The sequence below is a fragment of the Notamacropus eugenii genome, chromosome 7 (genome assembly GCF_028372415.1).
Source record: "Notamacropus eugenii isolate mMacEug1 chromosome 7, mMacEug1.pri_v2, whole genome shotgun sequence".
Classification (NCBI taxonomy): domain Eukaryota; kingdom Metazoa; phylum Chordata; class Mammalia; order Diprotodontia; family Macropodidae; genus Notamacropus; species Notamacropus eugenii.
The window spans coordinates 10,347,525-10,491,703 of NC_092878.1; the positions used below are offsets into that span (position 1 = coordinate 10,347,525).

General features: G+C 41.2%; 4 protein-coding genes, 1 long non-coding RNA gene and 2 pseudogenes across 10 annotated transcripts; 4 read left to right on the forward strand and 3 right to left on the reverse strand.

The window, feature by feature from the left end:
- The first annotated feature begins 7,370 nt into the window (after positions 1-7,370).
- On the forward strand, positions 7,371-29,746 carry SLC7A7 (solute carrier family 7 member 7). 5 transcript variants are annotated; one of them, XM_072622945.1, is made up of 12 exons: positions 7,371-7,555; positions 10,982-11,072; positions 12,099-12,143; positions 13,077-13,620; positions 22,494-22,619; positions 23,589-23,733; positions 26,774-26,897; positions 27,110-27,213; positions 27,457-27,553; positions 27,667-27,816; positions 28,105-28,288; positions 28,502-29,746. In XM_072622945.1, exons 4-12 carry the CDS (start codon positions 13,122-13,124, stop codon positions 28,606-28,608), a joined length of 1,536 nt encoding a protein of 511 aa, XP_072479046.1. In that variant the 5' UTR covers positions 7,371-7,555; positions 10,982-11,072; positions 12,099-12,143; positions 13,077-13,121; the 3' UTR covers positions 28,609-29,746. The 5 variants fall into 5 exon arrangements, with proteins under 5 accessions (XP_072479046.1, XP_072479044.1, XP_072479045.1 ...); XM_072622946.1 differs by lacking the exon at positions 7,371-7,555 and adding an exon at positions 7,975-8,105; XM_072622943.1 differs by lacking the exon at positions 12,099-12,143.
- Positions 29,747-29,878: 132 nt separating this feature from the next.
- OXA1L (OXA1L mitochondrial inner membrane insertase) lies at positions 29,879-35,069 on the reverse strand. 2 transcript variants are annotated; one of them, XM_072622948.1, is made up of 10 exons: positions 34,953-35,069; positions 34,356-34,511; positions 33,004-33,220; positions 32,100-32,243; positions 31,754-31,839; positions 31,403-31,567; positions 30,836-30,940; positions 30,568-30,730; positions 30,392-30,472; positions 29,879-30,259 (listed from the first exon to the last, which is right to left on the reverse strand). In XM_072622948.1, exons 1-10 carry the CDS (start codon positions 35,013-35,015, stop codon positions 30,138-30,140), a joined length of 1,302 nt encoding a protein of 433 aa, XP_072479049.1. In that variant the 5' UTR covers positions 35,016-35,069; the 3' UTR covers positions 29,879-30,137. The 2 variants fall into 2 exon arrangements, with proteins under 2 accessions (XP_072479049.1, XP_072479050.1); XM_072622949.1 differs by having other exon boundaries at positions 33,004-33,217; positions 34,953-35,060.
- A 70-nt stretch (positions 35,070-35,139) lies between these two features.
- Positions 35,140-90,113, forward strand: LOC140513328 (uncharacterized). The gene is made up of 2 exons (XR_011970141.1): positions 35,140-35,840; positions 89,786-90,113. It is a non-coding gene; the product is annotated as an uncharacterized lncRNA (long non-coding RNA).
- Positions 52,480-52,580, reverse strand: LOC140515077 (U6 spliceosomal RNA; annotated as a pseudogene).
- On the forward strand, positions 83,584-86,842 carry LOC140514551 (RNA-binding protein Raly pseudogene; annotated as a pseudogene).
- Positions 90,114-108,373: 18,260 nt separating the features above from the next.
- On the reverse strand, positions 108,374-109,467 carry LOC140514019 (olfactory receptor 6J1-like). The gene has a single exon (XM_072623962.1). It carries the CDS (start codon positions 109,447-109,449, stop codon positions 108,475-108,477), a length of 975 nt encoding a protein of 324 aa, XP_072480063.1. The 5' UTR covers positions 109,450-109,467; the 3' UTR covers positions 108,374-108,474.
- A 24,236-nt stretch (positions 109,468-133,703) lies between these two features.
- Positions 133,704-134,653, forward strand: LOC140515038 (olfactory receptor 6E1-like). Its single transcript, XM_072625645.1, has one exon. The coding sequence runs from the start codon at positions 133,704-133,706 to the stop codon at positions 134,637-134,639; it is 936 nt and encodes a 311-aa protein (XP_072481746.1). The 3' UTR covers positions 134,640-134,653.
- Positions 134,654-144,179: the final 9,526 nt, after the last annotated feature.

Genomic DNA, 144,179 nt, shown 5'->3' on the forward strand with positions numbered 1-144,179 from the left:
CACCAGTGCAGGAGTCAGGAGGACCTGAGTTCAAATCTCACCTCAGACACTTGACACTCACTAGCTGTGTGACCTTGGGCAAGTCACTTAAACCCAATTGCCTCATCCTGGGTCATCTCCAGTCATCCTGATGAATATCTGGGCACTGGATTCAGATGGCTCTGGAGGAGAAGTGAGGCTGGTGACCTGCACAGCCTTCCCTCACTCAAAACAAGGTCAAGTGCAAATCATGTCATCGTTTCTCTGATGGCATGGTCTTCTTTGGCAATGAAGGATGAACACACACACACAGTTAAGTCAGCATAACTGCCACATCAATAACAAGTCTTTTATTGTCTGTTAAAATCAATTTCATTTTTTGTCTTGTTATATGGGGATGAGATAGTAGAGGGTATGGATCTGTGCTTTGTGATTTCATCTGTGTGTAGGAATTCCTAGTGTGGAATATTTTTCCACTGATATAGATCTGTAATTTCTCAGTTATTGGGCAAACTGATGGATAACTGATAGTCTTAGAGCAGTAATTCTTAAAGGGTGTGTCTCTTCACTAGGTATGCTGTGAGATTCCTTCCCATATCCTGAGGGTTCCAAATTTTCCAGCCCCAGTTGCAGCTTGCTGCCTGACAGCTCTCCCAGGACGGTTATAATAGCAGCTCTGTCTCCTGAATGGCAAAGTTGACTCCTCCTGGAGAGGTCACTTAGGGGGTAGCAGAGGGGAAGAAGAAGGCATGGGAATCCCAGGGCTAAGGTAAGGCATCTGGAGGCCCAACGACTAGGGAACCCTTTTTTTGCCAGTTTAAAATATTCAGTGTGCCTCAGTTCCTCATGGCTGGAATACATACACTGCATTTGCTGAGCAAAAGGGAAAAACAAGTTTGAGAATCTCTATCTTTAATTACTTGCCTATGACACTGAGTGATTAGGTGACTTGCCCATCCATGCTCGTATAACTTACTATAATCAGAGGCAGGACTTGAACCCAGATCCTCCAGACTCCAAGGCCTTCTTTCTAGGAGGGCAGCCAGGTGTTGATGGGTCAGGAGTCAAGAAGACCTGAGTTTAAATGTGACCTCAGAGACTTAACAGCTGGGCAAGTCACATAATCTCTGTCTGCTTGAGTTTCCTCCACTGTAAAAAGGGCGTCATAATAGGTAGCACCTACCTCCCAGAGTTGTTGGGAGGACCAAATCCTTGTATACAACGCTTATATGAAGTGCTTAGTATAATACCTGGTGCATAGTAGGCATCTAATAAATACTTATTCCCTCTCCCCTCTATCCACAAAATACTTTTACTCACGTTCAATTAAAGCAATTCAGCCCATGTTTACTAACTGCCTACTACGTGCCCTGCAGTGTGCTGCTAGATACTAAGGATACAAAGACAAAACTGAACCAATCCATTCTTCTTGAGTTCACACTTTACTGGGTCAGGGGCTGGGGGTGGAACCTCATGAATAAAATAAATAAATTTACTTCATGTGGACAAAATAAAAAGAATAATTTATATATATGTGAATATGAGAACCTAAGAGCTAAAAAAGGAAAGGCTTCTTAGAAGATGGGCCACTTGAGCTCAGCCTTAAAATGAGCTGGGGATTCTTCACAGCAGAAGTGGGGGAGGGACAGCATTCCAGACCTGGAGGCCTGGAGAGTGGAATGTTGTGTGCAGCCAGCCCTCTGTGATGTATGTGTGTGTATTTGTGCACGCATGTATGAGTGTGTACATATGTGTATGTCTAGATATACACATGTATATTACTTATGTACACATACATAAATGTTTATGGATAATATAAATTTATAGTTACATTATATGTACATATAGACACAGTAGAGATAAGGTTGCTTCCTTCTAGCACAGGCTTTTAACCTTTTTTTTTGGTCTGGTGAAGCCTGTGGATTCCTTCTCACAATAATGTTTGTTGCCTACATTCATAATTGAAGCAAATACTAAATTTCAGTTAGACATTAGTGAAAACAAGCATGTAAAATTTTTTTTTCCATCCAAGTTCAAACCCTGAAATCTGTCCATGGACCAAAACAGTATAAGCAATCCAGGTACAACAATATCCCAGGTCTTAGAAAAGAAAGATGTGTATGTTTTTCAGAATTTTACTTGGGGGCCTTTATCATGAAGCCATCTTTGTAGCGTAAAAATGCATACACACACACATATATATATGTGTATGTATGTGTGTGTGTATGCATATATCTGTATATCTTTATTTTCCAAGACCCAAGTTATTTTTGTGCCTGCTTGAGTGGCAAACACAATCTATGCTTATGCTTCAGTAAGGATTCTTAACTTGAGCTCCATGGATAGATTTCAGAGTGTGAACTTGGATAGAAAAAAAATTTACATCCTTATTTTCACTAACTTTGAACTGAAATTTAGTATTTGCTTCAATTATGAATGTAGGCAACAAACATTATTGTGAGAAGGGATCTACAGGTTTCACCAGATCAAAAAAAGTGAAGAACCTTTGTGCTAGAGAGAGACCAAAGCAACCTTATCCTTAAAAAAACAAAACAAAGAAACAACAAAAAGCCCTATGCTTATGCCAGGTTTCAGCCCTGGACTAAAAGTCATGGTGAGAGAGCCTTTTGTGCTGCAGTGATGCTTAAGCATCACCCTGAGTTGGGCTCTATTCAGGATGGAACATCTGCAGTCTGGAACTCCATCTTGAGGAGATACAGTTTTTAAAACCAAGCTTCTCCCTCTTGATTTGGATGCCCTCTAATTTCCAATCTCTTTCTTTCTACTGGCAACTTCCCTGGAGTCTAAGTGCCCAAATGTCTCCTCTCTTTAAAAAACCCAAATTCTCCCTTAAGCTATCATCTTCTATCTGTCTTTGCTTTTTCAGTTGAACTGGTACAAAGATAAAGTTGCCTACACTCTACCCAGGGTCATTCCTTACCCAACCCCCTGTAGACCATGCTTGTTGTGGTGGACCACGTGGGTGCTTTGGGGCCTCTTTCTGGCTCCCTGGTGGTCCAACAGTGAAAGAACATTGTATTTTACTGTGACATGGTTAAAAATCCAGCAGTAACAACGACCTCCCTGAGAGGTCTCTTGGTCTTTTCCCTGTTTTCTCCCCTTAAAAGAATGGAAAACTTTGAGCTGGGCTCTTTAGCTGTGACTCTCCTACGTGGCAAGTGGTACACTGTCTGTTATTAGATTCCAGCGTAGGGAGTGGGGAATGAGCGAAAAGTGTTCACTCCCTATATGGGACTCCATTAGACATGCCCCAGGCTCTCTGTTCTGCTTTGTATTTTCTTCTCTTGAATAGGTGACTGAATGTACTTCTTAAGTTGGATGATGCATCCATGCTTGGAGTCCAGTTTTACTTGGGTGAGTTCAAAAGGTCTGAAGTTCAGGGGACTGATGCGAGGAATCTGAAGTCTTGGTAGATGCAAGAGTAGTAGCTGACTTTGGAAGTTCAGAGGAGATTGGGGTTTGGAGTGGAGTGATAGAGCAGAGCTGAGGTGAAATGTAAAATGCCTAATTATCGATGCCAGTCAGTGAATAAACATGTGCTAGGCATTGTGCTAAGCAGTGGGGTTACAAGGAAAGGCAGAAGACAGACAGTTCTCTCCCTTAAGGAGCTCACAATATGTCCCAGACTGCTTCACGTATTATTCTTCTAGCAGGTCATAACAGTAGTTATGTTACTGAATTCTGTTACTGTGCACTTATGAGGATACTGTGTTTACCATCACTTTATGTGTAGAACTAATTACCTGTCTCATACTTTTTTTTTTAACTGACCCTTTTTAAGGAAACTTTAGACTTGTAAGCTATAACTTAAGCCTTAAGCAATTTTTCTCCTGGGGGGGCCTCCATGCGGGGCTTAACAAGGCAGTGAATGTGAGAACCTGGAGCCTCACTCCGCTTTCAGAGGTCAGGCTTCTATTCCAAACTGCCTGGGTACATAAGGAGAGGTATGGTACCCCAGCCCCTAAGGGCCCTGCAGTAATTTCTCAAGGTTAGGATTCACTCCTTCCAATTCCTTTTCTCTCGCTCATTAACCCCTTGCAATCTGGCTTTCTAGCTTATCACTCAACTGAAATTGTTTTCTCTAGAGTCATCAATGATCTCTTGAACCCAACAACCTTTATAAAATTCTCACTCCTCCAGAACTGTCTGTGGTGGAGAAATTTTTGACACTCCTTGACCACCTCCTTCTCTTGGGTATTCTTTCTTCTCTGGGTTTTTGGGATGTTGATCTCTCCTTTATGTCTGGGTATTTCTTCTCTGTCTCCTTTACCAGATTATCACCCAAGTACCAGCTCCTATGTATAGGCATACAGCTTAGGGCTGTGTCCTGGGCTTAATTTTCTTCTCTCTACACTTTTTCTCATGGTGATCTCACAGCTCCCAATGACTATCTCTTTTCAAGATGACTCCCAGATCCATACTTTCAGCCTTAGTCTCTCTCCTAGCTCCAGCTGTCTATTGGACATTTCCAGCTGGACATCCTCGAAGGTATCTCAAATTTAGCATGTCCTATCTCTCTCCCAACCCCTGACTCCATCCTTCCTTCTTCCCAATTTTTATATTCCTGTGGATAGCATTGCTTTCTGCAGGAAGCTTTTCCATGATCCCTCTGTGGCTAGGGTCTTCCCTCAGAGATTATCTTGGATCTACTCTGTAAGTATATGCAGAGTTGTTGCCATGTTGTCTTCCCCATTAGAATATAAGCTCTTTGAGGGCAGGGAATGTATTCCCCAAGTGCTTAGCTACTCTGCCTCGTACTTTATAAGTACCTAATAAATGCTTATTGACTGACTGGCCAGCCATTCTTCACATGTATCCAAGTTGGGAATTATCCTGTTGGTTGCCAAATCTTTCAATTTCTACGTCCACCATGTCTCTTTGCCTTTACCCCTTTCTCTCCACTAATGGAGCTACCACCCTTGTTCAGGACCTCATCACCTTTTGCCTAGATTATTACAATAGTTTTCACATTAGGCTTTCTGCCTCCAGCCTTTCCTCTCTCCAGTACTTGGCCTCAATAGCTGTCAAATGAATATTTGAACCCAAATCATAGGTCTGACCATCACATACCACTCAACTGCATAAGAGGCCTTCAAATGCCTCCAAAATAAAATCGTACTTCCTTAATTTGGAATATAAAGCCCTTAATAATCTGACTTCTGCTTATTTTTCCAGGCTAATTTTTAAAAAATCACTTATTTCCTAACCTTCCCCAACTCTAGACCCAGGGAACCATTCCTTTTAACAAAGAATAAAGAAGAGAAAAAAACCAGTTCAACAAAACTCACCAATCCATCTACCAAATCTGATATTTGGCAGCTAGGTGGAGCAAGAGATAGGATATCCAAGAGATAGTTCAGCTGAGTCTGGAAGACCTGAGTTCAAATTTAGCCTCTCTTACTTGCTACCTGTGGACCTTGGGTAAGATACTTAAACTCTGACTGCCTCAGTTTCTTCAATTGTAAAACAGAAAATAATAGCACCTCCCTCCCAGGGTTGTTGTGAGGATCAAATGCCATTTGTAGAAGTGCTTTTCGCAGTGGTTTAATAAATGCTCATTCACTGTATGCATGCCCATAATACCCCAACTCTTTTTGGGTCCAGTCTTGGTCCTTCATAGCATTCAGTTTTGACTGTTTCACTGTTTTTCTTTCCATCTAAATTATTGTGATCATTTCATATGTTGTTTTCCTGGTTCTGCTTGCTTCTGTTTGTATAAGTTCCTATTAGTCTTTCCAGGCTACTGTTTACTTGTCATTTACATGGGCTCACTGCACGTTACTGTCTTTTACAGGCTCCACGTCCTAGCCTAGCTGGTCCGTTCATTGTTTATCTATCTCCTTTATGCCTTTGTCCAGGCTGACCTCCAAGACCTCAACAACTCCTTCCTTGCCTTGTAGAATCCCTAGATTCCTGCAAGGCTGAACTCAATTGCTCCTGTAAGAGACTTTTTTCCTGATTTTCCCATTTGCAAGTGCTCTTCCTTGAAATTACTTTAAAAAACAACAACCAAACATTTTATATTTATTTATATTCCTATTGTTTTTCTCCCAAGAAAGGGAGTTAGAGGCAACTAGGTGGACCAGTGGATCTAGCTCTGGGCTTAAGAGCCAGAATCCCTGAATTAAAACTTAACTTCAGACACTTTATTAAGTTATTACTGTGTGACCCTGGGCAAGTCACTTAATGTTATCTGCCTCAGTTTCCTCATGGGTAAAATGAAGATAATATTAGCACCTACCTTCCAGGGTTATTGTCAGGATCGAATGAGGTAATATTTATAAAGTACTTAGCACATAAAGCCTGGCACATATTAGGCACTTAATAAATGCCTCCTTATTGAGTGATTTGAACCTCACCTAGTGAAATTCATGAGGGCAGGAAGATCGTAGGTCTTGAGGGAACCATGAGATCAGTCTGGAGTTTTGTGTACTTGACAGGTATTCTTCCAAATGGGTTTCCTTATACTGGGGCAGAGGTGGGGAATCTGTGTCCTTGAGCCACATGTGGCCTTCTAGGTCCATGGTGTAACCTTTTGACTGAGTCCAGGTTTTACAGAACAAATCCTTTTATTAAGGGGATTTGTTCTGTGAAGTTTGGATTCAGTCAAAGGGCTGCACTTGAGGACCTAAAGGGCCACATGTGGCCTTGAGGCCACAGGTTCCCCACCTCTGACTGGGGTGTCCTATCCTGGGATACTCTTATCTAGCCCCAGGATGTTATACAACTTTCTAGGACAGGTGCTCTAGGTGTCCCATTGCTTCAAGTTTAGTGTTTTAGCCATTTAATTACACTCTGCTCTGAACGATGAAAATTTAAGGGAGAAAGGACTGTTTAATGAGTAGAAAATGGGTAAGAGGTGGAATTAAGGGTGAGCAAGATGGTAGAACGGCAGGCCAAACTCTGAAACACTAGATGCATAAGAGTGAAGAAACTGAATGAATCAGATACGAAGCGAGGAGGAGCCACAGCTTTGCTATTTCTGGTCTATTAGCGAGGAGAAAGAGACCTGTGATTTCTTCAGTGTAGGGAGATTCCAGAATGAAAGCTCCCTCTACCAAATCAGATTGGCGACTCACAACCTACCATCTTAGAGAGTCGTCTGGGGATATTGAGAAGTTAAGTTGCCCATGGTCACACACAACTGGGGTGTGTCAGATGACAGACTTGAACCCAAGGTTTCCGGACTGGGAAGCCAAGCCTTCCATCCAGCACATCAGACTTCCTTTCTTGAATAAATTCTGGGGGATAGATGGTGCCCCTCTTGACACCTTTTGAGATACCCTGAGTCTGCCTGGGCTGTGCCAGCTTCAGCCCATCCCCTGGCCACTCCTCCCTGCCGGTCAGAGTCACACATGTGTTTTCCTGTTTTTCATTTCGGTCCCCCACCACCCCCGGCTTCTCAGCTTCTTCTCCCAAGTTGGCGACTGCTGAAGCTTTAGCCTTTTCTCGAACCTCCCTTTGATAGCTAGCACCTGTAGCCTTCCCCAACCTGCTGCTCGAGGTTACTGGTGGCCCCTTCTTGCCCTGCACCTGCCCAAATATCACAGGACAGGTAAGAGGTGAAAGAGAAAGGGAAGTGGAAGAGAGGGAAAATTGAGTAGAAAGGAAGTGTAGAACTTAAAAATAAGGGAGGACAGCCCTGTTCTCAGCTCCCCTGCAGAGCCCCCCCTCAGGGACATGAACCCCATATTAATGGGAATTCTGGGCCGCAAGAGCAAAACATGTTTTGTATTTCATTTTAAAAATAGACTGTCTTTGCCAGCTACAGTAAGTCTAGAAAACAAAGTAACTGTGGTGGGGGTGGAGCAGGGCTGCATGCTTAGGGGTTATGGGGGCTTTAGCCTGATGAGAAAGTGTGTGTTTTCTATTTGCTTTCTGTTGTTATGGGAGGCAGTGCAAACCAGTTAGTGCCAGGAAGCAGGGAGGCAGGGCACCCGGGCTCTCTCAGGGAGGAAGTGTGTCCTAACACTTACGCTATGGGCTGGGGATCTAGGACTCAGGGGCTTTTGTCTGGCTTTCCAGAGGAAGTGTGCTGCAGGGGTTAACCCTTGAGAATTGGGCATTTGCTGCCAGCTCTGCCATTCATTGTATTTTGTGAGTCGGTAGGTTTTCATTGCCCAAACTTTATGGGGTCTCATTCCAAGCTGGAATTTCCCTTACTCCCTGTCCAAAAAAAGGAGTGTTTGTATACTGCCTTGCTCAGAGCCCCCAAAATGGCTGCATGTCAGAGGTAGTTGGGGAGGAGTGTATATGATCTCTCTGGGGCCCCATGGGGGAGAAAAGTTATTCTGGGAAACTTCAGGTAGGCTCGATCAAAACCATCCGGCGAGGCAGGATTTTGCTGCCTCCATCCAGGCTACTTCAGGTGTGGAAAGCTGAGGAGGCAGCTTGAGAGACAGCCCCAGCTGGTCATAGTAAGGAGGGATCTAGGGGAGAATGGGTGCTCTATGCTGAGTGTACACTGCATTGTTGTATGCCATGTGAATGGTGGCTGAAGATGGAGGGGGGGTATGTTTCTCTAGTTGACTGACAGCGCTCCCAGGCTGACTCGGTTTGTCCAATTTAGCACAAGAGGGAGTAGATTCAGTTTTTGTCACTTCCCCACGTGCCCGCTAGGGGATGTTGTGTGCTGTAATGCGGATACCAAGTATGGAATTATCCAGCCAAGAGGCCCTAGGAAGGAAGGGCTTTTGCTTTCCTTAGACGTCAAGCTATATACATTTGCCTTCCCCCAATTTTTTTTTAACATTTCTTTGACCTTTATATAATTCCAGTGCATTATTTGATTTAGGATGCGCCTTGGCATCCTAAGGATCAGAAAGGATAGGAAATGAACACATCTCCTTGAAGCCCGCTGTGCTCGATGGCAGGCTGAAGTACAGAAGTCTCTTGTTTAGTTGTGGAGTGCCAGGACCTGGTTTTGACTTCTGCTTCTGCCACTTACTCCCTGTATGACTTTGGACAAGTTATTACACTATTTAGGGCTTTGGTTCTATCAACAGTAAAATGAGGGGGTCGAGGAAAGATAATATCTAAGATCTCTTCCTTTTAGAACTGTTTTATGTTTCTGTGAACCCCCAGAAGGTCTGCCTGAGAACTTTGAAAAATTATGGGTCAGAAGGTATCTAATGAGGATTTTCATCACGCTGATTTCTGAGTCTGATGGCAACGAATGAGAATTAATTTGTGTGACAAGGAACATAGAATTGAGATTTAATATGGCACTTACTCTGTGCCAGGCACTTTACAATTTTTATTTCATCTGTCCCCTCACAACAACCTTGCAAGGTAGGTGCTAGTAGTATCCCTATTTTACAAACGAGGAAACTGAGGCAAATGGGGTGAATGACTTGTCCAGGGGTCACACAGTTAGTATAGGTCTGAGGCTGGATTTGAACTTAGTTCTTCTTGATTCCAGGCCCAGTAAGCTGTCACCTGAGCTACTTAGGGTGGGGTGAAATTCTGTACATTAAAAAGAGATGGGGCAGCTGGAGTGGATTTAGGGCTGGATGTGAATGTGGAATAAACTTCTGCTATTTTGGCTAAGTCCTTGTGCGACCTCTTATTTTTTAATCAAACGAGATGAAATTATTAATGGGCACTTAGTGCCTTAAGGCTTGCAAAACACTTTTCAAATGTCATTTCATTTGATCTTCATAATAATCCTGGGAGGTATTAATTATTATCTGCATGTTCCAGATGAAAAACTGAGACACACAGAAGTGAAATAATTTGCCCAGAGTTACACAAACTTGTGTCTGAGGCTGCGTTGAAATTCCAATACTCTTTACTCCCCATACCGAGCTCTATCCAACTAACAGCTGTGTGCTGACTGTAATTGATAACCATGTAAAGTGCTTTATGACCCTAGAGGTGCTATATAAATGTAAGTGTTTTATGTTTATGATTATTTTGTACAAGTTTCTAGGACTTTGGAGGGAAGCACCTAGAAGGGAAGAGGCATAGATTGTAGAATTGGAAATTATGTAGTCCAGCGCCCTCATTTGACAAAAGAGGAAACCAAGGCTCAGAGAGTTGAAATGACTTGCCCAAGGTTGTATAGGTAGGAAAGAGTATAAGTGGGGCTTGAACTCATGTTCTCTCAGTTCACACAGAGTACAAGTTCCAGCAAGTGTTTTCAGCAGTGTCCTTGTTTACCTCAAATGTCTTGGTATGCTTTTTTGAGATGGCGATTAAGGAATACTTCAGGTTGAAAGGGCATGTTGTTGGAGTGGGGTGGGGCAGGATGGGATCAGGGGGCCATTTCTTGAACTTGTTTGTAGTGAGATGGCTTGTGACTCAGCTTTGGGCTAATGGTCTAAACCAAAAGCAGCTTTAGTCAACTGAGGGGAAGTCCTCAGCGTTTTCCATCTTGGTCTGAAATATTGCAGGGGGAAGCAAGCCACTCCACTGATTTATCACAGGGATCCAGTGATATCTCTGACACTTCCTCTAATATTTCTGGGTTGAAAATCTCAAAAAGAACTGATGTCACCACATAGCTTTTTCTACTTTAATTTTGTTTTCCTTTTTTTTTGCTGGGCAAGAGAAGAGTCAGGGGTAGGAGAAGGTGTGCAGGGAGGACAGAGATAGACTGCAACTCATTCTTTATTTGCTGCCCTACTTTCTCCCACCCTAGCTAACTTTCTGCAACCAGGCTAGAGGACTGCATGTTTTTGGGGGCAAGAGGAAGTGGCACCCTATTGCCTGTCCCTCCCCTTCATTCTCCTGTCTCAGAACTGAGCTGACAAAGGAGATTCCTGAGAGGCCTCCTTATCTCAGAAATTGCTGATTGAAGAGCTCCTAGCCAGCCCCTTTTGCAGATGTGAAGGGCCTGTGAACCTTGGACCTAGACTCTTGCTTAATACCAACTTCCCGATTCCCCCCTCCTCCTTCCCTCTTTCTCCATCTCCCCCTCCTCCTCCCCCTTCTTGAGTTAAATCCATACGTGTTTGCCCAGTCTTCCTCTTTACCACAGGCTGAAAACTTCAAGAGAAGAGATCTACAACTCTAGTTGGATCTTCAGAACCACTGCTACTGCCAAGGGCTGCTATATCCAGGATAAAAGTGTAAGTCTGACTTCCTGGCCTCTTACCCTCCAGATCGCCTATTTTCCTATCCTATTTTCTGGTCTTCAGGTTTTAGCACCCTTTTCTCTTAATACTCCCTTGCCCCAGTGATCTCTCCACCTGTCTTCCCCTCAGCTGTCTCCTGCCTTGGGTGTTCCCAGCTATGTGTTCCTCCCTCCAGCTGTCTCTCTTGTCTTTATGTATGTGTCATTGCCTTCTTATTTCCGTCCTTCTCAACTTCCCATTAGATTCAAATGAGTCCCTTTCTGTGAACTGGTCCTGATAGCACTGCTTTGTAGTTTAATGGAAAGATCATTGGATTCGGATTCAGAGGACATCTCTCTGCTACTTCTTACCTGAGTTACCTTGGGGCAAGTCACTTAACCTCTTTTAGGCCTTTACTTTCTTAACATGATTCCTATTGGTTGAAAAGCTATGCCCCCTAGGCTTCTCTAGGTATCTATTCATTTTTAGGTTTATCTTTCCACTGGGATCTTTCTTCTTTTTTTCATGCCTACCCATTCATATATTTTAGGTGATGGACTCCCTGGCTAGTGACATCAGTCAATTATTAAACATTTATTGTTGATTATGTGCCAGCTAAATGCTTGATAAGTGCCACAGGGCAAGGAATGAAGCCATAAAGCTACCATTCTTGGACCTCTCTTAATGACTGTGGCCATTATCTCTCTCTTTCTCTCTCTGTCTCTCTGTCCCTCTCCCTCTCTCCCTTGGTAGGCAAGGTATTGATTTATTTTATTTTTTTTTCCAATTCCATGTAAAGAAAGTTTTTAATATTCATTTTTATAAGATTTTGAGTTCTACATTTTTTTCTCCTGCCTTCCCTCCCTTCTCCCTTCCCCAAGAGGGCAAGCGATCTGATATGAATTATACATGTACAATCATATTAAACATATTTCCACATTAGTCATGTTGTGAAAGAAGAATCAGAACAAGAGGGAAAAACCAAGAAAAATAAAAAACAACAAAAGAAGGTGAAAATAGTATGTTTTGCTCTGTTTTCAGACTCCATCGTTCTTTCTCTGGATGTGGATCCATTATCTCTTTCAGGTGATGACTTAGCTGGTTGGGGGAGATTCCAGTTTGATATGAATTCTACTTTGCAAGGGATGTTCCTTGATCCCAGAGTGGATTGCAGGTTTATGAGTGGAATTTCCATTTTATCAGGAGTGCTATGAAACCTTCTGTATCATCCCAGGTTGGATCTCCAAGACAAAGAGTCCTTCTTCCATATGGAGACAAAAGGGGCTGTGCTAGGTTGATGGTTAATGTTGTGTAACAGTCCTTTCAAATGCCTTGGCAGGACTATTAGCCTTGTATCCCAGCACTGGGTGAAGGGCTAGGCTATTAGGACTCCGGTTCTAACAGGTGTAAGGATTATTATCGGTGTCTTCCTGTTTACTCACTCCTCCCCACAAGAGAGTCAATGGTGATGGTGGTGGGGTGTCCAGCATTCTTTCTCTCTGTTAAGTAATTTCTATGGCTATTCTACAGGAAATTATGTGTCCTAGTGTAAATAACTGGGTTTGGATCCAGAGGACTGGGTCCTGTTATTACCTGTGAAACTTGGGCAAATAAACCCAAATTCCCTTGGGCTTTAACTTTCTCCATGTGTTAAATGAGATGACCTATGAGGTCCAGTCTAGCTTTAAAGCTAAGATCTTCTGATCTCAGTGGTGGAGGAAGTTGCTTCTTCCTAGGAGGTGGGATGTCATCTCTTCATAACCTGTCTCCCATTTGTATCTTCTGTACTTGGGCACACAGTAGGAGCTTGAGAAATGCTTGCTAATTGATTGATTGGTTCTGCTTTCAAAGATTCAGTCAAGTCAAGGTAGGGTCCATGTGGTGAACCTTAGTTGATATTGATAGGAGTATTGATAGGGTATTGATAGGAGGTGAGAGTGGAAACTCTGGGAATGGAGAAGAAGAGCCATGGTGACAATTCTGGCTTTTCTATAAGGGGTCATTTTCTTTCTTTCTCAGAGGGAGATGCCAGGGAGCTGCTGAAGACTTTCTTTTTTTCCTACAATGGTTGACAGCACCAAGTATGAAGTGGCAGCCCAGCGTGATGAAGATGTGCCCTCCTTGGATAAGGAGTCCAAATCAGAACCCGAACAGATAAAACTGAAGAAGGAGATCTCCCTGCTCAATGGGGTGAGCCTGATTGTGGGGAACATGATTGGCTCCGGTATCTTCGTTTCACCCAAAGGTGTGCTCATGTACAGCTCCTCCTTTGGTCTCTCTCTCGTGATCTGGGCTGTTGGTGGCCTCTTCTCCGTCTTTGGAGCCCTTTGTTATGCTGAACTGGGGACCACCATCAAGAAGTCTGGGGCTAGCTATGCCTATATCCTCGAGGCCTTTGGGAGCTTCTTGGCTTTTATCAGACTCTGGACTTCCCTCCTTATCATTGAGCCCACCAGCCAGGCCATCATCGCCATCACCTTTGCCAACTACATGGTACAACCAATTTTCCCCAGCTGTTTTGCTCCATATGCTGCTGGACGCCTGCTTGCAGCTGCCTGTATCTGTGAGTACTGCTGGGGAAGGGAAATTTGGTATGGAAAGAATGGGGCTGGAGCAGAGCTGAGACCTGGAACTGGAACAGGGAAATGGTGAGGGAGCAAAACGTAGGATAGGGACAGAGTTCTTCTCGCTGTTCTCCTTTGTTCTTCCCTTCCCATGGAGAAGCAGTACGGCAGAGGGGGTAGATTGCTGGATTTGCAGTCACAAATCCTGGCTTTGACACTTAATTAGCTATCACTAAACTGCTCTGAATACCAGGTAACTCTAACCCACATACTAACCTGGGATAGAGTTAAGGGGGTCCATGAACTTGGATGGACAAAAACCAAACCAAACCCTACATCTTCATTTCAATATAAACTGGTTTCCTTTGAAATCCTCGGTATGTTATTTTAATGAATTTAAAAATGCACTCCTGAGAAGGGTCCATACGTTCACTAGACTGTTCAAGGAGTCAGTGACATAGAAAACAAGATTAAGATCTCATATGATAGTTGTGATCTGCTGTAAATCCTAGATCCTTTTCAAGCTGTACTGCTAGTATACCATCAATACTACATTGAGTGGGGATAGGGAGGAAATTCCACTAATCTTTCTGTTCCCGATTCCCTGTACCTCTGAGAAATACCATCCCAGTCTGGGACATACAAAATGCCTGGATCTCTGGGGCATTTCTCCCTCCCTGGTACCCTGCTGCTAGGAAGTGAAGAAATGGTGCCTTGTTTGGGACAGCTGCCATGGTTGACCTCGGAGGCAGGCAGGAATGCAAGGTTCTGCAAGACCACTATTGTTTCTGTCTCTTTATCTGCTTCTGACTTTCCTATCCTATCCTCCCTATACTTCCAAGTTCTCTCTGCTTTTGCTTCTGCCCAAAGTTTAGAGCTTTTCTGTGTTTGGGTCTTACAATGCTTTGGGTGTTCCTGTCTCCATGTATCTTGTGTCTCTGACTGGTCATCTGTATGTGGGCACAACAGCCAGTGGGTTGTTGAAGAGCTGTCTCAGGTGGGGGATTTTCTAGTCTCAAGGCCTTAGATGGGATCTGTGACTTCTCTTGGTTTTTTGGTGGCAGGCTAGTTTACTGAAGGAAAGGCTGATTTGAGTATTTATTGGAGTCCAGCAGGGAAGGTCTCAGTTTTAAAGCTGGGAGAGAGCTTAAAGGTCATTGAATTCAATGCCTTCATTTGCAGATGTGGAGTCTAAAAGCCAGGGATGTAAAATGAGTTGTCTGTTGAAGGTCACATAGGTAGTAAGGGACAGAGCCAGGTTTCAAACCCAGGTCCTCTGACTTCATACTTTTCCATCTCACCTAAATTTATTTTCCACATGACAGAAACTTACCCTTTTAAGCTCCCAAACTTATTTTAATTTGGGTATTTCTCAAATGTGTTAGAGCCTTTTCTGAAACAGAAAATACTGATCATGACATCATTTTTTTCTTGATAATTCAGACTGGGATTGCACAAAATAGCTCCTGACTACTTGCTCCTTGAGTTCTTATGACCTGCCAGAGTTTTTTTCTGCCTGCTTCTTCCGCTTTCAGTCTATGATTTTTTTGTTGCAGTCAGCATGCCTGGTTCTTGTATCTACCAACTACTTAGTAGAAATGGCTGGCTCTTGTACCTACCAACTATTTAGTAGAAATAAAGCACAATGGACAGGAATAGGGGACTGAAGACATAAAGGACAGGACGGGGGGGACATAAAGAAAGGTGGGTTCTTGGGGGGCAATTCTCCTGATGGGAAAGGATGGAGTTTGAAGTTGAGAAGAATCTTTTCTCCTCCAAGCTACTGCTTTGCTTCTCTCGTCTTGAGAAGTACATGGACTGTCCCTTTTAAAGTGGTCTCTGCCAGCTTTTCAGAACTAGCCTTGAACAGAATATTGTAAAAACTGTCAGTTATAGGGCACTGTAAGATTTGCAAAGCACTTTTCTAGTCTGATATTTGATTCTCACAACAACCCTAAGAGGTAAGTGTTATAGATTTTATTATGTTCATTGTACAGATAGAGAAACTGAGGCTGGGACAGCTAGGTGGTACAGTAGATCGAACACTGATCCTGGAGTCAGGAGGACCTGAGTTCAAATTTGACCTCAGACACTTACTAGCTATGTGACCCTGGGCAAGTCACTTAACCTCAGTTGCTTCCGAAAAAGAAAAAAGAAGAAACTGTGGTTGAGAGAAACTGTAATGTGTCCATGGTCCTACATCTAGTAAGCTTGCAACTAAAGATGGATGGAAGCCCAGATCAACCTGACTCCAAGCCTAGCATCATAGCCTCTGTAGCACAAATGCCGAACTCAAACCCTGATGGTCAGCCTGATATTTACCTAGGAAACCATAAATTAATATTCTCAAACCACACATTAACATTATCTAGGCTTTATTGTATTTTTATGTATTTTGTTAAACATTTCCCAACTGCATCTTGTCCCTCTTCCTTGAGAGTGCCTTTTCAGCTACTTGTTGAAGGGGGGCCACATGTGGCCTCGAGGCCGCAGGTTCCCCTCCCCTATTAGTGCCTTGTTTCCCCACCTGTACCATCAACCAACTTTTGTTCAGTTCCCATTGTATACAGAGCACTTTACTATGGAGAACTACACTAGAATTTTTGTATCTTCTTGTGAAGTTGGAGTTCACGTGAAAGTGCTGTCTGTCCCTTCTGCTGGGGTAATTTCCTCATCACTTCACAGCACTTATCTGGGAGACTTTAAACCCTCTTGGTGCTCAGTTACTATTAGGATCATAGTTCTACAGTTAGTGGGGACCTTTAAGGTCATCTAGTCTTGTCTCCTTATTTTCCAGATGAGGAAACTGAGGCTCAGAGAGGTTGAGAGACTTGCCCAAGGTCACAACGGTAGTAATCATCAGAGCTGTACGATATGAATTTAGATCTTTTGATTCCAGACGCAGTCAATAGCCTTTCCATAGCATGACATCTGTCTTCTTAGGAGCCATGCAGCTGTATTCAGCTTAGAAAAGGTTATGCCCTGGCCCTTCTGATCTCTGTGCTCTAGGCAAACCTGGGCATGTGGTGTCTCAAAGTTTTACCTTGGACCAGAACCACTGACCTCATGGATACAAGACTAATGAGGCATAGCAGCTGCCTCGTGGGGCCCCCAGCTGGCCTCTGCCCTTTGAACTGGCCTCCACTGAGAAGCCAGTTCCCTTTTCCAGGAGTGTTCTCATAAGAATTTTCTCATGTGTTGGGAAACTGGGTAACCAGAGGTAAGCGAGGAAGGTTAAATTCAACAATATCCCATATTGTACCAGACCAATAACCTTGGTTAGAGATAAGCTGAACCAGGACCCCTGGGTTCTATTTAGTGGTCCATATGCTTAGGTAAGACTCTAAAGGAAACATCCTTTAGCCACAGATCTACTTTGAACCCAAAGGATCTTTTGGGGACCACCAGTGAGTGCTTGGAGATCAGTGCTTGAACATCAGCACTTGGACGTCACACACACACACACACACACACACACACACACACACACACACACACACACACACACACACACACAAATGGTTTCTAGCTTGCTCTAGAAAATTCCCAAATGTCAGGTAGTACTGATATTAGAATCAGAAATAGAGAACACCATCTCCTAGAGGGATTTTTGGATGAAGGCATCAAGGGGCAGTAAGTAGATTGAGAAGGTGAGTGAGGGAGTGGAATGGTATCAAGCTTTAGGCAGATCAGATCAAAGATTTAGAACTGGAAGATACTTAGAGGTCATCGCCGTTTTATAGAGGAGGAACCTGAGGTCCAGAAGGTCAGACAAGGTCATGCAAGTGACAGCTATGGGATCCGATCCCTGATCCTTGAGGAGGAACCTGAGGTCCAGAAGGTCAGACAAGGTCATGCAAGTGACAGCTATGGGATCTGATCCCTGATCCTTTAGATTCCAAACCCAGGGCTTTTCTCATTGTACCAGTTCTCCTTGACTCATCTTTGAGTTCTTTTTCCTTTTTCTTTTCTTTGCACTTAGAATAGTTGAAAGAAGGCCTCTAAAAGATATTGGTGGGGGGGATAGCTAGGTGGTGCAGTAGACAGAGCACTCCTAGAGTCAGGAGGACCTGATTTCAAATTTGGCTTCTAATACTTGACCCTTACGGGCTGTGTGACTCTGAGTAAGTTATTTAACCCCAATTGCCTGCAGAAAAAAATAAAGAGATTAGGGAAGAGTCTTGAGATAAGTGGACAGTGGGAGAAGATTGAACTGGAACACAGCAAATAAGGGAGAAGAAAATACAGTGCTGAGGTCAAAAGCACCCAGAGCTACAGGAAAGACTGATTGTAAAGATCCAGTCCACCTGATAGTTTTTCTGGACTGACATGTCAGGCATTGAAGTACCCAAGGAGGAAAGAAGCAAGAGGATGTATTTCTATTCATTTGGTCACTAAATGATTAGCAGGCAAACTATATTCTGACCAATAAATTAGGACTAGTTATTTCTGAGTCAATAGTTTGGGTGAAATGGTTGCATTTCTACAAAGGGAACACTGGATTTGAGGAATGGGGGAAAATAGGATCTTTCTATTGAGGTGATTGATGGGTGCTTTGGGGATCTGTGTCTCAGGATAAAGTACCCTTTGCCCCAGATAACATTTGTGAGTTTTCTGGAGTACTCTAAAAGCCATTACCCAGTTTTCCATGTCTCCCTATGTGTGAAATTCCTACATATTTATGTCCCAGTACAGGATGGAAGAGCTAGTTGCTAAAAGTCTCTTCTGTTTGGTTCAAAGTGTAACTGAGCCTAGGGAATGGTTTCTTTAGGTACATTTCTAATCCCATGATTCTATTAGCCCATCTAACTCCTCTGCATAGAAGCAGCCCAGGTTTTGTAGCAGATCTCGTTGAGTCAACAGCAGGTTAATGTCTTCTTTTAGGGACAGTTCACTTTTGGGCTCATGCTTGGGGTCACAGAATTGAACCACTAGAAATCTGGGAGTTCTGCTTGAGTGGTCCTTGAATTTGCAACTTGATTCTGGGATTACTCAATCCAGAACTTTCCAGGGTCAATTCTGGAGCTTGCTCCTACATCAAAGGTCTGCAGCAGTCAGAATCTGCTGATCCCTTCTGAGGTAGGGCTGACTATGTTGATGCTAGAAATGACTTGACCTCCTTGGGCCAAGAAAGGCCTGAGACAAGGTTGGACTTTTAGGAGATTCTCTGGACCAGAGCGGACTCCCCAGACAAACAGGAGTGGAAATGTCAAGTTTGCTCTGGGATTAGTACAGTATGTGTCTTCCTGTTCTCTTCTGGCTCTGCCTTCAAAGCATTAGTTCCACTTTAAGAGCAATGATCTTGGCCATAGCTCTGGGGCCACCTATCAGCTGTATCCACCCTGGGGAGGGGTAGGAAAAGAGTCCAGTCAGCACTATCCTACTGGCCATAATAATTTCCTGCTTCGAGGGCCCAGAGGAAGCTAAGCTTTGGAGAAGAGGAAGAAGAGGGATTAGGTGTACCACAGTATGTGGTACCTACACTATGTCCTCTCTCACACCTTATTTCACAGGACTCCTTTATCACCTAAAAAGAATCTTCTGTGTTGAACAAAGAGATCAAATTATTCACCTTATGTCAAAGTAACATGACTGAGATGCCACCAGAGGAGTTTGGGTCATAAAGCTGACATACCATCTCCCCTGAGTTCCCATTAAACTTATGAATTGTCTGAGGCAAAGTTAAGAATTCTGAGGCTGGAAGAATAGGGAATTGGAGTAATGCTGCAGAGAGGATCAGTTTACGGATGGAGTTAGACAATAGAGTGAAGAACAGGAGATTGTGGAGATTGAACTGTGCAAACATACCTTCATTTTTCATTATCATTTGCTGTAGTAAAATGAAGACAATTGTTTGTAGAGCTCTTAGTTTCAGGGATAGATCATAGATTTAGAGATGGAAGGGACCTTAGAAGTCACGAGTCCAACCCACTGTATTGTATAAATGAGGAAACTGAGACCAACAGAGGTGAAGCAATGTCACAGAAGTTAGTGTCTGAGGCAGGGTTCAAACCCAGTTCTTTCTGACTCCAAGTCCAGCTGTCTGTTTACTTGACCACATTTGAGCTAGTTCAACCTCCTTACTTTACAGATAAGAAAACAGATCCCAGGAGATTGTGACTTGCCTAAAGGCCCATATGCAGTGGTGGGATTGAACCCAAGCTTTTTTCTTCCAAAGTTAATGCTTCTTCATTTGTACTGTAGGTAGAATGGGCCAGTCCCTTGAATCCATCACAGTTAGAATCCATTCCCCAGGGCAGTCCAGAGTCTTTTGTATAGTTTGGGGTGAATATGATCTAATGCATTAGTTGACAAGGACAGAAAAGCAATGGAGGTTGGCACATTGCAGTATCTTCCGAAGGGTACCAGGGGAGAGAGGGAGTGGCAAAAGTAGGTAAAGGAGGCAAGAGCTGGTGGTGGTCAGGAGGATAGGGGAAGTGAAGAAGCTGGAAAGGTGCGGTTGAGGATCTTCTGGGAATCTGAAAGAGAGTGGCTGGGAGTGGTAAATTGGGTGTTTTGGGTGTTGGGAAGTCCAGGGAGCTGCAAAAAGCTGGAAGATCAGTGAACTAAATGGTAAGATAGAGGAACCCTGTCCATTTAGTGGGGAACTGGCTTGATGGTGCAGGCCTATGCGTGCCTTAATGATTAACTTGGCACTGGCGAGGCCTGGTGCCCTAACTGCATTTTGGCCTAGCCCTATGATAAGGTTTGACTGTTTATTGTAGTGTTTTTTCCTTCAACATGGAACAGAAATGGCCCTGGTCAGAGATTTAGAACAGTAAAAACCAGTGGAAGGATTTGGCAGGGAGGGAGAACACAGGACGCTTCCGTTGTGGAACTGAACTCCTCCTTTCAGATCTGGAGAAGAGGAGTCACTACTAGGTGTTGCAGTGGATACACCTCTGGGGTTTGAGTCAGAAAGACCTAAGTTCAAATCCTTCCTCTAACATTTGCTAGCTATGTGATCCTTTGGCCTCAGTTTCCACATCTGTAAAGTGGGCTGGAGAAGGAAATGGCAGACTGCTCCAGTATCTTGTCCAAGAAAACCCCAAATGGTGTCATGAAGAGTCATATACGACTGAACAATGGTTATTTTGGTGTTTTGGTCATAGTGTCATAGAGCTCTGAACTCCACAGAAAAAGGGAGATGGAAAGACTGGAGCATAGATAGGACAATTGGATAATAGATTTAGAATTGGAAGGGAGCTTAGAGGCCAGCTAATCCATACCTCATTTGATATACTGAAAAAATGGAAGCCTTGAACTGAGGAAGGGAGAGCTGTGGAATCTTCAGCTGAGCTGGTGGCGGGGAGCTGGCAAGTTTACCAGTGTGACTCAGTTTTATCACTTGTATGCCAGATGGACTTTGTCTTTTCCTTTGGAACCTGCAGGGGAAGGGAGCCCATGAGAGAATAAGGTGGCTCAAGTTTGTCCTCAGATGGGAATATGTGTTAGAGAGGAACCCTGTGTTAGAAAAGGAAAGGAGAAAGAGAACCCAAGGAAGGGGAGATTTGAGGCTGGAACAAATTCTAAGAAACATTTAGCTGGGCTTCAAATCTGCTTTTTCCACCTTTCTTTCCTCCCACATCCTGTATTACTGGAGCCAACTTGCCTGTTGACAATGTGTGGGCTTCTCCCCTTCCTTGATTCTCTTTCATCTGAGGGGTGACCTATGAGATTTAACAAAGTCACAGGAAATAGTGAGGAAGGCAGTGTGGTGCAGTGGAAAGCTCCTGGGCAGGGAGACTTGGGTCAGAGGGTGAACTTTGCCAGAGACTAAGTAAATCACTTCTTCTCTGAGCTTTCTCATCTGTAAAAATGAGGTATTAAACTTGAGAAGTTCTTACCAGATTCCCTCATGCTAAGATTCTAGAGTTACATCCAGGGAATTGCCTGAGGAATATTTGCAGTTGTTCCCACTGAGATGATTGTTGGACCAGAGATAAAGCCCCTACCTATTCTCAGCAGCCCCTCTCAGCTCCAAGTGTCTCTTTCAACAGAAAAATAAGCAACGGGGCTGGCAGGCACGGGAAGTCTGGCTTAGATTCTAATCCTTGGTCACACGTCCTGACCTGTTGGCTCAGACAGTGGATAAGTCACAACAAGACTATTCTCAGGGAACAGATCAAGGTTAAAATAACTCAGCAGCAACATAGAAGAGTCAGAACAGGGTCTTCAGAGAAGTAGCCGGGGAAGGGGAGAAGCAGCAGAACCTTTTTACTCTGGATTTATGGGCTGTGCATATCACCACCAATCTCTTTCCACCATCTTTTGCCCTCCCCTGTGAATGTGTTTAGGCATACTAATGATTACATATCCAGCATTTATATAGCACTTTGAGGTCTGCAAATAGCTTTAGAAATCTCTCATTTGATCTTTGTAACAACTCTAGGAGGTAGGCACTATTATTATTTCAGTTTTATAGATGAGGAAACTGAGGCAAGCTTAGGGTAAATGACTTGCCCAGGGTCACTCAGCTGATAAAAGTGTCTAAGGCTGGATTTGAAGTCAGGTCTGTCTGACTTGGGGTCTAACACTGTCCACTGCACTAGCTAGCTGCCTCTGCATTCTGTCATGTATCTGTATCTGACCCACTTTGTCCCATGTCCTCAATTTAGTTGGTAAGTTACGTGAGGACAAGGACATAGGTCCTTACTGTGTAACCCCATGGTTTCTAGATCAGGGTTGTGCATACAAGCTCAGCTAATTTTGGGGGTGATCAGACCTTCTGGCACCCAGGTCAGAGCTGAAGCCTGTAACTTCCCCTTGGTCCTATGGACATCTCCACCCAAAAGTAACTTCTTGGAAATTAGTGTCTCCACCCTTTTCCTCCCTTGATATGGTTATTAACCAGGATTTTTTTTTCTTCCAGGTCTCTTAACCTTTATTAACTGTGCTTATGTCAAGTGGGGAACCATGGTACAGGACGTTTTCACCTATGCGAAAGTACTGGCTCTGATTGCGGTCATCGTTGCTGGCATTGTCAAAATAGGCCAGGGTAAGAGGCAAGGCTGGTCTTAGCAAACGGGCAAGTGTGAAATGGCCTTGGGTCCATGCACTTTTCAGAGACCTGAAGTACCTTGCTACACACTAGGATTTTGCTACCCTTAGAAGTAAGCAAAGGTAGAGTTGTGCTTCACTGAATCTCTTCCCTGCCCATTTTCAGATGATGCAAGTGTGTGTAGGTGTACCCATTTAAATGTAAGATCATTCACATAGATATGGTGAACTCCTTCTCTTTCTTATTGTATCTGCCCCTTCTGGCTGGTCCTGAAAAAAGAGGGCAAATGAGTCAAATTAAGGCACAATTGTGAGACATTCCTGCCTTTATGTTCTGTCATGGCCTCCTACTCTAAACATCCCCACTGGTCCCTTCAACCAGACATGTTACATGTGAGGCCAAGGGCTGTATGAAGTCCACAACACTCCTGAGTGCCCTCTGAACCAGATTAAAATGAACTTGGGAGATAGCCTAGGTAACATAAACCTGTGGTTTTCTAAGTCAACATGGAGATCCTTATGTGCAGTTTAGAAGGCCCTGTTTCCATCTGAGTTTGACACCACTGCATTAGACTAATCCTCCCCAGATCCTCCCCTGTTTCTCCTTTCCTTCTGACCTAGTTGCATGTTGTAGTGAAAGAGCATTAGATTTGGAGTTAAGAGGACTTGGTTTTGAGTCTCAGCTCTGCTGCTAGTTAGATGCATAGTTTTGGATAAGTCATGTCACAGCTCTGGGTCTTTTGGTTCCTCATCTGAAAAACGAGGAGGCTGGTCTCTGTCCCTTTCTACTCTAAATCTGGGATCCTGGGAGATTGTCCATTGTCCCCTTCCTGACTTTTAGCCTGGTCAGTGTCTTTCATAAGTTTCTACCTGCATCATCTTGATTCTTTCATCTCCTGTCCTGAATCACCTTGAAGTTGTTGGGCTGTCTTAATAGTCATACCCTACAAAATTTTCTGGATTCTAGGACATGCGACTAACCTTGAGAATTCATTTGAGGGGTCTTCATTTTCGATGGGGAACATTGCTTTGGCACTGTATTCAGCTCTTTTCTCCTACTCGGGCTGGGATACTCTCAACTATGTCACTGAGGAGATCAAGAATCCTGAAAGGTGGGTACTCTACCACAGAATTCATATATACACTTTCCCATGCATTTGACTGTATAGGTCTTTGCATTTACTCCTTGCCCCACTACTTTTAAGAGATTTAGAGTGTACACAGAATCTTACAGATCTTACATGTGTATTTATCCTATATAGGCTCCAGTATCCTGTCCTTATTTTCCAAATTTATGCCCATATTGAATTAATCTATTTATTAGAAAACTTTGAATATTATAAATATGAAATTTTATTTTTAAAAATGAACAAACATTAATATTCTCTTCCCTTCTGCCTAAGTCCCACTGGGGAATACAAAATTACACAAAACCCTTGTAACAAATATAGTCAAACAAAAACAAATTCCCATATTGGTCATGTTAAAAAATGTATGTCTCATTCTGCATAGTTAGTCTATCAATTCTCTATCAGGAGGCGCATAACATTCTTTGTTACTCATCCTCTGGAAGCACAGCCAATCATCGTGTCGATCAGAATCCACAAGTCTTTCCAAATGGTTTGCAATGTTGTTCTTGCATAAATTCTGCTCCCTTCACTGCATCGGTTCTTACCAGGTTTCTCTGAAATTGCCCCTTTCATCACTTTTTAAAAAAATTGTACATATTTTAACATATAATTCTTCGTGTACGTTTGTCTTCCTTTCCTTCCTTTATAAGTTCCTAGAGGGCCTGTACTATTTCATTTATCTTTCCCTAGGTCCTAGCATAGACCTTGGCATATGGAAGGCATTTAATAAATGCTTGTTGATTGACATGTAACACTTTAAGGTTTAAAAAGTACATGTATTGTTTTGTTTGTCCCCCAGAACAACCCCATGAGGTAGGTTTTATTATCGATGTTATTGATATTATTATTAATATTACATATTGATTATGTGATGTCAGCATCATCCTAGGTTACAGTCTTCACTGTAGTGAACTGAGCATCCTTTCTTTGTTTCTTATAGCACAGGAGTATTCCATAACATTCATATACCATGATTTGTTCATCCACTCCCCAAACGATGGGCAGCCCCTCAGTTCTAGTTCTTTGCTACCACAAGAAAGGATACAGAGGAAGGCAAAAAAAAAAAATCCCCAACTCTTAAGCTCCCAGTCTAATGGAAGAGACAGTATGTAAACAGATACATACAAATAAAATATATACAGGATAAACTGGAGACAATCTCAGAGGAAGGCACTAAAATTAAGGAAGAATAGGAAAGGCTTCTTGCAGAATGGGGGACTTGAAGAAAGCCAGGGAAGCAAGAACATGGAGGTAAGGAGGGAGAGAATATCAGGTATCAGTATCAAGTCTGCTGGTGAAAATGCAGCTGTGAGATAAAATGCTGTGTGTATCACTGAGTATGCAGAGGGGAGTAAGATAAAAAAGACTGGGCAGGTAAGATGAGGCCAAGTTACAGAGGATTACAGAGCTGCCTACTGGCAGCTACCAGAGTTAACAGAATGAGGTGTGTGTGGGGGAAGGGGTGACATGAGCAGATCTCAGTTTCAGAAAATCATTTTGACAGCTGAGTGGAGGATAGACTGGATGGGGAAGAGACCTGCGGCAGGGAAACCAACTGCTATGGTGTTGGCATCAGGTGATGAGGGCCTTTGGGGTAGTGACAGTTTCAGAGAAGGAAGCATATGTGTGAGATGTTATGAAGGTAGAAATGATAGGACTCTGAAACATACTGGATATGTTGAGGGTGGGGAGAGGAGGAGAGTCAGGAGTTTAAGGTGACACCTGGGTTTCATGCCTGGGTAACTAGGATGGTGGTACTCTTGGCAGTAATAGGAAAATTAGGAGCTGCTTCATGTATTTTTGTACATATAAAACCCTTTCTTCTTTAATATCTGGGAAATATGCCTAGCAGCAGTGGTACTGAAAACCTCCTGATTTGCCCCAAGTCTGAACAGTAAACATTTCCATCAAAATGGCGTGAATTAGTGGCCAACCTGATGAAAAGACACTGGAGGTGCAGAGGATGGACACATTTTTGTACATTTTGGAGTGGTTCTCGTGCAAAATAATATGCAAATTAGACCATACTATTTTTGAGAAACCAACAAGGTGGCTTTTTAATGAAAGATTAAGAGCCTAATTAGGGAGCAGTCAGAAACAAGCCAGATTCAGGCTGGAATGATGTTTCCACCTGCTGGACAGAACTGGAACGACTAGGAATTGCTATCTGGCATTTTGGAGTGTCCTCTATATCCTTGTTGGTCTGGATGGGACCTTGGAAGACCATTTAGTCAATCCCCTAGATGCTAGTTAGAGTAGTATGTAAACTGGTCAGGATGGATGGCGCTCTCTCCTATTTTTAACAGCTCTCCTTGGACATTTTAGAGCCTTCCTATGTTATTTGTACAAAGGCTTCACATTGAGATTGTTAGGAAATGTCTTCTGTGTTGGGCCTTGGGGAGATTGGACACATTAGGCTTTGGGTAAACGGCCTCTACCTTCCTGCACTGTCGTCTTAGTCTGTCTGTTCTCCATTAGCCAGTTTTCTTTCCCCTCTCACTTGTGTACAGCGGAGGGGGCCTCTCTTTTAGTGGCAGCAATGCTTTTACCTTCAGTTCCAAATTCCCTCCTCTACCCATTGAGAAGGTAAGAAATACAATGCCCATATACAGATAAAGCCATTGTAAAAAAAAAAAAAAGATAGAAACTGTTTCAGTCTGTACACTAGAGTCTTGCAGTGGCAGTTTAATGGCACCTTTCCTAAATGGTCTTTAGTCATGGCCAGAACAGAATTAGGGCTTTATGGTTACAAAGCGCTATATACAGAATTTCTCTCTAGGAGAATGTAAACTCCTTGAAGGCAGGGACTGTGCTTGTATCCTTAGTGCCTAGCCCAATGACTGATATATATGTGCTTAATAAATGCTTGCTGAATGAATGCTCTCTTACTACCAGAGAATCTTAGGTATGATGGCAGATAGAGATATAGAGCAAGCCATCCTTCGGTTCTTGGTAGGATATTGCGAGATTAATTATCTACAGGGTGATGGGGCTAACTTCATCCTTTCTTCTCTGACTGTAGGAACTTGCCCCTCTCTATTGGCATTTCCATGCCCATTGTCACCATTATCTACATTTTGACCAATGTGGCCTATTACACTGTGCTGAACATGAAGGACATCATGGACAGTGATGCTGTTGCTGTGGTAAAGGGTTATGGCAATCAAGAGGGTGAGAAGGTTCACCTAGGGTAGACAGGTCCCTGTCCTTTTAAGCCTTGATGGATGCAGGACCTCAGAAGTAGTTGGGGAGTGGGTTACCTCAGATTTAGGGAGAAAGCATGATATTCCTGGGGTGGAGGGACAGTACCTTAATTTTCACATTAATAAACATTCTCTTTTCCTTTTTTCCTATCTAGACTTTTGCTGACAGAATTTTTGGAATGTTCAACTGGACAATTCCCTTGGCTGTTGCCTTATCCTGTTTTGGGGGTCTCAACGCTTCCATTGTGGCTGCTTCCAGGTCAGACTGGGTGTTGAGATACCATGGTTACCGAGGAAAACCGCAAGGGATGGACAGATGGGAGGACTTAGGGGAGGGGCCCAGCTTTCTACAGTATTCTTTTGGCCTCATGATAAAGTTAGCTTTTGCAACTTTGCCATCCTGATCCCACTATGTAGCTTCCAACTCTGCTTGCACACTGATGACAATCCATGGGTTTCAAGTTTTGCCTCACCTCAGCCTCCTCTCTCCTACCTGAAACAGGCTCTTTTTTGTGGGCTCACGAGAAGGCCACCTCCCCGATGCTATCTGCATGATTCACGTTGAAAGGTTTACTCCAGTGCCATCCCTGCTCTTCAATGTAAGTGTGTTCCCTTAAGTGATGGGCTGGTTGTTAGTGGAAGGAGGATTGACAGCACTGTCCTGGGAGAGGCTAGGTCCAGTCTTGGTAGCTCCAGTGTCTGTGTATTGTAGGGAGCCATGGCACTCATCTACTTGTGTGTGGAGGACATCTTCCAGCTCATCAACTACTACAGCTTCAGCTACTGGTTCTTCGTGGGTCTCTCCATCGTGGGGCAGCTCTACTTACGATGGAAGGAGCCCGACCGACCTCGGCCAGTCAAGGTGATTCATTAACCTTGTTTCTATGGAACATCTAGAATGCTAAGAAGAGAACTCTGAGTGAGAGGGACAGATTTTCCAGCATTGTTCAGGGGCAGGTGGGAATCAAGAAACAAGAAACCTCATGGGAGGTAAACTAGAGGGTTCCTACAAGGATAATAATTTTTTAAGAAAGGGAAATGTTGATGACTTCACTGGGTGACAGACAACATCATCTTCCTCTGGATGTTAGGTTGAGATAGGAACTTTAAGCTGTCTAATCTCAAGTTATGTTCTACTTTCCATTTGCAGCTGAGTTTGTTCTTCCCCATCATCTTCTGCCTTTGTACCATCTTCCTGGTGGCTGTCCCTCTTTATAGCGATACCATCAACTCCCTCATTGGCATTGGCATTGCACTCTCAGGCCTGCCCTTTTACTTCTTCTTTGTCAGAATGCCAGAACACAAACGACCATACTGCCTCCGAAGGACTGTGGGTGAGTCCCGGGGGAACACTGACCCTGATTTTGAAGTTTGTGTCTTCCTGTGTTTTAAGATGAAGATCTCACTTACTGTCAGTTCTCTGGCCTTCAGGGAAGTGACTGACTGCCCTTGACTTGACCCTCCTAGTCTTAAGCCTGATTAGTTCCTCCTCCCCTAATCCCCACATGATCCCTACTTTTATGACCTATTCTCTCTCTTCTTTGCAGCTTTGGCCACAAGGTATCTCCAGGTTCTGTGTATGTCGGTTGCTACAGAGATGGATTTGGAAGATGTGGGAGAGACGCCCAAGCAACAGGAACCAAAATCCAACTAATCAACAACCTGACTTCTCCCCTAATGAGACAGACACTGAGGACACTCTGGCCAGAGCCAGAGGGATAGGATCCTTCCTTGAAGACAACCTACCAAGTCTAGACCTGGCTTTGGGACAGGTTATAGGAACCTTTTGAACTTATTCTTTAAGAGAAGTGGAGAATAATTTATTGTTTTTGTTACTTCTTATTCCAGATTTTTAAATGGAAGGCTGGGGATGGGAAGAAGCATGCCGTGGGCTTGGTTTCTTTATTAGCAGGTCCTCAGGAGGAGGAGGAGCAGCAGGGACAGGTGCCCAGAATATTCACTGGCTGAATTCTGTACCACCTTTCCATCCCTCTTTCCCACTGGAAGGCCCACTAGGGTTAGCAATGCTCCTGGCCTCCTATCTGCATCAGGGAGGAACCTACCAAAGGGGCAGAGGGCACCTGCAGGATCATCTTGGATAACAATAAAAGGGATGACAGTGGCCTCTTTATTTGCAATGTCAGGTTTTCTCTTGGAACAGCCTTGGCTCTGATTTTCACAGATGAGATATAGATGGGAAAAAAAACCTTGATGCTCTAGTGTTTCTGAGGTACTCCTTTCCTTCCAGCCTTAAGCCCGTATGTTTTGTAAAGTCATTTGAAATTACTGTTTCAAATGAGAGTTAAATTATTGAAGGCTAAAATGCTGATTAAAAAACTGATTTCTACCTCCACTGAGGACAAATACGCAAAGGACATCAGGTAGTACGGCCTACAACCCAACTGGAAAAACAATTAGACCCATCATCTGAAAAATACTGCATGAGGTCTTCTTAGAGCCATGCCTAGTGTATGCTGTAGGTAGAGATAAAGGGAAGTGTGAGGTACTGGGAAGGTTGCTGGACCTAGAAACTGGTTCTAGTCCTAGTTCTAACGCTTATAAGCTGTATGATCACAAGTCCATTTCCTCATCTGTAACAGGCACAAAATTTGAGTGAATTACCTCAGAATTGGAGTGAAAACATAGCTAACACAGACATGAGCTACTGATGTAATTAGATACTGCCTTTCTCAACCAATTCAGGCATATACTTCTTCAAGTAAAGGTGACTTTTTGGCTAGAAAGACTTTTATATGAATGTAGATGAAATAAACAGAAATGTGGGCTGGGAAGTTTGTTTTTTTGTTTTTGTTTTAACCTATGTGATAACAACGGCTATGTTTGGCCCAGTTTTACCACCCTGATGTCCTAGGCTCTGTCAAATACACCTTCACCCTGTTTACTACTGAGGAGGAATCAGGAAATCATATATGAATACAGAAGTTTATTACCTTCCCAGAGAAGGGAACATGGCTCAGATGCATATACCACTGAAAGCCTTCCCATACCCACCTTGTGTGTTGGTCTATCAAGAGTCTGTGGCATTGCACACTTGTGAGAATGAATGTCAACACGTTCCCACTGCTCCTAAGATCAGAGTAGCACTGTCCAGATCTTGCTGTTAGGAACTCCGAGGCTCTTGGTAATCAAAGTTCTCTGGTATGTTGATGGCAAGTACATGGGTCATCCAAGAGTATCCCTCCAGGGCTTCTGTGACTTGGGTTTGCTGCTGGTAGTGGTGGTAGAAGGCTGTTTTCCTTCAGGCTGTAGCAGGGGATTGTGGGCAAAGGTCTGTCGTAAAGGGCCTAGGGAAGAAAGAGAAAAAACAGATTAAAGGGCCTAGGGAAAAAAGAGAAAAAACAGATAAGGAGAGAGAAAAGAAGAACAGAAGCCAAGACATGGTCTAGAATTGTTGCAAATCAAGAAAAATGACTGACCTCGAGCTGCCAGCTGCAGGTGATCCCGCATGCGACGCTCCCGCTCCTTTAGCTGGTGAGCTGTCTGGGCATTTTTCCAGCCTGTGGGGGAAGCAATAAGCTAAGAGTCAGCATTTAGTTGTCTCCTGTAATCACTTACCTCCTGCAATGCCCTTTCCCTAGAACACAAGCTGTACCTGTTTTCAGGCTCTTAATGAGGCCCTCCTGCGTAGGCAACTGGCTTGGCTCATGTAGGATTCGCTTTGGAATGCGCAGCCAAGTGCGTACAGCTGGGATCTGAAGGAAGCCCACTTGGGCCAGGGAGAAGAGGTTGGAAGAGAACCAGTATGTGAACACAGCCTGGAAAAAGAGCACAGGACTTTTAGGAACTCTATTGTCTGAGGCAACAGACCAGAGTTTAGGAAAGGAGATAGAGAAGGGTGTAGCTCCTTCAGTTGGACATACCGTGGGGAAGTGAATGGTGAAGGGCAAGACGACCAAGGGCAGCACCCGGAAGACGGTTTTCATCATACGCAGGTTGGCATTGTTGACACCAGTCTCAGCTCCAAGCTATCAATAAGGAAACAGCCAATGTAAGGAAGGGAGGCAAGGGAAGACAGAAAAAGCAGCGGAGACGTAAGAAAGGAAAGTAGGAAATCAACATGAAAAGAGATGCATCTCTTTTCATGCCCAACTCGACTTCTGGAGGAATAAACCAACAACATATCATAACTACACACCACTGTAACATTAGGGAGCTGCCCAGACCATTCCGATGAAATCAACTATATCCCGATGTCATCTTTTCACAGAACCCAATAAAGCTAGACCTGGGGGGAAGCCTGTATCGAAAGGTCCATAGCGGAATGGTCCATAGCGGAACTCATGAATGAATCAAATTCCCATTCCTCTTATACCCAACTCCTACTCTTAGCTTCCTAAGATAATTTTTTTAGCTTTAGAGTTTACTCTGATTTCTCAGAATTTAGTTTGTATTACTACCTGTATCTTCCCAGGAGAATTCAAGCTTACCTCCAGGATTGCCCACATCGACGCTGTGACTAACAAGGGAAGTGCATAGATAGGGTCAGCTGCTGTGAGATCCTGGAACCACCAGAGACCCCCACTCTGCATACTGGGCACAGGGAGATAGGCCATCTCTCTCAGTGCAATGAAGAAGGAGATGAAGACAGGAGCCTAGAGCATAGGGTAGACAGATGTCATTTGGAGGAATAACTCCTTGTTGCCTCTTGATGAGAGTCCTACAACGTACTAAGGAGAAGCCAGTACAGAACCTTAACAATTTCTTAGGAGGATGGAGAATGGGAAACAGATAGGAAAGGAGTCCCAGAAGCCTAGAAGGAGAACAGTAGACCTACTCACCTGGGCTAGGGGAATAATGAATCCTCTCATAGGGTTCACATCATGTTTCTTTTGGTAAAGCTGTAGTTCTGAAAAGACCCTGGAAACTGTGACCAGAAGAGATAAAGTAAGTTAACAATGGGCTGCCAGAGCAGGGAAATACTCCCCCTCACCACTTAACTCACACATTTTCCAGCCCTCATTTCAAATTCACTGGGAATGAATGAGCATCCAGGACTTGCCCCAACTCCAATAATGCTTCCTAAGACCTTCAGTGACTGCTGAGGCTGCTTATATTTCCAAGGCAAAATGCCAGATAAGAGTCCAAAGATGTTTTTTTCTCACCCTCACCCCTACATTTACTCACATTCAAATCTGTCCCCTGACAACTTGGCCTCATTCATCCGAGTAGTATATTTGTGGATCTCTGGCATGTGGTTATTGATCTTTACTGCCTCCCGTTGGCCTTTCACAATGAGGGGGAAGATGAGGCATCTTGCAACAACAGTGCCTTGGAAAAACAAACCAAAGGCAGATGTGAATTGGTATGCAGCTTTATAATGGGCTGTGATTAGGTGTATGACAGGAGAGAACAACCTCATCCTAACCTATTTCCACCATAACTTGTATGAAGGGCACAGGACAGAGAAAGTATCTGGACTCAGTTACTTCCAAAGCTCTGCTGTTCAATCAGGAAGCCTAACATTAATTTTTTCAGGGTGGGTAGGTATCTGGGAATCTGTCTGAGCTCAGTCACTGCTAGAGTGAGAGGGGAGCATTCACTGACAGTGTACTGTTTAATACCTTCTTATTTCTCTACCCACCCTGTATGACCAGTTTCCTAGTGATCTGGACCAGTGTTCTTCCCCTCTGGCCCACAGTGATATGACATTAATTGCAGGGCATTCTGTTTTAACCCTCTCCTACATTCAAATATTCAAAAGCTATTCTCTAAAAATGCTTTTTACACCTGATTTCTTTCCATCCTACCTACCGCTCGCAGCAATCCTTGGGCCTGAGGACCCTTTATGAACTAGATTACGCAATGATTTCAAAATGCCACTTTGAGAAAGAGTACATTCAAGTCTTTGGACTTCTTCTTACCTGTCTTCTTACCTAAGCCACTTCTCCTGAAACCCCACCATCCTGTTTCTCACTCGAGGCTGTGATCCCTAAGACCCTGCTCAATCAGGGCCTTCTAACCCTCTTTGCCTGTAAGCCCTGACCCCAAGCTCCTACTGCCCTGACTTCAAAGGTCTTGTTCCCCTTACATGTAACAATGGCTCCCCACCACGGCAGGCCCAGATCAGCGTGCACAAACTCCAGAAGGTTCTGCACCAGTCCCACTGGGGTGTAGCCTCCAAGCCCCAGGTCACTGAGGCTCTGCTCGGTGGCCAGCTGGACCACGTCAGCAGCTCCGCCTGGAACCACCTCTGTCACTGGTGTTGGGGAAGGGGGCGTAGGGAGAATGGGAGAGGTCTGCGCCTGCTGGAAGAAAAGAAACTTAGTTCGGTGAAGCGCCTGTGGGAAAGTAATTAGGCACCTCTCTAATAGAGAGTGGGGGGACAGGGGATCCGCAGCAATACGTTTTTGCTCCAGGCAGGATGTAGCCAATGTAGTGATTTGTTTTAGGGGCTTGGTTTGGGGGGGAATGACAAGGAATCATTATAGATGATATAAAAATAAAATGAGTGATGATAAAAGAAATGATGTAAAAAAAATCAAATATTTTAGAAGGAAAACCAAATGGCAAGAAGCCTCCAGGGCCTCTCCTTGTGCCTTCACGTCACTGACGCTCATGCGTTGGCTTCTGTCTCCCACTCTTCTCCACGCTGTCCGTAGCTGGCACAGAATCTCTGGATTAGAAGGTGATCTGATCTGCGCCAGGTCCTCCAGTACCTAAGGGTCTGTGGACGTTCTCCCACGTCCGTATAAAACCTCAACCTTGTTGTAACTTCAGTTAATCGTCTTCTATGGGAAACCAGGGTCACTCCTCCAAGCGGAACTCCTGCGAACACGATGCCACCCCGTGCCCTGGGCTTGGCTGGGCACCCACCTCACTTCTCCTCCGGAGCCAGCTGGGCGCAGTGACCAGATGCCCATCAGGATGGCCGGAGATGGCCCAGGATGCCCCGGGGGACTCCGGCCCTTTTGGGTAAAGTGAGGTGATGCCCGCCGGCCTCTTTAAGAAGCCAGTTAAGGGCTGGTCCCTTCAAGCAGGCCAGGGAGGGGAGACCCTCAGGGCTGAGAGAGGGTCACCACGGACGGACGGATGGTCACTCTGTCCCTGAAGCGGGGCCTGGCGAGGCTGGCACAGGAGCTTCAGAGTGGGCTGGGGGGAGGACCTGCCCTGGGCCAAGGTGGCACTGCCCTTCTCCCGCTGGGAGACCCAACCTCAGACACTCACAGGCTGCCATGGCAGGAGCCCGGCCTGAAGGTCCCGAGGTCTCCGGTGCCACGCTCTGCCAGCTTCCCTGCCCCCCTCGCCAAGGGAGGCTGGCACGCTTTCGCGTCTCCGCCGTTTCCCTTTGCGTGCCCACCTCCCGCATCTCCCGATGCTACTCAACGCCCCGCTCCGGTCACGGCCGTGGGAGCCCGCACTCCGGGCACGCGGGGGGCTCACCTGGCTTTCCGCTAGCAGCGCGGCGGCCGTGCTGAGGCAGCGCGGGGGGCAGACGCCGGCTGGCACCGTGCCCCCCGGTCGGCTGGGGCCCAGGCGGGTGCCAGGCTGCCAGTGAGGTCCATGAGGCCAGGCGGGGCGCAGGCAGACGCCGTGCAGCTGCGGGAGGAGACGAGCGTCACCCACCGGTCGGACGGACCCGCCAGACAGACAGACCCCCTCCCCCCGCTCCAGGCCGCGGCCGCGGGGGGCAGCTGCGCGGTTCTCCTCCGGCCCTCAGGGGGCGCTGCGGCGGGGCGGGCACGGCGCCAGGACTGCGGCCCCCCTTTACAAAGAGTAAGAAACCTGCTCAAGGTCACCCCGCGCTTCCACTGGGGTCTCCCGGATCTGACGGCTGGTTCTAGACCAGGAAGGTCGGAGGTCATGGCACTGACAAGGTCAAAGGTCAAGACCTCCTGACCCCTCCACGGAGAGACTAAGCAGCTAGAGAAGCCCCCCATGCAGGGGTCCGCAGTCCCCAGGGCTCTCCAAGCAGGTTGGGCGTGCCCACGCTTAGGCAGGGCAGCTGAGGCGGTGTGCCAGACCTAAAGGGGGTCGCACCTGGCGCCGAGGCGGTAACAAGCGAAGAAGCTCCAGGTTTCCACACAGCCGCCGCGCCGCCATGTTCCCGGGCAGAGGAAGCGAGGTTGCGCGTGCGCGATGACGTCATCTTCACGCGAGAAGCAGCCATTTTGGTTGTGGTCAGGAAGTCAGAGGAGTCTCCGGAGGCTGAGTCGTCATAGAGAACAGAGGGGGGCGGCCATCTTTGATACTGGCTGGAGTATGTCAGGTGGCGGTCGTCTTGGTTACGGACTGGAAGCGAGGTTCTCTTTTCTGCCCGGCGTCTTTGGCAGCGAGCCATGTCTGTGGCCATCTTTAGTAAGGGCAGGGGCCCGCTGTCCTCTGCGTGTTGAAGCCGCTGGCCGGACATATTGGCTTTTCTGGACGACGGTCCTGAGGGAGCGTCTTGATTTAATCCGGGGCGGAGCGGTGAGGTCATCCAAGGGTTCGCCTTTATATTTATAAGTATATTTATATATATTTTATAATATATTTCATTAAGATACTCACAAACTCCTAACGTGTTAACATAAGTAAATTTTTTTTTGAAAAAATAACTTTTCCAAAAACAAAAAAAAGGCATCTTTTTATATATTTTTGCAGATCTTTTACATGTCTGGCTTAGAGGACAAGCGGTTTGAGTCTGTCATGTGCTTCTGCCTTCCCTCTCTTCCTAATGTTCCAATAATTTGTCATGTTAATCTTCCAGTAGACTGTCCCAGCTTCCAGGAGCTTCCAGAATTCCTCATTTCCTGATGTCTTTTGGTTGAAGTACACAGAGAGAGTCTGGCCTCACACATGGAGCGACTTCAAGAGGCACATGGCGTCTGGGGTCCCAGCAGTGTCTACACTGAAAGCCTGGGGTCTAACCCAGTCTCCCAGGCTTGGGTAAATGGACTTACATGTTGGGATCCAGTGGGACCACACGCCTCAGACAGGATGATCCTGACATGGGTGATAAGTTTGCAAAGACCTTTAAAAGCAATCCATTCTCATCAACCTAGAAGGAAGGCGCTGCTTTTATCCCCATTTTATAGATGAGAAAACCAAGGTTGACTCAACTTGGTGACTTGCCCAAGGTCACACAGCTAACCAGTGGCTGAGGCAGAATTTGAACTTGGGGTTTTCTGACTCCAGGTTCCGTCCTCCATTCACCGCATTCCCTAGCTGTCTTGGATTTTCCAAGTCTTTAGGGAAAAGCTAGTGGTATAAACAAATTCTGGGCACTGTGTATCCTACATATTACTTTTATTTCTTAAAATTCATCTTTTGTTTTTATGTCACAGATTTCCACCCATGTCTCCTACCTTCTCCCAGAGAGTTATGTTATAATCCTTATAATAAAACTTAAAAAAAAAAGTATGAGGGAAAAAACCCGGTAAAATTGATCATCATATCCAAAAGGTCAAACATCATATCTACTGTTATCTCACCCATAGGCCCCCAACTTCTGCAAAAGGGGGAGGAGGCTTCACATACCTCTTCTTTAAGACCTAGGGCATTATAAGGAAGGGTCAGCTGAATGAACCTGAGAATCTCAGAGTTGGAAGTCTCTTTAATCCAATTTAATTTAATTTAATCCAATACAGAACCATTTACTCCAATCCAAACCTCAACAAGAATCCCTTCTTTTTAGTAATCTCTGACCAGTAGTCATCCATGCAGCTTTTGCTTGGAAGACTTTTCTCCTCATGTAGCCCATTACACTACTGGATAGGTCTAATTGCTAGGAAGTTTTTCTTTATTGTAAGCTTAAAATAATAGATCATGAATTCAGAGCTGGAAGAAGACATGTAGTCTTAACACTCCTCATTCTAGAAATGAGGTAACTGAGGTTAAGGGAAGTTAAATTACCTGCCCATGGTCACATAGGTAGTAAACATCAAAGGTGGAATTTGAGCCCCTAGCCCTCTGAATCTTAAACCAGTGATTTTCCTACTCTTTCAAAAGCACTTTCAAATTTGCTGTTCTTTTAAGAAAATAAACATTGCTGTAAAATTTAAAAGACTGCTTTCTCCACCCCCTTTCCCTTGTAACAAATAGATAGGTAAGCAAAATAAATCAGTACATTGGGTTGTTGACAGGGAGCGCCTCATTCCACACTGTTTCTTGATGACAAGTGAGATATGTGTTTTATCATCAAACCTCTGAAGTTATGATCAAAAGTTCATGATCAGATCTCTGAAGTCTTTCAGTTTCGTTTTCTAGAGGTTAATCTTCCAATAAATTGTCGTGGTTTCAAAGAACTTCCTGAATTTCTCAATTCCTAATCTCTTTTGCCCTCCTATACCAATGAATGGGGAGGGGAAATCTTCAGGAACACTAAGTACAGGGTTTTCTCTGTCTTCCCTCTGTCTAGCAACATTCCTAGCCTTTCATAACTATGTAAGGCCAGCAAACCTTTCTAGATTTTGAGCCTGACTGGTCAGTCCCAGAATATGTCCATCTGGGCTATTATCGAGTCCCTCTGTCCTGTCTGCAGTGATATTGTGAAAGTCTTTTAAAATGGTCTACTGAAATCCATATATACATGTATATATATGTATATGTGAGTATGTATATAAAGAGAGAAAGTCTTCCTTTTACCTATTAGTTTGTAATCTTTAATGTCCAGAAAGTGAGGTTAGTCTAATATATGACTTATTTTTTCAAAAAATCTTATTTTGATTGATATCTTTTGTTTTTCTATCACTTTCTTTTCTGAATGTTTCTTTCCTCTGCCCATGTCCAGTCTTTGTAACTAAGATTAAAAAGGAGAAAAAAAAATTAAATCAGCAAAACCAACTCATACATGAACTCTATCTGATGGGCAGTGTCCTGTGCACAGCATCACATGCCCGTAGCTTCCCACTTTTGTGAAGAGGGAAGTACGTTTTCTCAGCTCTTCCTTGGGGCCAAGCTTGCTTATTATATTTACGGTGGTCAGTTTCTTTCTTCCTTTTTTTTTTGTTCTTTCCATTTATGCTGTGGTCTTTATGTTGCTTGTTTTCCTGGTTCTGCTTACTTCATCAGTCTCTGTGTCTTTTGGAATTCTTCCTATGATTTGTTTCTTACTTGTGATGATGCACCATTGCCATCCTGATTTGTTCTGGATCTCACCAATTCATGGGTGTTGACTTTGTGTGAAGTTCTTTGCTCCACAGAAAGTGGTTCTATGAATCTTTGGTGATGACGGGAACTTTCATTCGGTTTTGGCCGCCTTGGGACAAATGTCTAGCAGTGTATTCTCTGGATCAAAGTCAAGGCAGCATAGTCACTTGTTAAGCGTAATTCCAAATTACTTTTCATAATGGTTGGACAATATTATAGCTCCACTGTATAATATTGTCTAGTGTGACGTTGATGAAACGATGTTTACCTTTATTGATCACTTCTTCTTTTTCTAAATAATTAGTAGAGAATTGCTCCTGGTCCCAGAGGGCTATGTGTGTGGGCACTTCCTCTACAGGGACCTTTAGCTCTGGATTCACACATGGACTGAATTTCATCCTCTGGGGACCTGACCATTAAAGAAAGGAGTCAAGCTTTCTTTAGTGAACCCTCTAGTTCTTCAAACTCTTACCCGGGGGAGAATTACTTAAAGTCAGGGGTGTGTTGGAGGTAGCTCAGCATATCAGGAGAAGAAATTGTGAAATGCTTTAAAGGCATGATTAATTGTCTAGACTTAAATAAAGTGTTAACAATGCAGATTAAACTTCAAAGTGTCTTGTATACATTTTTTTCCCCTAGAGTGCTGGTTGTTAAACATTTACCAGCACACCCCTGGGGTTTGATTCTTGTTTAAGGTTTCTCCACAAGGGAGAGTAGAAAGATTCTCAGTCTATAATTTAGAGCAAGTATAGGACAGCTACTTATTTTCTCTACACAAAAGAAATGCTTCATACTTAAAAGACTTGGAGGTGCCAACTGATTTCACAAAGCAATAACTCATAAGCACTATTATGCTCTCTCAGGAGACTGATACTTAAATAGATATGACATTGAATGGGACTATTGAGTGGACATTTCAGTTTCCCCTTAAACTCACTTCTGTGCTCTCCGGACAGCAAGCCAGGGCTCTGTCTTCTGGAGAGCCGTGTCAGATGTTGAGAATTCTGTCTTCTTCTTGGCGGTCATCTTCTCTTCTTGTAAGGGTTGTGGTAGCATCTGGGGGACTCTTTCTGAAGTCCAGCTAGCATGTTCTGGGTGTCCTGCTGTTTGGTTACCTATTCCCAAAACAGATGAGGCAGCCAAGGGCCAAAGGTCCAGCCTCAAGCTCACTCAGGCAATGCATGCTTTAGATACCATGTATGGACAGTCCTTCTCATGCTTTGTGTGGAAGGACACACCGCTTCCCCACCCCAACATCCTCTGAGGTCCCAGAGAAGACAGGAGTGCACAAGAGAGTTGAGTCCCTCCTTTTAAGGTCCACTCAGTGGATGCCTTTTCCTGTCTCAGCTAGCCAATAATAGGCTTGTTTTATCATCCCAAAGTGCCATATTCTTTAGTGCTGAATCAGAGCACATTGAATAAGGGGTGTATGGAAGCCAGCTGGCCAGCTCACCAGCTCAAACCAGTTGGAGAACCTATTGATAAATTTTCAGTGTATTTTACACTTTGGAAATTGGCAAATGCTACAAATTAGGGTTTAATTTTTTGTTTTGTTGATTGTTTAGACTTAGGAAGTGTTGCCGAAAATGTTAATAATGTGGACTAAACCTAAAAGTGTGTCATTTGTTTTATAGGAGAGCCAGTTGTAAAATATTTACCAGCATATCCCTAAATGTGGTCCACTAGAAGTGGCCCAATGTCATCAGATCAAAGGGGCTCATTTGTTTACTCCCACTATATTAAAAAAAAAAACACCACATTCCTTTAGATTTGCTTTAGAATTTTTCCTATAATCAAATTCAAGTGCATTGGTGAGTAGTTTGAGGACTCCATTTGTACAAAGTCAGTTACTGGGATAGTCAGACTGAGTGACCGCCATGTTTTAACCTTGTTCAACTTTTGGGTGAGGTGCTCAGCCAGCCTACTTTGTCCTCTTAAGGCTAATCCCATCTCCTGTGGGAGGGCTACTCTCCTCTTCTAAGAGAATTCCCCTCTGTTGTTCAGTCTTGTCCAACTTTTTCTGATCCCATTTGAGGTTCTCTTGGCAAAGATATTAGAATGGTTTGCCATTTCCTTTTCCAGATAATTTTACAGATAAGGAACTGAAGCAAATAGGATTAAATGACTTACTCAGGGTCTCACAACTAATCTGAGGCCAAATTTGAACTAAAGAAGATGAATCTTTCTGACTTCAGCCCTGTCACTCTATCCACTTTGCCACCTACCTGCCCTGTTCCACTCTCCTTAGCAATCCCATCTCCCAATGATGCTGTAAGAGGGAGGAGCTGAGGTGACACTAATCCCACCTCCTCACTGAGATTTCCCCATGAGGAGAGTCTTATTCTAATATGTAAATTTTTTACGTCTGTCCATAAATACAGCTTGCAGTTGGAATTTGGGAGGCTGGTTCCACTTCCAGTGCTGGATACCTTTTGTCTCATTTTCTGAGTTTGCCCTTAATTAAGGATTTTTTAAAGCAATTTTGGTGAACATGAAAGGATCCTTAGCTTGTGTGGTTATCACTGGATGAACCCACCTTCCAACACTGTTGCTGGCACTCAGACTTTTGTCTGATCACAGGGCAGGTCAGAATGGATTCTCTTAGTGGTTAGTCAGTTGTAAAGTGGTTGGAGAATTAAACTCCTCAAACTCAGGAAGATTAAGGAGATGTAAAATAAAAATTAAACATAATTTAAAAAAAATAAAAAAAAATAAAAATTTTGATTCTTTCTCATTTATGCATGAAAAAAGGAAGAGGCAGGGGTGAGTAATGGTCTTGCTTGGCATGAGAATGTTGCCAAAAGGCAAGTATTCATATGGGATTGAGAAGGAACAGGCTTCCTGCTGACTCCCATTTAGGCAAGCTATTAAAGTTTGGGGCAAGAAAAATCTGCCAGATTATGCCCACATCTGAAGCAGTAGTTTGGATAATTGTGGAAACAAATTTGGTTAGATAAATACAGGACCTTTGATTATTGGAAGCTATGTTAAAACTAGACTTGAAGAATTAGAGCTTTAGAGAGACAGACAGACAGACAGACATACTATGGCACTGTTAAGAAACCACTTTTATAGGGAATAATTAGAGAAGAAGGAAGTTAAGATTTAGTGGGCTCCAGGAAAGGTAAGATGACAATGAGGTGGGCTTGATAGAGCTTTAGTTCTCTGGTGTGCAAAAGGTCTTTTACCTTGGAGGATTTTGAAGGGGAACGCCTCATCACCCATAAAAAACTCCTGTGAGGAAGCACAGAAAAGGAACTTAGAAGGGTGGAGCCTAAAAACAGCTCTCAGAGTTGTTGGTAATATTAAGGAGTGACTCTCATTGACTTTTGCTTAGGCTTTCAGTTCTCTCTGCCTTCACCATCCTGGCCATGTTGGAGATTGCAGAGATAAAGACAGATAAGAAAAGGAAGGAAATCTTTTCCCTGGTTTGTAGAAATTTATGGCATTACAAACTAATTAGAGACTAAAATTATGATTGAAAAATGACATCTTACACTATAAATTTCCAAAATATGGTAACTGCTAAAACACCTTTAGTGGATTTTGGAGGTTTGCAGCTAGGATTAAGATTAATGGCAAACAGCACCTTACCCCTCTCTCCTTCCTGGAGGACGATAGACGCGTTCTAGAAGCTGATTTCCTCCACTTAGAGGATAAGTAGAACTGAAGCTAGTGTGAAATGATTCAACATAATTGAGTTGTAGGTAAATAGAATATGAAATAGGTGATGCAGTGAAAGACTAGACTAGACTAGAAAAAAATGTAGGTAAAGAGAAGTGGGGAATCAGAGTGTAAAATGAAAGGTTAGTTTTAAAATTGATAGGCTTTAATTAAAGTCCGCTGCTGGGATATAAAAGGAAAAGGAAGAGAGAATTTAAGAAGAGGTTTGAGAAGCGTTTGATTCCATTGAGATAAGAAAGATTGGAGAAACTTTTAGAGAAATTGCCTATTTGCATTTTCAGGTAGACGGTACTATGTTCTTGAAAGACCATTCCAAGGGTGTATCCTAATCCTTAGAACTGTGAGCTCCAAAGGTGGGGGATGGAAATGTGAGCCTGCCAGAGGAAACCTTTCCCTGTGCTTCACCTTGGGTTTCTTAGGGTTAAAACTGCAAAGAATAGTAGAGAAAGGGGAAGTGTTCATTTTATCCACTCTCATAAAGTATCTGGGTGGGGTTAGGTTAGGACACAAAGGAACTGATTTGGCTCATTGGGTAATTTTAAAGGAAACAGAAAAAGGTTATGAGAAAGTGCCACCAAAATTATTTTTGTCTTTGAATGTGAGCTAACTGAATACAGTGGACCCCAAAATTTAAGGTGTTGGCAGCTAATGGCCTTTGGGAAAATTGAGATTTTGAATGTTGCCATTCGTGGTTATAAATTGAGATTTTATTTGAAGTTTGTCCTAACACTAAATTATATGTGGTCTCTTTTAAACTGAGATCTGTTCTCCTATTAGGATAATTGTGGTAAAACAGAAAATGCAAAATACATTTGCTATCTGGCATTAAGACAGTATGCTGGGAGAATGCATGCATCTGGAAAACCTGAGTTCAAATATGGTCTCTGAAATTTATTAGCTGTGTGACCTTAAGCAAGTTACTTCACCTCTGTTTCACTGATTCCCTAAACTATAAAGAAAATAATAATAGTGCGCACCTCCCAGGGTTATTGTGAGGATCAAGCAACATAACTGTAAAGTGTTTTTAGTACAGTACCTGGAACATGGTAAGTAGTGTATACATGTTAATACAGTAAGTTCTAAGTATACAACAAGTACTCTCTGTTGGTCTTGAATGCAATTGGTATAGAATGCCAAAGGTGATTCGATGAATGATTTTTTATGTAAGAAAATTTGGAAATGCATTTGACTGAATCGATGTTATCTGGTAATAAGTTTTGTTTCAATTTTAAATACAGAATATTATGTATGTTATTAGTATTACATAGAAACATACGTAATTTCCTAAAAATTTCTTATATTGTGAAATTTGGGAAGTCAATGTATCAGAAATGCTGTTAGAAAAATGACTTCTCTTTTAATATGGGTGCTGTTAGATTATGAACTGAGCTGTTAAAAGAACATGGTCAAAATGTTTGAAAATTGTTAGATATTTAATGGGGTATATTTTGTTCTAAAATAGATAAGTAATTATTTGCATGTCACTTGTGAGAATTATGAAATTGTATCTGTTAGTAAACAGTATGTATTAAAGTTATATATTTGAGCCAATTTAGCACCAATAGACCTTAGATTCAAATATTTCATGTTTAGGAGGTTGTACTAAATTGTATTGTCTTGTTACTGGCAAATTTTAGCTGAATTACCTGGGAGTCCCTGAAAGTGATATAGATTTGACTTTGGGGCTTACTTTTTGGAAGAAGCTTTGTGTGCCAGATGAGACTCTGGGAATCTGTTAAGCAGTGCCACGTCCCACCCCAGCTTTGAAAATCCAGATGCTGGTGCTCCCCTCTCTGGTAGCTGTATGCATGGAACGGTGAGGCAGCTGAATCTGTCTGTTGATCTATGTGTTGCTTATGTCAGACAGTTGGAAGCATGTCTGTTGATTTAGATTTCTCTGTATTCTCTAAAGTTCAAGGTGCCGACTTCTTCCTCTGAACAAAGTGAATGATATGTGAGCTTGATTAAAGTGATTGTTGATCCCTCAAAAGTTGCTTTTCCTTTTAGAAAAGCAGATTTACGAACCTGTGATAGCAGCCCCCTGTGTATGTCGGGGTACTTGCTTTTACATGCACTTGAGGTTAGAGGAACCATATAGGTCTGATGGAACCAAAGAGAGGATTGTACAAAGGCTGCCTTTGGGACAGAGTCAGTTCCATGTTTTAACCTTTGGGTACAGTGTTTAGCTAGTCAGCAGGAGAGGATGTAGCCCCATAGGCCTAATCCCATCTGCTGAGGGCTAGTCCCCTCTCTTTAGCTCTAATTCCATTTTCCAGTGATATTGTAATGGAGAGTTGGTGAGGTGATGCTAATCCCACCTCCTCAGTGAGAGGTCTACTAGTCAGGATTGTTTTACCATAATATGTAAATTGTCTTAACCGTTGGAATCAGAGTGGGGGTAATGGGGTGTACCCTGGCCCCACTCCACCTGCTTGATGCCTTGCTGTGCCAATAAACTCCTTTTGCCTTATTTCCTGAGTTTGCCTTTAATTGACTGGGGTAAGGCCTGAACCAGGATTCTCTTTTAACACATTCTTTCCTTTATTGAAGTTCAGAATAAGTTTGCCTTTTCACGATCCTGTGGCCCTTCCATTTTCTATATTCCCCTCACCCCCACCCCCCATCACTTTCTTGTTCAGCAATGATATTGGCCAATTTTTTTAGTATCCTGGAATGTAGTTCATTCAGGACTAATTCTTAAACTCATTAAGGGCAGCTAAGACTTGACATCTCTTCCCTTTTTCCAGTTTTCTTACCATGTCTTTATTTGATTCAACGCAGGTTTCAATTCTCTGTTAACCACTTTCATTTTATAATTCCCGGTCCAAAGATTATTACCCCAGCAGAGAAAACAGAAGTAGAATAAGAGTTCCTAGTTTTGTATTCTCTCTGGCCTTGATTATAACTGGCCTATACATTCAGAGGTCATAGCTCTTCTTTGATTTTCTTTCCAGTACAGACATAGCCAAAAAGTCCTTTTTGTTGTCCTTAGAATTAGTTGCCAGCTTCAATAAGTAGGCTTTTTAAAAATTCCATTCAGGCTTTTTAACTGAGAATTTAGCTCAGAGCTAAGTGTTCATTTTGCCCCTGACAAAAAGAACGGTTCAACAAAAACCCCTAATGTTTCATAATATTTTGTACCATGTAGATTGAACGCATTGTTCTTTCCCAATAACAGTGACCAAAAAAAATCGCATTTATCTAGCATTTTAAAGTTCATGAAACTCTCATAACAACAACTCTGTGAAGCAGTGGGTTCAAATTTTATCTTCCTTTTACAGATGAAAAAGCAGGTTCTTCAAAGTAAAGCTGTCCAGGGTCGCACGTCCAACAAGTGTGAGAGCAGGTTCAAGTCTTGGTCTTCTGAATCTGTGTCTGGTGGTCTCCCCATGACAATACTGGTTCTCCTACAGTGGAGGGCAGGCTTGGAGGGATAACTCAAAATTCGTGCTCCCCTGCAACAGTCGTTATTATTCCTGCAGGTTTTTATCTGAATGGCATTTTTCCCTCTGGTACTAAATCTATTTTTAGCTGTCATACTGTTGGCATCTCAAACAAGTTGGTTTATTTGAAATAGTGGAATTCTGAGAAAAAATAGCTCATGGTTTCCTGGATATCTCTTCAAGGTGAAAATGAAAAGCATGTAACTTTGTTAAGCATGTCTCTATATTTTAATATTTCCAGAGGTTTGGGATTATTTTTCAGATGATTTAGTTTTTGAATACCTTAAAAGTTACTGGATTTTAAATTGTGACATTTAGTAAATTGTAGCAACTTCTATGAAGAGACTTTGTAGCCCTGTTAAATTCTGCAAATTATTGTCTTCCAAATACTCCATAGATGATAGATAGATCACAAATTTTTGTAACTGGAAGGGATCATTGAGGTTATCTATTCCAGCATTCCTAATTCCTGATCACGTGTAGCTTGAATTCACTAGATGAGCTCTGATGCCCTGCCTGCCTCAGGGATTTTATTATTCTGTGATAACAGTTTTCAGGGTCCTATGTCATGAAGTAATATGCCTTATTGTTTAAACCAGGGGTGGGGAACCAGTGGCCTGAGGCCACATGTGGCTCTCTAGGTCCTCAAGTGTGGCTCTTTGATTGAATGTAAACTTCACAGAACAAATCCTCTTAATAAAAGCATTTGTTCTATAAAACTTGAACTCAGTCAAAAGGCTGTACCCAAGGACCTAGAAGGCCACATGTGGCTTCCAGTTTGCTTGAAACTCTTCCTCCATCCTTCTCCTCCACTTAAGCTTCTCTCTTTTTTTTTTTCCTGTGGTAGAGACTGATCAGCCTGCTCTGTATCTTATAAATTATGGCAGCCATATTTTTTCTAAGCCAAAAATTGGGGCACAAAGAATTTTTTCACACTCTTTCTGCCTTCGTTACTGAAACCAGTCAACCTTGAAATGAGACTTGTGTAGAAAAATCCCAGGTCACCTTGCATATGGTGGCCCTTCAACCTCCATGAGGTTGAGCTAGCCTAGTTTGGAAAAACTCCGGGCTGAGGTTTTGATGGGTGAACTTATTCTTATTGGTGTAAAAAAAAAATGCTAAACCTGAAATCAGCAGAGACCTGGATTTGAATCCTGCTTCTAACACTTATTAGTTGTGTTATCATGAACTTAACCAATTTGTGCTCCAGTTCTCTCATCTGTAAAATCAGAAATTGTAAGATTATAGCTTTACATCTAGAAGATATCTTTTTTTTTTTGTTCAGTTGTCACATATCTTTCACCAGATGAGGCAACTGAGGCAAATAGGGTTAAGTGACTTGCCCAGGGTCACACAGCTAATAAGTATCTGAGGCTAGATTTGAAGTCTTTCTGACTCCAAACCTGCTACTTCATCCACTGTGTCACCTAGCTGCCCCAAAGAAGTTCTAGAAAGGCAAATAAAGATCCAATGCCCTAGGACTCAAGGCTATTACCAGGGTGAATTGGTGGGGTACAACCACAAGGTGGTAGCAGAGGTGATGGTCCAATTCTTTTGTGGGTATGTTTGGGGTCCCCATATATATGCATTTTAGAGATATCCTTTATAGTCTTTTGCTCCAGTCTCCTTATAGCCATGAACTTATTCATAATAACTTGTAATACATGGTTGGCTTTCTCACCTTTCTGGATCGAAATTTCCCATGATCTCTCCAAGTCCAGAGACCACTGAATGGGATTCCTCAACCTCACCTCTTGGGTACCTTTGTAGATCTGACTTTTTAAAAAAATTCTATTTGGGAAGTCTAAGACAAAGGGGAAGGATGTGTGCCTGTGATGATGAACGTTGCGCTTTCCATCAAGAACTGGGAACCCACAAACCAGTTATAGTTCCACAGTAGGGGTTTTTGTCCAGGGTTCAGATAGTGTAAAATATTATCATCTAATAAAGAATTCAATCACCAACTTCATTTTCCCTTGTGTGGGCAACCAAGTTCGGAGGATGGCAGAGAATTAATTACTCTCATGGGTTAGAACATTAGTGGCCTTATGGTCATAGATGAGAACACTGAGAAGGAGACCTTTGGGACAGGAGCAGGAATTGATAGACAAGAACTTCGAATGTAACTGCAGGAGTGTTGTGATGGTGGCTGCTTACTACAGGTTCCAAAGACTATAGTTGTCTCTAAGGTGCTGTCCTACATCAGGAAAGATCTCTGTATTCTTGACACAGGTGAAGGTAAACAAAGGGAGCCGGCAGGGGAGAAAGCTGTGAAGTCGAGGGTTTGTTGTAGTCTCTAGGCTCTCCTTTTTAGGGCCTTTTTTACTGCTTGATAGCAGCCCCTCCTCCTTCATCTGTTTAATTTGTACCCTTTTTTTTTTCCAATCTCATCTCTTCAGTCAGAACATTAAAGGGTTTGATGCCATTTACACTTTCATTGAAGTTCACATCAACCTTCATATTAACATGTAAATTCTCACAGGTATTTCCTTTTTAAAAAAGTCTTTTATTTCTAATTGTGGGATGAAAAGCTTTGGTTTTTGTTAAAGGAATTTCAAGCAAGCTGCGAGGAAGTTTGTTTTTTTTCCCATAGTGATAGAGGGGTATTGTCTTCCTTACCCTTGAAATAATTATGAACCTAAAAGTCAGCTTGATTTAGTGGATTTATGATGCCTGAAGTAGGGTGTCTAGAGTAGGTTCCTTGCCTTTTTTCTCCTTCTATTCTTTGAGACTAATTTCTTCACTCTTATTCCTCTGCTTCAAGACTTAGAGCCAAGTCAAAGCAGTGCTGCCTGGACTTACTTCAATAGTTTCATAATTTTATCTGTCCATTAGGTCCTCCTTCAATCAACACAAAGGATGAATCCTCCATGCTTTTGCATGTAGTCTTCAGGACTTGTTATGACTAAGTCCAAAAGTCATCACTTGGTAGCAAGTTATCTAGGAGTAAACTTCAAGGGTCTAATCAAGAGATGTGATCCATAACTATCCTGTGCTTAAAATCTTTCTTGCTTGGTTGTATCTACTAGACTATTGATTTCATTGGCATGGCCTTTGAGAACCTAGGGTCTCCTCTATATCTTGCTGAGGCATCAGAGTAGGAAGTTAAGGAAAGTTTCCCAAGGAAGATTTGAAAATTATGCTCTGTGTGTGTGACTGTCTACCAGACATCATAGGATTTAGGGTTGAAAGAGTCCTTAGAGATGATTGTGTTCAACTACATGACTTAAAGATTAAGTAGTTTGCTCAAAGTCACATGAATTTTGAGACTTTACTCTCTATATGACTTGACACTAATGACTTGACATCCCAAAATAAATACCAAGTGCCTTGGAGAATAGAATTTTTTGACTTTAATATTTTTGATGTCCCATTATTGTGTAGAAGTCTTTCTGAGTGAAGATTTCTCATGGTATGTTATATTTTTTTGGGCTAGGTACCATGGGTCAGCAGTCTTGTGGTCCTAAATGAGAAATGATGACTTCCTTTCAGAACACTGACCAACCTAAATATATTGGAGTCCAGGCTTTCTGGACTAAGGTCTTCCAATCCTAGCTTTACTCTCAGTCGGAAAATTTCCTTATAATGCTCTACCCCATATTGCTATGTAGTCACTTAAGGGTCTCCCCTTTACTCTACCTGAAGAAATAAAAAAAAAATATAGTGTTCTCATCACCAGAAAAAGATCAGATTTCAATTCTTAAACTATCTCCTCTAAAATTCACAAAATTAACTGATGAATAACTATGTATTTAGGAACCTACTTAATTCTTGGCATTGTGCTAGTTGTCAAGGATACAAATAGAAAAAGTTATGACCGTCCCTACTCTGAAAGAGCTTACAATCTACAAGGGGATTCAACATGTTCACAGAGAAGTTAATATTCACCTATTCCCTACCCCTACAAGGACCATGGGCTCATAAGACCAGGTTGAGCTTTCAGGTTTTGATTCCCAAGAGGATTAGCTTCTTTCTACAGCTCATTGCCTCCACATGGAATTAATTCAGATAAATCTCCAAAATAAAGTTTAAGCTTGGCTCAGGAGTAATAAGGTCCCCCAACCTTCATAAAACACTCAATGTTCAGTATGGATTGTGGGAATATGATGCTCAGAACTCATGGGAGCCCAGGAACAAATACAGAATGATCCATAAAACTTCCTTTGGAAGAGTACTTAATTTGGGATGCTCTTATGGTGACCCTCTGTCATTCTGGTGAGTCCCTCTTTCCCAGAGTTTTACACACTTTCTCATGACTTGAGGTAACAACTTCTGGTTTACGCTAGGGCAGTCAGACACACTCGGGGGACTGTTGTACAAGTATTCTTCCTTCCATGGAACCTGTACTGTCCATGTTACCCAACGATTTTGGTCTTCAAGTAGGAAGTGGCCCAGAAACTCTTTCTTAAAGGAGCCTACTTCATCAGGTTAAACAAATAAACCAAAAGGTGAACTAGAACCCTTTTCATTAATTACGGTTAGTTAGATTGTATGTGTTTTGTGAATTCTTTGTATTCTCTTGATAAGTATTTTTTTTTTAAACTTACTGACAGCAGGGACCATAACTTCTACTTTTTTTTTAAGTTCATCTCCATTCATCTATTTTCCCCCAACTAATGCACTACATGAGCCATGCCTGTTTGGTGGACAGGTTGACAATCAGTTGACAGACAGATTAAAGTGATTTTCATTGCACAGAGTGGGTACAAATTCTACTTATTGGGTCATTAATGAAATATGCCACTATTCTGATAGCTGCATCAATAGCAGCAGTGAATGAAAAACCATTTGGAGCAAGGCTTCTTTGCCCCAAAGGCCTGGAAGGGTTAAAGGAGGGGAACAACTAGGAACAGCAGATTTTAATACTGAGCTTGCTTTTTTCCTTTCTTTTCCAATGAATGCTACTAAAAAGAGGGCTTGGCAAGATAGTCAGTGTGAATCTTGGTGTCTGGCTCCAGCTCCTTATCTGTGACCTAGATTTGGTTGAATTGAAACTTCTTGAATGAAGCCTGTATAGATGACCTGGGTACAGAAGCACTGTTTAAAAAAAAAATCCACATAACATTTAGTTGACTAAACCTGAAGTGTTCAGGCTTGCCATGTGGTATAGGAAGATTTCTGCTTCTATCAGACTTTCTAGCTTTTCATGTGCCATAGTCATGACAGAGCCTATGGGGGAGCAAGGTATTGAGTATTTATATGACAGACCTTTTAGTCCTGTTTATATATTCATCACACAAATTGGAAATCATCAGGAATGATAGGCCTATATCATTTGATCTCTAAAACTAGTGACCAAATAGAAGAATTTCTTTAGGCTTTATATATCTATGCAAAAGAAAAAGTGATAAATATCCAGATAATTGGAACCCAGAAATTTCCTTTGCTTAAATATCAATGCATCAAAAATAAGCATTTATTAAGAACATACTTTATCCTAAATTCTGTGCTAAGCCCTGGGAATACAAAAATGAAAATGAAATAGTTCCTATCCTCAAGGGGGATACATTTATAAGGGGAGATAATATAGATACCAGTATGCTCTTACCTTCTCTCCTACAACCAGGCTGCTACATTTGCCTGTCAAGGTCCCAGGGTACCCCAAGTGAGCAATTTGTGGGATGTCTTTTCTCTATTTCCATTTGCTTGAGTCACTACTGGCTGTGTTCTTATTGTTAAGGGGCAATGGTCAGGTATAGTTCCATTTAACCACTTAACATTGATTAGATTTTACAAAGGTATATTTCAAAGATACAGTAAGAACAAATGTTCATAACTCTCCCCTATAGCACCTCAGTCTCTGAGGAGGGAGAAGGCTAAACCTAATTCAGTTCCTACAGAGCCTTGGTCCCACCAAGTTCATGTCCAGATATAACATGACTGCCAAATGAATGTGTCTCAGCTGCTGCTGGCCTGGGTTTTGATTTTCACTCCCAAAGGTCATTCTTTGCTCCCTGTTGGGGCACTGATATAGTGCTGGTTGCAAACTTGCAGATTCTAGCACATGGGTTTGCTGAGTTGCTTTCTAGACCCTTTGAACTCAAAAGGTTGGGGAAGCCTTATCCTTTCACTTAGAAGGGGAAAACAACAAATGCAGAGGCAAAGACCAAGGTCTTCTTTGAGATGAGATGCCCTCATAGGGAAGAAGGACCTTACAGAATTATCTCCCATTATATACCTGGAGAAAGTCACCAGATGGGACCGAGAGGAAGTAGCTGATGCTGATAGGTCTTTTTGAGTGGTTCCACACCTAAACAAAGAACTTCTTCAACTCATAGTTGGCCAGCCAGGGTCAGTTATAAAAAGTCTACATATGCTTCATCGTCTCTCCAAGGCATTTTCATTCCCCATCATCATGAGTCTTCCAAAATCAAACTCCCTAGCCTCCTCCAGATGGAGAAAGTGCATCAGCCAAGCAGGACTACTGATGGAGTCTGTGCCCATGTCAGATCCCAGTTATATTCCTATATAAGTAAAAGACAAAATAAATGCAGCATATACAAAAGACAGTATTTTGGGGGAGGCTAGCTAGGAGGCATCAGGAAAGACCTCATGTAGAAAGTGGTGCTGGAGCTGATCTTTGAAAGAAAGGAAGTATTCTGAAAGGTCAAATGAATTCTAGGCATGGGAAACAAGCAGCTTGTACAAAGCTTTGTAGATAAGAGGTGGCGACTCTTGTGTGATGAACAGTGAGACGGCCATATTCTAGGGTGAGTGAAGGGGAATGATATTCAGTAAAGTTGGAAAGGTAGGCTGTTGTTAAGTTGTGGAGGGCTTTAAATGCTAAATGAAGGAGTTTTTATTTGATCCTAGAGGTAACTGGGAGCCAGTAGAGTTTATTGAGCAGGAGAATGATGTGGTCAAAGCTGTGTTTTGTGAAAATCACTTTGGCAGTTTGACAGATGATAGATTGCGGAGGGGAGACACTTGAGACAAGGAGACCAATTGGGAGGTTAAGGAGACTATTATAATAGCCAGAACATTGCAACCATCTGAATATTATATTTGAAATCCAGATTTTTTTTTGAAGCCTTGAATTATCTGGAATTTTACTCCGTACTTTCCTTTTAATGGATAGATACAACTTCTGTGAGATTGGTTGAAACAATTGTTGGTGATATTAACCTGAATTTTATTTTCATCTTATCACATGTTGGAAAATATTTTATTTGACAGACCATTCTCTCTTCTTAGGTGAAAATGTCATTTAATCATAGTAGGACTGGTTCTTGAAAACCAGAATTCTTTACTTTGAGTTGAATTACATGGTTCTGATTCAAGACACAGAGGAGGAGGGGAAAAATGCCTTTAAAAATATGCAATGCTTCACTGGTTTGCATGTCATTCTTGTACAGGGACTGTGCTGATCTCTGTATCATTTCATTTCAGTATATGGGCTGGTGAAGCAAGCATCAGAAAGTGCATTGTGATAAAAGGCTGTTACTGAGAGAGAAGTTCAGACTTGGAAAAAAAAAATCCCCCAGCCTCCCCAGTAGTGGATTTCTGCTAGTATTGTGCAAAGTTGTAGTCGTCAGCTTGAAATTCCTATTCCTTTCATGGTCTCAATTTTTTTAGTCAGCAGAAGAGATAATTGAGTGGTGTGAATAGATAATATTCAGTTATTGGGATTATCCATTCACAGGGGGATCTAGCCAAGAAAGGGCTTTGTTCTGAACCCTCTAGGGAAAGAATCCTCAGCTAAAGGATTTGGGGGCTATTTTCCTGGAAATTGTAACAGCATTTTATACTGTCGTTTTGAACAGAATCTGAGCATTTCTTAGTGGGCCTTTGTGATAAATGGGGCATATCTGCAAACAGATAGGGCTTGTGATAACTTTGGCATCACCTGAGGACCGAAAGAAGGGAAAAGTTCTCCATAGTTAATAAGTTGCAGTTAGTCTACAAAACCTACGTTGTTTACCCTACAAGACAACACAAGTGAAAGTATTATGTAATCCTCAAAACCTTATATAAATTTCAGTTATTGTGATTATCTCTAGTCAATCCTATCTCCACATCTAAGTCCAGGTTATGTTCAGAGCACTTCGACAAGCGCTGAGTCCACAGATCTCTAGAAAAGTGTCAAACTATTTTCCTGGCTGGGCTTCCTGTCTACTTCCCTTCGGCTTTAGATTGGAGATTATTGTGGCAATTTTCTGCTTGAACTAGCTCAGCTGGAGTCCCTCTGGACTCTTTGGAAAAAATACTTCTGACTAGGCCTTCTCTTGTTTATGGTTATTTAGCCTTGCTCATTTTTTTCCCCATAGCTCATGAGTCTGTGCCCATTAGCACATTTTGGATCAGGGCGTAATGGAAATGGAAACTGACAACGAGTCAAGACACCTGGATTTTCGGCTTGGCTTTGATACTAACTGTGTGACCTTGGACGATTTACTTTGCTTTCTGGGCCAAGATCCTCTTTTTTCAAAAAATGAAGGGGTTGGACTAGGTGCTCTTTAAGGTAACTTTTATGACTCTTCCTCTCTTCTGGTTTTCTCTTTTTATTTCCTATTGGTCTTATTCTTAAGAAAAATTTTGGAAAGTTGTTCTTATAGTCTTTAAACCAAAAACCTGTATTCTTTCTAGCTCTTCTTTAACTCTATATTTTCATTAAAAATATTCCCTCATTGCTCCCATAACTCCAACATCCCTTCCTTCCCCCAAATATTAGTCTACAATCCAGATCAGAGGCTCCCTCCAGCATTTAATGAGCTAACATATCTCCCTTCCCAGATATTTACTTAGCTGAGTTACATATCAGTATGTGAAAATAATATCTTGTTCTGGGATATCTTGTTCCTCCTTATCTTTCCTTAAAAAATTTTAAATACTAAAAATCTCACATTTATCACATCTCCCACATTCTGCTACATGGGAGTTTCGCTCAATTTCATTATCTGTAGTGCTGATCTAGACTTACAGCTTTTACATTGGTGTTGTCACACAGATGTATACACACACACACACACACACACACACACACACACACACACAATTTTTTACTCCACATGGTTTAGATTTGAGGAGGAGAATCTACACAGGATTGGGGAGGTTCCCAGAGTGATTTTTGAGGAAACAGTGTTTTTCTTCCACAGTTCAGGGTGACCATAAGTAGTATGTTTCTCTCTGTCTCCAATCTCTGGGTCATAGAATCCTTGAATTTCAGAGCTGGAAAGGACATGAGAGGCCTAATCCAATCTGAAAACATGTTGGATTAAAGGTGCCCCTTTAGAATATCCCTGACAATTGGTCATCTCTTCTCTGCTTGAAGACCCCTCCAGTAATGAGATTAGGCAGCTCATCAACTTCAAATTCCACTCAGTGCTCCCAGTTCTGCGCATTGGGACCAAGTGAAACAAGCGTAATCCTAATCTTTCTTCCCATATAACAACACTCGTGATCAGGCTAAAGCAGCTCCATGCTGTACCAAAGCCCTCAGAGAAGAAAGTGGTCCTTAGAAATTGGAAGAGCCTTAAATGGCTGATTGTTTCCTTTGCATTTTACATTTTCAGTAGATGACCTTCCCTCTGCCTGGCATTTAAATCCTTTGACAATATGTTTTTCACCTCCCTTCCCAATTCTGTTTCTTTGTGTTTCCCAGGATGCATCACAGTCAAACTACCTATTAGCTATTTCCTGGATGTGATATACTATTGCCTGTTTTAGGGCTATTTGGGACTGGCTTTCCCTAATCTTTGGATGTGTGTGTCTTTTTCCAGCTTTCAAAGAGCAACTCAAAGAGCTATTCTCTACCTGAGAATTTTCCTGCTCTCCTTCTGGAAATTAACTTTGTATATGTCTTGTTGTCCCAGTAAGCTACCTGAAGGCACAGACCAAAAAAAAAGGGAAGGTAAGGTAAGGCAACAAGCATTTTTTAAGCACTTTCTGTGTGCCCAGGGTCACACAATCAATAGGTTCCAGAGGTGTGGGGTTGATTCTGAGGCCACTTTCTATCCCCATGTCACTGCTCTACCTTTCCCATTATAGAGAATTAAGATGCCTATCAGCATCTTGTGTTCATTTAGAATCCTACTCTCCCTGGTCGTCTCTGTCATAAAACCAGAAAGAATGATAACATAGATAGGTGAGCATGAAATTCCTAAGATGACCCTTTAAGTGTAAATAACAGACCCCCATCAGAGACACAGTCAAACTGAAGCCATCTAATGGAGCAGTTAGGGAGCTTAAGGGAGCTCTGTTTCAAGCTGTTAATCAGAAGGCTATGGGACTGAACACCTGAATTAGGGCTTAATTAAATAAGCTCTGCTTAATTAAAAAGCTCCCAAATGCACAGCAGGCTTACCTGTCCTCACAGACAATCTCTCACTCCCTACACAGGGCAGTTTGGGGAACGCAGCTTTAATCTATGGTAGAGAATACAAGGAGATTTGGGATTTAGCTGATGCTTCTGCAGGTCTCTCAGATTAGGTCTGTATTGTAGACATGATATCAGGGATGGAAGTAATGAAGAAAAACCTTTTAGGAGTTTAGCGTTAGTTATCCACTTGTGTTCAATCCTGCAGTTACAGTTTTAGTCTGCATAGAAAGGAGTGACAGAAGGAAACCAAAATGCTTGTGTTACGATGTTAACCATATCGCTATCCTCACAGATCACTGCTGTAGCCTTTATACCCAAAGTGTGTAAATTTATAGCATGTCTTGAAGCCAGATATAGCATGGTATAGTAGAAAGACACTTTTCTGTAATTAAGATTTGAGTTCCAGTCTCAGCTCCACTTGCTAGCTGGGTGACCTTGTAAGTCATTTGATTTCTCTAGCTGTCAGCTTCATCATCTCCAAGGCCCTTTCCAACTTGAAAATTCAATGATTCTTAAAATCCTTTTGTAGTTGTAAACCTTTACCTTAATTTGTGGATGTAGTAAGATCTTTAATCTTTCTGGTGGTAGACGGTATCTCTTTTGACAATGGATAAAGATGATTTTGGTTCTGCTAATCATAGGACACGGTTTATTTTCTCACTTTCATGAGTCCTAGGATTGTATACTGCAGTTGTTGTAATACTTAGATACTTTGATGGTATTCATTCTAAACTTTAAAAAATTTGCTTTTGTGTCCTTTTAAAATAGATAATCTCCAAGATATTTGAAACTGATATTGTTAAATTTCAAGGCAGCTAGGTGGTAGATAGAGTGCTGGGCTTGGAGTTAGGAAGACTTGAGTTCAGATCCAGTCTCAGACATTTAGCCGTTGTGTGACCCTGGGTAAGTCACTTAACCTCTGTTTGCTCTGTTTCTTCATCTGTAAAATGAGGATAATAGCACCTACCTTCCAGGGTAATTCTGAGGATTGCTTAGCACAGTGCCTGGCACATAGTAAGCACTGTATAAATGTTAACTATTATTACTTTTCATACTGTATATATGTTTATCAGACTTGTCCTCCTGCTCATAAACAAAGGTTGAAGATTAGCAAATTCACTAATTAAGGCCATTTTTTTTTTTGTCACCTCTGTGGTTCAAACTGAAGTTTCCTTAACTTGTTAACTTCATGTCATTAAGGAAGAATATATTTGAATTTCTACAACTCTGTGTCAATTGAATGGGTCTGATATTTCCTTTCCTTTGGGATCCTTAGTAAAGATTTTTCCAGATTGTTGGTTATCTGTAAGATTCAGTATGTTAGTTATGCTAACTGGATAAAACATAAATAGAATAAGATTCCAATTAATGAATTTGCTAATAGCTTTTCCATTATTTGGACATTAACCTGAGTGTCTGCTTTGGTCCTAACAGATTAGACTCATTAGTGTGTCATTTGCTTTGGTATTTAAGTGAAAATGTGCAGAAATCTTCCCTGCTCCAAATCTTTCTGCTTATTCTTCAGTCCTTAATGGGTCTGATTGGGTTGGCCCAGTCTGGAAAAATAATTGATTTCAGTTATTTTCATTTCTTTTATAACTGAAACCCCATTATCTTATCTGGGAAAACTAATGCTCCTTTCTTTGGCTTCAAGACTGTTCCTTCCCTTGATGCATTTCTTTGCTTATAACTTTTCTCTACTTTTGCTTGCCTCCCTGTTTCTTTTTATTCTAGGGACATTCTGCTACGAAGTAAAATCGAATGTGTAATCTCCAGCTCAATTTCTTTCTATTAAAAAAAATCCTAATGCAATGCATTCTTTTTCTATTTGTATTTATTTTTGTCTTGACCCCTGCCATAGAGTAAGGGAATGGGAAAAGTTCGTTAGATCTTAAGATTATCGATCTAAAGCCAGAAAAGATTTCAAAAGGCTTCTAGTTACATCCCCTCATTTTACTGATGAAGGACCTGAATTTCTTCTTAACTGATCTCTTGCATCTAGGTGGTGCAGTTGATAGAAGAGGAGCCAGAAGACCTCGTCAAATCTGGCCTCAGAGACTTCTTAGCTATGTGACCTTAGGTGAATCACTTTACCTCTGTCTACCTCAGTTTCCTCAACTGTAAAAAAAATAATAGCACTTACCTCCCAGGGTTGTTGTCAGAATCAAATAAGATAATATTTGTAAAGTGCTTACCTCAGTGCCCCACGTAGAGCAGGCACTTAATAAATGCCTTTCCCTTTTTCCCTTCTACCTTAAACTGATGTTTTCATCAGAGCAAAATTCCAGGCCTAGGGAAAGGTGAGAGGGAAGCAATAGGGGAAGGGAAAAGAAAATAGAAGAGTTGATTTATCATTATGGAAATCTGAAAAAGGGTCAAGGGAAGATCATAATACAGAATGTACAGTAAACATTGTTAAGTGCCTATTGTGTGCAGTGCACTGTGCTAGGTTCTGGGGTAAATACAAAGTTTATACCTTTAATGCACATACAGTCTCGTGGGATACAAGACACAGACATAGACCACTATGGCATACAATATCATATGATAAATATTGTAGTGTCACAAACTACAATACTATGTCAAATCTGGTACGACATGATCATTGCTGTGGGAGCTACATGGAAGAGCTCAGCATGGTAAAACAGTGAAAGGAGATGTGGATTTGAAACTAGAACACTGAATTCAAATTCTAGCCATGTTACCACTTATGTAGGCTTGGCCAAGTTGTTCAACATTCTCCTCTGTGAAATGGAGGGCTACCTTCTGTTCAATTCTACATCCCATCATCCTCTAAGTTTTAGATTTTAATTGTCCAGAATTCAGCAGGCAAAGAAAGGAAGGGAGGGTATTCTAGGCATAGAGCTATGAGAACGCCGTGGATGATTTTAGGGGCAGAAAATAGTCCAGAGAGGTTAGAAAGTAGAATGTCTAGGGGGCAGTAACATGAAATGATGCTGGAAAGGCCTGGAGTGAACAGGGAGAGGAGCTTGGAAAGCACTAAAAGTTTTAAGCAGAGTGATATGATTAGATCTTGGTAAGATGATGGATTAGAAGGGAAGGAGAGCAGAGATGGGAAGACTTGTAAGGACGCTAAATGAAGGAGTCCAGATAGGTGGAAGTGAAGGTCTATAATGAGAATGGTGGCAGCAGGAATGGAGAAGTTTGGTCAGGTGCCAGCAATGTTCCAACAGTAGAATTTATAGGACTTGGCAACTGAGTAAATAGGAGATGTGAGTCAAACATAATCTCATGGGAGACCGAGAGAGAGCTGGCTACTGATCAAGGGAAGTATATCATGAAATAGCATTGGGTCCCTGGTACTGACCTACATATAAAAAGTCAAATCTTATGGCTTGCCAAATTTTACCTGAGCATGGGCAAGAGGCTGAAAAGTACAATAGACAGATGGAGCAGCATGAGTTGGGAGAAGATGAGATCTAGTATCAGGCTGAGGAAGCTAGGTGGCACAGTGCTGGGCTTGGAGTCAAGGAGATTCCTCTTCCTGACTTCAAGTCTGGCCTCCACTCTGTCCTAGCTGTGTGACCCTGGGCAAGTCACTTGACTCTATTTGCTTCAGTTTCCTCATCTATAAAAATGATCTGGGAAAGGAAATGGCAAATCACTCCAGTTTCTTTGCCAAGAAAATCCCAAATGGGGTCACAGAGAGTCAGACACGACTGAAATGACTGATTAACATGACAAAAAACCATTCTAGACTGTAGTCAGGGATTCTGATATCTGGCTAGACCTTCAGTTAATTTGGGAATGCGGTAGTTACTTTTTGTCATCACTGCCATAGTATTGAGGTTTTTTTTCCTCCTCTTTTCTGGTCTGAGACAATCTGGTGGTAGCAGTGGTCCTTAAGTTAAAGCAATTTTCACTGTCATGATGGGCTAGCTGAGAATCAATTGCACTGTGTTTTTTCCAGTTTACCCAGTCTGACAGTGAATGAAGGAGCCAGAAGGAAGAGAGGTATACCAGCACATTATTGAAGCTGTAAATAAGTTTTTTTAAAAAATTAATTTGTTTTCAGTTTTCTACAATCACTTGTAGACAGCATGCAGTCTTATATGCGTTCTACACATACATTCTTATTAACCACATTTTCACATTAGTTGTGTTGCATAGAAGAATTAAAATGAACGGGAAAAACCATGAGAAAAACCAAAGCAAAGTAAAACATAACACAAGAGAAAATAGTCTGCTTCATTCTGCTTTCCAATTGCATCGTTCTTTCTCTGATTGTGGATGGCATTTTGCCTGAAGAGTCCTTTGGGAATGTGTTAGGTCCTTTCATTACTGAGAAGGACTAAGTCTACCAGAAAAATTCCTCTCACACTGGGGTTGTTACTGTGTACAATGATCTCCTGGTTCTGCTCCTTTCACTCAGCATCAATTCATATAAGTCTTTCCAGGCCTCTCTGAAGTCTTTCTGTTCATCATTTCTTATAGCACAACAGTATTCCCTTACCTTCATATACGACAACTTGTTCAGCCATTCCCCAATTGATGGGCACCCCCTCGATTTCCAGTTCTTGGCCACCACAAAGAGAGCTGCTATAAATATTTTTGTACATGTGGAACCTTTCCTCATTTTTATAATCTCTTTGGGATACAGTCCTAGAAGTGATATTGCTGAGTCAAAGGGAATGCACGTTTTTGTAGCCCTTTGGACATAGTTCCAAATTGTGCTCCAGAATGACTGGATAAACTCACAGCTTCACCAATAATGAATTAGTGTTCCAACTCTTCCACATCTTCTCTAACATTTATCATCTTCTTGTTTTGTCATGTTAGCCAATCTGATAGGTATGATGTGGTACCTCAGAGCTGTTTTGATTTGCAATTCTCTAATCAATAGTGATTTAGAGCATTTTTTTATATGACTATAATTAGCTTTAATTTCTTTCTCTGAAAACTGCCTTTCATATCCTTTGACCATTTATCAGTTGGGGAATGACTTGTATTCTTGTAAATTTGACTCAGTTCTCTATATATTTTAGAAATGAGACCTTTATTACAGACACTAGTTGCAAAAATTCTTTCCCAGTTTTCTGCTTCCTTCCTAATCTTGGTTGCATTGGGTTTGTTTGTGCAAAACCTTTTCAATTTAATGTAATCAAAATTATCCATTTTGTACTTCATAATGTTCTCTGTCTCTTGTTTGGTCATATATATTTCTCCATTCTCCATAAGTCTGACAAATACCCTATTGCTTGCTCCACTAATGTGTTTATAGTATCAATTTTTATACCTAGATCATGTATCCATTTGGACTTTATTCTTGTGTATGGTGTCAGGCATTGGTCTATACCTAGTTTCTGCCACACTGTTCCAGTTTTCCCAGCATTTTCTGTCAAACAGTGAATACTTATCCCAGAACCTGGAGTCCTTGGGTTTATCAAACAGCAAACTGTTAAATTCATTGTCTACTGTGTCTTGAGTACCTAATCTATTCCACTGATCTACCTCTCTATTTCTTAGCCAGTATCATGTGGTTTTGATGATTGCTGCTTTATAATACAATTTGACATCTGGTAGAGCTAGGCCACCTTCCCTAGCATTTCTTTTCATTAGTTCCCTTGATATTCTGGACCTTTTGTTCTTCCAGATGAATTTTGGCATTATTTTTTCTAGCTCTAGAAAATATTTTTCTTGTAGTTTGGTTGGTATAGCACTGAATAAATAAATTAATTTAGGTAGAATTGTCATTTTTATTATATTAGCTTGGCTTACTCATGAGCAACTGATGTTTTTTCACTTACTTAGATCTGGTTTTATTTGTGCAAAAAGTGTTTTGTAATTGTGTTCATATATACCCTGGGTTTGTTTTGGCAGGTAGACTTCCAAATATTTTATAGTGTCTACTATAGAAGCTGTAAATAAATTATCCCAGAATTAGCTGGATATTATCCCAGAAAAATCACAAAACTGTCAAGACCCTTCAGTGATCCCGTTGTGGGGCATGTAATTCAGGAATCAGAAGGAAAGGCCCAAAATATATCAAAATATTCATAGCACTGTTTTGGTGTGTGATAACCGAAAATGAAAAACAGTGGGTACCTCCTGATTTTAGAGTGATTGAATAAATTGTGGTTCTGTGATTGCAATGGAATATTTTTATGTAACAAAATACAATGAATATGAATGCTGTAAGGCTAGATTTAATCTTCCAAACTCGAAGTGTGCAAGACAAGGATCTAACATGGCTAGCTACAAATCACTCTCAAGGCCTAGAGGTGCAGTGTAGTTTTACTAATGCTGTCAGACTGAGTCCCTAACCAGTGTGCCTACTATATTGTTACCAGTGATTAGTACCACAGTGGCCTTGCTTTTACCAAGTGGTATTTACTGAGAAGATACAGCAAGAGCAGAAGTAGAAACATCCAGGACTAGGGGCACGTTTTCCGCTCTGCCATTGCAGTTCCATGGAGAAAGGGCTCAAAATCAAAGCGACTGCTAGAATATTCCTCCCAGGACCTTGTTTGATTCCCAGTATGTCACAGCCAACAGAGGAATCAGCCTGTCCCTTGCTGGTGTGACATGGTGTCCACCCAGTGCTGGGCTGAGCCCAGCAGCTTGCTTCTCAGGATTGGACTCATCCCAGGGTTAGTCCCTGGACCTCCTCCTAGTCCTCTGGTGGCAGTTCTACCTTTTGAAACTCAAGGGTTGCAGCCTAGTAGTACTTTCTTCAATGCTTCTTCACCTAAGGTCAGGAAAGAATACAACAGGGACAGAAAATTCAGGGCCATTTGTTCATATGCTACATATTGGCCCAGACTGGGAGATGAGGACCCAGCAACTCTCCTATCACCCAGAATTTAATAGCATTTCTTTCATTTGTTGCCACAAGGAAAAAGAGAGATTTGGACTGTTTGTACATTTGGTATGCACAGTTCCAGCTCAGCAGACAGTTAAAAAGGTTTTCTTCACTATGTAGTAAGTGGAATAGAAAGAGTTACAGAGTACCTGTTTATGCTGTGAAGTAGAGGACAGGGTCCTCCTTTATATGGGGAGCTCAGAAGATGCTCCCCAAGCATCTATGTGAGTATTAGGCAGAGTAGATTACACGTATTTGAGGTACGAGACCTCTCTTGGCCAGTCTCATTACTTGAAGCATTCAAGAAAAAATAGAGAAAGACTTGTTTGAACTGATGCAGAGCAAAAAAAATAAATAAAAAAAAGGAGGACCAGGGAAACAATATTTACAATGATACAAATGAAAAAATTTGTAAAAGATAGTTGAACTAGTGGGATTTTTGTGCATATTGTCAGATGTGTCTTTGCTCAATTGTTTTTTCTTTGTTTTAGGGGAAAGTTTGGTATTGGGAGACATGTGACTTATTGAGAAATGACTGGTGTAAAAAAGGCATCAATAAGGATTTTATTTATTTATTTATTTTTATTAAAAAAATAAAAAAAAAAAAGGGTGGGGTGGGGACCAGAGAGCATTCTGTCTCCCTCTTCCTATTTGCTAGGTCCTTCCAGTTCAACTTTGGACATACTTAGTAGAGATACAGACTCTATGGAAAATTTTGTCGCAATTAGCATACCTTAGGCAATTTTAATAAAGAAGAGAATGGCGTTGGATTGAATGAGACAGGACAGTCCTCCTTGAGTCTCCGTACTGAGAGGCTGAGACTCATGAGCAAACCGTAAACAAGCACAGGGAAATCATAACTGGCCAGGAACTCGTGCTTTAGGGAACAGAGTTCACTTTTAATTATGCTCCTTCCTTAATCACCTGTCAAAGCTTGGGCAAGGAGTCACAATTACAACAGAGGTCTCATTAACGCAGCTCTCTCAGGAGAGTCTTCCTTTACTGAGGCAGAGCCTGTCTTAGTATCCAGGGGGTGGCTGGAGGCCTCAGGATCAAAGATAAAGAAAAACTCTCACTTTCAGTGTCTTCCTCAAGTTGCGTTTGCTTCTCTTACTTGGGTTCTGACCTATGACGATCCTCTAGGCTAAGAGAAACTGATTATTTAGGAGCCACTCTGGCAGGGCAACTTGGTGGGTTGAGCTGTGGCTGGAGTGTTAGAAAATCTGAGTTTTCATACCCATTCAATCACATTCAATCTTCCCTGGAAGATTTTATTGTGGAGGTGAAGTATGTGTTCATTTGTAAAGAAGGATGGACAATCTCTGCCTCCATGGGTCATCCGAGTTTCCTAAAATGTATAATGAGCCATTTCATTGATTTAGTGATAGTAAGTAAAATGCCCTAGCCTTAGCTTAGAGCATTTTATCTGGTTCTACTGGTTTTACAGTTCTTTCTGCACAATGAGATCCTATAGTACCCAAAGGTAGATTGTGGCCTTTGAGACTTGCAGCCTGTTTTGGCAGGAAATCAACATTTGGCAAGTCTCTTTCCACTCCCTGCCTCATTTTCCTCACTAAGACCCAAGGGTTGGTTGGCCATTGATGTCTAGAGATATTGTCAGAATGTCACAATAACTCTGTTACATATTACACATCCTACTTCAGCTTACATAAAAATTTCCTAGATCTTGCAGGCACTTAGTATGTGAACATTAACATAAATAAATACAGCTGAAGTACTCAGGATATATTTTGTGTAAAGTCAGTTCTCTGCCTCTGCTCCCCCGGACCCTTGGTTGCCTTGTGTGGTACAATTTGCATGATTTCAAGGATACTGCTGGAAGACTTGCCCAGAAATATCTTCTTCACTAACCTGCCTCTGGGTCTGCAATGCCCATCATCCCTTTGGACAGGATTTCAATTGTAAATTTTCTGGAAATTCTGATGCCATAAGGGGCAAGAAAAGTTTAGAAAAGTAGAAATAGGTATAATACTTATTTTTAGGTGCCTTTAAAAAAACAAATCTAAAGACAATTTGTTATTTCAAGAAGATAAAATGTATAGATTACAACTACGCTTTGCCTGTAAAACAAGATTTAGTATATTAAATATAAAAGCATAGTTTATTCAGAGGAGATAAATTTATTAAATAAATTTATACTTGAAATACTTTTGGTTGCAAGTTCAGGTAAAAGCCATTGAACTTTCAAGAAATATTCCATTTCATAATTTATACCAAATTTCTCGACCTGGTCATATATACATGTGAGTTCTTCAAGGTCCTCCATAACCTAACTTTCTGATCTTTTCTTCCATTTTTCTTTTATATCCTAGCCAAGTTGGTGTACTTGTTGGTCTTTGAACACTTGCTTCATGTCCAACCAGACTTTTGGTCAGAGTGGTATGACTTGAAATACTTTCTCCCCTCCATTTCTGCCTTTTGAAATATGACCCATCTTGTGAAAGGAGCAGAGACAGAACTTTGTACACAGTAACAACCACAGAATGGGAGGAATTTTTCTGATAGACTTAGTCCTTCACAGCAATGCAAGAATCTAAAAATTTCCTGATGGACTCGAGGCAAAATGCCTTCCACATCCGGAGAAAGAACTATGGAACTGGATGGCAGAATGAAGCAGACCATTTTCCCTTGCGTTGTGCTTTGTGTTGTTTTATGGTTCTCCCATTCATTTTAATTCTTCTGTGCAACATGACTAAGGTGAAAATGTATTTAACAGGAATGTATATATAGAACCTCTAGAAGATTGCATGCCATCTTGGGGAGGGAGTGGAGAGGGAGGGGACAGGTAGAAGGAGGGAGGGGAAAAAATCTAAGATATATGGAAGTGATTGTAGAAAAATGAAAACAAATAAAATAAAAAGACACGCAAATAAAATAAAAAAGAAATATGACCCATCTCAAATGACTTCTCTGTCTTGAAATTACACATCTGCATAGCACTATATAGTAAAAAACCTTTCTTGATGTGCACAAACTGTTGGGATTTCTCCCTTCTGGGCACCCCTTTGGAATTTTATTTGTATTCCTTTCTTCCAGTACTCATCTTACTCTGCCTTATAATCATTTGTCTACTTGTCATTATATAATGCCCTTCCTGAGGGCAGAGACTGGTTTACTTGTTGTTATATCTCCTATAGCACCAACAACAGTACTTTGCTTTACTTTGCATTGACCAGACCTTTCCAGGAATGTTATATTCTGTTTGGAAATATTCTAGTCAAATAAAATTATTATTTTTATGGATGTTTTGTCCTTCAGAGTGTTAGCAATAATCATTTTTAGAAAAGGATCTAAGAAAAAAAGGACCTTTTCCTCCTCCCCAAGTTCATTTTCTTACATGGAATTCTATCTAATTAATCTTATTTTCTGAGCTATCACGGTATGTTTTAGACCTTCAGATGATTCATTTTAATCCTTTTCTTGACCTTGGAATTGGACCTACCCATGTTGAAACAATTTTCTTTGCCCTATCTTGTGTTAGTTTTAGTTTTCTATTTTTTCGACTCATTGTATTTCCAAACAGAGATCACCTTATTTCACATGCTGCAGATGACTGAGGAACCAGATGCAGGTGAGAGAAAAACAGAATCAAGGGTATGAGTTTCACCAAGACTTTGACGTGTATATTACAGGAGAGGGATACTAGATAACATTTCAGACCACATTTTTGTAACAACTGAAGTAACTCTTCTGTATCAGACAAATCTAATTTATTTATCCACACATGAAGTGCTTATAGTATTTGAAACACTTTGGAAGGATTAAGGAAGAGACTAAATCAGTATAAAAATATAACAAAGACTAAAACATATAAATATAATATCTCCAAGCTTGACCCAGAGAAGAGCTAAGAAAACGAACCTCTCTGCAGAGGTGGGAGACTATGGGTATGGAATATCACATGTTCTTTCAGATGTAATTGCTGTGTTTGGTTTTGCTAACCTGCTTTTTTCCCCCAATCTTTTTTAATCTCTTGCAAAGGATACATTCAGAAATAGAGATGTTGTAGAAAAACATTATTAAAAATTAAAAAGATAATCACTTCATTAAAAACAAAACCCTACAAAGCACACTTCTAAGCATTAACACTTTCTATAATGCATCTAGGCACTAAAATAAGAGAGTATCGGCACCAGGAAGGAGACATATTCTAGTTCTGGTTAGGTCACAAATTAGCAATCTAACTGGCTAAGTGAGTGAGCTTTTCTGCTAGAACATTATGTAATGGTGACAATCAATTGATCCCTCTTCCTGTGATCTATAGGACCCACCACTTCTGGTGGGCTGTGTTTATTCTGGATCAGCGCTAAGGTATATGGTTTGGTGATTGATTGGGGAGGGAATGTGGCAAGGAAGTGCTGCATCAGTTTCACCAGGGAAACAGATCTCTTTCCACTTGCACTTTTCTGTATAAGTGACTTGGATCTCCCCCGCCCCTCGATTTTCTCTCTTTTCCTCTCCTTTCCTTTCTTCTTTCTTTTTCTCTCTTCTCTCCTGATTTCCCCTCCTCTTCTCTCTCTTTCTCTGTCTCTGTCTGTCTGTCTGTCTCTTCTTTCAGGTGAGCCTACGTTGGGATCTCAAAACTCTTGGCTACCTTGTTTGCTTTGTGTTTCTTGACCTGAGCATAGGTGATCCAACAATGATCCTGAGATGGACGTTTCTAGCCTTGGAAGCAATTTTGTGAATTCGAAATGTCAGGATTTCCTTAGTGAAAATCTGTTGGTGCCACATGGCTCTTTGAGAGATGCCTCCTCTAGCTTGTTGTTTGTTCTTTGTTCTTGAAGAGGACCATAGCATCGGGAAAGTGATGCTGTGATATGCAAGTGTATTGGATGTTAGTGAGGGAGGGCTGTGCAAAGTCACCAGCCTCACTGTCTCCTCTGCAGCCATCTGGGTCCAGTGGCAAAATATAGATCAGGATGACTAGAGATGGCCCAGGATGTAGTGGGACACCTTGGCCTTTTCAAGCTAAGGTCTTTCCAAGCTAAGGTCTTTCCCAAATCTCAGTTTGACTGAGGCAATGCCCATTTGGTGCTTAAGGTTTAGTAAGAATTGAGGCAGAAAATGGCCTCTTTACCTAGTCAAAAATTAAGAAATTAAAATTAAAATAAAATAAAATAAAATTAAAAAAAATAAAATAAAATAAAATAAAATAAAATTAAAATTAAAAATTAGGAAGATCATCAGGCTTTCTGGTCAAAACAGCGCTTCTTGGAGAAGAGGACAATTGCTAAATGGAGAATGCGGATAATTCCTGACCTGGTTTGGCAGAAGACACAGACTTTGAGAGAGCTGTTCAGACTGTTGTTCAGTACTGAGGTGAAGGTGAAATGACCATTCAAGCAGTCCAGTTAAAAAATGTTTGAAGTATTAATTTCTGAGGAGAGTGTAATTATTAGTTTCTGTTTCATGTTTAAATAAGGAAGGAAATAAGTATTAATTAAATACCTGCTATGTGCTTAATCAGCGTGCTAAGCACTTAATAAATATTATCTCATTTTATTTTCACAACAGCTCTGGTAGGTAGGTGTGATTATTACCTGAGAAAGCTGAGTCAGACAGAGGTTAAGTGACTTGACCAGGCTCACATAGCTATTAAATGTCCGAGGTCAGATTTTCAGCTCAGGTCTTTCTAACTCTGGACTCAGAACTTTACCGACTACACCATCTAGCTGTCTCAAAATTGTTGTCAGTGTGTACTTGTCTTTTGCATTTTAAACTTTTTTTTTCTTTTTTAGCATTAATGAAATAGATATTCTTCCGTGTATACTGAATACCTTTCTATTTCCATTTTGGGGAAGACCCAAACACCAACCAACACATAAATGATCCTCCTTGGGCCTCCAGAGGTGGGGCGTGAAAATCTCAGGAGTCTGAGAGAAAGAGCCTGACCCTTCTTTTAGGGACGAAGCTCTCTTATTATGGAACCCAATCTAAGGGGCATGGATCCAGCTGTGCTTTTGTGTGGTTACACTTAGACAAAGAGCTACTTGTGTCGTCTCTTCCTTGAAGCCTCCCCTGATTCACTCCCCCTCAAAAGTCATCTTCTGGTTTTCTGTATTCCCCTAGTACTTTATACTTTTGTGAATTTACCACATTCCACCTTCTATCATATTTACCTGAGTACATATTTAATTTTCCTACTAGATTATTAGCTCCAGAGGTGAGGGAGTCACCTCTTGTTCATCTTGCTGTCCTCCACAGTGACCTAGTACCCACAGGCCTTGAAGGCTCAGCACTCAATAAGGCTGTTCGGTGTAGTGACCAAAAGTACTTGGAGTTAATAGATCTACTTTTGAATGTTACCTTAGATACTTGATATATCTTATATAATATATACTATGCTTACTATATGACTGACCAAGGACATGTCATTTAACTTCTCATAACCTTAGCTTTCCCATCCATAAAATGCATAATATTCATACAACCTGACTTACAAGGTCATTGTAAGGATAGTGCCTCATACACCTTAAATGCGAGTTATTATTTGTTGACATTCAATTTAATTGGACAAACATTTATTAGGCTTATTATATCCAAGTTCCTGTGCTGGATGGTGGGGATACACAGAAGAGAAACAAAGAGTTCCCACCTTCAAGAAACTTATAATTCTATATAGGAGCTTACATTCTTTGTTTTCCTTTTTTTAAAATTTGTTTTCAGTTTTCTACAATCACTTCCATAAGTCCTAGATTTTCTCCCCTCTCTCCCTCCCTGAGATGGCATGCAGTCTTATATGGGTTCTACACATATATTCTTAATTTTTTTTTTTGTATTTAAATTTATTTATTTAAGTTCTCAACTTTCATCTCCACAAAATCTGGGGTTCCAAACCCTCTCCTCATTTCTCCCCTCCCCCCACCCCAAAACGCCAAGCACTCCAATCACCCCCATCACCAATCTGCCTACCCCTCCAACATCCTTCCCTTCCCTTCTCCCCATCCTCTCCCCTGTCCTGTAGGGCAAGACAACTCTCTATACCCCACTACCTATATTTCTCATTTCCTAGTTGCAAGAACAATACTCAACAGCTGTTCCTAAAACTCTGAGTTCCAGCCTCTCTTCATCCCTTGCTCCCCACCCATTCCCCCTGGGAAGGCAAGCAATTCAATATAGGCCATATCTGTGTAGCTTTGCAAATGACTTCCACAATAGTCATGTTGTGTAAGACCAACTACATTTCTCTCCATCTTATCCTGCCCCCCATTTCCTCCATTCCCTCCCTTGATCCTATCCCTCCCCAAGAGTGCTGACCTCCAATTGCTCCCTCCGCCCATTGCCCCCCCTCCCTGCTTATCGCCTTCTCCCCCAATATCCTGTATTGTAAGATAGGTTTTCATACTAAAATGAGTGTGCATTTTATTCCTTCCTTTAGTTGAATGTGATGAGAGTAAGCTTCATGTTTTTCTCTCACCTCCCCCCTTTTTCCCTCCACTGAAAAGTCTTTTGCTTGCCTCTTTTATGAGAGATAATTTGCCCCATTCCATTTCTCCCTTTCTCCTCCCAATATATTTCTCTCTCACCACTTAATTTCATTTTTTAAGATATGATCCCATCCTATTCAATTTACCCTGTGCTCTCTGTCTTTCTGTGTGTGTGTGTGTGTGTGTGTGTGTGTAATCCCTCTAACTACCCAGATACTGAAAAAAGTTTCAATAGTTACAAATATTGTCTTTCCATGTAGGAATGTGAACAGTTCAACTTTAGTGAGTCCCTTATAACTACTCTTTGCTGTTTACCTTTTCATGCTTCTCTTCATTCTTGTGTTTGAAAGTCAAATTTTCTTTTCAGCTCTGGTCTTTTCATCGAGAATGCTTGGAAGTCCTCTATTTCATTGAAAGACCATTTTTTCCCCTGAAGTATCATACTCATTTTTGCTGGGTAGGTGATTCTTGGTTTTAGTCCTAGTTCCTTTGACTTCTGGAATATCCTATTCCACGCCCTTTGACCCCTTAATGTAGAAGCTGCTAGATCTTGTGTTATCCTGATTGTATTTCCATGATACTTGAATTGTTTCTTTATAGCTGCTTTCAATTTGGCCACAACATTCCTAGGAGTTTCTCTTTTTGGATCTCTTTCAGGAGGTGATCGGTGGATTCTTTCAATATTTATTTTGCCCCCTGGTTCTAGAATATCAGGGCAGTTTTCCTTGATAATTTCGTGAAAGATGATGTCTAGGCTTTTTTTTTGATATGGCTTTCAGGTAGTCCCAGAATTTTTAAATTGTCTCTCCTGATCTATTTTCCAGGTCAGTTGTTTTTCCAATGAGATATTTCACGTTATCTTACATTTTTTTCATTCTTTTGGTTTTGTTTTGTGATTTCTTAGTTTCTCTTAAAGTCATTAGCCTCCATCTGTTCTATTCTAATTTTGAAAGAACTGTTTTCTTCAGTGAGCTTTTGAACCTCCTTTTCCATTTGGCTAATTCTGCTTTTGAAAGCATTCTTCTCCTCATTGGCTTTTTGAACCTCTTTTGTCAATTGAGTTAGCCTATTTTTCAAGGTGTTATTTTCTTCAGCATTTTTTCGGGTCTCCTTTAGCAAGGTGTTGACCCACTTTTCATTCTTTTCTTGCATCTCTCTCATTTCTCTTCCCAGGTTTTCCTCCACCTCTCTTATTTGATTTTCAAAATCCTTTTTGAGCTCTTCCATGGCCTGAGCCCATTGAATATTTATTTTGGATGTTTGGGATACAGAAGCCTTGACTTTTATGTCTTTCCCTAATGGTAAGCATTGTTCTTCCTCATTTGAAAGGATGAGAGAAGATATCTGTTCACCAAGAAAGTAACCTTCTATAGTCTTATTTTTTTCCCTTTTTTGAGCATTTTCCCAAACAGTTCCTTGACTTTTGGGTCCTTTGTCAAGAGTAGGGTATACTCTGGGAATCTGTAAGATCTCAGTTCCTTCAGTGTGGCACAATCAAGCATGTACTGGTCTGGGCACAGGAGGGATTTTTGTGCCCAGAATCTTAGCAGTTACCTCTCCACAGCCACCTGGCCTCCAGTTCCGGCAAGTCAGCACTGGGGGCTGATTTTCAGGTAAGTTGGATGGGCAGGGCCACCATTCAGTGTGAAACAAAGACCAGCTCCCCCAGGGCCTCCACACAGGGCTGAGGCAAGAATCAGTTCTTCAGTGCCCCCAGGGTTTTTATGCTCCAACAATGGATGTGGCTGCTGTGCCTGCTGATGTGGCCTCTGTGGTGGCTGCCTAAGGCCAGAGCTATGGGAAGGCCTTTCTCCCTTTCTGGCCAGCTGAAAAAGCCACATCACTGACCTTTGGCGCCTGTGGGCTGAGGTATCTGCAAACCTGCTGCTACTGGGACTGGGGATTCTGCAACTGGAGATTTTGTCCTTGAGGGCTGTTCATGAGCCCTGCGCGAAGCCAAGGCAGGGCTGGGCTCCACTCCACGTCGGGTGCAACAGATGTTTCCCATGGGCCTTTCAGGTCACCCTGGGCTGGAAATCTCCTCCACTCTGTTCTTCTCCACTTCTGCTGCTCCAAAATTTGTTGAGAGTGCCTCTCTACAGGTATTTTATGGGCTGTGTGGGGAAAGCCTCCGTATCTGTGTCTTTCTACTCCACCATCTTGGCTCTGCCCCCCCACAAACATTCTTATTAAATACATTTTCACTTTAGTCATGTTGCATTGAAGAAATAAAATGAATGGGAGAAACCATGAGAAAAGCTGAAGCAAAACAAAACAACACAAAAGAAAATATTCTGCTTCATTCTGCTTTCCAAATGCATCGTTCTTTCTCTGATTGTGGATGGCATTTTGCCTGAAGAGTCCTTTGGGAATGTGTTAGGTCCTTGCATTACTGAGAAGGACTAAGTCTACCAGAAAAATTCCTCTCACACTGGGGTCGTTACTGTGTGCAATGATCTCCTGGTTCTGCTCCTTTCACTCAGCATCAGTTCATATAAGTCCTTCCAGGCCTCTCTGAAGTCTTCCTGTTCATCATTCCTTATAGCACAACAGTATTCCATTATATTCATACACCACAACTTGTTTAGCCATTCCCCAGTTGATGGACATCCCCTTGATTTCCAGTTTTTGGCCACCACAAAGAGAGCTGCTATAAATATTTTTGTACATGTGGAACTTTTTCCCATTTTTATAATCTCTTTGGGATACAATCCTAGAAGTGATATTGCTGAGTCAAAGGGAATGCACGTTTTTGTAGCCCTTTGGACATAGTTCCAAATTGCTCTCTAGAATGACTGCATTAGCTCACAACCCCACCAATAATGAATTAGTGTTCCAACTCTCCCACATCTTCTCCAACATTTACCATCTTCCTGTTTTGTCATATTAGTTCAATCTAATAGGTGTGATGTGGTACCACAGAGCGGTTTTGATTTGCATCTCTCCAATAGTGATTTAGAGCATTTTTTCATATGACTATAGATAGCTTTAATTTCTTCCTCTGAAAACTGCCTTTTATATCTTTTGACCATTTATCAATTGGGGAATGACTTGTATTCTTGTAAATTTGACTCAGTTCTCTATATATTTTAGAAATGAGACCTTTATCACAGACACTAGTTGCAAAAATTCTTTCCCAGTTTTCTGCTTCCTTCCTAATCTTGGTTGCATTGGGTTTGTTTGTGCAAAAACTTTTCAATTTAATGTAATCAAAATTATCCATTTTGCACTTCATAATGCTTTCCATCTCTTGTTTGGTCATATATTTCTCCATTCTCCATAAATCTGACAAATACATTATTGCTTGCTCCCCTAATTTGTTTATAGTATCAATCTTTATACCTAGATCATGTATCCATTTGGACTTTATTCTTGTGTATGGTGTCAGGCACTGGTCTATACCTAGTTTCTGCCACAATGTTATTCAGTTTTCCCAGCATTTTTTGTCAAACAGTGAGTTCTTATCCCAGAAGCTGGGGTCCTTGGGTTTATCAAACAGTAAACTATTATATTCATTGACTACTGTGTCTTGAGTACCTAATCTATTCCACTGGTCTAACCTTCTGTTTCTTATCCAGTATTAAGTGGTTTTGATGATTGCTGCTTTATAATACAATTTGAGATCTGGTAGGGCTAGGCCACCTTCCCTAGCATTTCTTTTCATTAGTTCCTTTGATATTCTAGACCTTTTGTTCTTCCAGATAAATTTTGATATTATTTTTTCTAGCTTTAGAAAATATTTTTCTTATAGTTTGATTGGTATGGCACTGAATAGGTAAATTAATTTAGGTAGAATTGTCATTTTTGTTATATTAGTTTGGCCTACCCACAAGCAACTGACGTAGATCTGACTTTATTTGTGCAAAAAGTGTTTTGTAGTTGTGTTCATACAGACTGTGGGTTTGTTTTGTCAAGTAGACTCCCAGATGTTTTATAGTGTCTACTGTAGCTTTAAATGGGATTTCTCTTTCTTTCTCTTGCTGTTGAGCTTCGTTATTAATATATAGAAATGCAGATGATTTATCTGGATTTATTTTGTAACCTGCAACTTTGCCAAAGTTGTTTATTATTTCAAGTAGTTTTTTACTTGATTCTCTAGGATTCTCTTAAGCATATTATCTTATCTGCAAAGAGTGATAACTTAGTTTCTAGGACCTTAAATTCTATCAACTAAATTGAAACAACTTTCAAGTATGTTGCTTATTTGGTAATTTTCAATCTCTGGTATTTGTACAATCCTTTAAAATTTCCAATTACATCAAATGCAGTATCAGGGCTATGTTAGATGAATTTTTACTTTGCTTTGATCCAGGTTTCTACTCTGCCTCCATCTCCACACCAAGCCTCTTCAAGGACACTCCTATGCCCTCACTCTTTCCAACTCCCCTTTATATGTTGTCTTTTCACATTAGAGTGTAAACTTCTTGAGGACAGGGACTACCTTGCTTGATCTTATTTGTATCCCAAGTTTTTAGCACAGTACCTGGTACACAATAAACTCTTTATCAGTCCTCTGTACCTACCTACCTACCTACCTATCCATCTTTCTATCTAATCTGTCTACCTCATCTTTTGAATTTGGGGTCCAAGAGTTTTGTAGCAGCCACCGGTTGGTTGATGCTACCACTTTTCACTTTGCAGTCATATATTTGTAAGCAGAGATCCCCTCCTTATATACATTTGAGAGTTGTGTATGTATTTGAGAACTTGAGGGCACAGGACTTAATAGTGCAGTGAGTCTTACTTCAAAATCCCAGGTACTGCATGCTTCTGGGAGAGCAAAAGCCAGGTACAAACATATGAACTATTTTTTTTTACCTTGCATGTCAGGTAGTTAAGTGTTTTTAAAAATTATAGCTTCATTATTTAGTTTAAAAAGAAACACCTTGTAACTTAAAGAAAAAAACCTTGGTGAATTTTTTGTTTTCCTTTGGGCTTCTCATCTTTAGATAAGACAGTGCCGTCCTCAGAAATTCTTTTTTCAGTGATAGACTTATTACTGGTATAGAAAGCATATTAAACTATTATTAATCATTGATAATGCCTCAGTGTGAATTGGCTTACTTCAGGCATCTCATAAGGTCCTGAGGGACAGGCAAATTTTGATGAGGGGCAGCGGGGTGTATGAGGAAAGCCTACCCATGTTATGGTTTAATAGTCTCCTGCCTTTTGCTGTAGAAAAGGACTCATCTTTTGTTATTCTTTGTAAATATCTATTTTCTGCATATGCTAATGGATTAAGTGTTAGAGAGGATGGATAATGGGAAAGTTTACACAATCATCCTTGGCTCCCAATTTGAGAAGCAATGATATAGGGATCTTGTGAGAGAGGATCACTACATTCTTTCAAAAAGCAGTGGACACAATGACCTCTAAGGTCTCTTCTAGCTCTACATTCTCTGGTAGCCTATGAACTAGCCAATAGTTCCATAAAACAGAGTCAGTGCCGTTCAGAGAAAGAACATCTGATTTGGAGTAAGCTGTGCTTTCCTTTTCCAGCTCTGTTTCTTAAAGTCCTTTGGTGGAGTTAAATCTTGGGCAAGGCAATTAGCCTCTCTGGGCCTCAGTATCCTCATCTTTCAAATGAGAATGTCAATCCAGATGACCTCTAAGGTCTCTTCCAGTTCTAAATCTACAATCCTATGAACATCTATGATACCATCAACGGGGCTTTATTTGTCATTTAATAACCAACCCTGACTACAAAGAAAATCAGCTTTTACTCCTGATATACAAAGACCCAATTTCTGGGTCTAGTCAGTCACCTTTTCTAACAGCTTATTCCAAATACTTGCTCCCTGCAAACAGAAGCATCGCCTTCACTCCCTTCTTCTCCAGGAGCATCGGTCATGGTTGTTGCCATAGACCCACAGGAGAGAACGGAGTCGTCGGTGGTAGTAGTGGGGAATAGGGTAAATGGGGTGGTCTTCATTCAGCTGGAAAGACAGCCGCTGCCAGAAGGCCACCAGGCTTTTGGTGGTAGGGGACATGTTTCCTTGACAGTCATCCATTTCATGATGGAGCACTTCCCCAGCTTGTATCAGGTCAGCTAGCTCCTCCATCAGGTGTAGACATTTGTACTTCTGCTCCCTTTCCACCTGGCCCTGGATCTCTTGGGGAGATAGACAGCAGGAAGGGATGTCTTTGGCCCCCGGGGAGCACTTCACCCATTTAGTGCTTCCCCTTTGGCTGTCACTTCCATCAGGCACCATGTAATAGGACTGGCCATAGCAAGGGCAACCTGATGTTGTAGGACTAACAGTCTTATGGTGGGGCCACCGTATGGAGCTGATCTATTAAAAAATGCCAAAGTGAAAACAAACAAAGAAAACTAATGTTTTCATTCATGATGAAGGAAAGACACTAAGAAAAATAGGGGATCCTGTGTTGAATGGATGTCAGTTACATAATGCTAATTTAAAAATCCAACATGGTAATGGCATCTCTTAAAAACAGAATGATTGGTAGGAACTAAAAACAAATTCTTCAGCTTTGTTAGAGACTGTTAAGACCTTTCCTAGAGCATTATGTCCAGTTGGAACTATATGACTAATGATAATTGCAGAAATAGTGAGAATTTTTTAAAAGCCTAGAAACATTTCACAAAGATGATAGAAGACTGGAAAACAGGACCTATGAAGAAAGAGGAATGAAAATGAGGTTACTTAAGATATAGAAGAGAAGGTTGAGATCAACTTCTGGATTCTGAAAGTTAGACATACTGAATCTGGTGCAGCTGTTCATGTTTCCTGTTGGGACAGGATCAGAGGACATGGAATTCAACTGAGGCAGGAAGGGATCATTTAGTCAGCATGATAGTTGGAAGTACTTCCAGGCAGTAAGAATTGTTCAACACTTTAACAGATGATTGAGGGAAAGTTATGAAGTTTTCTTCCTTGGAGTTCTCAAACAAAAGGAGAGAATTTATACGAGGAATAGTTTGTTTCCACCTTGCCAGTAAACTCCGTATGACTTGAGACAGATCATTTCACTTCCCTGGGCCCATTTCTTCATCTGTAAAACTAGAGGATTGGAATAGAGTCCCTGATGTCCTCCTAGCTATGTAATCTTCTAGGAGTGCATGATTCCTATCTTCTATCTAGAATATAGGAAGCTCTGTGTGATAAAGACTTTCCTCTTCTGCATCCCTTTTATGTAAAACTGTGAGGGACTCTGTATGAGTGGATAGTCATGCCTACACATTTATGGGTGTAAGTATATAAGTGGAAGTATGAGAGAGATGGAGTTTGAAGGTGCTGATGGGGGGTGTAGAGAGAGAGTGAACACTATACCACATTAGAGCCTGAGGATTCTAGTCTAACACACTTACAGTCTCCTTGTTCCTTTTAAATCTGAAGACAAAGCACACCCTTTCTTTGATTTTATCTACTTTCTCCTCTCCCGCCTCCTTTTCCTTCTTGTGCTTCCAGAAATCTAAGGCTTGACTGGGCCCTTTTTTTCTGCAGGTCAAGTTTCCCATCCTGGGCCCCTTAAAGGAACAACTTTAGCCCTTCTCCTTTCTTGCTTTCCCAATTGAGGGACCTTCAGCATAGGGAAGTCATTGTGACTTCATGGTAGCCATGGATATTCATGGCCAATAAACTTTTCTTCTCATAGATCCTTTTATAAGCCTTTTTTTATTCTCTCTTTTTTCCCCCCTGGATCCTGGTTCCTTTTTCCACATCTTCTTAAAGATGGCAAAGCTAGAATTCTTTTCTTCCTTAGCTTCAGTAGATATTTGGGTAGAGATGCTAACTTCCCTCCTCCTGATCTATTTATGTTCCATCTTGTCCAAGGCAGGCTGCTATGTGAGCCTGTGGGATGTGATGAAGACATAATTCTTTGGTGACCTGGAGAATTGAAAACATACAGAACAGCCTGAGTGAGCAGTCTTCCTTGAAGCCAACATACACAGCTGTTCTGTAGCTCCAGGGGAGTCCACCATCAGATAAACATAGTTGCCTTTCATGTGGGAAATATTGTCATTAGCTGAGAACTATTTACAACCGAATCTCATTCAGAAGTGCAAGGAAGTAGGATGGAGTTAGCCCTAAATGTTCTGTAGGCATGATCACTGCAGGGAATTACTCTAACTGGAGGCATAACTTTTTGTATAAGTTAAGCCTGTTTATTTGGACATCTGGTGTCTTAAACATTTGCCCGAACCTTTGATCATAATGTCCTATTTTATCCTTCAGGTTTTATGTCACCACATTGCTGACCTGCACTTTTGAATCTTGGATATACTCCTTGCCTCTGACTACTGCTTGTGGGTTAGCTACTCTGACAACAGAATCAATTGCCTTGAATGACCCATGCCTTACTTCTGATCCCTCATCTAACCGAAATGCTATTGCTACAAGATTTTCTCATCCAAATAAGACTGGTCTGCTGGTATTGGCATTACAATCTGTGCTATGGATGCATCTAGGGTCCTTCCATGGACTTTAGCTCCAAGCTGAATCAGAGAGGAGAAAATAAGAAAGGTTCAACTGAAATGGAGAAACACTTTGAACAGTTCACATTTTGGAGAATATGCTGAGCTATAAGCCTGGATAAGTAGGGTGAGGTCAGACTATAAAGAACTTTGAGAGGCCAAAGAGTTTGGACCTGACAAAATAGGAAGCAGCAAGCCATTGTTGGGTTTGGTTTTGTGAAAATTGGAATTGAACCTATAGTATATGTAAACTAAAATAGAGCCTACAATAATTCTAGGTTTCTGTAGATTCCTTTCCTCTAGGAGGAAGACGGAGTTTAACTTGTTAGTTCCTGAACAGTAGCTGGGACTTATATTTGGGGAACTTGACATTGCTGGCATTTCATAATTTAAGGTTTTGCACAGACAATTTCTAAAGTAGGTTTATGTTGGGGGTGTAAGCTCAGTTCCATGTGGACAGTCTCAGACGGGTAAAGGTGAGGACTTCTAAACCTTAGAGTTCTCATGAGGCCCCCCAGGAAACAGCAGGGAATTGAGGAGTGAGATCTTGTGTATTTCCACCTCTTCCCATGAGAACGTGATGGGAGAGAGCATCCCCGCCCTCGAGACTGGCCCGGATCTGGGCACACCTATTGTTATCTAACAGGCACGGTATTGAGGTGCAAACGAGACGGCAGGAGAGCTTAAGTAGAGTCAGGAAAGCCCGAAGGCTCTCTGAGCGCTGAGGGGCCCTTAGAGGACAGAAGGCCCCTCTTCCTTCTTTCCTCTCTTCGCTCTTCCCTCCCCCCTCTCTCCCCACTTCCACTTCTGCTTTCAATCTCTTACTGTAAGATCTTTGCCTCCTTGGGAGATTTCTCTCTCTCCTAAGGAAGAGTTCCCCCTGCACATGTAACCAGGACCCTGAATAAAGCCTAACCCTTGTTCGACTCTGGAAAGTCTCTTCTCTCATACGTTTATCTGGTTTGGCCAGCCGAAGACCTGTGATAGGTAAGGTAAGACTCGGGTAGCCCTCAGGCCTCTAGGCCTGGCAGTTGGCGCATCCAAACAGGGACAGGTGCAGATATCCTGGGTGGTTGGGACACCTGGAAGGGGCTGTGAAAGACGCGAGTCCCGAATCCTAGATTCGGAAGGAGAGAAAGAGTGAGTAGCTTCCCACACCCATGGGAAAAGGGCAGGGATGGGGAATCAATTGCCACTAATAAAGCCAGAGGAACAGGATGTCTGGGCTAAGATACTTTACAGGGAATGCAGGGAGGAGGGGGTCACTATAGAATTAAACGACCTCCGAGAATTTTGTAAAAGGATTTGGAAGGTCTCTCCCTGGCTGGAGCACACCGGAATATCAAGAGAAAGATGGGGAGCGGTCGGAGAACAAATGACCGCTTATGAACAACAATGCCCTGGGGAGCTGGAGGATTTAGATTTCCTGATATTCGGTGTGATTAAAAGTCTTTTGGAAGGCCCGGAGAGACCAGGGTGGGATTGGAATGAGAGTGGAAGCGGAGAGAGGGGAGGGGAGAACCCTGGCAAGCAGAAAGTTGAGTGTAGAGAAAAAATAGGTTCGGAGCTCCATCTAGCAGATGGGATAGGCGAGGCAGGAGAACATATACCGTGTCTTCCCTCTGCGCCTCCTTATAGCACGCTCCAAACTGGAGCGGATAGGACCTGCCTTAGTGGTCGCTCAGTACCCCGGCACTGGAAGCTCAAAGAAAGCCAGAGACCAGTGTGGGGAATAGGAGGGTGCCAAAATACCTTAGAGACAATGCACCCAGTAAAATGGGAGGCAGAGGATCGCCAAGGGACCGTATGGCCGTTGGTGATTCCAGGACTTAGTTTTAACATCTGGGGCAGAGACATCATGAGCCTCCTGGGGATGAGGCTATCAAATTTTTAGTAAGGGCCATTGCAGTTGCACTGGAGTCCCCACCCTTGAATTGAAAGTCAGACACCCCGATTTGGGTGGAGCAATGGCCCCTGACTCCAGAAAAACTCCAGGCATTACAAATACTGGTTAAGGAGCAATTAGCACCCTGGAATGCTCCTGTGTTTGTTATAAAGAAAAAATCCGGAAAATTCAGGTTCCTTACAGATGTTAATCAAGCATTAGAGAGCCCCAACCAGCAATACCAAAGTAAACAGCCAGTATGCATCCTTATCAACTTCACCTTAAAGGAGATCCTCGCTAAGCAAAAAAGGGGAAGAGGTCGCCTAACACAATCAGAGCTTGATACAGCTGTCTCAAAAAATTCACATACTACTCCAGCTATGAGACATTTTGTGACTATTCCACGACAACCCCGCAAGGAAAGTAATACCCAGGCTGGAAATAAGGAAACATGGGCCATGGTAAAGGATATGGCCTCAGGGAAATGGCAAGGTCCATATAAGATACTAATATGGGGTCCAGGGTATGTTTGTGTCTCCACAGGAAAAGGGGACGCGTGGATTCCCATTAGAAGGATCCGTAGGTGGAAACCGGTGTCGGAGACGACGGAGACGCAGGAAGCGGAGATCCCGGAGAAGGACCATGCACCACCTGAGTCTGCTGCTGACAGCTTTAACCTTGCTGCCCAGAGAGGAAGCAGCACTCATCCCAACCACTGACATTGCTGCCCACTCCATCTAGGCATCTCCTTTCAGCGGCTGAAGGAGGACTTTGGCATCACGAACCCAGGACACACGGCGGGGGGAGGTGACCAACTTTTCACCTGAACACCGCAGGCTTGGCTTGAGGTTCATTTGCATGACTGAGGGGGTGGTGAAGTGTAAGGCGCCAGCACTGAGCTACTTCTCTTAGAATATGCTTTGGAATTAGTGATTGCCCTTCCCCTTGTTGTAATTCAGCCATTTAGTTTCATCTTTGTTTTGTTGGATGCCTCTCTTTGTCAGTTGTGCTAGCTGCAGATTTCTGTGTAAATGAAGCTCTTGTTGTGGGGTACTCATATGCTAAAGGCCTCCCTAACCCACTCAGCCTCCAGCCGCTATTTGCTCTAGGGCCATGTGCGCTCTGCGCAAAACAAAAAAGGGGAGATGTTGGGGGTGTAAGCTCAGTTCCATGTGGACAGTCTCAGACGGGTAAAGGTGAGGACTTCTAAACCTTAGAGTTCTCATGAGGCCCCCCAGGAAACAGCAGGGAATTGAGGAGTGAGATCTCGTGTATTTCCGCCTCTTCCTGTGAGAACGTGATGGGAGAGAGCATCCCCGCCCTCGAGACTGGCCCGGATCTGGGCACACCTATTGTTATCTAACAGGCACGGTATTCAGGTGCAAACTATGCGGCAGGAGAGCTTAAGTAGGGTCAGGAAAGCCCGAAGGCGCTCTTAGCGCTGAGGGGCCCTTAGAGGACAGAAGGCCCCTCTTCCTTCTTTCCTCTCTTCTTTCTTCCCTCCCCCCTCTCTCCCCACTTCCACTTCTGCTTTCAATCTCTTACTGTAAGATCTTGCCTCCTTGGGAGATTTCTGTCTCTCTCCTAAGGAAGAGTTCCCCCTGCACATGTAACCAGGACCCTGAATAAAGCCTAACCCTTGTTCGACTCTGGAAAGTCTCTTCTCTCATACGTTTATCCGGTTTGGCCAGCCGAAGACCTGTGATAGGTAAGGTAAGACTTGAGTAGCCCTCAGGCCTCTAGGCCTGGCAGGTTTATTTATCCTTCAAAAAATTAACCCGCTGTTTTGGTATGGTGCCACCAAATGGTGATGCCACTTCAGTCAAAAGATTCAAAAGATTGTAAAAGGGCAGATGTAATGATTTTCAAAAATCACTTGATTGGGGAACTTGATTGTAATTCTGGGCAAAATTCTAGAACAGTATGAAATTCAAAATATGGACTAGGGCAAAGGTAAAATGCAAATGAAGAAAAGATAAAAATGAACATCAGATTACAAGAAAGACTCAAGATGAGAAGAAACAATGAATAATACCAACTTCAACCTACTCTATTCAAATGAACTGCTTATGATAAAAAATGGGAAATTGGAAACTCAGCCCTTTTTAGTTTTCTTTCATCTCTCCTTGCTCTTCAAGTCCTTGTCATGTACTGTGCAATCCAGTGATACTGGCTTCTTTGCCATTCCTCAAATAAGACACTCCATTTCTTGACACTAGGCATTTTCAATGACTGTTCCCTATGCCTGGAATGCTTTTCCTCCGCATCTCTACCTCTGGGATTCCTTTAAGAGCCAGCTATAATTCCATCTTCTCTAAGAAGCCTTTTCTAATCTCCCTGAATTCTAGTGCCTTCCTTCTATTGATTATTTCCAGTTTATCTTATCTACATCTTATTTGTACTGTTAAGGAACATTAAGGGGTCCCCTGAACTTGTCTTTCTGAATCGCCATATTTTCCAGAAACACAGGATCCAGAGTTTCCAGGAAGGTCCTGAATATATCAAAGATGAAGCATTTCTCTCTCCCTGCCCCCAGCTGACATAATTTGTAATTTGCATCCCAAACTGGACTCCCTATGTGTCCTTGGGAGTCAAGACAGGTGCCAGACAATCTGTCCTAGGCTCAGAAACTACCTGTGCAACTGGGACCCTTATAGATAAGCAGACCATCCTATTTTCATGGTTGCATTTCTCAGTGGAAACGAATGCTGCTTTTGCCATCACTTTGCTCCTCCTCTTGGAAAGGTTTTGTCCTTTTCCCACTTTTACTACACCTTTCCTCTCCCATGCCACACCCCTTTAGGTGGAGATTTCTCCTCCTTTCCTTGTTGTTCTGTTATAAATATGCAAACTTCTATATGGATTGTGAACTCTGTGGGTTCCACGTGAATGTTCCTTTCTTTTGTAATAGACATAGTTTTCATGCAAGCTTTGTGAAGTTGTAACTGCCTGTTGACAGTACATAGCTATTGGCCTGTTACCTCCTCTATTAGACTCTGGACTTCTTGAGAGAGCAGGGACTGTGTCTTGCCTTTCCTTGTCTCCTCATTGCTTAGCACAGTGCCTGGCACAAAGCAGGCACTGAATAAATGTTTATTGATTAACAGTCACCATTCTTGTAGAAGCTTGATTCAATGTAAAGCAGTTAGCACAATAAGGAGGCCAAACCCCCCCAGAAATTGCTTTTGCCTGCAAACATTTGATCTCCTTCCCAAGTACAGAGAAATGGCAATTGAGGACAACATTGGTTTAGAATATAAACTTGTTTGTAAAATATTACAAAAGAGGAAGACAGAAGATTAAATGTATTCTCGTCTCATAAAACAGCAAAAGCAGTGGAAGGAAAAAACCCAAACTTTACAATAAATTTGGCCTGAGACCCAATTGAGCCATGTCATCCCAAGAGACTACATAGAGAAAAGTTGCAAGAGAATGACAACCAAATGATAAAATTTCAAAAAATTTGTATAAGTTTCTCTAATCTATTTTTATCATCAGTGGCAATGTAGCTATCACATTTGGATGCTAATACTTCAGTTCCTCATGTGTTATGTGAGGAAGCTGAAACAGAATTAAGAAGATGAAATTAGGAAGAGCAGCGAGACCAGCCTGAGTAGACACCAAATAAGTCTGTGCTAGAGCATTATAGACTTGAAGCACTGTAGGATCATTTTACAAGATGGCTTGGAGATAGGAAAATACTAGAAGAATGGAAATAATCATAGATGATATTACCCAAAATTAGTGATTGAGAGAACACTAGTATAGCTAATTATACATTATTTCTATATGTTCATTTTTATAAAATCTTTAAATCTATGTGTATATCAAGAGTAAGTACAAGACGAAACCTGCAAGTTTTTGCAATGGTTTCCGTATAGCAGACCATATATTTACCACCACACAATGAACTGAAAAGTACGGAGAATAAAAAAAGATCTCTCTGGATTTATTATTTGCTAATTGAAAAAAAAGTAAATTGACCTCTCAGTTGTTAAGATTACATAAGATTCCTTGACAGACACAACCACAGAGACAACTCTGTTCAATGATTCTCTGGTTAATGATATCAAACAAAGCTTAAAAATGGAGATATATGCTTACCAGTGTGCTTTGCCACTATCATGGAGGATGGCTTTTTTTAATCAGTCAGTAAACATTTATTAAGTACTTATTATGTGTCAGGCTTTGTGCTAAGGACTGGGGATACAAAAAGAGGCAAAAGATAGTCCCTGCCCTTAAGGACCTTAAAATCTAAGTCCCACATGGAAGAGGGATTCTTCATATACCCTAAACCGTTGGATGTTCCTATTTGCAGATGATACTGTGCCAATTACTTCAGCTTCCAGATCATTACTATATCTTAATGAGGTCCACAATTATTTAAAACAGATCATTTACACATTTGCCAAAATAATCGTTTTAAAACACAGTCTGACCATATTGCTCTCTTGCTCAAAAATCTCCAGTGGCTCCCTATCGCCTCTAAGACAAACTACAAACTCCTCAACTCAAGAAACTTTAGTAACTCCCTATTGCCTCTACGACAAAATGTGAGCTTCCCAGTTTGGTGTATAAAGCCCTTTACTATCTGACTTTAGCTTACCTGCAAGACTTATTTTATATTACTATCCCTTCATGAGCTATATGTTCCAGCCAAACTTTACCATTTTACTATGTCTTTAATTTGGCATTCTGCTTTGTGTGCTGTGATGACAGAGACCGTTCTAGTCCTTGGCCTCCTGACCTGTCTCCTAGATGCAAGACACCCTGATATGAAGATGTGAATCAAAGGCGTTGAATGAATGTTAACCTGCTCATTGTACCTTAGTATGTTTTAGAGTCTAAAGACCAGCACAGGGAAGTTGAATTAAATCAGAAATTCAGGCCATGGACAAACCACTGCACTTCTTTGTACAAACTCATGGCCCCTCAGGGGAATGTTTCTCAGAAGACTTACTCAGGTCATGAAGAGCAGGCAACTAACTCTCAAAAGAAAAAAGATAGGACCAAAATCAATCATTTTATGAGTTAGATTCTCTCTCTACTTCCCTAATTGATGTTGCTCAGTCATTTCAGTCTTGTATGACTCTTTGTGACTCCATTTGGGGTTTTCTTGGCAAAGACCCTGGAGTAGTTTGCCATTTCCTTCTCCAGCTCATTTTACAGATGAGGAAACTGAGGCAAACAGGGTGAAATGGCTTGCCCAGGGTCACACAGCTAGTAAGTGTCTGAGGCCAGGAAGATGAATCTTCCTGACTCCAAGTCTGGCATTCTAACCACGTATCTACCCCACTTCCCTATTTCCTCTAAGATAAAATACAAACTCCTCAACTTAAGAAGCTTCAGTGGTGCCCTGTCCCTCATTGTTTCTCAGAACCTTTTTTGCTCCCAACTTTTCCTCTCTGAGTCGTCGCCATGTCTCCAAAAGTGCCATTGAGCAGCATCCACAACCATGACCCCAACTCCCTCAACTCTAGCGTCTACATTGGGAACTTAAACACAGCCATGGTGAAGAAGGAGGACGCAGAGACCATCTTCCCCAAATACTGCTGAGAAGCCGTTGCTCTGTGCACAAGGGCTGTGCCTTCGTCCAATGTTCTAGAGAGCGCCATGCCTGTGCTGCTGTGCTGGGCGAGAATGGGCGAGTGCTGGCAGGGCAGACTCTGGACATCAACATGGCTAGAGATCCTAAACCCCACAGACCAAAAGGACTCAAGGGAGCAGCTTCTGCCTCCTATGGGCTTTTCGAGCCCCAGGGCCAGCTCTCTTCAGTCCCCAGGGTGCTTTCTGTGAATAGGCCACAGGTCACCACCCCTCTCCTCTGTCGCATCAAAACAACTCTGCCTGCTAGACTCTTCGCCCGCTCCACCACTTCCAGCAGCTCATCGAAGTTGTAGTTGAAATGTACTGAGCTGCAGACCATCAAGACAGAACTTACCCAGATCAAGTACAATACTGAGGCCCTGCTGGGGCGGCTGGATCAGACCTTGGAGGAGCAGAATCCTGGCACAGATGGCAAGAAGAAGAATGACAGCAAGAAAAGTGAGGCCCCTCAGGAGGACGCCCTTGGAAGAGTTGGTGCCTGGAGATGACAGCCATGAGGCACTGGCACAGGAGGACTTCAAAGATTTGGACAGCAGCTGATACACAGATCTGGATGAACTGACTCTACAGTAAATGGCAACCCAGGATTCTTTTTGCAAGGATGAAATGTCCTCAGCATCTTGCATCCAACTAAAGAAGCATTACATTGCACCAGGAGCCCATAAATCTCATCTTAAAGCTGATGGAGAGATTGTTCCCCCTCTCTCTGGCCTACTGGACAGGAAGGGATTGTAGATTTTACACAGGAGGAGGCTGAAGTCAGAGGGGTAAGTCACACTGTAAATGCCTTAAGCAGGATTTGAGCCCAGCTCTCTCCGTGTGTCCAAGTTCAGCTCCATACGTTGCCTCATGCCTTATTATCAGTGCTCCCTCCCCAGTGCTCAGTGCTGCCACTAAGTCACCATTATTATTAATAAATAATTGCTATCATTTATGAAAAAAAACAAAACTTCAGTGGCTCCCTATTGCCTTTAGGACAAATTCCCTACTGTAACTAGCAACCCCTGAAGCAGTTACAATGTTCAAAAATCCTAATGTGGACTGGAAAGAGGAGTTAACAGACTATGTTTTGCTTCCCTACTAGTTACCTCTTGGTACCCCCTAAATATAAGGGAGAATTCCTAATATATATCAGAGATAGATTTTTTTTCTCTGCAAAAGGGGAAAACTTAGAAGGTGCTTTTGGAGTTGTTCCATCTTTTGTGTTTATTAAAAATAGAATAATGATAATAACAAGGATTTATAAAGCACTTTCCATACATTCTCATTTAGTTCTTACAACCACCCTGGTGGGTGCTATTGTTTTCTTCACTTTACAAATGAAGAAGCTGAGGTAGAGAGAGGATAAATGATTTGCTCAGGGTCACATGGCTAACAAGTGTCTCATGCAGGATTCAAGCTCAGGTCTTAATGACTCCAAGTCTATCCACTGTGCCACCTTGCTGCCTCAAGATGGTATTGCTGGACAATACCACCTTCTTTGGAAAAAGAGAATTGAGTATACAACTCCCCATAGCTAGAGTAACAGCAAGGGACGATGAGGGATCCAAAGAGGGACCTGGAGTTTGCCCTCTGTTATTATTTGGACGGCTCCCTTCTGATAGGAAGGGGGTTGCCTCTTTTGCAAATATGAGTATTTTTCTTTCTAGGTGAATCCAGGACCTCAGAGAAGTGCCCTAAAACTGGAAGCCTAAATGAGTCTCTGGGAAAAAGTGAGACTTGTTGGAATTTCAGAGGGTTTCCTGTTTAGCACCCCCAAGTATCCCCTTCCAATGAGAAACCTAAACCATAGAGTGGTCCTATGAGTCTGGAGGACTGTTTAGACCCTGGGGAGAAGAATAGGAACTTTATCAAAGGGTTATTGTGAATCTTTCATGTACTTTCTCTGAGACAACATATCAAGTCTCTTTTGTACCTCATATGTGCATTGTCAACTTGAGTACTTGTTTGGGAGCTGGGTGTCCTTCACCCACATCTATGAATGCCTTTGCATGAGTTATTCTAAGATTTCCTAGAGGCAGCTCTAGGTGGGGGCAAAATAAGCCAAAGAGAAATTATTTTGGGGGCTGCCAACTCATAGTCTGGGATGCTGGGCCACAGGTTGTATCTCAAAGAAAGTACCACATAGGTTTGTACTTAATTGTTTTTTAATTGTTGCATTTATCTTCGTTTTCTTTCTCCAGTTTGATTTTAACTACTTAAAGGACCATATCTTCTACTTTTGTATATCCTGTACAACCCAGTAAAATGCTAAGAAAATAGGAGATACTCAATAATTATTTGTTTATTGATAACACAGACACTGTAGGAAGGGCACTATTTCTGTATTGTTCATTGTTCATGTTGGCATAGCATCATCGCATTGTCCCCCAGATAACTTCCCATCATGGAGCACCAATCCTGTCCAGGGAGAGTTAGATAGGGACACCCTACTCACCCTCTGTTAAGGGATTTTATGACCTAAAAGTGGAGAGAGTTGGGTGGAAAATTGGAAAAATATTTATAAGTCTGGGTTATAACTTCCATTTAGCTGCCTGGGCTAGAAATTGCATTCCATTAATCATGTGCAAAAGTGTGTGAAAGACACTAACTGTGCAGAGCTCCATATTCATACCCTGTGGTGTCTGCCTCTAAGGAGTTCAGAGCACTGAGCTATGAGGAGTCCTCACAGGGCCCTCACGCTTCATTGATGGAAGGGTTGGAGGCACACGGGAGGGGTTCCTGCTCAGGTTATCCATAGCCAGGGGTGAAGCTGGTGTGTAAACCCAAGTGTCCCAATATCCAGCCGTAGCTCAACCAACTAAGCTGTTTTGACAGTGTGGCTCTTAGATGGCTGACCCCATGCCAACCTAGGGATGGCTGGAGGCCAGCAACAAAAAGAGGGGAGTAGTGATCACATGGAGGGGGCACTAGGGAGTAACAGCCATTCCCTGTGTATGTCACTCTTGTTCTATAGATTATCCTGTGGAGTGTACTCTAGGCTTTGCCCCAGAAGAGGAAGCTTTCCCTAGAGAGAGCTGGGCTAATGAGAATTTTGTTGTAATTGTGATTTCCCTGCCCAAGTTTTCCAGATGATTAAAGTGAGAGCACAATTAAAAGTGAACTTTACTCCTTGGGGCATGTGTTCCTAGCTAGTTGTGATTTCCCTGTGCTTGTTAAAAGTTTGTGCATGTGAATCTTGTCCTGCCTGGGTTGGGTGACAGGGAGGATGCCACAAAGCCTGCAGCTGGTTCCCAGCTTCTGTCCTTTAGATGCCTCTCATTGAAGGCCAGCTTGGCCCCAGGGTGCTGGATGAGGTTTACCCTGAACAGGAGGAGAATAGGGCACTTGAGAGAAGGAAAGAATCTTGGAAGGATGTGGTAGAGAAAAACATTCTAAAAACCCTAATGGTTTAGATGTCCAATAATTTAAAATAATAAAAAGAAATGACAATTTGAATTCCATTTTAAAAAGTAAAGCTTAGACATAGAATTAAGTCAATGTGATGATATTTTAGTTTAGGTAGAGTAAAGAGTTCTGGAATCAGCAGACCTGAGTTTGAATCCTAGCTCTGTGGCTTATATGACCTCAGGCAAATCATTTCACCTCTAGCACCTCGGTTTTCTCATCTGCAAAATGAAGATGGTATATTAGATGAACTTTATGGTCCTTTTCAGCTGTCCCTATACGATCCCCCTAACAATCATGGAACTGAGTTCCGATAAATAGAAGGGACCTTAGAGATTAAGGCCCCATCATTTTAAAGATGAAGCAATAAGACCATAGCAGACCTATAACCCTTTGGGCATTTCTTCCATTTAGGTGAAGTCATTGTTCTAGAATGTAATAAATCCTCACTTAGCAGACATATATTAAGTGACTACTGTGTGCCTGGCGCAGTGGATCCACATTCAAAGAATATGGTACTCCCTGCTCTAAAGCAGCTTCCATTCTACCGGGAAAGACAACATAGCCATACATAATAAGTGCATATAAATACAAGGTAGTTAGAGAGGGAGGGCACTAGCATTTGAGGGGATCAGGAAAGTTTGTATGTAGAAGATAGTGCTCGATTTGTGTCTTGAAAGAGGTGTCATTGTTTGTCCTTTGTTCTTGAAGCAGACCAGTGAAGTCACAAGGAGGATGTCTTGATGTGTGCATGAATTGGATTTAAGTGAGGCAGAGTTGGACAAAGTCATCAGCCTCATCCGTTCCTCCAGAGTCATTGAAGTGCAGTGTCAAGACAAAAGTTAAGACGTCCTGGGATGAAGTGGGTGACCTTGGCCTTTCTCATTGAAAGAGGTGGGGGATTATGTAAAATAGAGGTGAGGAAGGACTGCATTTCAGGCATGGAAGACAACCAGGTCAAAGGCTAAGAAAGGCAATGGTACATGCCTAGTGCATTGCATGTAATAGATGCTTAATAAATGCTCATTGTTTGGATTAACTTATTGCACATACTACCTATCTAGGAAAATAGTTATAGTTTAGTAGCACAGTTCTGTTGCGGGGGACTGATCATATATCTAAGGCATATTTTACTTCCAAATGGCACTAGTAATCACAAACCCAATCATACTCAACAAGAGAGATCAGGAGTTGGGCAGTGCCTGAGGCATCACCTTGGCTGTTATCTGTTCTCCAGACACTTTGAAGAAGGAGTGGGGGGAAGTGTAAAGCTTTCTGTGGTTCTCAGTGAAGGAACAACCCTCTGTCCCCCAGGTTTGCCTCTTTCTGGGTAACTTCACTATCTCATCAGTCTAGAGAGTATGGTTGGTATGGATTTATCCAAACAGATTATATCTGAGCTCCCATCTTTCTGGCAAAACCTTGCCTCTTCCCCAAAACTTGCTATAATTTTCAGATTCCTAGTCACATGACTTTGGCATAATGAAATCAGTTCACCCCAGAAATGGACAGGCACGCTTGACACTATGTACTATATTTTATCTTTGGCATAGAATTAATACAAACAAAATAATGCACCATAAGACATTTACTACACAACTGTGCATCTCATAACTTCTTCTAGACTAAGGCTACTCCCAGAGAGTAAGGACATAAGCTACTCTGAACTCAGAAGTTTCAGGAAAGACCTCATACATTTTTATTTAATACTCTATTACTCCTCCTGCAAATGGGTAAAGGAGTATACAAAAGTAAAGAAAATACAACACATTTGGTCCATTCCATACAGTAGAACTGGTTTCCAGATGAAGGCTCAGAGGTCTCTGGCCCCAGGTCTTAGTGTTTTCTTATGAGACAGTATAGACAATTAGGACACAATACTTTTCTCTTTCAGGTATACTGTTTCTGTCAGGGACCTTTAACTGTGATTTAACTACAGTTAGATCATGGCTTACGGAGCAGAGATAAGGGCAAGGGTGGGATAGTCTTGGAGAGAAACTCTATCCTGGCTTGCCATCTTGTTTCCTCTGTCTCTCCTCTCCTCTTTGACCTTGAATCATTTAGTTCAAGTTTCCAATGACTGAGTGGTTGTGGCACATCCCTCTCAGTCCCTTCACCCTCCTTAATTTTTTTTAACTTTAGAAGTGGATCTGATCAGAGATACAGGGCTCCCATTTACCTGTGCAATTATGCCAATGTTTTGTTAACATGTTTATTCAATGACTTTAGCTAGATGTTAATAGCAAAGAGTACCTTTCTGGAGCATCTAGGAGTTACCAAGACTAAGTCCCAGAGGAAAACCAGGGCAATTTTGTAGAAGACTGAGAATTTGAGAAAGAGAGGATGAATGAATGCATGGATGTGCTGGCAAGCAAAGTAGGATCTTTTGCTGTTTTTGTTTTAGTATAATCAAGTGCCTCTGATTGAATCTTGCCTTTGTTAACCAAGAGTCTTTACTAGGAGTAAAGTACAGAAACAAGAGTTTTTTTTAACTAGAAACAGTATATATATTTGTATTGTTAATTATTTTAATGTGATTAAAGATCTTCCCCACCCATTAATGGGCCTGCTCATTAAGGGGAGTTTGACTGGGGAAGATTTGTAGGAAGGCCCACACCTTTAGTTAAGTTTCTAGTGAGGCACTGGTTCTCAAGGATTATGATGCCCTCTGGCTCTAAAAAGTACATGAAGACTGTTTTACTTTGGGGCTTACTCTTTGGAATCCTGCATCTCTCTAAGCTTTGCTTGTACTTTGCTTTTGATGGAATTAAATGTTGCCTTCTTAGAGATGGATGAACTATCCTGCTGGTAAATCCTGTGGAGTTCAGCAAAGCTTAGAGAGATACAGAATTCCTGGTTCACGAAGAAAACAGATGAAATTCAGTTTTATGCTGATAGTAGCAATCCAAAGTACTTTTATGATTCCCTGAAAGCTATCTATGGACCAAAAACCTATGGTGTATCACAACTACTCAGTGCTGATGGAGCCACATTGATTAGTGACAAGGACATGATCCTAGAGAGATGAGCTGAATACTTCCATAGTGTTCTCAACAGACCACTGTCAATCAATGCTGAGGCCACTGACCATTTACCTTGGGTTGGAGTCAATCCTTCCTTAGCTGAACTTCCAAGTGAAGAAGGCCTTTAAGCTCCTTTCATGTGGCAAAGCCCCTGGTGCTGATTCTATTCCAGCTGAGATTTACAGGGTAGTGGGACCATTGCTCATATAAAAGTTGACTGAAATTTTTTGAGTTACATGGCAAGAGGAAGTTATTCCCCAGGAGTTCAAAGATGCCTCCATTGTCCATCTCTATAAAAGTAAAGGGAATAGATTGTCCTGCGACAATCACGGGAGGTTAAGGGATACGGGGGATGGGGGTGGTGGGAGGTGTCTCTCTCTCTTAGTCATTGCTGGCAAAATTCTTGCTAGAGTCCTCCTTAATAGACTGATCCTTCGCCTAGAAGATGGTCATATACCTGAGAGCCCATATAGCTTCAGAAAGGGCCAAGGAACACTGGATATGGTGTTTGCTGCCCGACAACTTCAGGAGAAATGGCAGGAGCAGAACAAAGGTCTGTACACAATGTTTGTAGATCTGACCAATGCTTTTGACACTGTTAGTCATGAGGGCTTATGGAAAATTATGTCAAAATTTGGTTGCCCAGAGAAGTTCATCAGTATTGTACGTCAATTTCATGATGGCATGTTTGCCTGGGTTCCGGATAGTGAACAATGCTTTTGTTGCCTTCCCAGTCACCAATGGAGTGAAACAGGGCTGTGTGCTTGCTCCCATGCTTTTTTGCATAATGTTTTCAGCCATATTGTCAAATGCTTTCAATGAGGATGAACATGGCATCAAGATCAACTACCATACTGATGGTAAGTTCTTCAATTTAAAAAGGCTACAAGCCAAGACTGAAGTGGAAGGAATGTTGGTGCATGATTTTCTGTTTGCAGATGATTGTGCACTCAATGCAGCCTCTGAAACTGAGATGCAACAAAGTATGGATCAATTGTTTGCTCCCTGTGCTAATTTTGACCTAATAACACCAAGAAAACACAGGTGTTCCATCAGCCACCAACACACCATCTATAAGTGGAACCATCAGTTACAACAAATGGAGAAGTTTTGAATGCTGTGGGTAAATGCACTTACCTTGGTAGTGTACCTTTCAGGGATGTACACATTGACAGTGAGGTTGACACATGCATTGCCAGAGCTAGCTCAGTGTTTGGGAGGCTCTGAAGAAAAGTTTGGGAGAGAAGATGGAGACAGTCACTAACACTGTTAAAGTAGACTTTCAGTGTGGGCAGGAGTTATCTCTATCATAAGTGTAGCAATAAAGTTACTGTTACTGTATTTAGTTGCTTTCCACTGACTGGTCATGGAATTACGGATGAAAGGCAGGGGAGAAATGAAACCTAGGTTGGCAGGCAGTGAAAAGGGAGGATACAAAATGGGGGGAGGGGGGACTGACCTGATATAATATGTGAGGGGATGTTGTCTAGCTAGAAGACCTCATAGAGAGAGAAATGTTTAGTCTTGGGGGATTCTGTGAAGGCAATTAAATGAGCCATAGCTGTGAAAGGATTCAGTATCCCAAGGAAACCCTTGTGATAATGACAATTCCACTTTATAATCCATCATCAGTCCTAGTCCCCCTCCCTATCACTTCCCCAGGGCCATTGGAGAATTCACAAGATGATAAATTTAGAGCTAGCAAGGATGTCAGATATAATCTAGTTCATTCCCTTTATTTTAATGTTGAGCAAACTGGGACCCAGAGAAGCCAAACCCACAACCCCCTCAAATTTTTATAGGTCCTTGGTTGCTGCAAATACCCTCCATTGAAAGATTTTCTTTTTCTTTGTGGCTACATCTAATCTCCTCCTTGTCTTATCACATGTTCTTGGAATTCAAATTCCTTCTCAGATGGATATTTATCTAGTTTTATGAACATTTGATTTTGGCACAGGTATTGGTGAACTGTTTTTACCAAGGGAATATGCCCAAAAAAGTCGAGATGGTAGAGGGGAAAAGGAAACAATAAGCATTTATCTAGCCAGACACTGTGCTAGACACTTTTAAAAAACAAATCTTATCTCATTTGATTCTCACAACAACCCAGGGAGGTGGGTGCTATTATCATCCCCACTTTACAGTCAAGGAAACTGAAGCAAACAAATTAAGTGACTTGCCCAGGATCACACAGCTAGTAGGTGTCTGAAGCTGGATTGGAATTCAGATCTTCCTGATTCCAGGTCCAGTATTACATCCACTGACCCAGCAGCTGCCTCTCGCTATGCTACTAATATACTACTATTAGTCTGGTCACAGCCTGGTCTAGCAGGCTGTGAAAGGTCATTTCATAAAGTGTTGGAAAACTACACTGGGATTCTACAACCAAAAAGAAGTTACTTTATATTTTCATCATTTCTGATTGGTTTGATATGCCATCTTCTTCATGGAGTTGGATCAGATTATGAATTCCTGAGAACTCTACTTTGGTGAAGGTAACTGCCCAATGCAACGAGGACATTAATTTGAAGATTCCATATGCCAGGCCATGAAAGCATGGTAATCATGAGAGAGCCTTGGTTCTTTATTATTTTTTAATTAAAATTTAAAAAAAAATTACCCTGGAAGGAGAGGTAGAAAGATTAATAAATTCTTTAGGCTTATTTTTCTCTAGAAAATTCCAGAGCATTTCCTTCTTGGGCCTAGTCAGTGAATAGTTGTGGCTTGAGAGAATGGAGACACCTGGAATCAAATTAATTTTTTACTCCCATGGTCTGTGTAGGGAGGGCATTTTTTTCCTATGTGGTATGGAACATGTCCCAGTGTTGCTGATGCAGTGGAGGAAATGTGATATCTAGCTCTGGGGAGGCCACTGGCCATGGGTCCCTTGAATGGTAATATGCAACTAGTAATATGCCAAATTGACCAAGGCCACCCTGAGTCCTAAGAAATGTGAGGTTTTTGCTGAATCAGCCACTCAGTTCACCACAGGATGATAGGAAATATGGGAAACCAGGTTATTCCTGATTTCCAGCATGTAGTCCCTGGCTCTGATTTTAAGGGCTTTCTGTCAATAGTCTCCATTACCACTAGGCTTCCTCTGGTGATGCAGAAGCCCATGGGGCTTCTGGGATAGTTCCTTATTTAGAAAATTTGCTGAGAATTCTAAGCCCATCAAGACCTAGACCCAGAGCAACAAGTGTCCTGGCAATTCCATTTTGTGGGACAGGAACATTTGGGATGACAGTCTGGGTACATTGGGGCAAGGCAAATAGAAGTTACCACATAGCAGAACCCTTGTGTTTCGCTTGACTGATCATAGCACTGGGTAATACCCTGGGAGGCCCTAGTGCAAACATGACCTTTCCATGCCTCTTTGGTGTTGGTTTGAGTTGGGTGTCTCCAAATTGCATAGGCTTTTGTGGATTGAGCAGTATGAGATTTAGGGTTAGAGTATGAGTTGGATGTGACCCATGCTGAGGCTATCATCACAGTTGTGAGTTAAGAAGAATCTTTATCACAGTGAGCTATTTGATGAGATCTAATAGTATCTCTAACAACATTATTTTGGGAAATTCATCTTAGAAATTTAAAATTAATTAATTAATCTAAATTTGCTAAGATTTTTTCATCAGATGCCTTGGGCCAGAATGGGAAAAAGTATTGCATTTTCCCAGGGCCAGCAGATCTGTTGGTGGGCAAATTTTGAGTAAAATAGGCCATCAGAAGCAACCTGGAGTTCCTGTAAGAACTATCAAAGTTAGTAATCATAGTGGCTGCCAATTGCTGACCTAAAAGTTTGGTTAAAAGAGGCAAACAGGCTAAATTCATATTGCTTACTCCCTCAAAGTTAGTAGATACATGATCATGGAGCCAGAACAAACTTCTGACTGTCTGATACAAGGATGACCAAGCTTAAATCTGTTTTAGGACAAACCAAGAATGTTTGTGTCCCTTAGATTTATGCTCTCTATATATGAAGTCTGTCTAGATAGGACCAATAGGTCCTCCCAAATTATGAGGTCAGTGATTATGTCAAAGGAAGTCAGTTAAACACAGGGAGAAGTAGGAAGGTACCCAAAATCTAGGCAGAGAGGGTGACTAATTCAAGGGTATTAGCTGTCATGGAGGGAAGAGTTAGGTAAACACACTCAATTAGGTAAGTGAGAGATGATAATCATACTCTGGGAGTTGTAAGGATGTATGTCCTTACAGGAACCTAAGCTAGATTACCAAGTAACAAAGGTTAAGAATTTAGAAAGGGGTCTGGATAGGCCTAGGACACAAGAAATTAGAATGGAGCTTGTTATATACAGGCAGCTAGGAGAAAAAGTGAGTTCTCCCTCAGATTACTTCTCATTTATAAGGTACAAAGTTGTTTGCATGTTGTTTCCACTGCTAGAATGTGAACCCTTTGAGGGCAGGGATTGTATTTTTGTCTTTGTATTCCCAGTGCGTGGCATAGTGTCTGGTAGTCAATCAATTAATAAGCATTTATTAAGCTTCTACTATGTACCAGGCACTGTGCTAAATTCTGAGGATGCAAAGAAAGGCAAAAGATTGTCCCTGCCCTCTGGGAACTCATAATCTGGTGGGGGAGACATGTAAACAATTACATAGAAACATGCCATACATAGAATAAATAGGAAATAATCAATAGAGGGAAGACAGTAGAATTAAGAGGTTTGGGGATATAGTGAACATTCATTAAATGCTTTTTATTAAATGCTTTATTAAGTGCCATATTTATTAAATGGAGGAAGAGAGAAGCAAGAAATGAGTGACCCAAAACCGGGAAAGGAAGAAGGAACCCCCCCCGGGGGGTTTCTCTCTTCTCTGTCTGTCTGTCTGTCTGTCTGTCTCTGTCTCTCTCTCTCTCTCTTAGGAGAAAAGGCTGCTGGACACCACTACCTGGCTTCCCTCAGCATGCGGGATTCCCACCACCAAAGCTCTGAGGAGCCCAGAGGTGAGGAGCTGCTGTCCAGAAGGAGAGATTAGACCTGAAATGAAAGAGACTACTCAAAAGCTAAGGATTTCTGTGAAAGAAACTCACCAAGAAAGCTTCATGAGTGATGGTCCCTGTGACTTCACTGGGAGACAAATGGGTATTGTATTTCACAGAATCCATGCAGGAGAGAAACCTTATGATTGTCATCATTGTGGGAAAGATATGAGTCAACAGTCATCCCTGATTTACTATAAAAAAATTCATACTGAAGAGAAACCACATGAGTGTCATGAATGTGGTGAACCTTTTAGAGAACAATCATCATAGCAGCTTTGTTATTCATCACAGCAGCTAGGTGGTGCAGTGGATAGAGCACCAGTGCAAGAGTCAAGAGGACCTGAGTTCAAATCTCACCTGAGACACTTGACATTCACTAGCTGTGTGACCTTGGGCAAATCACTTAACCCCAATTGCCTCATCCTAGGTCATCTCCAGTCATTCTGATGAATATCTGATCACTGGATTCAGATGGCTCTGGAGGAGAAGTGAGGCTGGTGACTTGCACAGCCCTCCCTCACTCAAAACAAAGTCAAGTGCAAGTCATGTCATTATTTCTCTGATGGCATGGTCTTCTTTGGCAATGAAGGGCGGACACAATTTATTAAATGACATATGGGATCAAAGCCATTCTACAATAGATAAATCATCAAAGAATCTGAACAAATAATTCTCAAAAGGAACATTGTAAACTGTTAGCAATCATATAAAATTGCTCCAGATCATAATAACAAGAGAAATGCAGATCAAAGAACCTGGAAATTTCACATTAAACCCAGGAAATTGGTGAACATGATCAAAGATGGGAATAGAGGTGAAAATGTAGGTGCTGTAAAAACAAAAGATATAAATAAAAACTTATTTAGAAAAAGAAGACTGGAGTTGGTATTAATTCTTTGAGTCAGGATCTGCTAACATGACTCCTGTCTCGGCCCAGAACTCTCTCAGAGTCTAGGTAGCACTGAGCCTACTGGGGGAAGCAGGGAAGACCAGACTAGAGTGGGGAGTGAGGGAACTTAGAACAGGTCAATTTTAATGCAGGATTTGATCTCCCATCACAGTGAAAGACATCAACATGTGTTTATTTGAAAGGTTCTCTTCCTTTTTTTAAATTAATTTTTTTCAATGAACAAAAATTCATTTTTTTCTGTCTTTCATCGCATCACTCTTGCACTCTCATAAGCAGAAAAGAAAAAAGAAAGCCCTTGCAACAAACATGCATAGTCAAAGCAAAACAAATTCCTGTTTTGGCCAAGTTCACAAAATCTATAGCCCTCAATCTGCACCCTGAGTTCATCACCTCTCCGTCCATGGGTGGTTGACATATTTTGTCACTGGTTCTCTGGACTTGTCGTTGATTATTGAGCTGATCAGAAATTCTAAGTCTTTCAAAGTTGTCTCAAGCACAGAAATTATCTAAAAGCCTCCTCAAGCATGAAAACTCATAATTATTTTTGAATTGGAATAGCCATTCCATTCAAATTCCTACTTGATGAGTGTCTACTATAAAGTATTAATATGACAAGTATTAAAGTTTATGAGAATTATAACAGTGGAACAAATTAGGGTTTGCAAACCCTATGAAGCAGGCAATGGAAATGCTATTGCCACCATTTTATAGATAGAAAAACTGAAACTCCGAGTGGTTACATGAACTGCCCCAGGTTACATAGCTAACAAGTGTGGAAGGCTGGATTTGACCTTCCTGCTGTACTGTGCTAGACACTGAGATTCAAAAGAAGTATATATAATACAGTTATAATACTCAAAGAACTAACAAATCTTGCTGGGGAGACATGACTTCTATGCATGAGGCAGTTAGAGGATAATGTAAATTAGCACACAATAATGTGTTAAGTTGAGGGGACAGCAATGTGAAATAGAGGAAAGAGCCCAAGTTCTGGAGTCAGAGGTCTCACTTCTGATGCTTACTACCTGTATGACCTTGGGTGAATCATTTAATCTTCTTAGGTTTCAGTTTTATCATCTTCAAAGAAAGGGTTGGACTAGATAGTCTCGAGGTCTCTTCCATCTCTAGATCTGTTATTCTATGAATACCTGTAAGTTCTAAATGTGTGGTAGAGTGGGTGGATGCCATGTCTAATCTAGAAAGTGAGAGAGAAATATTGGCTAGAGTTACTGGGGAAGGCCCTGGAAGAGGTGGGGTGTGAGTTAGAGATTGAATAATTAAGTTAAACTTGGGTAGATGAAGAAGAGGACAGAACATCCTAAAGGGGTTGAACAGTACAAGAAATGGCACAGATGTGACAATAAGTCAAATATACATAGCTTGCAAATGATAAAGAGTATTGTGTATGCAGGGAAGAAGAGTGATGAGACAGGGCTTCTGTGGCTTGAAGGAGAGAGAGAGGCAGACTGTAATGGTAAGGAAATTTGAAAATCTTCCCTGCCCCTTAATAGGCCCATATGACGTGCTTTGATCTTTGGCCCAGTCCACAACCTGAGTTACATGGATCTGATGGTGGAAGGAGTTTGCTGAATGGGTGGAGCAGGAAGGGTGGAGCAGGAAGAGAGAGTGAGGCAGAACTGAGGGAGACAGCAAGCAGAGCAGAGCAGAGCAGAGCAGAGCAGCTAGCATGAGTGAGAGAGGGAGTGATTTTGCCTAAGGGAGCTGGTTTGTGGGAAGGCCTGACAGAGGGAAGGCTAGGGGGCTGGCCATGCTCCCTGCATTGATTATGTGTATAGATTGCTTTGTTACTGGGAAGGATTTGACTTTCTGGTGTTTGAATAATGTCTTGGTTTCATCTTTGAGGAAGAGAGTTTGTATTTTGCAAATTTACCCTGGAAATATGGATGCATACCCATAGCGGCTGCTGTGGAAATTGCACTAGTGTTACATAGACCTAAATTTAAGTCATAGCTGTGTAAATTTGCTCAAGCTGCTCCACTTTTTTGGGCCTTGGGTTCCCTAGTTATAAAAAAAGATAATAAGTTGAACTAAGTGACCTCTCTGTTTTCTTTTATCTTTAAGTCTATTAATCTACAAGTATAGTTGTTATCACTTTTTAGATTTGGGTGTGGTATGGTTCAAGGTAAAAGGTACTGGATTTGAAGTCCAAGGACCTGGGTTAAAATCCTGGCTCTGCCACTTCCTCAATGATAAAATGAGGGAGCTGGAGTAGATGATTTCTAAGATCTCATCTTGATCTAAATCTATGATCCTATGTTTTTAAAAAGGTGCTTTGCTTGTAATCAAAGTAGCCAGCCAGGTACTAGTAGTGACCTTGTGGTTTGGATGACTAGATTTCCTGTACAGGCATACCTTGTTTTATACCTCTTCACTTTATTGTGCTTCACAGATACTGAGGTGGTTTTTTTTTGTTTGTTTGTTTGTTTGTTTTTTTACAAATTGAACATTTGTGCCAATCCTGGTTGAACAATGCTATTAATGCCATTTTTTCAACACCATGTGTTCACATTGTGTTTCTGTGTCACATTTTGGTAAATCTCATGATATTTCAAATTTTTCATTATTATTATATTTGTTATGGTGATCTGTGATCAGTGATCTTTGATGTTACTATTATACTTTTTTTGGGGGGGATGCCATCACCTGTGCCCATATAAGATGGTGAACTTAATCAATAAATGTGTGTGTTCTGGCTGCTCCACCTATGGGCTGTTCCCATTCTCCCTCCCCCTCTTTGGGCCTCCCTATTTGCTGAGACGCAATCATATTGAAATTAGGCCAGTTAATAACCCTAGAATGGCCTCTAAGTGTCCAAGTGAAAGGAAAACTCAATCAATGAGACAAACTTCTTTGTTGTCTTATTTTAAGGCATTGCCACAGCTACCCCAACCTTCAGCAACCACCACCCTGATCAGTCAGCAGTCATCAACATGGAGGCAAGACCCCCCCCCCCCACTAGCAAAAAGGTTACAACTCATTGAAGGCTAAGATGATGGTTAGCATTTCTTAGCAATAAAGTATTTTTTAATTAAAGTATGTACATTTTTGTGTGTGTATAATGCTACCAACTACCCAGATACTGAAAAAAGTTTCAAGAGTTACAAATATTATCTTTCCATGTAGGAATGTAAACAGTTCAACTTTAGTAAATCCCTTATGATTTCTCTTTCCTGTTTACCTTTTCATGCTTCTCTTGATTCTTGTGTTTTAAAATCAAATTGTCTATTCAGCTCTGGTCTTTTCATCAAGAATGCTTGAAAGCCCTCTATTTCATGGAAAGACCATTTTTTCCCCCCTGAAGTATTATACTCAGTTTTGCTGGGTAGGTGCTTCTTGGTTTTAATCCTAGTTCCTTTGACTTCTGGAATATCATATTCCATGCCCTTCAATCCCTTAATGTAGAAGCTGCTAGATCTTGTGTTATCCTGATTGTATTTCCACAATACTCAAATGGGTATTTACATTTTTAGAAAGATATAATACTATTGCACACTTAATAGACTACAGTATAGTATAAGCATAGAAACCAAAAAATTCATGTGACTCACTTTATCACAATATTTGTTTTATATTGATAGTCTGGAACTGAACCTACAATATCTCCATTGTATGTCTGTATGTGGGCAGCTAGGTGGCACAGTGGATAGAATGCTGGGCCTGAAGTCAGGAAGACTCATCTTCCTGAGTTTAATTCTGGCCTCTCAGACATTTACTAGCTGAATGATAACTTCTTGTGATCACAGAGGAGTAGGGGCCCTGGTCACAGTTCCAGGGCCATGAGAAGCACTAGAACTTGTAGCTTCAGGGAAGCAAGGGTCCCTCCTGGGTAAACAGCAGAGCACAGACCAGGAAAACAGTGACCACACCTCTCTCTGCATCACACAACCTTGGATGCATCAAAAACTTGCAAATCCCCAGAATTTCTGAAAACAGTAGCACAAAAAAATCTGAAGCTTGGAGCAGTGCCTCCCTACCCCAAGGTGAGCAGAACCAAACTTTAATATAAAATTCAAAGTCAAGAAATAAGCTGGAAGAATGAGCAAACAGCAAAAAAGAAGAACTTGGCCATAAAAAGCAGCTATGGTGGCAGGGAAGAGCAAGACATAAACACAAAAAAAGGCAACAGTGTGAAAACAGCTACATGCAAAGCCTCAAAAAAGTGCTAATTGGACTCAAACTCAACAAGAATTCCTAGAAGAGTTAAAGAAAGGGATTAGAGTGGTAGAGGAAAAATTGGGAAAAGAAATAAGAATGATGCAAGAAAATTGTGGAAAGATAATTAGCAGTTTGGTAAAAGAGGCACCAAAAATACTGAAGAAAATACCTTAAAAAACAGAATGAGCTAATGGCAAAAGAGGCACAAAAATTCACTGAAGAAAAGAACTCCTTAAAAAGCAGAATTGATCAACTGGAAAAAAGAGGTACAATATCACTGAAATAAATATTTCCTTAAAAATTAGAGTTGGACAAGTGGAAGCTAATGAAAGAAACAATAAAACAAAGTCAAAAAAATGAAAAAAATAGAAGAAAATGTGACATATTTCATTGGAAAGACAAATGATCTAGAAAACAGATTGAGGAAAGATAATTTAAGAACTATTGGACCACCCAAAACCTATTATTAAAAAAAAAAGAGCCTTGACATCATATTTCAAGGAATTATCAAGGAAGACTGCCTCTGTATCTTAGATACAGAGGGCAAAATGGAAATTGAAAGAATCTATTGATCACTTCCAGAAAGCAATCCCAAAATGAAAACTCCCAGAAATATTATAACCAATTCCAGAGTTCCCAGGTCAAGGAGAAAATACTTCAGTCACCCAGACAGAAACCATTCAAATATCATGGAGCTACAGTCAAGGTCACACAACATCTCGCAGCTTCCTTGTTAAAGAAGCAGTGGACTTGGAATAAGATAGGCAAAGGAGATAGGGTTGCAACCAAAAATGACTTACCTTGCAAAACTAAGTATAATCCTTCAGGGTAAAAATGGATATTTAATGAAATAAAGGGTTTTCAAGTATTCCTGATAAAAAGACCAGAGCTGAATAGAAAAGCTGACATTCAAACACAAGACTCAAGTGAAACATGAAATGATAAACATGAAAGAGTAATTATAAGGGACTCCATAAAGTTAAACTGTTTACATTTCTATATGGGAACATGATACATGTAACTCCTAAAGACTTTATCATTTTTAGGGCAGTTAGAAGGAGTTTACATCACCAGAAGATAAGGATATGAATCACTTATTTTGGGATGATCTCTAAAAAACAATGACGGGATAAGAAAGAGAGGTGCATTGGGAAAAGAAGAAAGGGAGATAAAGGATGGGGAAAATTTTCTTATGCAAAAGAAGTACACAAGGAGAAACTTTTTTAGTGAAGGAGGAAATGAGGGTTGGTGGGTAATGCTTGAACTTCACTCTCATCACAATTGGTTCAAAGAGGGAAGAATATATATCCACACTCAGTTATGTATAAACATGTAACTTACCCAGTAGGGAAATAGGAGGTGAAGAGAATAAGAGAAAAGGAGGAGGACAATAATAAAAGGGAGGGCAGAGTAAGAGAGGGAGTGGTCAGAAGCAAAAAAACCAGACTTCCTAGGAGGGACGGGTTAAAAAGAGAGGTTGGTGATACATGTAGCCTTATTTATTCCCATTTTATAGATGAAGCAAACTGAGGCTCCAAGGATTTATGTAACCCAATTTCTAACCTCAGGAAGCAACAAGGATGTTTTTAAGGGTTATCAGGGCTTGTTTTATTGGAATTTTATCTTTTGGGGATCCATCAAAATTCACCTCAAGTAGAAAGGCCATGACCCCAAGTAGGCTGTTTTGACAGACTGGGTCATAGGTTGTGTTGTGTACGACAAAGTGTTAAGTTCTCTTTGTGAACTCTGGGTCAGGAGTTCAGAGACTCTGGTGAATCAGGGTAGGCAAAGTCAATGACTCCCTTCACTGAGGCAAATTTTTCAAATGGAAGTCATTGAGTCCTGAAAGTGGCTCAGTAGAGGAGACATCCTTGTTCAGGTCCTAGGTCAATATTAATGAAGAACTGATATAGTCCAGAGTAGACACATGACTGTTTTGGAATCTATTAATTGATAGGTTCTTTCCACTATAGATCTCAAACACCATTTGGTTTTAGAGTATCAGGAACTATTCTTGGACACAATGTCAAAGTGGCCTGTTTGGTCAGGCAAATAGTGGGGAAGCCCATATCTATGCAATCATTTGGAAAGTGACAGTGGGACAGCTCCATATAAAAGTGAATTTGGAGCAGAAAACTGGGCACAGCACTTCTTTATCTGGTCTGAGAAAGGGCAAAAGATTCTCCCAGATTCTACCTGTGCTCATCTAGAGAAACTATCCCTGTAATACCATTTTTTTCTTCTGCAGTGCCTGAATGATGGCTGGATGGTTTTATAGTATGTCTTGTAGAAGTGGTGTGGTATTTGGAAGGACCTTCCCAACACAAGCTAAAAGCAGGTAAGTCTGGGTAGCTCTAAGATACCACTGGCTGCAGCCCCTCTGTTGCCTTGGAAAACGTAGGTGTAGCTGAGATGTGAAAGCATCTGGTGATAGTAAAGTTGGACAACTGTTTGTGAATTGACTGGAGAAGCCAACTAAATCCATCCTGACCATGCAGGGTAAGCTACATCCTGGAGTGTCGCAATGAAAGAAGTCATCAAGGGCATGGCCCAAAGCAGTCTAGGCATGAAAAAGACAGGTCATGGAATAAAGGAACAGACAAAGGTAGAGTACCGCCCAACCGAAAAGAGCAGAAAGCTAGCAAAGAGTGATATGACAGGATTAGAATTGATGGCAGAAGTCTGCAAGGCAAGCAAAGTTTTTCAAAAATGCTTTTAATGTTTTATGGACACTTGGAAAAGCTTTACCCTCACTTCCTAATCCCCTCTTCCTCTAAGAATCTTCCTTTGTAACAAAGAAGTAATGATACCAATTTGCATTTATCTAGTGCCTGAACCCAACCACCGGTCATGTAAGGCAATGCATACTCATCCTCACTATGTGAATTCCATTATCAGTCCTTTGGAGTCTTTATTGGTCCTTACATCGCTCAGAGTTCTGTTTTCTCGATGTTGTTTTTTTTACGTTGTTGTGGTCGTGTGTAATTATTCTCTTGGTTCTGTTTACTTCATTTTGCATTAGTTAATACAATTTTTTCCAAGTTTACCAGAATTCTATATATTCATTACATCTTATGGCACAATAACATTCTATTCCATTCATTTACATACCACAATTTGTTCAACCATTTCCCAATTCCTAGGCACCTACTTTGTTTCCAGTTTTTTGCTGCCACAAAATATCTAGCAATAAATATTTTTGTACATATGGGGCATTTTCCTGTGTTTTTGATCTCCTTATACTACACCTAATAGTGGTATTGGTGGGTCAAAAGTTATGTATAGTTTAGTGACTTTTCTATCATAGTTCCAAATTGTTACCTAGAATGATTAGGCTGATTCATATCTGTCTACCAACGGTGCATAAGTGTGCCTCTCTTTTGTATACTCTTTTCAACATTTAACATTTTCTTCTTTGCCAAGTTATAGAAGATAGTCTTAGGTAAAGCCTCAAAATTGTTTTATTTGCATTTCTCCCTTAAAAAATTTTTTTTATTGATATCTTTTAAAAAATTAATTTGTGGGGGGTGGAGCCAAGATGGCAGAGTAGAAGCAGAGATTTGCTAGAGCTCTCTCTGCAAACCCAGTCAAATACCTGTAAAAAATTACTCTAAACAAATTCTGGAGTTGCAGAACCCCCAGCTGACAGAGTGAAGCAAATCTCCAGCCAAGATAGCCTGGAAGGTCATGGGAAAGTGTCTATCATGCCACAATGGGAGCAGAGCACAGTCCAGCATGGGCTGTGTTGGAAAGAGAAATGAGACTGCTGCAAAAAAAAAAATCATGAAAGTCAAGTCAACTGCTTGCTAAAGGGGACCCAAAAGATTCTGAAGAAATAACACCTTAAAAATAGACTAACACAAATGGCAAAAGAGATCCAAAAAGCCAATGAGGAGAAGAATACCTTACAAAGCAAAATTGGCCAGATGGAAAAGGAGGTCCAAAAGCTCACTGAAGAAAAGAATTCCTTAAAGATTAGAGTGGAGCATATGGAAACTAAGGACTTTATGAAAAATCAAGAAATTATAAAACAAAAGGAATGAACAAAATAGCAGACAATGTGAAATATCTCATTGGAAAAACAACTGAACTGGAAAATAGATCCAGGAGAGACAAATTAAAAATGATTGGACCTGAAAACCATGATAAAAAAAAGAGCCTAGACATCATCTTTAAAGAAATTATCAAGGAAAATATATTTTATTTTATGCCCTAATATTCTAGAACCAGAGGGTGAAATAGATATCAAAAGAATCCACCAATTGCTTCCTGAAAGAGACCCCAACAGGAAAACTCTGAGGAATATTGTAGCCAAATTCCAGAGCTCCCAGGTCAAGGTGAAAATATTGCAAGTAGCTAGAAAGAAACAATTTGAATATTGTGAAAACACAATCAGGATAACACAATTAGAATAACACAATCAGGATTGAGCAGCTTCTACATTAAGGGATCAGAGGGCTTGGAATATGATATTCCAGAGGTCAAAGGAGTTAAGATTAAAACCAAGAATCACCTACCGGAGAAAACGGAATATAACACTTCAGGGGAAAATATGGTCATTTAATGAAATAGAGGACTTTCAAGCATTCTGGATGAAAAGACCAGAACTGAATAGGAAATTTGATTTTCAGACACAAGAATCAGGAGAGGCATGAAAAGGTAAACAAGAAATAGAAATCATAAGGGATTTACTAAAGTTGAACTGTTTACATTCCTACATGGAAAGATAAGATTTGTAACTCTTGAGACTTTTCTCAGTTTGAGGGTAGTTGGAGGGATTGTATACATATAGACAGAGGGCACAGGGTGAATTGAATATGTAGGGATGATATAAAAAAATAAAACTAAGGGGTGAGAGAGGAATGTATTGGAAGAAGGAGAAAGGGAGAAATAGAATGGGGTAAATTATCTCTCACATCAAAGAGTCAAGAAAAAGTTTTTTCAATGGAGGAGAAGAGGGGGGAGGTGAGAAGAAAAGAGTGAACTTTACTCTTACAAGATTTGGCTTAAGGAGGAAATAACATGCACACTCAATTTGGTATGAAAATCTATCTTACACTACAGGAAAGTAGGGGGGAAGAGGGGAAGTGGGAGGGAAAGTGGGGGGGATGAGAGAAGGGAGGGTAAATAGGAGGAGAGGGTAATTAGAAGTAAACATTTTTGAGGAGGGACAGGGTCAAAAGAGAGAACAGAATAAATAGGGGGCAGGATAGGATGGAGGGAATAAAGTTAGTCTTTCACAACATGACTGTTATGGAAATATTTTGCATGACTACATATGTATAGTCTATATTGAATTGCTTGCCTTCTCGGTGGGGATGGGTGGGGATGGAGGAAGGGAGAGTAGTTGTAACTCAGAGTTTTAAAAATGAATGTTAAAAATTATTTTTACATGCAACTGGGAAATAACACATACAGGCAATGGGGTATAGAAATCTATCTTGCCCTATAAGAAAATAGAGGAGAAGGGAATGAGAGAAGAGAGGGGTGTGATAGAAGGGAGGGCAGATTGGGGGGAGGGATAATTGGAATGCATGATGTCTTGGGGTGGGTGGAGGGGAGAGATGGGGAGAAAATATGGAACTCAAAATCTTGTGGAAGTGAATGTTGAAAACTGAATATAAATAAATCTTTAAAATTGCTCCTATGGAATTTGAACATTCTTTCATATGGTTATTGATAGCTTGATCTTTGTATATTGAAAACTGACTATTCATATCTTTTGATCACTTATCTATAGGAAGGATCTTCATTATAAGCACTGAGAACCCCTTGAGTTGATTCCACTAAGTGAAGCTCTCATTGCAATCCAACAGCCAAGCATCTGAGAGACCCTCTAAGTCCTTGGGGTTTCCTTGTCTTTAGGCAATTAGGAAGTCAGTAGTCTGAGCTCTTAGTCCCTTGAACTAACCAATTCTCAAGGAATGTTTCAATTAACCTAACCTGCATGGGACTGGGTGTGGTGGAGAGAGATATTACTCCCATCACACTGGATACAGAGAGGAAAGTTCTATGAATGTGAGACTACTTGAGCATACAGAATCAGAGGGAGGATTAAATAAGGAGAACTTGAGAGTGTAATTATATGCTGTGTTGCTCTTTTTAATACCTCCATAAAAAAACTACCTCTATGAAGTTAAATTCTGCATCTTCACTGGTGCATACTCTTGCCCAAGTAGGTGATATCCTTCTCTTGGTCCTAAATTCAGGTGCTTTATATGGGATTATAAAATGGTCCTTGTGCAAGTGGAAAGAAGGACTCTTATCAAGGATCTTTTTTGGACATTCAGCTTAACAGTTCTCTTCCTCTTTCCACTAAAAATTCTCTGAATCCCACCCACACCCCCCTAAGGATCCAATGCACTGTGTCATTGTGCAGGCTGTAGATGAAGGAGCTGAGAAAAGTTGCCACCATACTGCTCAACACTGAGGGTATTTTGTTGATCTCCAAGGTTTCTTTCTGGAAGGGTGTCACATAGATAAAGGCTGTGATGCTTCCAGCTATCACCACAATGATCAGGTGAGAAGCACAGGTGTTAAAGGCCTTCTTCTTCCCACTGACTGATGGGATGTGTAAGATGGTCATAATAATGCAAGCACAGGAGTGTTCAGTGAGAATTATGGAAAAGATAATGATTGTGGATGACAGCAGGAAATCCATCAGCTCAATGGATGTTGTGTCTGTACAGGGCAGGGCCATCAGAGACCCACTGTCACAGAAATGGTGGTTAATGATGTTAGAGCTACAGAAGGGTAACCTGGAGATGAGTGTAGTGGGGAAAAGAACAGACAAGAAATTACCCACCCGTGAGAAAATAGCCTGGCTAATGCACACAGAAGGACTCATGATGGTGCTATACCTCAGAAAGTACCTATCATAGGGCATGGATGTCAGCAGAAGAAACTCCACTATTCCCAGGAAGAAGTAGAAAAAGCATTGGGTGATACACTCAGTAAAGGAGATGGTCTTATCCCCAGTGGCCAAGTTGTTCGCTACCCTTGGGGAAAAGACAGAGGTGAAGAGGTTATCCAAGATGGAGAGACTGCAGAGGAAGAAGCACATGGGTGTGTAGAGGCATGAATTGGACACAACAAGGCAGATGATGAGGAGGTTCCCCAGGAGTGTCATCACGTACGTGGTCAGGAGCACGTACCTTTCTGCTCTTCCTTTCTGCTGATGGGAAACCTGAGCGGAATCAATGCAGTTACCGTAGGGTCTGATTCTCCATGGATGGTGAAATTGTCCTGGATCTTTTCCCATGAGGGAACAATAGGAAAGGAATCTATAGGACAGAAATGAATTGATGAACTTTGCAAGTTGTTATTAAGCAACTCACAGTAAGAAACTAAATCTGTGGGAAGAGACTGCTACCCTGGGCATCATAACTCTGGGGCATACTAGAGCGCTAAAAACTAGGACTTGAGCTTTTCATGATTTAAACTAGAAATGTGGCCAGGGAATGTGGCTGGGCCAACTGCCCCCACCCCACAAAAACTTCCCCAAATGTAACCTGTTAGAAAACAGATATTAAATCTTCTTACCTCTCTTCTGTTCTAAACCTCTAAAATGAACAGCAGCCTCATCTTGCAGTTAGGAAATTTGCAGATGTTAGAGAAATCATGCTGTCCTCAAAACAGCATTGGGATACTACTTAGGAGACCTGGTTTTTAGTGTCATCTCTGTAGTAAATAGCTCTCTGGCCTTGGATTTTGCCTCTCTAGAGCTGTTTCCTGTTTTGTGAAATGAGGAGCTGGACTAGACTTCTGGTCAAACTTTCATCCCTGAAATTCTATGATTTAATGACATGACAGTAGTTAAACAATACTTATGCCTTCTAGCTCCTAGTTCCCATTCCCCCCCCATCTCAGCCTCAAAACTGAAAAAAATAAAAAGCTTATCCTATCCTTGTTTGAAGTAACTCCTTCAAGCTTATTGGGGAAGTTTTAATTTCTATAAATTTTCAGTTCTTCAATCATACTCCTAACCTTAGAGCTTATGGATAAAATGGAGAGAGAGCTCTAGTCAACTGACCTTCAGAAAGTAAACTCCCTGTGGGACTTATTTACTTGGTTTGCTCTTTTCACGTGGCTTTATCAATCGTATCTACTCTTCCTTTTGTTTGACACATGATAGAGTGAATTTGATAGCTTTTTTTTAATGGGACCTGTGATTTCAGCAGTGTAGGGAACCACATGATAAAGGTCTTCTACTTCTACAGATCATCTCTTTCCTCACCTTTTACAGGAAGTTTTTCCCAACCTCTCTTAATTCCGGTGCCTTCCCTATGTTTCATTATTTCCTATTTATCATATATAGATTACTTTGTACATGTTTGTTTGCTTGAGTGTGGTCTCCTCCATTAGATTATAAATTCTTTCAGGGTATGGATTTTTTGTCTCTTTTTGTATCCCCAGTTTTTAGTGGTGTCCTGCACATAGTAGGTGCTTAACAAATGTTTACTGATTGATTAAGTTTATAATCTTTGAAAGCTGCCTAGAGACATTGAGAAGTTAAGTCATTTGCCCAAGATCACAGAGCTGCTAAGTGTCAGAAGTAAGATTTGAACACAGATCTTCCTGGCATTGAGTCTGGTTCTTTATCTGTTATACCACTACTTCCTCTCTTATGAAAGCGATGCTACTTCTTAATGATTCATGGTCTCAAATTCTTACCAGGTGCTTTCAGGATCTGTTCTCATAGGTAGTTTTAAGTAAAGTGACACACTTCCTCCTTCTTCCTTACCCTTTACCTTTAACTCTGTCCTTCCTCTAATGGCCAATTAACTCCAGTAACATAGAGAGGTACTTGTGAGAGACTGGGATCATAGTATTTTCCTACAGTTGGAAGGTATTCCTTATCGATGCTTGATGTCCAGTGTGAGCAAAAACTCTCAAAACTCTCTCCTAAGATAACCTCAGTTTAGCTAAGACCAGAGTGAACAAAATGTAATTTTAAAAAATTCATGGTTGGTATGCTCGAGAAGTGGGGAAACATTATATATATATATATAAAATATATATTTATGGGAAGGGAGAACAGAAAGATGAAGGGTTAAAGGAGAGCACAGGTGACTTTCTGGATATTTGTCCTGGGTCATGTGCTGGAAATTTGCTTGGTCTGTAAACAAACCAGAAGCACTACTAAGTCAGGGCTTGGGTTTTGAATGCAAGCTTGACCAGGAGCTCAGGATGGACCTGGAACCAGCACAAGAAGAACCTTGTTTTCTCAGTGACACAAAGTATTCCAGTTTGGAGTAGGGGTGGAAGTAAGAGCAAACTAGGGAAACAACCTGGAGAAGGTGCTAAAAGCCTGTTTTGGGACTAAACTGTGCCAACTTACAGTGAGGAAGGTGTTATGCTTAGAATTCCTTTCCTGTATATAGCTTGTCCTTGGAGACACACACACACACACACACACACACACACACACACACACACACACACTAAAGCCAAGCGTCTTTTTTTCTCTAATAATTGAGCCTAACCTTCAGAACACATTAGAGGACATTACAGGATAAAGAAGGGTGAGGCTATAGTGTTGAGAATGTGGTCTGTGGATGGGAAATTCCAAGGAATGGGAATAGGGCCAGGGGAAATTTAGCCAGCAGCTCTGGGAAGCATTCTCTTGGAAGTATTTATCACAGGGACAGAGAAATTTCCAGGTGAAGATAGCATGAAAAAAGTCATATCCTTCAGTCTCAAAAGACAAAGGTTGAGAATGGATGAGATCCAAGCTTCTAAAACAATGAAGGTCATAAATTGGGTAAAATGAACCCATACACCAAATACTAGGAAGCTAGAATTCTGGAGCACCCCTCAATGTTTGAAGAAAATTATAGGATTAAAAAAAGGGAATTGCCATTCTATGCAGTAAGTAGTAAATTCAGGGAACTCACTACTCTACATGCAATTAAAATATACAAATAGAAAATATATACTTATATATTATTTATGTAAATATATAAAATATGTAAACAGCATCCAAAATTTTAGATACATTTCTGAGTGATAATGAGATGTTCTGTGACCTCATCATTCCTACCTCTAGAAAACTGCAAAAGGTACAGGTTAGCTGATGAGTCAGCAGGCTAGTCTGATTGCTTTCTAGGAGTGGTCCTACCTTGAGCTGCCTAAACTCGATGCTGGTGGAAACTCCACCTTTTCAGTTTGGCTCTGCTGGTTGGCCCATCGCTACATGCTCTTCCCAGTTACCACCTGATCCCCAGTAGACATTCATGGTAACAATATTTTATAAACAAATCCTGACTTTTTCTCAACTTATTGAGATTATTCCACCTGACTTCTTTGACCTTGCACCAACCTTGCAGGATCATCATGCTATTTTTAAAATAAGAGCTTAGCAGGTGCCTAGTGCAAAGCATGCACATGCTCACTCCCTTCCCCTCCCTTCCTCTCTTGCTATAAATTCTTCCCTTACAAGTGTTTCTGCTGGCTGCATGTTAGAAAAGTCTATTCAATTTGATTTTTTTTTTAAAAAAATTTTTTTAAAAATACATCTCAAGAATTTGATCTTTGACTCTTACAAAATAGTAGTCACAGAATCTGAGTTGGAAAAGAATTTCCCAACTGTACCTGAATTTTAAGAATCATCTCTGCAAGATTCCTGAGAAGTAATCCAGACTTTGCTTCAATATCTCTGGTGAAGGGATACCCATTACCTCTTCCAATCAGTAACATTTTTAAAGTCCTGTTGGTGTTGCCTGAAACTTAGCTCAAGAGAGGAGGAGAATGTGTCCAAATCAGAGGCTCCCAGGCTGATGTGACCTGCAAACTCTGAGTGTGGCTCATCCAGATTAAAATATAATTGGGAAATATTTAACAAAATAAAAAAAATACAATAGAATACAGATAATGTTAATGTGTGGTTTTCTAAGTCAACATGCCACCCACAAGGATCCTTATTTATGGTTTAGTCTAGGTACCCAGAACTGTGTGACAAAACAGGAGCTTCTTACAGCTCCCTGCTATCTGATCCATTTAAGACTGAACAGTAGAGCCAAAGAGTAGTCAGCCTGTGTTTTGAAATGATTTATTATTCTTTTTTCCCACCTTTCTCTCATTTACCCTTAGGATCATAGGCTTAGAACTTGAAGTTCATCTAGTCTCAAACCTTCATTCTACCCTTAAGTTCTCCCTTCTCCTCAGAATTGAGCAAGGCAGTGGATTTGGTATGAAAGGACTTGAATTAAAATTCTCATTTGGCTATTTACTGCTAGTTTGGCCTAGAAAAAGTCACTTAAATGCTCTGGGCCATAGTTCCATTTGTAGAATTAAAATGGTTGAACTAGATGGACTAGATGATTTCTAAGGTTCCTCTCAGTTATAAAGACTTTGCTTCTGATAATCATTTAATATCATTTTTGGACTTTAATAAGGGCCAGAGTTTGCCTGGACCTAACGGCCTGTTTGTTCTCTGAAGTAAACTCAGATATTACCTCTTCCTGTGTCAACAAGGCCAGATGGGGCTGACAACATTCTTTATGAGACCCTTAACCCAAGACACTATCTTGAATGATGAGATTTTTTCCATATCTTAATATTTTGTGGACATATACTATGTTATGGCATGTTAATGGTAAAGAAAACACAGATATCCTGGGTCATAATTTCAATGGAAACTTTGTCAATTCTCTTATCTTATTTATGTATTTACAACCTAGTCAATTAAGAAAATTACTTGCTCATAGTATAGTTAAACACATATAGAGACCATAAATCTGAGGGACACAGACATTCTTGGATTGTCCTAAAACAGATTTAAGCCTGGTCATCCTTGTATCAGACAGTCAGAAGTTTCCTTCTGGCTGCATGATTATGTATCTGCTAGCTTAAGGGAATAAACAACAGGAATTTATCCTGTTTGCCTCTTTTAACCAAACTTTCAGGTCGATACTTCAAAAGAGGGAAAATAAAAAGTTGCCAACTAGGTACCATGTTGTCTCCCTGCTTGAACTCCAATTTTGTACCCAGGCCAAAACATTTTAGAAACTGACAAACTTTCAGATTTTTAACAATTTTGTCTCCTTATGCAAGGAACTTGACCCATACTTCTATCAAATGCTCTGAAATAAATTTTTAAAAATAAATTCAAATAGGAGAGAGAAGGGAGAGATCCTGGGGAAACCACCTTCAGCTGGGAGACAGAGAACTTGGAACACTGGTTCTTCTTAAAGGTGGAGACTCTGGTGAGCCAGTCAGTCAGTAAATTTGCACTTATTAAGTACCTACTACTATGGTTGTTGTGTTGTCCTTTATTCTCGAAGAGGACCTTGACATCAGGGAGATGATGACTTGATTTGAAGTGGACTTTGATTTGAGTGAGAGAGGACTGTGCAAGGTCACTAGCCTCACTTTCTGCTCCTGAGCCATCTGGATCAGTGGCCAGATATTCCTCAGGACGACTGGAGATGACCCAGGATGCAGCGGGAGACCCTGGCCCTTTTAGGTCAAGGTCTTTTCAGGTTCTCACTTAGACTGCGGTAAGGCCTACCCAGTAGAGGTAAGTCAAGGGATGGCCCCTTTAATTAGAAAAAAAGAAAAAAATCAAGCTGAGAGGGGAAGCTGTTCCTCAGGGTGGCTGTTCCAAAAAGAAACAGTTACCATTGACATTCACTCTAAGCCAGGAGGGCCCAAAATACAACCATTAAGTGGAGCTTGGGCAGGGACCTATTGTGGCCCAATCTATGAGCTTCAGAGTGAACTGAGTTTAAGATTCTTCCTTCCTTCCTCCCTCCCTCCCTCCCTCCCTTCCTTCCTTCTTTTACTATTAATGGTAGATTCTGAGGATACAAAGAAAGGCAAAAACAATTCCTGTCCTCAAGAAGCTCCCAGTCTAATGGGGGAGACAGCATGAAAATACGTACAAACAACCCATACAGAGTATGCCATGGGGATAGATGCAAAGGGAAGGCGCTCAAATTAAGAACTGAGACAGAGTTCTTGTAGTTGGAACTTCTGTAATATTATGATGCTGCTTTTGGATTCAACTCTAGGGCTATGTTGGAAAGAGCAAACCTAGGGTTGCAGAAAATGTGGGAGAGGAAGACTGCCAGCTAGTAACTATTTTAATTAATTATTCTTGCTAGCTGGGGACTAAATTCAGTTATTTCTAAGCTGCTAAAGGTGTGCTATTGGCACCTTAAATTTTAACCTTTTGGTGGAGCTAGCTTTGATTATTCTGCTTTAGTTGTGATTCTGAAGGTTCTAACCAAATTTTATATATATATATATATGTGTGTGTGTGTGTGTGTGTGTGTGTGTGTGTGTGTGTGTGTGTGACATACATTCAAAACCTACTCTAAGGAGTTTCATTATTCTATTGCTTTCGTCATGTTAAGGATCAAATCACATCCGTTAGGTGTACTATGATCTACAGAGCATCTTTCTCACTAAAATGTCAGAGACTTGACTTTGCTGTTACTGGTGGCAAGCTTTTCTCTCCAGGTACAGAATGATCCCAGTGTAATTTATGCATAAAATCATCTTATCCTAATTATTACATGTTGTTTGCTATGAGAATAAAGGCCATTTTCTCCAGTGGAATATTGTAAGACTCCCCTGTCCAGGGTAGAAATGTTCCTACTTCTGTGGAGAGAATTGAAAACAGTCCCTTCACACACTTCTTACATTCTCTAGTAGAATCAATAAGTTTGAGGCGACAAAACACTCACGTTATCCTAGCTGAGACAGACAATGGCAGAACCTGGGATCCATTGCTCCACAGAACAGCTGACTGGAGATGCTACTGTTCTCTTTGAGCTCTGAGATCTCAGAATTCCGGGGCTCCCGGTGCTCTTGGAGGCTGCTGTATTGAGACTTCCCCTGCTGAGAATTGGTGGGTCTTGGGCATGAGCACATTCCTCCCTGATAAGACAGTGTAGAGTAGTGCAACAATAAGCTTTGGACTTGGGTTGTGGGGCATTGAAGGATTGTCTATAATGCAGAGCTGTGCATTGTTGATGAGGGGGACTATTCTCATTCAGCAAAGGCACCTCTAGGACCCAATCAATGGAGATCCCTCAGGGGGTACAATTTACAAACTTATCCCTAGCACAAAACCTCAGAGGATTGCTTAGGAGACTGGGCCAACTCAAACATGTCTGTACTGGAATACCAGCCAAGGTGAATAACACTTCACTACTGCAGCCAAATCCTTTTTCCTTCCTCCTTTACAAAATTTCTCTAATTTGTCATTTTTTTTTCTAGTCTTTCCGTTTTCAATCTCACCACTCTCCTACAGAATCTTATGGAGGCACCTGGATTGCAGTAACAGCCTCCTAACCTGGCTTCTTATGTCCAGGCTCTTTCTCTCCAATTTATTCTACACCCCAGACTAATTTTTTTAAATTGACATATTTATAATGGCATATCCCTTCTCAAAAAGCCTTTCATGGTTAGCCATACCCTATGGGATGATGTCTAAGACCTTCTAAAATCCTGCCTCCTCTGCAGCCTTGTTTCTTGTAACTCCTAGAATTTAGAGTTGATGGGGTCTTAGTGATCATGCAGACCAAGCCCTCTTTCTACTATATTTTTCCTTTTACTGTCCATTGCAGGCAGATCAGTTTATTCTCCATCCTCCAAAACCTCCTTTGCTATTAGAGCCTCTATTCCTTTTTTTAAAAATAGGACTTCATTTTTTCAGTTAATTAGCATTTATTTTTCCTCACTGCCAATTCCTCCCCACTGGAAGAAGAAAAAGAAAAAAATTATTGTAACAAATATACATAGCTAAGCAAACAAATTCCCACCTTGTCCAGGTCTAAAAATGTATGTGTTGTTCTTCGTATTGAATCTACCACGTCTCTGAACGAAATATATGAATGTACTTAGAGAAGCCAGAGAGATAAAATAAAAATATTTATCAAGTGCCTACTATGTGCCAGGTACTGTGCTAAGCCCCAGGGATACAATAAGAGGCAAAAGTTCTCTTGACTTGCCCTCAATGAGTTTACAGTCTGAAGGGGGAGACAACACACATAAGGAAGTTGGAAAGTAAGGGGAAAGGGATGAGATATCAGGGACTTGGGGGCATCTTGTTGCATGGAGCTGAAACCAGGCAGGGCAGCAGATGCAAGGTGAGGTGATCTGAGAGTGCAGTTTCTGCCCTGTATAAAGGAAGGTATTGGGAGGAGTTTGATATTCTGCCTCCAAACATAGGGGAGAGGAGGTTGAGGGAAACGGAGTCAATCAAGGCTTGAGTTGGCAGCATGGTGGTGAGTTTAGAAGTGATGAGCTTATCTTGGGAGGGGCATCTTGTTGCATGGAGTTGAAACCAGGCAGGTCAGCAGATGCAAGGCTGAGTGATCATGGACCCATCACAGGTGATTAGGAGCTATTATAGGAGCTGTCAGTATTCTTAAGTGCAAAACAGCATTACATTCTGGTGGCAGAATTGATAAAGTAAAACTTCATATCTGCAATCTACTGCCTCTTTCTGTTGAGAGGCAGGAGGACTGCCAAATCATCAGACCTCTGAAGTTCTGATTGGTTACTGCATTGATTAGGATTCTAAAGTCTTTAAGTGTTGATTTCCTGTACATTATTGTGGTCATTGAGTGAATTGTTTTCCTGGTTTGGTTATCTTTTTTTTTTTAATCAATTTGTACAAGTCTTTCCAAGTTTCCCTGAATTTTTCCTATTGGTTGTTTCTTATTACATTCACATATCACAATTTGTTTAGTCGTTCCCAAAATGATGGGCACTCATTTTCCTTCCCATTCCTTGCTGTTCTAACAATATTTTTACATATACAAGACCAATGACCAGTTTTTAAAGAAAGCCATTAGCTTCAGCCCACCAGCGTCCAAATGACCAGTCAGTTGAGTTCTCATGGGGAAGTCAATCACTCTAGAAGAATAGGAATTTATGAAAATGCTTCACACTTGGAAAAGCTAGCTTTCTCTTCACATTTTTATTCCAAAAGGGTTTCCAACTTTTTGCTCCCCAAAGCCTACAAAATAAGCCATGAGGTGCCTGAGACTCAGCTTTACTGACTACTTTGATTTCAGACCAGATGGCTTTTTGGACAAGAAATGCTATTTATTATTTTACGTATATGACTGAGAGTAGGGGGTAAGTGTTTGGGAGAAGGAGGCAGAGGTGCTAATCTCTCTTAAGACTCCTCCCCTCCACCAAAACACACACACACACACACACACACACACACACTCATGAACACACACACACACAAACACACACACACATACTTCTACTGCTGGTGTTGCCTGACCTCTGTTTACATGAGGCCCACAGTTTGTAAATCCCCCAAGGATGGTGTTATTTCCTGGGCTGCCCTTAGCTAATGGCTGTAAGAGCAGTAGTGACAGCTCTGAAACAGGGTTGCTCTCTCATCTTCTTCTTCTTGTTTTTGACTCAGGTCAGTAAACTTCATCACAAGTAAAGTTCCTGTCACATTTGGAACAAACAGAAAAGTTTTAATTCTCTAGTTAAACTCAGCAATAGCAAAGGGACTCGTGAAGCATCTGGGGCCTTGTTATCACAGTGTTAAATTGATTCCTCGGATAAACCCAGACTCATCATCCCAGAGAAGGCAGGGGAATCACTGGGTAGGTGCATACTATGGCCTGTCTACTTCTTTTGCTATGGAAACAAACAGCATTTCATGTACTGCAGAATTGGGACCTACTCCAAAGGGAGACAAGGATCTCATTCACAAAGTTCCCTGGGGGTACATTGCCTCTGGACATGCTAAGAATCAACCGACTGAACCTCCATTGCCAATGTGGCCCTGGGAGCCAGGAGTGGGGAGAGAGAATGGTTTATTTCTTAAAATAAGCTGCTAATTCACTAATTATCCTAAGTCACTTTACTATATTGAGGTATAGAGATATTAAGTGGCTTGTCTAGAGTCACACAAGTGGTATGTGGTGAAAGTAGGATTCCAGCCCAGGTCTTCTGACTCCAAATCCAATGTCTGACCCCCTTTGAAAATCCCACCTGTGTCCCCAAGCAGAGTTCAGATTTAGCAGGTCATAGCTTTAACCAGTATCAAAACAGAATGTCCTGATGGGTTGTAATGAAAGGAATATCTTAAGAGCTTGGTCACTCCAGATAAGCTGAAGGACAGGGGGAGTCTAAGAAAGGTTTCCTGGGTGCTCTTGAGTTGGTCTGGGGTCTAGATCAGTGATAGCTCATAAAAGAAGCTGCCTTACAGGAGATACAATTGAGAAAAGGTACTGACAATGAGAGAAACGGGTTTGAAACATGGAAGGCAAAACCCCCCACAATCTCTCTTGTTTGGGGCTTGTAGAATATGATCAACTCCAAAAGCTTTCAGTGAGAGCCACAAGTCTCCTGCCACCCTCCGGGGAGCATTCTCAGTCAGGTCAGCAAACGTTTAGTAAGTACGATGTGCCAAATGCTATGCCATTAAGCACTAGGAACACTGTGCTTAAGAAAGGCAGAAGCACCCCCTGTCTTCAAGAAGTTCACATTTTAATGGGGGAGACAACTTGCAGACAGCTATGAATAAATAAACTATAGGCAGGATAAATAGGAGATATCAACAGAAGGAAGGCACTGGTATTAAGGAGGACTGGGAAAGACTTCAGGCAGAAGGTGAGATTTGAGCTGGTATTTAAAAGAAGCCACTGAAGCCAGGAGGTGAAGATGGGAAAGTGGAGAATTCCAGGCATGGGGGACAGCCAGTGAAAATGCATGGACTATGGAGAGGGAGTGTTGTGTGTTTGAGGAATAGCTAGAAGACTAGTATCGCTGGATGATAGAGTCTCTGGAGGGCTTTAAGGTGTAAGAAGACTGAAAAGGTAGGAAGGGACTAGGGCATGAAGGTCTTAAAATGCCAGCAGAGGATTTTACATTTTACATTTCAAGGGGCCACTGGAATTTGTTGAATAGGCAGAGTAGCACAGTCAGACCTGCACTTCTGGGAAGACCAATCTGGCAGCTGATTGGAGGATGGGCTGGAGTGGAGATAGATTTCAGACAAGGAGAGAAACCTGAAAGCTGTTGGTGAGGGCCTATACTTGGGTAGTGGCAGTGTTAGAGGAGGAAAGAAGGCATATTCAAGAGATATTGCAAAGGTAAAATCGCTTGGCCTTGGCAACAGATTGGATATGGGGAGTGACAGAGAGTTTAGGGTTAGTCAAGGATGGTACCTATGACTGTGCCCTTGTCAATAACAGGAAAGTTAGGAAGAGGGGAAAGTTTTGAGGGAAAGATCTCAGTATCATCCTGTAACTACCACTGAAGGCAATCTGGCATCTCTCTGGGGGCCCAAGACCCAACCTGAATCTTATTTTTTTGTGTAAGAAAGAGAAAATAGTACCTGGAGCTCATGGAAACTCTGCCTTGTAGTTTGGAATCTTTGTGTGTGTGCGGATACATCATTGTCTCATAAACTTCTGCCCCTCGTCTGTATCTTGTAACAGAGGCTCAGTCTTTGAATCGTGGTCTCAGAATAGGAGGAGACCCCATAGACATCACACACATACACTGTACAGCAGTGATTATAAACTGCTTTCAGACCAGTTATATCATTAGATCTTCACCGTGCGCTGTGAAATAGGTGGGCAGAAATCATTATTCTTTCCTCACATATGAAGAAACTGAGACGCAGAGGTCATACTGCAGGTACCAGAGGTGAGATCTGAACCCACTGACTCCAACTTGGGGGTTTGTTTTCCCCTGTTGTGCCAGGTTGCTTTCCTGTTCCCCTCTCCCAGCAGCCTTGGCTGCTGAGCTAGCCTCCTCCCAGGTCGCCTAGAGCCCTGAAGGAAAGGGGGATCCTAGGCATTTACCCAGCAGGCAATCTTTTCTCTCCAACAATCACCAACATCATACTTTACCATACATGAACAAAGAACAGAATTATTTTACATGAAATTGTAAGCTTACATCATTTGTTGTTCAATAAAATTATTTAGATTAACTAACAAAATAATAAAATAGTTATTTCCTTATAAACTTCCTTTTCCCTCTATTCATTTTCTGTATTTTTTCAGATTGTTACTGTTATTATTCAGTTATAATGATGCATATATATATATTTCTCTTGATTTCTCTTTTGTCATCCTATATCATTTCCTAAAAATCTTTCCATATCTTTTTATATTCCTCATATTTATCATTTCCTATAGGGGAAGAAATTATTTAGATTTAAGAGAGAGAAAGAACCTAAGTGGTCATCTAATTCAAACTAATTCTGTAGATGAAAAAACTAAGTCCCAGTTAAGTGAGCTGCCTGAGGTCAGAAAGACCTCAGGGATTTGATCTCAGGTTCTTTGACTCTGTGTTCTACTCGATTTCCTCTAGACCACACTGCCGATGACACAAAAATGTTTCCTTACCTTTATACACACCAGTTTTTCCGGCCACTCTTTGAATAATTGGATATTGGGGTGTTTCCAGTTTTGCTATTATAAAAAATGCTGGTAAATATGTTTGCTGAAAGATACCTTTCCTATCAACAAAATCAATGGGTTATAGTTCAATTACATAATTGGATTATTGGGTCAAAGAGTGTGATGAGTAAGAGACATTCTCAGTAAGACTGGGAGAATGAAATCAACTCTAATTCATTTGTTGTTCAGTTGTTTCAGTCATGTCTGACTCCTCATGACCTCTTTTGGTTTTTGTTTTTGGTGAAGATACTGGAGTGGTTTGCCATTTCTTTCTCCAGGTTATTTTGCAGATGAGGAAACTGAGGCAAACAGGGTTAAATGACTTGTGTAGGCTCACACAGCAAGTATCTGAGCCACCAAGCTGCCCTTCGAGAACCCTGGAGAGCTAATTAGCTAAAAAAGCTAATCCAAACAATTAACGATATCAGTAAAATTACAGGATATTAAACAAACCCACACAAGTTGTCAGCATTTTTGTGTTACCAAGAAAACACATTGGAAAAAATAGAAAGAAAAATCCCATTTAAAAGAACTTATAGACAGTAAAAAATACTTGGGAAGCTCCTTATGCACAGGAATTGTATGAGCACAATTACAAAACATTCTTCACGCAAATAAAGACATTTATATAATTGGAGAAATACTAGTAGCCCATAGGTAGGTCAAGTCAACATGATAAAAATGACAATAGGACCTAAATTAATATACTTGTTCAGTGCCATATTAACCAAATTATCAAACAAATACCCTATGGAGCTAGGAAAAAAATCATAACAAAATTCATCTGGAGGAACAGAAGGTTAAGAATATGAAGGGAATTGAAGAAAATATAACCGGAAGGAAGGGAGTATAGCAGAACCAGATCTCAAACTATGGAGGAAAGCTATAGCTATCAAAACAATTAGGTACTGGCTAAGAAACAGAGAGGTTTATCATTGGAACAGATTAGGACGCAAATCTATAGATGCAAATGAGTACAGTAACCTGGTGTTTGATAACCCCAGAGATTTCAACTATTGGGAGAAGAACTCGCGATTTAACAAAAACTGGGGAAAACTGGAAAGTAGTCTGGCAGAAGCTAGGCATAGAGTAATATTTCACATTATATCTTGTATATCAAGATAAGTTCAAAATGATTTAGACATAAAAGCTTAATATCATAAGCAAATCAGTGGAGCATGGAAGAAATGACCTATTTGAATCTATGGATAGAGGAAGACGTCATGACCAAATAAGAGCTAGAGAAGTTTACAGGAAATAAACTGGATAATTTTGATTGCATAACATCTAAGTTTTTGAACAAACAAAACCAAGGCAGTTAAAATCAGAGAAAAGCAATAAACTGAGAAAAAATCTTTTCAGCAGCTTTCTCAGATGAAGGTCTTATTTCTAAAATATATAGAGAACTAAGTCACATTTAAAAGAACAAGAGATTCCCTCAGCTGATAAATGGTGAAAGAATATGGGCAGACACCTACTAGTTTTGTTATCCTGGGCTCACCTTGTCTGCCTCAGTTTCCTCATCTATAAAATGAGCTAGAGAAGGAAATGGCAAACCACTCCAATATTTTTGCCTCAAAGTGGGGTCACAAAGAGCTGGATACAACTGAAACCAGTAAACAACAACAGATATGAATAGGCAATTTTCAGAGAGTGAAATCAAAGCTTTCAGTTGCCTTATGAAAAACTGCTCTGTCACCAACAGAGAAATGTAAATTAAAACAACTCTGAGATAACCACCTCACACCCATTGTATTTGCTAAGCTGACAAAAAAGGAAAGTGGCAAATACTGAAAGGGACTCATGACATGCTATCCACCCCTAGAAAGAGATCTGATAGACTCAAAGTACAGACTGAATCACTCTTTTTCTTCCTTTTTCTTCCTTATCTTTTGGAACATGACGAATGTGAAAATTTTTCTCTAGACTTATTTGTAATGGGTTTTATATTTCTTGCTTTCTTTTTGGTTAGGAGGGAGGGGAAAGAGTGAGAGAATTTGGAACTGAAAATTAAATAAAATAGAACTAAAAAAAGGACGTAAAATTCAGATTGGGTCATGGGCTACCAGATAGATGCCTGATTGTCCTCTGGGGTAGTTCCCAGCCTGATGATAATAAGATCTTTTCCTCCCAAATCTCTCCTCTTCCTAACTATCCTATTACTATCAAGGGCACTACATTTCTCCCAGTCTAGATGTCATTCTCAACTCCTCACTTTCTCTCATTCCCCAAATCCAATCTACTGCCAAGGTCTGTCAATTTTTACCTTTGTAACATTGGGCTAGATGCCCTGTAAGATCCCTTCCAGCTCTAAGCTATGACCCCATGAATTTTCATCATACCATGGTCCATTGTTCTTATTGTAGGAAAGACTATAGTTTTCCATAGGTTTCATGCCTTTAGTTGGGGTTGTTTTTCAGAAGTATAGTTCCAGTGTAAATTCTAATTCAATTGTAGATGACACTTACATAGGGGTATGTATGTATCTTGGAAAGCTTTTGATTCTAAGATAAAATATTAGGATCAGTTTTAAGTCTTCAATTTAAGTTGATCTCTTCCAGTTATAACATTCAATGGATCTGAGGTCTACTTTAAGAAAAACTCATATAAAAAAATTCAAGCTTACAAAACAAAGAAACATTGCTCATATACTCGAGAATGTGCTTGGAAAAGGAAAAAAGTGAAATCAACCTACAGTTCCCTCCAAAATAAGGTGATCAGAATTAATAGACTTTAGAACCTTACTAGTGCTAGTGTTAGTTTCTCCAAGCCAACCACTACCATACCCTTCTCTGGCTACAATGGCCAGACTGTTGACATGGTCATGTCTGCCCATTTCCCTCCTCCAAGTTCCTCAAAACTTTATCAAAGTTAATGATGAAAAATAAGTCATTCCTGGCATAATTAAAGTTTATCAAAAGTAATTCTATTTCTTGGTTAGAATAAAGAAAACTTTCAGTCCCAGTGCCGGAGAAAGTAACAACCAATTGGGTTGTAAGAAAGGTGAGTCTTTGTTACAAAGGTGTTATAATGAATCTCTATGGAAATCAGCCCCATCAGTTCAGAGGAGGGAGGAGATTCCTGAGCGGATCCACAGTTTGAGGTTATGCACATCTCTGTCTCCATGAAAACAAAGCAGCAGCCCAAGTACTGCAGGTCTTGTTCCTTTTCCACAGAGACACCCATAGTCTATTTCACCAAAGTCTCATATACAAAGTCCTCTCTGGGCATGTTATCCTGAGGCGTGAAAGAACCATTTAACAAGAGACCCCTTGAGCACACCTGGGGATAACCTAAGGGAGCCACCACCAGCAAAAGTTACCCCTTTGGTCTAGGACAGGAGGATGATTGGCAAGCAGTGATTAACATAGCTTGCTTCTTTATCCATTTGCATTGGAAGCTGCTTCTCACCAAGAGAGTAGAGAGATGTAGATCAGAGCAAAGGTCATTGTCAACTTATGATGCCATGATGCTAGGACAAGAGGCTCCAAAAGGGAAGCAAAGGGGTGTATGAGAACAGTGTGATGCTATACTGAGCCTGGCTGAGGAGAATGGTCCAGAGAAAGTGTCTTCTCTCTCATTAAGAGGGAGGTGAGGACCTTTAGATAGTGAGTTGTGCAGGGAGCCAAGAAAAGGGCATTGCTGGGAAACACTGAACTTCCTGAGAAACATGGCAGCCCAGTGCAAGAAAGGGGAGGACACCTGATTATTTCAGATCTGCAGACCACGTTCTGTCCCCTGCAGCCTGTGGGGAGAATCAGAAGGACCCTGCCACCCTGCCACCCTGTGAGTAGCACCATCTTTATTACCAGGAGTGCAATTGACCCAGAGGGGAATTTGAATATTTGCCCAGTGATTTGTGGCATAATTTACATAGTAGACCCTTTTGTAAGGAGATAATGACTGGGGCAGCAGTTGCATGGGAACCCCTGGTAGGTGCCTTGTAGTCACCATTTTTTTTTTTTTAGCAATTTACACACAAAGTCTAATATGACATAGATTAGGGATTCCAGAAAAAGTGACAGACAAAAGGAAGGAAAACACATCACTGAAATATTCGTCTTGCCTGGCTTGTCAGGGCTGTCTGACCCCATGGACGATGATATTGTTTTAAGTGAAGAAAATGTCAAAGGGGCTGATTGCCTCAAGTTAAGGTTTGAATGAAATCCTTTCATGTTCTTACGCAGGATAAATATCACATACCCTCCTTAGGTAACACTATCACAGAATCTGGGTTGAAAGGGTCCTCAGAGGCTGCCTAGTCCAACCTTTACCTGACCAAGAATTCACTCTGCAACATACCAATAAAGAAGTATACCATCTTTGCTTGAGGGGAATCCACTACCTCTAAGGCAGCCATAGTATTTTTGGACATCTCTAATTATTATAGGGGCAGCTAAGCGGCTCAGTGGATAGAGCACTGGGCTTGAAATCTGGAGGACCCATCTTCCTGAGTTCAAATCTTGCCACAGACACACCTCACTTTACAAATCTGTCTTTAAGCAGTTTCAACCCACTATGCCTAGTTCTTCCCCGGGGCCAAACAGAGCAAGTTTAATCCCTCTTCTGGCTGAGAATCCTTCAGATAATAAGAGGTGGTTATTCTATTTTCATTGCCTCCTCTGCTGTCATATAAACATCCCTAGTTTCTTCAGCCCCTCTTCACGTAGCATGACTTCGTTGCCCTAAACCATTTTTGTTGCGCTCCAGTTTAACAACATCCTTAAAAGCTGTTACCCAGAACTGAATACAATTCTGCAGGTGTGGTCTGAGTAGGAGAGGATAGAGGAAAAACTACCACATCTCATTCGGGACATCATGTCTCCTCTCTTCATGAAGTCTGTGACTGAACTCGCTTTGGGGGCTCTCTTTCACTCATGACTCATAGTAAGCTTGCTGAAACCCCACAATGACTTTCAGGCAAATTGCTGTCTAGCCAAGCCTCCCTCATCTTTTGCTTAAAGCATCAATTTTTTGAAACCAAATATAAGACTGTACGTATATCCCTCTTAAATGTCCTCTTATAAGATTCAGTCAATCTTGTAACCAGCTGAGAAAATAATGACCATATAGACCTTTAAGATTTGTAAAATGCTTTACATAACATCCTCTCATTTGATTCATACAACAATCTTGAAAAGTACACGCTAACCATCCCTCCTGCATGTATCATTTGCACATGTGATAAGCATAACTTTTCTGACTTTGCCCAAGGCTCTGATAACAATCTTAACCAACATATGGCCAGCTTCATAACCCTGCATGACTCCACTGGAGACCTCCTTTGAAGTTGACATCAAGCCATTAAAGACTACTTTTTGGGTCTAATGTATCTAAATGTACCATTGACCAGCACACATTGTTATCCATAAGAAGAGCATGAAAGATTTTGTCAAGTTTGTTACTCAAATCCAAGTAGACTCCATCTATAGGACTTCCTTGTCATCCATCTGTTAATTTTTTCAAACAGTATTGGATGAGCCCAGGATGGAACCTGACCTGAGACATCATGAGGGAAGACTGTCTAGGCCATTATAGCAATGACTTTCAAACCTGGTCAATCCACTCTCACACAACCCTACAAAGAAATATAACTATTCTCACAAAGAGGAAGGTGAGGCTATTTTTTTTTTCTTCTCCAGCAACTACACAGTGAGAACCAAGACTCTTTGAACCTACAGTAGGGGAGAATATGAAGAATTCATAGGAGGGTAAATCTCTGCTTTCTACCTAGGAGGTCTGTCATAAATTGTCCCATTTTGGTTTAGGTCTTGCATATTCAATTCCTGAGAAATACAAGAAGTATTGATCTGATTATAAATTGGTTTTCTGGAACAATGTGATTTATACTCATCCTTAAATATGTCACTATCTCACTTGGCTTTTCCACAAGAGCTTGGGTTAGCTGATTTATTTTCAACTTATATTTTACCATAAACCCTAAATTTTTTTTTTGCCTGCCTGAAATATATAAAATCAGTCCTTCCTTGGCTTATTCCTGGGTGTCTCTTGAACCATCCTGTCCAACTGTCCAATCCTAGCGAATCTGGTTCTGTTGACTGATGACTTCTCCAAATTATCCTAACCACTCTCATTCATGCTCTTTTCCTCTATAAGGGGCTACAGACCTTAGCTGGCAGGCAAGCCCTCATCACTGAACTTGAAGATTAGGCGAGGTAGTTCATTATGACTTCAATATTCAAGTCAATAAATGTTTATGAAGTGCCTACAATGTGCTAGGTACTAGGAACTGAAAGGCAGGAATGAAATGGTCCTTCTCCCCAAGGAACTTACCTTCTACTGAAAGGACACAACAGGTATAGAAGGAAGCACAGTATGAGAAAAACTGAAGGGAGAGAGAGAGAGAGAGAGAGAGAGAGAGAGAGAGAGAGAGAGAGAGAGAGAGAGAGAGAGAGAGAGAGAGGGAGAGAGAGAGAAAGAGAGACAGAGGGAGAGAGAGAGGGAGAGAGAGAGGGAGAGAGAGAGAGAAAGAGAGAGGGAGAGAGAGAGAGGGAGGGAGTGAGGGAGGGAGGGAGAGAGAGAGAGGGAGGGAGGGAGGGAGGGAGAGCACGAATAGTAATGACTTGGGGATCTGGGATGAGGTAACTGTATGAAGTAACTATGTTAGTAACTATGAAGTAACTCCTGATTTGAATTTTATTTTATTTTATTTTATTTTTTTAAATTATTTTTTAATGTTTAACAATCACTGCCATACAATTGAGATTTTATCCCCCCCACACCTACCCCGCACTACCCCCCTCCCTCCCCACGACTGCATACAATTCTGTATAGGTTCTACATATACTTTCCTATTGAGTACAATTTCACTATAGTCATGCTATGTAGTCAGACTAAGATAAATGAAAGAAATCATATAACAAATCAGAACATGATACACAAAAACTTACACATGCACAAACATGATCTGCTACATTCTGCGAATGACTTCCATATTTCTTTCTCTGAGTGTGGAAGGCATTTTGCCTTGAGAACCACCACTGGGATTTTATTATTATTATTATTTTTTTAAGAAGTTCTTGCGTTATTACAAAATTCCAAGTCTACCAGAAAATACTCTCACACACTGTGGTCGTTGCTGTGCACAAAGTTCTCCTGGTTCTGCTCCTTTCACTCAGCATCAGGTCATATAAGTCCTTCCAGGCCTCTCTGAAGTCTTCTTGTTCATCATTTCTTATGACACCATAGTACTCCATTACATTTATATACCATAATTTATTCAGCCATTCCCCAATTGATGGACATCCCCTTGACTTCCAGTTTTTGGCAACTACATAGAGTGCTGCTATAAATATTTTTGTACATGTGGGACCCTTTCCCATTTTTATGATCTCTTGGGGATACAGTCCTAGTAGCGATATTGCTGGGTCAAAAGGTATGCACATTTTTGTAGCCCTTTGGGCATAGTTCCAAATTGCTCTCCAGAATGGTTGGATGTGCCCGCAGCTCCACCAACAATGAATTAGTGTTCCAACTCTCCCACATCCTCTCCAGCATTTATCATTTTCTTGTTCTGTCATGTTTGCCAATCTTATAGGTGTGATGTGGTACCTCAGAGTTGTTTTGATTTGCATCTCTCTAATCAATAGTGATTTAGAGCATTTTTTCATATGATTATAGATATCTTTAGTTTCTTCTTCTGAAAATTGCCTGTTCATATCCTTTGACCATTTATCAATTGGGGAATGACTTGTATGATTATACATTTGAGTCAGTTCTCTATATATTCTAGAAATGAGGCCTTTATCCCCGAGCTTAGCTGTAAAAATTCTTTCCCAATTTACTACATCCCTCTGGATTTTGGTTGCATTGGGTTTGGTTGTGCAAAAACTTCTCAGTTTAATGTAATCAAAATTATCCATTTTGCATTTCATAATGCTTTCTATCTCTTCTTTAGTAAAAAATTCTTCCCTTCTCCATAAATCTCTGATTTGAATTTTAAAGGAAAAGTTAGAGGTTTTGGTAGACAAAGCTAATGATGAAATTCATTCAGGCAATGAGGAATGGCAGTTCATAGAGCTGGAAGATAGTGTCAAGAATGACTAGCAGTCCGGTCTGACTGAAGCTTATTGAGTGGCAGGAAGTGGTATGAAGTAAAGCCAAAAAGGTAGGTGGGAGCTAGGTTATAGAAGCTCTTCAATGCCCAGCTATGGACATTTTATTCTATAGACAATGATGAAGAATCACTGAATGTTTTCCTTCCTTCCTTCCTTCCTTCCTTCCTTCCTTCCTTCCTTCCTTCCTTCCTTCCTTCCTTCCTTCCTTCCTTCCTTCCTTCCTTCCTTCCTACCTTCCTTTTCCCTCCTAATTACTTGCAAAAATAATTTTTATCAGGTTTTCAAAAAATTTTGAATTTCAATTTTTCTCTTTCTCCTTTCCTTTTCCTCTGAGAAGACTAGCAATTTGATATAGGTTATACATATGCAGGCATGAAAGACATATTTCTATATTAGTTATGTTGTGAAAGAAAAAAGACCAAAAAAAAAAACCCAAAAGAAATAAAGACAGCTTAAAAAATGTATGCTTCAATCTGCATTCAGAGCTTTTTCCCTGGAGGTGATAATTTTTTTTTTTATCATAAATCCTTTGGAGTTGTTTTATGTTACTGTACTGCTGAGAACAGCCAGATCATTCATAGGTGACCACTGCGCAACACTGCTGTTATTATGTTCTCCTGATTCTGTTCACTTCATTACATGGGTTCATGTCTTTCCAGATTTTTCTGAAAGCATCACGTTCATCATTTTTTAGAGCACAAAAGGATTTTATCACAATCATATACCACAACTTGTTCAGTCATTCCCCAATGGATGAGCATCCCCTCAATTTTCAATTCTTTGCTACCACAAAAAGCTGCTATAAATATTTTTGTATGTATAGGTCCCTTAGGCCTCCTCCCCATTTTTTTATCTCTTTGGAATAGAGACCCAGTAGTGATATTACTGGGTCAAAGAGTATGCACAGTTATATAGCCCTTTGGCATAGTTTCAAATTGATTTCCGGAATAGTTGGATCAGTTCACAACTCCACCAAAAGTGCTTTAGTGCCACAATTTTCCCACATCTCCTCCAATATTTATCATTTCCCTTTTCTGTCATATTAGCCAATCTGAGAAGTGTGAGGTGGCATCTTAGCCTTGTTTTAATTTGCCTTTCTTTAGTCTAATCAATAGTGATTTAGAGCATTTTTTTTCATATGACTATAGGATAATTTTGATTTCTTCTTCTGAGAATGCCTGTTCATATCCTTTGACCACTTATCAATTGAGAAATGAATTGTATTCTTATAAATTTGATTCAGTTCTCTATATAGTTTAGAAATGAGTCCTTTATTAGAGAAACTTGTTGTCAATTTCTTTTCACAATCATGATTATTGTGTATTTCCCTCCATTCTGTTTTTCCTGTTTTTGTTTCTCTCTCTCTGGCCTTTCACTCTGTCCCTCCTCAAAAGTGTTTTGCTTTTGGTCTGAACTGGGATGGCAGACATATAAGTAGAGAGGAGAATGAATATGAGGAATGGTATGCATGTGGTATCTAGATTAATTGACAGTGGATTAGATATGCTGAATGACAAATAGACAATAGTCAAAGACAGCTTCAGGCAGCTCGGTGGTACAGTAGATAGAGTGCTGGGTCTAGAGTCAGGAAGACTTGACTTCAAATGTGGCCTCAGATACTATCTGGGTGACCCTGGGCAAGTCTCTTAACCCTGTTTGCCTCAGTTTCCTCATCTGTAAAATGAACTGGAGAAGGAAATGGCAAACCACTCCAGTATCTTTGCCAAGAAAACTCCAAATGGGGTCATGAAGAGTCAGACACAACTAATCAACCAAAAAAAAAGTTTGAGATGCCCTGCAGCTATCTGGTAGTTGGTAATATGTGACTAGAGTGGAGGAGAGAAGTTAAGGGTGGGTAGTTCAATGAATCTTTGACCTCAGTGATGTGAGGACTTCCTCCAGATGGTTCATCAGTGCTTACAATTTTAGATATGTTTCCCATAAATACCCCATAGAGTCTATTAACCTGAATTTAGTTCAGAATATATTCTTGAGCACTAACAGTCTTCCCAAGTTGAAATTGACTCATACCTCTGATATCATTCTTCGGTTGGTTGTTCCTCTCATGATACTCATTGAGTACAAGATCATGAACATCAGATGCAAAGTACATGATTTCTGATCTCTGTGACATATTGCACATTTAGTACATGGATTCCTTAAAAATTCATCCTCCAGAATATCATTCTCTTTAATCCAGTTGAATTCTTGCTTATTTTAATTATCTCTAATAAGAACTTCCAGTTTTTGTTTCTTTATGTTAATTTTTTCCTTTTCCTTACTTAGTTAATAATAAAATAAAGTATCAAAAAATGAACATTTCAAAATGAGGAAGTTTAAAAAATTTTTTTTCAGGGATTGGTTGTTTATTTATTTTTTAAAAAATATATAATTTATTTATTTTTCAGTTTTCAACATTACCTTCCACAAGAATTTGAATTCCAAATTTTCTTCTCATTTCTCCCCAACCCCCACCCCAGGAGAGTGTACAGTCCATCCACCCCTTCCCCCAATCTGTCCTCCCTTCTATTACCACCCCCTTCTCCCATCCTTCTCCCCTCTATTTTCCTGTAGGGCAAAATAGTTTTCTATACTCCATTGCTTATACATCTGATTTCCCAGTTATATGCAAAAACAAATTTTAACATTCATTTTTAAAGCTTTGAGTTCCACATTCTCTCCCTCCCTCCCTCCCCACCCACCCTCATTGAGAAAGCAAGCAATTCAATATAGGTCATACACTGTAGCCATGCAGAACACTTCCATAACAGTCATGTTGCAAAAGACTAACCACATTTCCCTCTGTCCTGTCCTGCCCTACATTTATTCCATTCTCACCCTTGACCTGTCCCCTGACAATAGTGTTTGCTTCTGATTATCGCCTTCCCCAATTTGCTATCCCTTCTACTATCTTCTCTCTCCTATCCCCTTCCCTCCACCTTCCTACAGGGTAAGATAGGTTTCCATACCCAATTGAGTGTGTGTTATTTCCTCCTTAAGTCAAATCTCATGAGCGTAAGGCTCACTTATTCCCTTTCATTCCCCCCTCTTCCCCTCCATTGTAAAAGCTCTTTCTTGCCTCTTTTATGTGAGATGATTTGCTATATTTTACCTCTTCCTTTCTCTTTCTTCCATTACATTCCTCTCAACAGTAAATTTTATTTTTTAGGTATTCTCCCTTCATGTTCAGCTTACCCTGTGCCCTCTGTACATACATATACATACACACACTTACATATACATATACACTTATACACATAAATATATATAATATATGATATATATAACATACCTTATTGCTATGTCAGTAATATGCTTTTCAACTCCAGCCACTTAAAAAAAACAACCCAACCCTTCTACTAAATGATGGGAGAGTTTCGATCTCTGTCGGTAGAGTTAGTTCCCACATCAATGAAATTATACAGATCCTTGAGGTCCTGATACAAGGAGTCAAAACTGGAAGCACAAGGAAGGAACATCTGGGTAAACAAGCTAGGTTGCATGTGTACTTTCAATGTCTCTGCTTTGAATGACCTGAAGGATATGGGATTGTGGGAGGGAGAATGTTTGGTGGAACAATGAAATGATTTCTATGGTGCCAAAGAACATAAGAAAAGATGGCCCATAATCTGGGATAAAAGAGAGAAGGAGAAGTGTTGAGAACAGGTTTTCTTATTAGGTACAGAGTAAGTGCAGAAAGAGTGGACCTGGCTTGGTTGGGAAACTAAAGTAGATAACAGTTTGGTCCACACACTCTTAAGTCAACTATCTGAGTTATTATTCAGCTTTACACTGCTAACCCCACTTAGTTCCCAATCCAAGACTAATTCTATATAGGTTATTCACTGCCCAAGAAGATGGATGTGGATTTGGCAGTTAAAGATGTTGCTGTACATAAAAATAAAAGACTTGTTCTGCTGGAAATGCTTCCTTCATCTCCTATTCCCTCTACCTTTAGATCAAATGGGATTGAGATCTTAAGCATCACAGTTTCTTCTGATAATACTCTCATCTCTTTCTCCCCAACAGGGAACATGGGGAATATTACCACTGTCACTGAGATCATTCTTCAGGGACTCACAGATGCCTGCGAATTACAAATGCTGATCTTTGTGGGGCTCCTTCTGACCTACCTTATCACACTGCTAGGGAACCTCCTCATCATTGTTGTGACCCTGATGGATCATCGCCTTCACACCCCCGTGTACTACTTCCTCAGAAACTTTGCTGTTCTGGAGATCTGGTTCACTTCTGTCATTTTTCCTAAGACACTGGACAACATCCGAACAGGGAATAAGACCATCTCCTTACTGGGATGCTTCTTTCAGTGTTTCCTTTACTTCTTTCTAGGAACAACAGAATTCTTCCTCCTGGCTGTGATGTCCTTTGATCGCTATGTGGCGATCTGTAACCCCTTGCGTTATGCCACCATCATGAGCAAAGGACTCTGTGTGCAGCTGGTGCTGTCCTCCTGGATGGGAGGGTTCCTTCTCATCATCGTCCAAAGTTACATCACATTTCAGCAGCCTTTCTGTGGCCCCAATGTCATCAATCACTTTTTCTGTGACAGTTTCCCATTGTTAGAGCTTATATGTGCAGACACAAGCCTGGTGGAACTGATAGGCTTTGTCATAGCCAATACCAGTCTTCTGGGCACCTTATCTGTCACTGCCTCTTGTTATGGCCACATCCTCCACACAATCCTGCGTATCCCCTCAGCCAAGGAGAGGCAGAAAGCCTTTTCCACTTGTTCTTCTCACATCATTGTGGTATCACTTTTTTATGGCAGCTGCATCTTTATGTATGTCAGGGAAGGTAAGGGCAGCGAGGGAGAGAATCTGAACAAGGTTGTAGCCATCCTCAACACTGTGGTGACCCCAATGCTCAATCCTTTTATCTACACCCTTAGGAACAAACAGGTAAAACTGGTGATTAGGGAAAAGGTGGGCAAGTGGATCTCCCAGGCCTGAGCTGGAGCTGCAGAGCAGAAAGAGTTCCACATAGGAGGCAACGGCTTTTGTAGTTCCCTGAGTTCCTATGACTGAGTCTTATCTCATGTCGACAATATAGTGCCACAATAGTCTTTCTGTGTGGGTCACCGTGCCTTCTTCCTTCATCCAAATGGCTCTGGACTATTCTTGGGGTCATCTTAGCTATTAACCCAGATTTTTTCCCTTCTCCTCCCTAGAATGAGTTGCCAAAAAGTCCCCGCCTTCTTCTCAATACATTGTCCCCAGCCTCCCAATGGAACTAAATCACTCTGCTCCATTATTCTGCTGACATCATGGGAACCTGGGGATTTTTCATTGCTTCTAGTTAAGGGGGAAGAGAACACAAGGAGGTCAGCTCCACTCTGGCAGCAGGTCAAGTGATAGTTGCCAGGCCTAGAGGCCTGAGGGCTACCTGAGTCTTCCCTTACCTCTACCGGAGGTCTTCGGTTGGCCAAACCGGATGCTCGTATGAGAGAAAGGACGTTCCAGAGTCGAACAAGGGTTGAGCTTTATTTCAGGGTCTAGTTACAAGTGCAGGGGGATTCTTCCTTAGGAGGGAGCGAAGAATCTCCCAAGGAGGCAAAGATCTTACAATATAAGCGGGGAGAGATTGGAAGTAGAAGTGTAAGTGGGGAGAGAGGGGGAGGGGAGAGAGGAGAGAGGAAAAGCGGAGCCTTGTTGTCCTCACCGCTCCGCGCCCCTCCGCCCAAGAGAGCTTTCAGGCTTTTCTGATCCTACTTAAACTCTCCAGCAGCATAGTTTGCATCTGAATACTGTGCTGTTAGATAACAATAGTGTGCCCAGATCCGGGACAATCTCGAGGGCGGGGAGAGCTCTCTCCCATCATGTTTCTCACGGGAAGAGGCGGAAATACACGAGATAGCTCGGTTCACCTCGATTCCCAGCCGTTTCCTGGGGGGTCTCGTGAGAACTCTAAGATTTAGAAGTTCCCACCTTTACCCGCCCGAGACTGTCCACATGGAATTGAGCTTCCAACCCTAGCAGATAGTCTCTATGACTCATGGTTCATCATTCATGTACAACAAACCCAGCTACTATTCCTGATGGAATGGCTTCTGCTTAAAATGAGAAAAATTATCATTTGCCAAAGCCCTTTTATTTTATTGTTATATAAAATTGTTTAAAATGTTATGTAAAGCTAATGAAAATACACAATACTTGCCCTTTGGGAGTTTATTATCTAAAATATGCAAACTTAATATAGATTAAGATACCAAGGTCATAGCAAGAGCAAACAAACATTAAAAAATCCAGATCTATACAAGTTGAAGCCAATAGATGGGATATAAAAATTCAGGTAATTTGGAAACAGGCTGGATCACAACCATATTTGTCCCTGGAGATCTTACTGGGAAAAGGAACTTTGTCCAGAGCCACTGGGATGAAATAATAAGGCATGGTGACCCATGCGGAAAGACTATTGTGGTGCTATGTTGTTGACATAAGATGAGGCTCAGTCATAGGAAACATTCAGATGAAGAGATTGACTAAATTTCTGTGCTAAGAAGGGGACCAAGACAAGGTAAATGAGTAAACATCAGGGCATGTTTAATAAAGGCTTTCATAAGCATACTTTGAATTTCTTTTTTTTTTTTTAATTTTATTTATTTTCCAAATTATTTGTTTTCAGTTTTCAGCAATCACTTCCAAAACTTTTAAATTTTCTCTCCCTCCCTCCCCAAGATGACATGCAACCTTGTATGGGCTCTACATATACATTCTTATTTTACATATTTTCACATTAGTCACTACTGTGAATTTCCTAAACCCGATCCAGAGTATAATAGGAGGGTAGCACAGAATCCTAAACAGGCAGATGAAACAGAGAAAATGACAGCTAAGAAAACAACTTTGGTTATGATTTAAGAACGGGGCATTGGTTGGAAGGGAGAGGAGGTTTGCCATGCCCGGGCAAGAAATTGCTGGCACTCAAAGTAAATAAATATTTGTTCTGAAAGGATCAAGTTCAGGAGATACGATCTGAGGCAAAATAGTATTTGTTTCCACCTGGCTGTATAAAGGGAAGGGCATTTATACTCAGATGTTACACTATTTATTACCACTGTAGAGGGAACAATTTCATTACTGGCAGGAAAGTCTACCCAGTAAAAATGATGATCTGCATAGATCATATGTATGGCTGGAGTTGATAGGAATCAAAAGAGTTTCTCCATCTAGCTCAAAGAGTAGATTGAATTTAAGAAGCGGCACTTCAGGCAGATGAAAAGCAATTGTAAAAAAGGACAATAACTTAGAACTATTCATGCAATGACCATAACATTGTAAATGAAAACAACTTGAAAGATAAAAATTCTGATTAATTTAATGACCAGTTATGACTCCAGAAGACTGATGAAGAAGCCTGTCTTCCAGCTCAGGATGGATTGGTGAAGGACTTTAGGCACAAGATGGTATCTACATTTTCAGAAACAATACAACACAAATCTGTTTTGTTTGACTATTTTGTAGTTGTTCAGTGAACTCATCTGGGGTTTTCTTGGCAAGATACTTGAGCGGCTTGCTATTTCCTTCCCCAGCTCATTTTATAGATGAGGAAATCAAGGCAAATAGGGTGAAGTGACTTGTGCAGGGTCACATAGCTAGTAAGTATTTTAAGCCAAATTTGAATTCAGGAAGATGTCTTCCTCACTGCAGCCCTGGTATTATACACTGTGCCACGTAACTGCCCAGCTTTGTTTGACTATACTTATTTGTTAGTCTGAGAAAGCTTTATATTTGCAGTAAGGGAGAAGAGTAGAAGAGAGTGATAGTAATGCAAAAAAAAAGGGAGAAGAGAACTTTAATGAAACATTCAAATATTATAAAAGAGAGCAGAAGGAATTCAGAAGAAGTTCAGATAAGCCGGACAATATTAACACTGCCATATTAAATTTTATGTATATTTAAAAAGCAAACTGTGTAATGGAGTCACTTTTCTTGGCCTTCTTTGAATATGGAAAGGTTCATAATTGCTGGTGATGTTCTAGTTCATATTAAAATTTTTTTTTTAAAGGCAATACCTAAGGATTTCTCCAGCTGGCTATCAGACTAGCTGACTATGGCTCTAAATCCTAAAATGTTGAACCAGTCCCTGAGTCTTGAACTAAAAGAGTTGAAAACCCTACCTGTATTTAATGGAGAACCAGCAGAAAATAATTCAGGGGAGATGTGGGTATAATGCAGGAACAGACAAAGCAGTTCGTAGTGTGATACCATCACCAGCCCCACTGTTATTTAATTAACTATCATTTGCTTGGAACTGGTATGTCCTTTGGTTGGTTTGTCAGAGGAAATATCAACAGATGTTTGTCATTTGTGGTTTTGAGTGAATGCTGATCCAAAAGATCTCCTGAAACTCAGCTAGCTTTCAGAAGGTCCTTAATTGAGGAGGATCCCAGGATACACTTCCAATCCAACATTTCCCCAACTAGCCTCCCTGTTCAAGTTCCCCATTTTTACCAAATGACATCATCTGTAAAAAGACTCCTACTGAAGTTTGTCATTGAGTCATTTTTCCAGTTGTGGAATGACTCTTCATGACCCCATTTGGGGTTTTCTTGGTAAAGATGCTGGAATGGTTTGCCATTTCCTTTTCCTGCTCATTTTACAAATGAGTAAACTAAGGGAAACAAGGTTAAGAGACTTGCCCATAGAATCACACAGCTAGTCAATTTCTGAGGCCAGATTTGAACTCAGGAAGATGAGTATTCCTGACTTCAGACCCAGTACTCTTATCGACTGTCCCTCCTCTGCTCAGGGATGTCTGAGATATTTATGGAGGACTAGTTCCTCTGACATGATAGGGCTTGCTGAGCTTTTTTTCAGGGTTGCTCATCCACCTTTGACGAAACTCTCACCTGTGGATCCAAGAAGCTGTAGCATCATAGTAGCCATACCCTGGTAAAACCATCTTGTCCGATGGGCTAAACCAGATGGAGGGCAACCAACAGGTAAGTTAGGGGAATGTCTATCCCAAGCATGTGAAGACTTTCCAGGCAGAATGGGTAGATGAAAACAATTTGTTCCAGCGGCCATGAAGGTGGCGGAAGCAGGCACTGTGGTGCAATTAGAGCTTGTTCAGACATTCAAGATGCTAATGTCATCCACAGCATCCTGGACCAGTACCAATCCTCTTGACTTTTGTCTTGCCACTGGACTTTGATAACTCTGGTAGAGAGAGTGAGGCTGACAACTTTGTGCAACTCTGTCTCCCCTAAATCTAATTCAGGTGTAAGTCAAGTCATCACCCTGTGTTTTCAGTGATTCTCTTCAGAAACAGCGAATGAGCAGTGTCATCTGCAAAATGAGTTTGGATTTAGGTGGCCTCGAACGTTCCTTCTGGATCGAAAATGTATAATCTTTTATTCTCTCCATTATTTCTCTATTTTAAATTATGGTCCTGGAATCTTCAGCCCATTCTTACACAGAATTTCCTCATCAGTTACTTACTTCCCAAATGGATCTCTCTCTTCTGAAGTCCTCATTCTTCAATCAGAAAGTGATGAAAACACCACCTAAATCCCAGGTTCTTTCCTGGAATGTCATTATTTCTAGTAATGCTTTCTAGGTACCTTGTTTTGGTGTGATTTGTCCTCACTTGAATCACCAGAAGTGGGTAGTGATTGTGAGGTTTAACAAGTTTCGAAAGGCTCTTTGCAATATCTTGGGTAGCTTGCCTGGAAAGACAGCATGGATATGTTGAGTCCATACATGGCCACCCAGGGACTGCTGCTTCTTCTGATCATTACTGCATGACCTGTGTCCTAATGACACCTGGGATTCCATGTGTGTTTGTCCTTCGTTGCTGAAGAAGACCAAGCTATCAGAGAAGTGATGACCTGACTTGCACTCGACTTTGTTTTGAGTGAGGGAGGGTTGTGCAGGTCACTAGTGTCACTTCTCCTCCAGAGCCATCTGAATCTAGTGATCAAATATTCATCAGGATGACTGGAGATGACCCAGGATGAGGCAATTGGGGCTAAGTGACTTGCCCAAGGTCACACAGCTAATGCGTGTTAAGTGTGTGAGGTGAGATTTGAACTCAGGTCCTCCTGACTCCTGCACTGGTGCTCTATCCACTGCACCACCTAGCTGCCCAGTGATTCCATGTACTTATTCTTTGGAGCACAAGATGCTGTCTTTCTTTGAGCTCATCATGAATTCCCTCATCTCCTATTCTCTCCACCTCAAAACTTTATCTACATCTTTATCAGTTTCCTCCAAGGAAAAGATGGTTCTTCTCTTAGGCAACACTAATACCTCTATTTATGTCTTTGACCACATCAGGAAGATACACCCAGTGATCAATCCTTCCTTCTCCCTTATCATTAACCTTTTCCTTTCTATTAGTTCTTTCTCTGCTACCTTGATAGTTTTCCTTCATCCTTTAAGAAAAAAACCCTTTATTATCACCTCAAACTATCATTTGATTTCTCTCCTTCCTTTCATGGTGAAAATCCTAGAAATAACCTTTTCATCTGTTTGCTTCTAGTTCTTCATTACCCATTTTTCAGCTTCATCTGTTACTTCTGACCCCATCACTCAACTGAAACTACTGTCTCAAAGGTTATCAAACATCTCTGAGATGTTAAATCCAATGAGCTTTTTCTCAGTGCTCATCTTTCTTGACCTTTCTGCAGTTTGTGATACTACTGACTATCCCCTCCCCTTGGATACTCTGTCTCCCATTGACTTCCACACCGTAAGTCTTGCCTGGTTCTCTTCCTATGTGACCGTCCCTTTACAATCCCCTTAAATGATTTATGTTTATTTCCTACCCCTAAAACTCTGTCTTGGGTCCTCTTCTGCCTTCATTCTACATATTCTTTTTGGTAATTTCATCAGCTCCTTTAGGCACAACTATTATATGTAACAAATGACTCCCAAAGCTATATATCTAGCCCTGATCTCCTCAATTCCATTCCCACATCACCAACTGCCTGTTGGGCACCTCTGCTTAGAAGGCATCTAAAATTCAAAATGTCTAAAATGGAATTTATTCATTTCCCTGCCTAAGCCCAGCCTTCCTACAAACTTCTCAATTTTTATCAAGGCACTACAGCCTTCCAGTCAAATAGGTTCATAATTTCAGTCATTCTTGACTGTTTCCCTCCTCCTCATTCCCCCAAATCAGTGAACAAATCTTGTCACATGTAGCTATAAAGTATTTTTCATTTTATTTTTTCAGTTAACAAAAATCTATTTTTCTCCTTTTACTCTCCTCCCTCCACTGGAAAAATTAAAAGTTTAAACCCCCCCAAACCTTGACTATGGTCATAAATTTGAATGAAAAAGCTTGATTATGAATGTAACAATCACGCATAACAGCAAAACAAATTCCTGTATTATCTATCGCCAAAATTATAGTTTTCATTTTGTGCCCCAAATTTATCACCTCTTTTGTCAGGAAGTAGGTAGCATGCTTCATTACCATGGTACCATGATTCAAAGGTTGAATATCCATTAGGAGACACAGAAGAGGGGCAGAGACAGAGAGAATGCTATGTGTACACACACACACACACACACACACACACACACACACACACACACACCCACACACACACACACCCACACACACACACATACACACACACACACACACTCCAAACTACAAGGTAGACTTTCCATGAGTTTCAGGCTTAGAGTTGAAAGAAATCTTAAAGGTTATCTTGGCAGTGTCTAGAGCCCTGGACCAGGAGTCAGGAAGACCTGGCCTTGGACACTTGCTAGCTCTGTGACCCTGAGCACACCACTTAACTTCAATTTGCCTTAGTTTCCTCAACTGTTCAATGGAGATCATAATAATACCGACCTTCCAGGGTTGTTGTGAGGATCAAATGAGAATAATTGTCAAGTGCTTAGCACAGTGCCTGGCACACAGGATGTGATATATAAATTTTATCCATTATTACTACAATTCTCTCAAGGGAAGCAAAGGGGCCTGCTGGGTAATATGGGATTTGGAGTCAAGAATTCAATCTAGTCCACTTTCTAGGTTGTTGTGGAGGAGGCATATTGGGAAAGGTAAGAGAAAATGCTGATTCTCACAGTCCCGTTATGATACATTTTTTTGTAAGAGTGGAAAAAGCAGTGTTTGAAACTCATGGAAACGCTACATTATGGTTTGGACTCCATGTCTCTGTGTGTGTGTGTGTCTGTGTGTGTGTGTGTGTGTGTGTGTGTGTGTGTGTGTACACATAGAATTCTCTCTCTGCCCCTCTTCTGTGTCTCACAATGCTATCTATCTTTAAAGAAAGAGCGGATGGAGTCTGAATGCAAACTGAAACGTACTATTTTCACTTTCTTTTTCGCGGTCCTTTTCTTTCAGTTTGTTCCTCCTTTCATAAAGTAGTTAATATAGTAATATGTTTGTACATTATGATTACACATATATAGCCTATATCAAATTACTTACTGTCCTAGGCAGGGGATCATGAGAAAGGGAGGGAAATAATTTGGAACTCAGCATTTTAAAAAAATGAATGTTAATAATTGTCTTTGCATCTGTATCCCCAAGAGATCATAAAAATAGGAAAGGGTCCCACATGTACAAAAATATTTATAGCAGCTCCCTTTGTGGTGGCCAAAAACTGGAAATCAAAGGGGTGCCCATCAATTGGGGAATGGCTGAACAAGTTGTGGTATATGAATGTAAGGGAATACTAATGTGTTATAAGAAATGATGAACAAGAAGACTTCAGAGAAGCCTGGAAGGACTTATATGAACTAATGCTGAGTGAAAGGAGCAGAACCCAGAGAACTCTGTGCACAGCAACAACCACAGTGTGCAAGAGTTTTTTCTGGTAGACTTGGAACTTCGTAACTACGCAAGAACTTAAAAAAAAAAAATTCCCCATGGTCTTCTAAGGCAAAATGCCTTTCACACTCAGAGAAAGAACTATGGAATTCATTGACAGGATGTAGCAGATCATTTGCTTTTGTATTACGTTTTGGTTTGTTATATGATTTCTCTCATTCATTTCAATTCTTCTATGCAGCATGGCTATGGTGAAAATGTATTTAATAGGAATGTATGCGTAGAACCTATATAAAATTGTATGCTGTCTCAGGGAGGGAGGGGAAAAGTGGGGGGAGGGAGGGAAAAAAAAATCTAAGTTATATGGTGGTGATTGTAGAACACTGAAAATAAATAAAATTAATAATAAAAAGTGGAAAAAATTGTCTTTGCATCTAAGTGAATGAAAATAAAATTCTATTAAAAAGTCCCTGTCTTGAGGTTATTTTTGGACTTTGGAGATTTAGATTGCAGCTAGCTGCCTTTGGTTGACTAGCTAGAGAATTTCTGCAGCATTTGTCTGTCTTTTAACTTTTCTTTTAAAAAAAGAATGTCTCATGGTAAACTCTAAACTCTTAATTTACCTAGAATGAGAAAAATTACTTTTCACTCCCATGCTGCCAGGTGTAGTCCAGAAAAGTCAGATATGTGTCAGAGGCTTGCCCCTCGCCATCTCTTGGGATTCCTTAGTTTTCTTCAAAGTTCAGCACAAATGTCACCTCCCACATTCAGGAAAGGTCCTGAATGCCCTTCCCAGTGGCTGTTAGTGCCTCCCCCCGCCATCTTGCCAAATGGCCTCCTTCTTACTTCATGTATGTCCTCTATTCTGCATCTACTTAGGTGTGTACATGATGCACAATGTGGTGTCCCTGACAGACCTTGAGAGAACCAGCAGTGCTTCATGTCTGTATTTGTAACACCAGCATCTAGCACAGAACCTGACACTCTTAGCAGGCCCTCAGTCATGCCAGTTAATTGAATGACAACATCTGTGTTGTCTAGGTAACTTTTCATAATCTCCCTACCCTGATTTATTTGTTTCATAAATTTGGATTTTGCATCTGACGTTCTCAAAGTAGCACACACTTGTACTTTTTCCCAATCACCTTCACAGACTCATGAAATATTATAGCTGAAAGGGTTGTGTAGGAGAAGGATGAACTTGAGCACGGTGGATTTTGGGAAAACATGGTGTTTCTAGTAGCAATGTTTGGCTGTGAGAATTAGACTATGAGGAAAGCTGAACATCTAAGAATCGATGCTTTTGAACTGTGGTGCTGGAGAAGACTTTTGAGAGTTCCTTGGACAATAAGGAGATCAAATCAGTCAATACTTAAAGAAATTAATTCAGACTATTCACTGGGAGGTCATTTGACCTCCCAGTGCTGAAGCTTAAATACTTTGGCCACATAAGGAGAAGATGGGACTTGTTGGAAAAGACTCTAATGTTGGGAAAGATTGAAGACAAAAGGAAAATAAGACAGCAGAGAATGAGACAGATGGTGTCACAGAAAAAATGAACATGAACTTGGGCAGACTTCAAAAAACAGTGAAGGATAGAAGGGCCGGGTATGCTATGGTCCATGGGGTTATGAAAAGTCAGATCATGAACAACAACAATTTCTTCCCAAACAAAGAAACCTCTAAGTCCACAGAAATAGAATTATGGTGCGATATCAAGAGAGACCCTCAGACTATAT

What these genes read in the sequence shown, in the direction of transcription:
- SLC7A7 (XM_072622945.1), top strand. Translation starts at nt 13,122, where the DNA reads ATGGTTGACAGCACCAAGTATGAAGTGGCAGCCCAGCGTGATGAAGAT. An exon ending in GCTTGCAGCTGCCTGTATCT is followed by an intron (nt 13,621 to 22,493) that starts GTGAGTACTGCT and finishes TTTTTCTTCCAG; the next exon opens with GTCTCTTAACCTTTATTAAC. An exon ending in ACCGACCTCGGCCAGTCAAG is followed by an intron (nt 27,817 to 28,104) that starts GTGATTCATTAA and finishes TTCCATTTGCAG; the next exon opens with CTGAGTTTGTTCTTCCCCAT.
- OXA1L (XM_072622948.1), bottom strand. Translation starts at nt 35,015, where the DNA reads ATGGCGGCGCGGCGGCTGTGTGGAAACCTGGAGCTTCTTCGCTTGTTA. An exon ending in GTCAGGGGACAGATTTGAAT is followed by an intron (nt 31,840 to 32,099) that starts GTGAGTAAATGT and finishes TTCTGGTCACAG; the next exon opens with TTTCCAGGGTCTTTTCAGAA. An exon ending in CCTGCAGCTGGCAGCTCGAG is followed by an intron (nt 30,260 to 30,391) that starts GTCAGTCATTTT and finishes TTTCTTCCCTAG; the next exon opens with GCCCTTTACGACAGACCTTT.
- LOC140514019 (XM_072623962.1), bottom strand. Translation starts at nt 109,449, where the DNA reads ATGGGAAAAGATCCAGGACAATTTCACCATCCATGGAGAATCAGACCC.
- LOC140515038 (XM_072625645.1), top strand. Translation starts at nt 133,704, where the DNA reads ATGGGGAATATTACCACTGTCACTGAGATCATTCTTCAGGGACTCACA.